The following is a 116,707-nucleotide window of genomic DNA, read 5'->3' as shown; positions in this document are numbered from 1 at the left end:
AAAGTGTCACTCAAGATTCCTTCATTCTCCATGGCTAGGGAATGTTAGTGGCTCTGAATTGACCTGGTTGGCAAAAGCAGCTTTACCTGTGATGGTTTAGCAAACAGCTTTCCTACAATGCTAAGGAGAGAGATGCCGCGGTAGTTGTTGCAGTCATCCCTGTCGGCTTTGTTCTTGTACAGCGTGATGATGTTTGCATCCCTCATGTCTTGAGGTACTCCACCTTCTCTCCAGCAGAGACAGAGGATTTCATGCAGTTCAGTGACGATGATCTCTTTGCAGCACTTTAGGACTTCAGCAGGGATGCTGTCTTTTCCAGGTGCCTTGCCAAAGGCAAGGGAGTCCAGGGCCACGTGAAGTTCTTCTAGGGTTGGTTCACTGTCAAGCTCCTCCAGCACAGGCAGGCACTCAGTGTTGTTCAGCGCTTCTTCGGTGAGCTACTAGTGTAGCTTCAACACTACAGGTCCTTATTTCACTTTCATGCAGCCATGACACAGGTAGCTGCATCCGTGTCCTAATATTTATTCCAGTGTGGTGCATGTAGGTCACCGCTCTTTCTGCATGAAGAACTAGCTGCCTGCAACTTCTGAGAAAGTGGATGCTGTACTAAAGGTTGCCTTTCTCCATAGCTCTTATTAAGGATGAAACTGGAAGTTGTAAGGGGAGGATAAGGCCTCCAGAATTGCTTTCATATGAAGAAATTTAAAGTTCCCTGTTTAGTGATAGAAAGGGGCTTGTGGCTATTCCTACAGTTTTCTTCCCAGCAAGAAGCAGGTTGTGTGTACAGTTTGACAGACATTGGAGTTAAGAACATAAGAACATAAGAACAGCCCCACTGGATCAGGCCATAGGCCCATCTAGTCCAGCTTCCTGTATCTCACAGCGGCCCACCAAATGCCCCAGGGAGCACACCAGATAACAAGAGACCTCATCCTGGTGCTCTCCCCTACATCTGGCATTCTGACTTAACCCATTCCTAAAATCAGGAGGTTGCGCATACACATCATGGCTTGTACCCCATAATGGATTTTTCCTCCAGAAACTCGTCCAATCCCCTTTTAAAGGCGTCTAGGCTAGACGCCAGCACCACATCCTGTGGCAAGGAGTTCCACAGACCGACCACGCACTGAGTAAAGAAATATTTTCTTTTGTCTGTCCTAACCCGCCCAACACTCAATTTTAGTGGATGTCCCCTGGTTCTGGTATTATGTGAGAGTGTAAAGAGCATCTCCCTATCCACTCTGTCCATCCCCTGCATAATTTTGTATGTCTCAATCATGTCCCCCCTGAAGCGTCTCTTCTCTAGGCTGAAGAGGCCCAAACGCCGTAGCCTTTCCTCATAAGGAAGGTGCCCCAGCCCCGTAATCATCTTAGTCGCTCTCTTTTGCACCTTTTCCATTTCCACTATGTCTTTTTTGAGATGCGGCGACCAGAACTGGACACAATACTCCAGGTGTGGCCTTACCATCGATTTGTACAACGGCATTATAATACTAACCGTTTTGTTCTCAATACCCTTCCTAATGATCCCAAGCATAGAATTGGCCTTCTTCACTGCCGCCGCACATTGGGTCGACACTTTCATCGACCTGTCCACCACCACCCCAAGATCTCTCTCCTGATCTGTCACAGACAGCTCAGAACCCATCAGCCTATATCTAAAGTTTTGATTTTTTGCCCCAATGTGCATGACTTTACACTTACTGACATTGAAGCGCATCTGCCATTTTGCTGCCCATTCTGCCAGTCTGGAGAGATCCTTCTGGAGCTCCTCACAATCACTTCTGGTCTTTACCACTCGGAAAAGTTTGGTGTCATCTGCAAACTTAGCCACTTCACTGCTCAACCCTGTCTCCAGGTCATTTATGAAGAGGTTGAAAAGCACCGGTCCCAGGACAGATCCTTGGGGCACACCGCTTTTCACCTCTCTCCATTGTGAAAATTGCCCATTGACACCCACTCTCTGCTTCCTGGCCTCCAACCAGTTCTCAATCCACGAGAGGACCTGTCCTCTAATTCCCTGACTGTGGAGTTTTTTCAGTAGCCTTTGGTGAGGGACCGTGTCAAACGCCTTCTGAAAGTCCAGATATATAATGTCCACGGGTTCTCCCGCATCCACATGCCTGTTGACCTTTTCAAAGAATTCTATAAGGTTTGTGAGGCAAGTTAAGTATGTGTTAACTGTGGGTAACGATACGAAGTTGTAATCAGGAAAAAAAAAACTATGAAAACCACTAATATCTCTTTGGTAAGTACTGGGGATAATAACTGATAAACAAAATATCTTATATATTCAGGGCTTGTCCTTCTGAAAGATTTTCCAAAGCGGTAAGCAGAATATTTTGGTGGAAAGCCATGTTCAGGGGAAGTACGTACGCAGTGGTTATTACAGTGTGTGCTGGTGCTGCTTCCCAGAGCTTTTGTGGAAATGAGTAAGAAGGTCGCAGGTCAGCCATGTGAGAGGTCTATTCAAGGTTGAGCTGCACATGACACTGGTGGGTATTTGTTGAATTTGGTAAGAGATTACAATGGGTTAGAGTTCGTCTTTTCGTCGGTGCTGCTGCATTGAGCTGCTGGAGTTTTGGGGGACTGATAAGATTTCTACTTGCTGATTTTAAACCACTTCCAGCAGGCTACTTTAGTTGCCTGGAAAGTTTCTGAAGGAAGGGAGAGGGGAGACGTTTAGCTTCCATTGATAATACAAAAGCTGTAGGTTGTTTGTATAACTTCCTCTTTCAAAGGTGTGTGGGTGGGTGTAAGCTCACACCTGCTGCAATAAATCCACAGTTCAATCTCATTTATTACTTACAACAGCCCTATTCAAAAGAGCCGAAACGCCAGGGATAACTTTAGCACTTGAAAAAGGACATGCCTGGCATGTGAACTTCCTTCAAACAAGGCATGAAGTGACCAATCAGAGAGCCTTAAACATTGCAAGGTAGTACACATTCCAATATGCCATGATTTCAAAACCACAGGTGATTTGCTCCACCTCCAAACAGACAGTGAGGAGCTGGATTTGTCTCCCAGAAAACATTGGCAGCACCGCCACCTACACTGCTGTCTCATGAGAAGTAAAAATATGGCAGAGGAAGAAGGGACTGAAGAAGAGAGAAACTGCATTTCCTGAGATGGAGGCGGTCCATCGTGGAGGTGAAACATTAGCCTCCCGCTCCAGGTGACACAAACCCTAGTGATGCCAGGTATAGAAGCATCCGACAGCAGGATTGCAATCCAGTTAAACCCTTTACAGTACATTGAACCTGTTGGTGTGAATTCAAGGCTATTATATGGATGGATGGCAAAAGGAGGCTGTGGTCACCTCTCTTAAGAACATAAGAAGAGCCCTGCTGGATCAGGCCAAAGGCTCATCTAGTCCAGCTTCCTGTATGCCCACCAAATTCCCCAGGGAGCGGGTATCTGCCCGAGGTCTTCTGCCGTGAAGACAGATGCAAAGAACTCATTTAATTTCTCTGCCATCTCTAAGTCTCCTTTTAACTGCCCTTTCCCTCCCTCACCATCGAGAGGGCCAACTGCTCTTGCAATAGTTAAGTTTGGATTGTGCCATCACATGGTACATATCTATTTTCTGAGAGGTTTTCAACCTCCAAACCTATGCTGTGATGGGGGAGAGCATACGCCTTCCAAAGCCTAGAGAGGATGCTGCTTCTTGGTGATTAAATAACTCCCCTGGGCAATTTGCATTTGCTGATCACGTGGGTATGGCACAATAGACCAGCATGTGCAGGCCTGGTCCTTAAACATACTCAACTGTTATCTGTACAGCACTGCTGATATTGCTGATCAATTAGAAGGAAGGTTACCTGCCTATGTAATGTTTCATGGTCATGTCTACATTTGCATTGCCTGTTGTCTTCTTCCAGACTGCTGTGACAGTACATACAGGAGTGATATTGGTGGGAAGCTGAACTGTAGGGAAAAGCATCAGCCTGTGTTTGGGTCCCTGTGACTAGCTGGAAGGGATCTTGTGCCTTTTCTAGGCTTTCCAGTGGAGATAACTGTGCATACAGCCAATTGGTGGTTACATGGGCAATCAATCAACTGTTACATATTTGGACAATGTGATCTCTAACTAGCGAGCTGTTGGTTTTGCCTCCTAAGGTTTTCTAGCATCTAATAGACCTGCAACCTAATCTAAAACATTTCATCAAGGAAATATCTTGCCTTAAAACTCGTAATAGGACAAGCATTTAAACACATTTTTAAAAAAAAATGATTGAAGAGAATATATCAGAAATCTGCCATATGTACATTAATGAACCTTTGAATAACACCACCTATGCAGGATCTTCAAAAGATTCATACTTCTCTGGGTAAGTAATAATAATAATAATAACAGGTATTTATATACCGCCTTTCTTGGTCTTTATTCAAGACTTTATTCAAGGCGGTTTACATAGGCAGGCTTTATCTAAATCCCTATTTAAATAGGGATTTTTACAATTTCAAAGAAGGTTCTTTCTTTCAAGAACGACTACATTCAGGTGTTTCATTCCGATCTGGCTTCACATTCTGGCCTCCATCCTCCCACGTGCCGAGCAGATGGAATTGCTCGGCTTCAGCTTGTCAGCTGCTCCAAGGTTGCATGGTGCCGGTGGCCTCGAACTGGCGACCTTGTGGATGTTATCTTCAGGCAGACGGAGGCTCTACCCTCTAGACCAGACCTCCTGCCCAGTGTAAGTAAGATACACTGTATTGTTAAATATATGTTCTCACTGTTCCCTGAATGATCTCCTGAAATGCCTTACCCATTTTTGAATTACCTCTATGCTCTCATTTCTAGTTTTATCAACACTTTATAAATGTAAGACAACAAGACCCCTTTTCTCTTTTCCTTCTTTTTTAATTAATAATTCAAATGGTGTTAGATCTTGGACTAAATTATTTTTTGGTAACGAGACAATAGAGCGCCCGGCACTTGCCCATTTCTATCACACTACTTGTTCCATCCAGTTTTCCAATGAAGACAGACATTTTCCATGAATGGGCTGCTGTCAGTGCCACACTCATCTCTCAGAAATATTTGCATTGCTGGGCAATCAGTTCACCTGTCGCATCCAATCTTATGCATGTTCAATTTGGGAGTAAGTTCCATGGAACTCAGCCTGATTTACTTCTGAGGAAGTGTGCATTGGATTACAACTGAAGGCTGACCAGGCTTGACCAGACTCCAGGCTTAGACTTTAGGTGGGCAACATTTTCTGCTGCAGTGGACTCCTGTCAGACAGCTTGACCCATTTTTTTTGCCTTTAACTAACCCGTTGGTAGGATTGCTACACTAAGGATTTTGAGTTCTTTAAGTGAATTATTTTGCTTTCAAATAAATGTGTCATTGTTGTACACGTGTTCTGAAGAAAATAATAATAATAATCCTATTTGCAATCAGTAGAATTAGTCTGAGCTCTGAATGCCTTCCCAGATCATGGTTGAGTACTTTGGTCACACACACAGAGAGATTTTCTCCTGGCTGATACCTGTGTGGATAAAGGAGGGAAAAGTGGGTTATAAAACTTTCCAAAATAAATGTTTTTAAGAAATACAGGAAGTCTCATTATGTAGTATGTGATCTGTTCATAGAGCACTTCCTGAGTGTACAAGGTGCTTAACATCCATGATTATTGGAACCTACAAGAACCCTGTCAGGTCAGTCCATATGAGCTCAGGGGACGTTTGAATCATGACCTTTCTTGCTTGTAAGACCCATAAGCTATACCTGCTGTGTATGGTACACATGCTTCTGCCTGCTGCAGTCTCTCTTATGACCTGCGACATTTTGCTTCTTGTTGCTTGAACAACTGAAAGTCTCAGTTGCACTGACACAATTGACTCCTTTGGGGGGAAAACCAATTTCCACCTTACTCAGCAGACAGGAAAAAAAATGACTCATGGACCTTACAGGAGTTTTGCAAAAATGACTACCTTTCAAAGGTATGTACAAGAACACATATCCGACACGGTTTCATAGATGGAAAGGGGGGGAAGAGCCTTGCGTCATGATTTCCTTGCCAGAATCTCATTCAGATGCGGTGAGGTTGAGACAGAATGCCTTGCCTAAGGCTGTCTGCTAAATTGTAGCTGAGCTAACATGATCAGCAGTGAGGCTAAGGGCACAATCCTATACACGTCCACCTGGAAGTAAGTCCTATTGTGTTCAATGGAGCTGACTCCCAGGAAAGTATGTATAGGATTGCAGCCTGTAGCAAATATCTACCTAGTCCAGCGTTCTGTTTCCAATGGTGGCAGTTTAGATGCCTCTGCATTTCACACCAGAAATTGCTGCTAGAGCACTCCCCCCCCAGCTGCTGAACGTTGTATTCACTTCATTTGCAACCCACCCATCATGTGCTGATGTGTAGCAGGATGCAGAGCACTTGCTTCAGACTAATGGCTAGAGCCTGAGCACCGCTTTCCGCTTGCAGGAGCCTTTTATGGCATCAGGAGGACAGGGCAAATGTGCAGATTGGGAAGAAGCCATTTAAAAAAGACCTTCAAAATTTTCCTTTATGCCTTATGTTTACAAGTCACTTTGGGCATCTTCCTAGTCCTCATGGAACACACCCTTGTGGGAGATGATTTGGATGGGGAGAATACATTGGGGCTCTCAGAAATTCATGAATGTCAGTGTGCTGGGATTTGCTTACGGTTTCTCAGGAAGCAAGTAGCATATCTTGCTCCTGTCTATGAAACACCTGCATGGGCCGACTTGCTTAAGGGCCTGCCTTATAGCTTGTGTGAAAAAGCTGTTATGTGAATTGGCCGAAGTGTGAAGGCAGACCCACCAAATCTTGAAACCACTTCCTTTTTTGATGCCTCGCTCACACTGAGATGCAGCTACAAATGGAGGTTTAGCAACAAATAAGGGCACTGCAAATGAAAGAAGCAGGAGAGGAACTTGCTCAAGAGGGTGGAATGTGACTATACTGTCTGCAATAAGGTTATTGAATACTTGGCTACTTGGGAGTGTTCAACAGGAGCAAAATAGCATCTTGGACAGAAGACAACTTTCGCCTTGATGAACTTTTCAGGCTTTGAAAGTGGCCTCAGAAAAGGTGCTCCCTTGTAAGTAAGACTTGGGTTTCTTTGTTTGTGGTTGAATTAGTATTTTGCCCCTTGAAAACTGTTCAGTGAGACATTCACTAGCTGTAAATGAATGAAGCCCAGGCCCGAAGCTCTCTACTTTCCCTTTCTAATTTAGGATGTGAAGTGCTTCCTACTAAAAATCAAGTGTGTGATCCTGTACCTCGGGTTGCACCTAAAATGTCATTTGCTTCTGTGAGATTTAAGCAGCCTAAATGTGTGTCAGTTAGAGGCAAAGGCTGGGGACAGCTGATCTAGAGATTGAAAGCCAGATTTGCAGATCTCATCAGAGCCAGAATTGACTACTGTCTGTATATTCAACAGGCTCTTTCTCTGTGTCTCAAATAGACATCGTGTTGATATTTCCTTGGACCAGGAACTGTGGCCTGCATTCAGAGAAGCACAAAGCCGTATTTGTGTGTTTTTCTGTAAAAGTTCATGTGGAAAAAAATTACTTAAGACAAGTAGCCCGAATAAAATAGGACTTCTTTTCCTGGCTTTCTGTTTGTTTTTCTGCATATGGCTATTAGTATTTGGGTTCTTTCCTTCATGCAGGAGAGAAAAATAGATAAAAGGAGGAGAATGGAGACTCAGGATAGAATCTAGAGGACTGGGCATTGATGTGCAGTACAATCCAATGCAGATTTACTTGAAGGTACATCTTATATTCATTGGGGAAAAGCCCCACTTAGTGTGCATTGAGTAGCAAAAACCCTTAGACTGCAATCCTATGTCAAGCCTTGAGAAAATGCTTTTAAAAACTCAAGTTATGCGGTAGGCTTTGGTGGAATTAACAGTGTTGCCACTTTTTACTGGTTAGGCTTCTGTGTTAGCGATGTGCCACTTCTTTCTATTGAAGTTTAGTGGTGGAAAAAGTTATACCTCCTGAATTTTTCTTCCTTTGGAGCCTTTCTGGGAGAAAAAGGGCCAGCCATAAGGTACATACAGAAGCACCTGGATCACATTGCACCTATTTCACAGAATGCAACTTATAATAGAGGTGTTTGTTTCTAGTAAGTATGATAAGATTACAGCCTGTGGCTGCAATACTATCCACACTTACCTGGGAGTAAGCCCTATTTATAATGGGACTTCTGAGTAGGCATGCATAGGCTTGAGCTCTAAGGGCCTAATCCTGAGCAGGGCCAGTGCTGGCGCTGATCTTCAGTGCTGGTGCTGGATGTTGCAAGTGTGCCATAAGGCGTGCCCGTGACACCCTGTGCCAAGTCAGTGCCACTGAGCCCAGCACTGGTCAGACACTGCCTGCAGCTACATAAGAGCTCCAGGTGGCAGTGAGAGTTTTGGGGGTAGGGGGAGGCATTCTGGGGAGGGAGGAGGGTGAGGCATGGGGAGGAACCAGGGCAGGAGGGGGCAGGGCTGGTGGAGCTCTGTTCTGCTGCATCCTGAACACCATGTCTGGCCTTCTGGCCTGACACAGAGTCTTTCAAAATACTGGTGCAAATTAGCTGGTGCAGACTCGAGGAGCCCCATTGCGGGGCTTGGGGCTTTCCTTGAGTGAAGAGAAGCCCCCTTCCCCTGAGGAGACCTCTGGCAACTGCTGCACTGTGCTCTGCACTGCACCCAGCGGCAGCACTGCCTTTAGAAGGGGGCTGCTTGTCTACTTATAAAAAACCAGAAGAGAAGAACATAGGATCAGGGGGGCTGCAGGGGCTTGGGGACACTTACCAGAGCATCCTGCAGCCAAGGCCTAGGAGAGGGGGGTAAAGGGGGTAATTTGTACCCGGGCCCAGGGTCAGAAGGGAGGCCCAGGAGCCAAAAGAGGGGGCCCAGAAATTTCCTGGGCTCTTACATTTTACAATCTCACCCAGACTCTTTGCCCACACAGTATGCACATGGCACATGGCAGCAACTACTGCCAGAAGCCACATGCACCAGGCCCAGGAATGCATACATTCCTCAACATAAGTGTCTCATCTGGGAGGAAGCTGGGCAACTCCAGGAGCTCTTTGGCTTGTGGATCTGCGTACAATGAAGGAGTGGATGGGAGCTCAAGGACACAGCTGCGGGGCTACAGCTGGTGCAGAAGTGGTGCTGACCCCTATTGCCGCCCCCACTCTGTTTCACCCCCTCCCTCTTTGGGAAGGGGCCCCAAAGAAACTTTGTACCCCATGATAGAATTCCTCTTGGAGGCCCTGCCTGCAGCCTCCTGGGGGTGTGGGGAGCCCTGTGCGGCTGTTCACAGGGCTTCCTGATGCTTCGAAAGTGAAAGTGGAGCGATTGTGCTCCACTTACAGTTTGGCAGAAGTGAAGCACGATCGCTCCACTTTCACTTGTGAAGTTTCGGGGAGCTCTGCGGACAGCTGCACAGGGTTCCCTGCACCCTCGGGAGGCTGCAGAAGGCTCTGGCAGTCCCCCTGAGCAGTGCAATCCTGGGGATCGGGCCGCTGCCTCCTCCCTGCCTCCAGGCTGCCCCCACCCCTTAAGGGGGCAGGGGCCAGGGCCCACAGGCTGGGATGTCGCAACGCCCCAGTTTGAATATATGATTATGGTTGGCAACCTTCAGTTTGGGTCTCCCATCCAAGTACTAACCAGGCCTGACCCTGCTTAGCTTCCGAGATCAGACCAGATCAGGCATGTGCAGGGTTACAGTTTGAAAAGCTCTTCTATAAAGGATCCGTCCTTTGCCTTTGAGATTTTGAATGCATAGTTGCTTGGAAGAAACCTATTGCCTTCACTCAGTGCTACTACAGCTGCAATTCAGAAAGTAGATACAACTGAATGAGAAAAAAATCATGTTCTGGGCTGAATCTAACCTATATAAATGACTGTTTGGAGATAGCAAACTTCTTTCTCATATCAAGTTCTGGTTACATCCCTGCCCCTAGTTACACACACATGGGTTTCATTGCAATCAGTGGAACTGATGTGGAGTTAGCTGGACTCAGGATTGTAGCCATAGCTGGAAAGACCTCCCCCCCAGCAGCATTTTGTAGCCTTGACTCCAAAACAAGGGCCTGGATGTGATTAATATACGTAAGGGGATCCTGAAGCAGGCAACAAGAACAGGAAATCTAATCTTCCATTTTTTCTATATATAGTAAATGCCTCCAAGATAAGCACATAATGGCTTGTATAAATACATCTAAAATGTGTTTTGTAGGCACATATTTTCAGTGTGTTGTCATGATACAAACCACATGTACAGCCTGAAAAATGATGTGAAACTATGTCAAATTCTTGCCCATAAGTAAAAGTTATGTGCAGTGTACGTATGTGTAAATATTTAGCTGCAAGGAAGGCCACATGAGAACAACTTCAGAATGATCCTGGAGACAGGAAGCCACAAATTATAGCTCTGAAATTTACCATGCTTGTATGTCTACATAAATAAAACCAACTGGAAAGACTGAAAGAAAAAGAGTACAAATGGGGAGGGCAGATGAGGGACATGGACGTGAAAACAGTCTCCTTGGCTCAAATCAGAAGACTTAAGCTTATTAAATCTTGGATGAACAGCATGGGAATAAACAACTTTCCCAGCATCAGTCTAAATCCTGCAAAGACTTGGGGCTTGCACGTGATATGCTCCATGTTAGCAGACTCAGCCATGCTTGGGAACAGGGACAAATGGTGTTGGCATGCCTTCACCTATAGTTGCACTTCTTTCAGCAGTTACAGTCACAGGGCTTGCTCCTGGCTATATCCATGATCCCCCAGGGTCAAATCAGTAGGTGTGTGAGAAGCCACAGCTTTGCTGACACAGGTTTCGATCTGGTCAATGCCTGGATGTCAGACTGCCTGGGAACCCTACAGACACCCCACCTTGAGTTCCAGCATGGAAAAGAGGGAAGGGGGATAGAAATGAAATAAAACTATATGTAATTGCCCACTTCACACACTGTAGCTGTCTGCAGGATCACAGGTCTGAGTTTAGTCCGGTGAGCTTGGATTTGGGGGGCGGGGGGTGGGTGGGAAGGAGTGTGTGAAGTAAAGTTCAAAATGTGTTACAAGATGTGAATCATTCAGTTGTGATAGCAGTAACTGTTACCCTGCAGATGCCTGATCTTGGAAGCTAAGCAGGGTCAGGCCTGGTTAGTACTTGGATGGGAGACTGCCTGGGAATACCGGGTGCTGTAGGCTTCTACCATAGTCTTCCGAGACTGAAGGTTGCCAACCAGCTGTGATAAATCCTATTTACCCCGCATGGCCAAAGTCATCCTGCTGAGCCGTGAGCACTGAGCCTTTCACTGATTTACATTGGGGATGGTGAAATAGCAAGTTCAAATCTGATTCTCTTGGAGAGTATCATGCTTCCCCTCCCTACAGATACTTGGCAAGCAAGATGGCTTCCCTCTCTTGCTTGTCTTACCGCGGTAGATTGGCAAAGGGGAAGCACAACAGCGCCTAACAGAACCAGATTAGATTGCTTTCCATTGGATTGCCTTTGGAGACTGGCCAACTTGTTCACTGGGCATCTAGTGCCCGTTGACCTGGGCCACCCATCCATGAAGCCAACAGAAGCAAGTGCCTCAGGCAGCAGATTGACTGGGAAGTCCACTTGCCTCCACCTACCTACTTGCCTCCAGTGCTCTTCCTTCTCCTTCTGTACCCTGGCCTTGAAAAGGAAGAAGACAGAGAGGAAGAGGAAATGTGGAGGAGAGCACTGTGCTAGGACCTTGGAGAGTGGGAGGAACAGAGGCTGGCACATCATGGGGTAAGGAGGGCAGCATGTGGCATCCTTCTTTCGGCATTGTGAGGTCTTGGACCAGCCTGCTGTTTGCCTTCTATTTGTAGATAAAATATGACAATAAAAATTTTTTTAAGACTCTGCTGCTCTCTCATCCTAAGGAAGCCAAGCCCTGCATTGCTATCCTTGGAATTTCTCACCACTCAGGGAAGTGGGGTGTTTGCAACAGGATGTTTAAGATTAAATTTGAAGCCTATGAGTAAAAGGAAAAAATGCACCCCTGCAGTAACTCCATCAGGTCCAGTATCCTTTGCTTTGGCCATTCACTAGCTTCGCTATTCTTCGGGTGGATGGGTGGGTGAGTGCATCCCAGTTCTGTTGCCACCAGAGGTTCAGAAAAAAGAACTGTGGTTTTGTAGGCTGACACACACTTTTCCAATGGAGACTGTAACACTTGAACAGAGACCACTGGCTTCACTCTTGCCTTGCTGTGCTTTTCACTGGCAAGTGTGCTGAGATAGGTGAGGCTGTGAAGAATTGTCCAAGGACACCCCCGTGAGCTTTGTGAGCGAGAGGGACTTCCCTTTTGGAGTGCAGCTTGACAATCCTAGTCAAAATTTCCTGTTGCAAAATCTCCCGCTGCACATGCTCAAGGACGCTCTCTTTTGGAGTACTGTATTGCTTTCTCTTTTCTGCCTGAGCAGGCTTTCCAGGCCTCTGCAAGAGGTTAGAGGTGCCCTGACTTCAAGGTGCCAAGTGTTTCTTTTTCAGGGCGTCTCATGTTTCCTTTTTCTATCTTATTGACGTGTTTGCTGATTTTCTTATTTCTTTCTCCCCGCCTTTCCTTGATCAGGAGGCGACTGACAACAGAATTTAAAACTTTCTATTAAATTTTTGTGGAAAATGTCAAAAACAGTAATGCAATAAGGTTGTCCTGCCGGATCCCATCCTGTCCTGTCCCATTCTGGGCGACTGTCAGAGCCACAGTATGTTTCTGTACTGTGTGGCTGATGACAGACCCGTCTCCAGGGAGCTCACGGGGGCAAATTTTTTTTTGGGGGGGGGGGATTCAAAATGGCCAACAGATCTGATACTGTAAAGAAAAAAGGGCTCGTCGGCCCCACGTGCCCCGGAATCCTGGAGGTAGGAGCACCTTCCTGGCTGCTTCACAGTTGCATCAGCAGGCATGAGGGGAGGACTTGGGGGGCAGTCCTGCTTAGGGGGCAGGAGTGAGAGTGAGAGAAGGGGCTCTTGCCTCCCTCCGGGCAGCCTCCCTCTAAGCTCCAGCCCAGCTCCAGTTGGGGAAAAAACCCATCCAGACCACTACTATAGCAATGAGCAACAGCCCATGAGTCAGGCAAGGTTGTGAGAATTCCACTTGGTGACACCAGAGCTGCATTCCAGAATGAGCAACATCAGTTCAGCCCAGTCATTTTCAAAGTCCCATTTTTTTCCCTAATAGCCTCTGCCGGTTTAGCACAGCCAGTCAGCCAATTTCGTTCCCTTGCCACCCCAAATATAATATCACAAAATCTGAATTAGTTCCAGAGTCTTTAACAATAGCTTGGCGCACAGAAACATAAGCAGGGAAACTTTTCCCATTATATGCTAAAAATTCCTGATCCCCCCATTTGTGGTCTATTTTCCTCTATTTTTGACCCTTCTACTCCCTCCCATGGGCTTCTAGATTGCTTCAGCCCGGTTTCAGCAGATCTGCCACCAGATTTGTGGAGATCCACTGCCCCAAACTCAACCCCCCCACTGTTGATGATGTCACCGGTACCCCCACTGCCATGTTGCTTCCTCCGTGCCTGCCATCTGCTTAGAGAAGCATCTTTAAGTAGTGAGGAGAAAGAAATGAGGAGAGATGTGAGGAGAGAAGAAACCTATCTGGGGCTTCCCTCCCTCCCCCCAACTTTTTGGGAGGGTCTTCTATTTGCAGATGCTGCATCCTCTCCCTTCTTTTCCACCTGCCTATTGAAACAAACGGGAGATCAAGTGCGAAGAGTTAGTGACTCAAAAGATAAGAGGAAGGAAGAGTGGAACCCTCCACACCTCTCTTTCTTTCTGGTCTGCCTGGCCTTCTTGCAGAGTGGATAGGGGAAGAAGGCAGAAATAAGCGATCCTGTTCTGTTCACAGCGAGTGAGAAGACTGGTTGGAGAGCTGGCTCAAGTGACTACTAGGCTGATGATGGGTTGGAACAAAGCAGCAGGCGGAGGCTGGGTGCAGGGCACCCCTCATAACTTCCCCCGTCATGCCCCCCAAACCTACAACTCTAAGTGGCTGCTTCGGTTAGCCTCTTAAACCAGGCTGCCAAGACATTCTGCTGCATGACTGTCCTTGAATTCAGAGCCATTGCAAAGAGGACACAAGTCACAAGAGCAGTTGCATAGTTAGGGGGTTAAGTGGGCCCTGTGTCCCTGGGTAGCATGCTTAGGGGGGCATGGCAGTGCCACCCCCACATAAGAACAGCTCAGCTGGATCAGGCCATAGGTCCATCTAGTCCAGCTTCCTGTATCTCACAGCGGCCCACCAAATGCCCCAGGGAGCACACCAGATAACAAGAGACCTGCATTCTGGTGTCCTGGTGGATCTTGTACTGCCGCTTGGCTCACCACCTTCACTGCCCCTGCTTGTAGGCCACACAGCAGCTTGCAGCCAAGCACCCACAAGGGGATGGCCTTCTCGCTGCTGCAGTACCTTCTCTGGTTGGCACCCCCTCTCCTAATGGGTGCTTGGCAGCAAGCTGCTGAGTGACCAATTGCTTTTTTCATCTTTTTAAAAAAGGTTTTAAAAACCACCTGAAAAAAGGTTTTAAAAGCTATTAGCAGCTCAGCAGCTCACAGCCAAGTGCCCGCAAAGGGAGAGTGGTGGAGAAGGTCCTGTCGCGGTGAGGAGGGCTTCTCACCGCTGTGACCTTCTCTGGCAGCCCCTCCCCCTTGCCATGGCCACTGGGAACAGTTGCGAGCCACTCTCGGCAGCCAATGGTTTCTTTTCACTCCCCTTCCCCACAAAAAAAAGTGGGGGGAAAAGACTCACTGAGCATGGCTTGCAACCCCTCTGAGTGAGCCGTATAGTAATTGAGGTGACATCATCATGTCACTGCAAGTGCTTCTGGGTCAGGAAGGAGGGGCAGCATTTTTAGGTATGGCTCCAGATGGCAGAAGAACCAGGTAAGCAACTGCACAAGAGGCAAATCATTATGTGGATTGCTTGTCAGAACAATAGATCTTGGGCAATCCTCTTTCTGGGATTGGCATCTAACAGCTGTGTGGACCTCCCAACCCACCTAGCAGGTTGAGGGGCAAGTAAGGTGTCCAGGTGGTTGTAAACCCTACCTAGAAGGAGCATGACATCATCAGCCCTTAAAATCACACACAAGCATGCTCGTGTCTGTTGCCTGATCTGCTGCTGGAGAAGTTACTATTTTTCTGAGAAAAGGGACACGCCTACTAATCCTTATAACTTGTGTGTTTGGATAAAACCTTGGAACAACTTGAGTTACAATTAGAACAGGGAGAATGCTCAATGACCTGTGTCAGGGGTTTTTGTTTTATTTTGCCATTTGCCTTTTAATCTCTGAGAGTACCTTTTGCCAATGGCCCCTCCTTTAGAATATACCGGCTTGGTTTTGATACGTGCCTTGCTTTGATCCCTGTGCGAAACCCCTTCTTCCATTGTTTTGTCCTTTCAACACTTTAATACACTGTTTACACATACACGGCGCTGCCTGGTCCTGATTCATTTGGGAGGGAGCGGGTTTGTTACACATCTCTAACTGTTATGCATTCCATTGCTATTTAATTCTCAGAAGAAAAGGAACCCCCTCCCCCAAGTTTGGGGCACTGTTCACAACGAACAGAGGCTCCCCAAGGCAATCACCCCCTGTCTATATTCCCTTTCCCAGTGAATTCCAGTCTGATCAGTAGAAAGAGCAGAGTGGAACGAGCAAGAGCGTAAGGGGCAGCACTAACCACTAGTTGCGATACTCATTCTCCCCCATTTGTTTTTCATCACACAGCACTTCTCCCTAGGCCAGGAAAGAAAGTGTGACTGAGTGTGTCAGACTGCTGTTTGAAGGCAAAGGGGAAGGGCGAGTGACAAAGCTATCCATGCTACTGGTGACAGAATGAGGAAGCTAAACAGAGAAACAAAACCTTTCTTAAGCTTTGCCAGAGATGAACAGGCTACCACAGCCTCTGTGTTGGTTTGAACAGGATGGGGGCCCCATACCTTCCTTTCCTACCACAGTCCCCTTCCATGCTAGATAAGATGTATGAAGTTGTGGTCAAGTCCTTCACAGCCCAGAAGGTAATTAATCATTAAACATCTTACAGCTGGTTGGCTGAGAAAAGGGTGTACAATCCTTTCCATCTCTGTATGTAGATGGAGCTTTGAAATGGGATCTGAGTTTATGCCACTTTGACTTGTATTTTTCAAAATAGAAAACTCTTTAAGGCCCCCTCCCTGTTTAATCAAGGGAAATAATGATATTGTGACCCTGCTGGGTTGGTTCCTTACAAACCAATCAATCCTTTCCTCCCGTGTATTAGGAAAAAACAGAACTCTGTCCTTTTCCAGTAATGTATTAAGTTATTTCATTATTGATAACAAGAAATAATAGAAGTAAAGAAGTCCAACTGCAACTTAAGCTAAAATCAAAGCATGAAGTTGTGAAAAGTAAATGTTATTTTGGCTGGTACAAAAGTATTTGGAAGAAAAATAGCAACTAATGATTCAAGTGGTGCCACGGTTGTGGCAATCTGGGGTCTCTGCAGAATTTTTGAGTCTTTTATTTACAACCAGATAAGTAGAAAGGAAGTGAACATGATAGAATTGAGACAAGAGGTGGGAAAGAGGGGATGTCGTGTGTGTGTGTTGGTCAAGGATTGCGGGTTTGCAATAATTGTTAGTTTGGGCAATATGGTTGTCATCAAAGCACTCCAAAAAGTCACTGTCATTTGGTGTGTGCAAAGTATTTGTATCTGTGTAAAAGCTCAGTTGTCATTGCTGCCTTAAGTGTTTCTGGGAAATTGGAATACAGATCTATTAAATGAACAGGTAAGTCCTCAAGGGGCAACTGGAAGAGAAGGGAGTCTAATGGCTGCCTTATGAGATACATGGGTGAGAGAGTGCATGCCGCTATTAAAGTTGTGTGATTGCAGTGATGTGAGTTCTGCTCTGAATGTCTCTGAATGCTTGGCTTGGGGGCCCTCGTTTCCCAGGTGAGGGCCAGAAATGATCACTGCACATTTGTGTATATCATTTGACTCTCCACGAGCCTGAGAATTGCCCCCAGAATCTGTGTTTCAAGTAAAAAGGGACATGAGCTAAAAGAGCTGGTTTGAAAATAGTCAAATGATAACTTTTGATTATTGAGAGCAGGATTACCAGTGAAAAAGGAAGGAAAGGAGTCAAAGTTCTTCTGATCTTAATTGCAAACCTCTTGTCAAACCTTTACTCAAAAGAGTAGGTTCTTGCCCAAATCAAATTGTTCAGTTGATTGCAGCACTCTAAAGTCTCTCCTATTGAAATTAAGAGGACTTAAAAGTGGCCTTGATTTCCTCCATGTGAGATGCGTGCAGCTTCTCTGCTCATGCTTGCATTGTGGTTTTCAAATGTTTAGTATCTCTTTGTTTCTGGCTAGTCTTGAACAGTGCCACTGGTGTGTGGCTGCTTTCAGGGGATCTGCCTTTCCTCTCCAGCAGTGACTGAAAGCCAGTGGTACAAAAAGAGAGCTAATGTGGTATAGTGGATAGAGTGCTGGGCCAGGACTGGGGAGTCCCAGATTCAAGCGTGGCTTACTGAGTGGCCTTGGCTTATCACTCTTTCTTCGCAGAATGTGCCTCGAAGGATTACTGTAAGGAAGAATAAAATGGACCAAAGGGAACTAGGTGCACTGCCCTGAGCTCCTTCCAAAAAGGGGAGGGTAAAAATGCAGTGTACTGTAAAAAAAAATATCAAAAGAACAAACACTGCCACCATGTGGAAGCTACAGGAACTACAATGAGCATTTGAACAGAGGTTGTAAGATACTTGTACTAAAACAACTACTGAACTTATCTTTACATTTTGTTAAACTTTTCTTCTGATATGTCAGACTAGTAGATATTATTCTGGGAATCTAATATATGAAAATTGGGATCAAGATCACTTAACCAAATGTTAAAAAAGATCTGTCAGATCAAAAGTTTGTTTTTTATTAAGTTCTGAATGAATCCTGGGGAAAAAAATCAATCAGATTTAATGTAGCTAAAGAGAACTGATTTGAAATTCTATGAACACAGTACCCCAAATTTGCAACTGGAACAAATGTTGCTTATTAGGGAAAACTTTACTGCCTGTGTATACAGGTACATGCACATTCTGCTTATTTTTTGGGAGGGGGATTTCAAATTTAATTCTAGTTCATGCTTTGTCACACAGCTTTAGTACGCTCCTTATTGGTCTTGTGATTTATAAAAGACTGAACAGTATTCCAGACTGGGAAATATGCTCTCTTTGAATGCAAATGGTCTTCATTCCTTTTGCCCTGTGCTAGGACGGGAAGGAAAGAGAACTTGTATGAAGTGCTTGGGCTGGCCTTCTTTTTCTGCATGTCTGATCTTCCAGCTGCCTTCACCTACTCTGTCACCCAGCAGTTCTTCATAACTGGCTGGGCCAAGGGGAGCCAGGGAGTGGATGAGGAACAGTCCCAGGCTCCTCCCTATCTGGCCAGTTTTGAAGCAAATTTGGGTGGCAGAGCAGGTGGGGACGTGGATGTGATGACAATGAGCCTTTTCTACCCTACCCCCTTGGAGTCGTTCTGTTGCCTCCTTACCTTTGCCACCAAATGCTCCTTCAGAACTGCTTGGGCAGGAAGGGTCCTGGCCCTTGCAGTATCTTTTGTGCTCAGCGGTTTGGAAAAAAGTGCTAGGCTTCAGAGCAGGAAAGGAGGAGGCTATCTTGAACTCCACTCATGATTAGCAATGGTACTGGAGGACAAGGTGTGCATTGTTGCCGGTTCTCCCCCTTGCATGATTCTCTGACTCTTCAAGGACAGCAAATGAGAAGAAGAGGCAATGGCCAGAAAAATAGCAGGGGAAGGCAGTGGATGGGTTCCGGGTGCCTCCTGCCAATTTGTCTTCCCCAATCTGCTACTTAAAGTAGCCACTTCGCACTACCTCATGGGCGGACCAGCTTTGACAGCGATGGCCTGTGAAGATATTTGACTATTGCTTTGTAAGGATGGAACTCTGTTACCAGAGGTACTTTTGAGAACACAATATAAGAATAAAGCACATTCCATGCTAGGGATAGTTAGAAAAGAGATTAAAAATAGCCAGTTAATATTATAATGCTCTTGTACAAGCCTATGATGTGGTCACATCTGGAATGCTATGTACAGTTCTGATTGCCCGTCTTAAAAATGATAGAGCTGGAAAAAGGGCAGAAGAGAGCAACCCAAATGCCAATGGACTGGGGCCCCTTCCTTCCAAGGAAAGGCCACAATTTTTGTAGATTTTTTGTTTAGTTTAGGGGAAAAAAAGGTGATTGGGGGACATCATTTACAGCACAATTGTGTACAAGTTCACTCAGAAGTGCCATTGCATTAAATGGAGCTTGCTCCCAAGAAAATGTGTATAGGATTGCTGCTTTAAAGCTTATACAGAAAGTATCCAGGATTGCAGCTTTAAGTACTCCCACAAATGTTCCTTTACCTTGAGGAGGCCTTCATGACTGACCCTTCATTGAAGAATGCAGCGCACTCTCTATTGGCACAGCTGCATCAGTGCTGAAAAGTTGGATAGGATTGGGCCCTTAATTGTGTGCCATGGGATTGCAACCTGCACATCAACAGATTTAAATTTATTAGCTATTTTTAAAAGATTATATTTTAATGTTGTTGCAGACCTCTTGTGGCATGACTTGAGTTTGTCTTAGCCCTTGGGCAATGCTGGAAAAAACCTCTTTGAAACCAATACTGAAAATTTTTAAGCCTAAAACTGCATGAGAGTTGGGGATGAGTATCAGAATTATCTTGCACTGAGGAAGCATCTTATTAGACTGGTGGGTGGACTTTGCTTCTATTTGTATATGCGAGCTGTGGGTGGGGTGACTGGCTCTGAGGGGCACACAGTTGGATTGTGGGCAAGCTGCTTGCTCTGTGCCATCAGAGTCATTTCATAGAGATCCTCAGAGAGTTACAGACCTTGCTGAGTCATCCATCAAGTTCCGTTTGTGCGAGTACAAAAATAGGGCAGAAATGGATAGACTGACATTCTTGTTGTGCAGGGCTGGAAGTAATTACCAGTGGATACACTTAGCTGTTGAAGTGAAGCTTTCTCAGTGCTGATAGATGAACACAGGTTGTGCCGTTTGGCTTTAGGTAAATGCTAAGTATTAGCTTTGGAGCCACTGTAAAGGTAGCACAACCTTCTTGGGTAGAGATGAAGCTGATTCTGAGATGGAGGCTTAGAACATGGATGTACTAGGGCACATTTGGACACAAAACCCATGTGGCTTTCTGTATCCATGAGTGATATGTGAGTTTTCCCCACACGGAATAGGGCAAGTATCTTTTTCAGTTCTAAATCTGTGCATTCGGAATCTTCCATGTGGGTTCTGAACACATGGTTGGAAGGCTTATGTAGTTGTTTGGTATCCATGAATTGTGAACTTTCAGAGGAGGTGACATGGCATCCTGGACTGTCTCTCAGGGAGGGTTTACAGGACCAGGAGATTTATTGCCCCGGAAGGGCGAACCTTCAGGGGGGAAACTCTCACCCATTTTGGCGGGCAAGTGCTGCTGGGATACATGCAGACACAGAAAGTCTGCTGAAGAATGACTGACAACACCAAAGAAGAGACTGGTGCACCTTTTTCAACAAATAACCCTTGGATTGGTATGGTTGCAGAAACCATGTGGGTCGAAACAGGAGTGTAATTTCCTAAGGAATACTAGCACACGTGGTGCAGGCTTGTGAGACAATACTGGGAATACTGGGAATTCAAGTTAGAACTTGAATTCAGCTTGGAACGTTTTCATTTTTTGAGGTGCAGTTGTGCTGAGGGGTTTAAAACAATCATAAACCCTTGCTGATAATCAACTGGTCAAATCCACTTTTTCATAGTATTTTCTAAACCAAATAGCCTCTAGTATTGCAAAGTTGTGAGTGGTAAAACCACATTTGCTGTTTAATGTGTATGCCTCCTCTTACAATAGTCAGGGCAGGGTATAGACTGGCAGCTCAATTTTGAGCTGCCTAGTCCATGAGGCTGCTGCAGGTAGCGCGGATGGAGTGCTTGTTCCTTTAGTGCTATGAGCCCATAGGATTGGGCTGATATAATTAATGTCATAAAAGTGCTAAGAGACTCAGTTCAGGCTGTATGATTTTGAGAGATCATATTCTTAAGATCCCCACCTAGAGTAATATTTCCTTTAACTCTAGCGCAGTGGTTCCCAAACTATGGGTGGTGACCCACCAGGGAAACTAACCTTTAACCTTAAACCTTTAAGGGGAATGGCCCAGAAACCGGTAGCAACGCAATCATGCTGCTGCTGGGCAGAGAAGGGATTTTTCTCCCACTTACCTGGGGGTTGCTATGACTCTCTGGATGGTCTGGGGAGCCTATGACCTCCTCTGCAGCCCTCCCTGAGACTTCAAAATATTTTCCTGTCCCAAAACAGGAAGTGTTCCCCCCCCCTCAACATTTTCAACATTTTCAAGCCTAGGGGAGGGCTGCAAAGACTCCCCAGACCCACCGGAGAGCCATAGTGACCCCCAGGTGTGAAAAAACCCTTCTCTGTCTGGCAATAGCACAATCATGGTGGTCATGTTGCTGCCTTCTCCCCCCCCCCCACCACATAAAGACTTACAGGGTTCCCAAAGTGTGAAAGACTTAGGGAACCACTGCTCTAGCAGATAATAGGCCTTATGAGGTGTTATAATCCGATACCTCATAACTCAGTTATTTGGACCCTTTCATGAATGATATAACCACTATGCCATGCTGAAGGACAGAATAAAACTGAGGAGTTCAGTTCAAGACAAGGAAGAGCAAAACTTGCCATTTGTAACGTCTATGCAAAAACACAAAATACCTGCCGCTGTGAGTGGAAAATAGAGGCGGGTTGTCGCAGACAGCAGCTGTTGAGGTTATTTCTGTTATAAGCTTGTCATTGTGGGAGCTTCCATTTAAACTCTCCGCTTGCTCTGTGTGGGTGTGAGAAAGAGAAAGGGGGAGAGAAAGAGGGCTGAAGAAGATAGGGCAATGGAAAAGTCTGAATGTGCAGTTTTTCCCACTGAAAATAATCCTCGCCTCCAAATCCCCCCCCAGCCACTATTTATTTATTTATTTATTTATTTATTTATTTATTTATTTATTGGATTTGTATACCGCCTTTCTCCCCGAAGGGCACCCAAGGGCACCATTTATCTTGGTTGGAAAAACCTGTGTGTAGCATGCAGCTAATGTGCAGTTTTTCCTAAGGTCACAGAGGTCTGCATGAGGCCATTGCCTCATTGTGGGTCATTGTGGGAGCGGATTTAAACTCTCCGCTTGCTCTGTGTGGGTGTGAGAAAGAGAAAGGGGGAGAGAAAGAGGGCTGAAGAAGATAGGGCAATGGAGAAGTCTGAATGTGCAGTTTTTCCCACTGAAAATAATCCTCGCCTCCAAATCCCCCCCAGCCACTATTTATTTATTTATTTATTTATTTATTTATTTATTTATTTATTGGATTTGTATTCCGCCTTTCTCCCCCAAGGGCACCATTTATCTTGGTTGGAAAAACCTGTGTGTAGCATGCAGCTAATGTGCAGTTTTTCCTAAGGTCACAGAGGTCTGCATGAGGCCTACAGCTGTTGCCAACAGCTTAGCCAGTTGATTTAGTACTAAGGGAACCATATTCCAAGAGTGGCTAGAACTTCTGTCCCACTCAGAGACAGACGGCACAATCCTAACCAACTTTCCAGCACTGGCATAGCTGTGCCAGTGGGGCATGTGCTGCATCCTGCAGTTGGGGGGCAGTCATGAAGGCCTCAAGATAAGTCAATGTTTGTTCCCTTACCTAGGAGTTGCATTGCCCTTATATCAGTGCTGGAAAGTTGGTGAGGATTGTGGCCAGAGTAACATAGAGCAGGCATCTGCATTTCATACAATTCCCCCTGCGAACACCTGCATGCACACATACATTTACCCACAGGTGGGAGAAGTTGCATCCAGGAAATGCCTGTCTGCAATTTTTTTAAGGAGATAAATACATCTGCCTTCAGATTTCCTAAACTTCCTGCCACTATAAACTTTTCCCTCTTAGGGCGCAATCCTGACCCTGGAATGGGCTGGCGACTTGTGCCAGCCCAGAAGGGTCGCAAACATGCCATAAGGCATGTTTTCACCTCCTCGAGAGGAAACCGAGCCGGCACTCCAAGAAGTGCCGGCCTGCGGAGGCTGACATAAGCCTCTGAGCCAGCTTCCTCTCAGATGCTTGCGTCGGCCTGGCTGGGCCAACGCAAGCAGAAAAGGTAGGCGGGGGAGGTTGGGAGGAGGTGGGAGGGAGGCGTTCCTGGGTATAGGGAGGGCGGGCGGGGAGTGGGAGGCAGGGCTGGGATCCGGCAATTATGCTAGATCCCAACCCCTGTTCCCGGGGAGAATAGAGAGGCTTCAAGCCACTCCGTTCTCCTCGGACTTGCGCCACCTCATGAGGTGGCACAAGTTCGAGGAGACCCATAGGGGCCAACAGCCCTTACCCTGAGATAAGGGGAAATGTTTCCCCTTACCTCTGGCTGAGCTGCTTATGGCCACTATTCTGCGCTGGATACAGCGCAAGCCTCCTGGCTTGCCTGTTCCAGCACAGGATAGGAGTGCCCCCCTAACCTCACAGCTTCATATGTCTTAAGATACAATTATTGTTCCCTATAGGACACGTCTGCCTTTAAAAGGTTATGTGGAAAGTGCCCTGAGACCGATGAGCTTTTGATTGCCTTTGCTTTCACTTCTGCTACTCAGTTGTGTCACTACTTATGCAACTGGTAGCTATAGTTGTAGTTTTGAACCACTGGCAATTTAAAAAAACAACAAAACACCAAAAAGCAGACAATTAAATTAGACAATAGTACTTTAGGACATTGTTTTACAGATGTGTATAAATTCTCCTGAGAAACTTCACTGGTAGTATTTGAAACATTTTTGTTTCCCTCAGAATTCCTCTGACACTTTGCCTGAACAGATTGTCCACATTTGTCATGAATTTTGCTTCAGGCGGGGAAATTCCGTGACAGCTATGGTTTGCTTCATTTCAGTCTGTGGTGAAATAACTGGTTTGTGGGATCATGCCGCAGAAACAGAGCAGTGGCTTTTAGAAGTTGATTTGTCAAGAACAAACTAGGCTATTAAGGGCACAATCCAAACCTGCGCTGGAGCAGGCAAGTGAGGAGGCTTGCGCTGCATCCAACGCAGGTTCGTTGTGTTCAGCAGCTCAGCCAGGGGCAAGGGGAAGCTCTTCCCGTTACCCCTGGGTAAGGGCTGCGCGCCCCAATGGGTCTCCTTGGACCCATGCCACCTCCAGAGAGAGCGGAGTGGCTGGAAGCCGCTCTGTTCTCTCCGGGGATGGGAGTTGAAATCTGGCATAACCGCCGGGTCCCAGCCCCACCCCTGGCTCCCCGCGTGCCTGCCCCTGGGGCCGCCCATCACCTGCCCTGCCCCGCCCAGAAATGCCCCCTCCTGTCCCCTCCCCACCCCCACGCCTACCTTTGCCGCTTTTGTCGCATCTAAATGCGCCGATGCGGCTCCCACCCATGGAGGCGCAAACATGCTTTACGGCACGTTTGTGACCCTCCAGAACCTCCTATGCCAGCATAACTGCCGGTTAGGATTGCGTCCTCACTCTTCTTTTGAATGGTGACCAGATGATGTCATACAATATGGTAGGATCCTCTATATACCCAACAGATATAGAATTTGAGGTTACAGTGTCAGAAGTAGAGATTGGATTGAGGGTGGTTTAAAATATAGGGTGATGAATACATTTTGTTAATGCACTTGGTTGGCTCAAGCACAATCTTTCATGGAGCACAAGTTTCATGTTACATAGTTCAAGAAATAATTAAGAAAACATTTGCTATATGGGCAACAAAGCTGCAAGATTTCTTAACACTCATCTAGTCAATAAATAAATTTAGCACTCCTTTTGACACAAAAAAGAGCTTTAATAATTGTAGTTTGCCCAGTATCTTCTCAGCAGTATGGGTGTTGGCGGTGATAATGGTGAACATTACCTGCATCCTGAAGTGAAAGCTGTTCAAATGTGGTTTTACAACACTGAAGTGGGAACGCAGGGTGCTGCTGGTCACATGATTCCTCTGGATCATGCGGACTCTGTTCATACCTGCCAGCTGTGTTGGCGGCTGGTATGGAGTGGAAACTCACTGCCTAGGCAGAAGGAACAAGTGATCATCCACCTTGTGTAGCACAGCTATGATATGGAGAACCTCTAGCAATCATGACAAGGTTATGGTTCCTGTTTAAAATGATAGAAATGATTCAAGTTCCCCAACACTTCCCACAACATGATGCTGTACTTGCTCTAGTGCCACCTTTTCATCTGCTTGTGGTTATGTGATTTTTCAGTTAGGACTAGGAAAAGTTGTACCAGTGGAAAAAAAAACAGTGTGTCTGTGGGGCTGTAGATCTTTCCTGCATTTTTGAAAATACCCTGTTTCTGTTTTCCTAAAAAAGCGGTTACGCAGAAGGAAAAGTGACCCAAGACCTCCCGGTGCATGAGGCAGTGTGCCAAACACTGCGCCGTCACTTGCTCGGTGGTGTCCCAACTGCCACCTCTGCGGCTGCTCTTCATCCTGTTTCCTAGATTCAGAAAAGAAATGGGGAACAGAGTGGGAGAGAAAGTGTGGAAGGGAAGAGGGACACTCTAGCCTACCACTATTTTCTTTTCCATGCTTCTTCTTCCAGTCCTTTCCCCTTTTCCTTTCTGAATCCAGGAAGGGTGAGGTAGGTTTAGCAGGTGGCCTAACTCTGAATACCAGGTGTAATGGAGTGGCAAGAGGATACAGGTGGTACCTTGTTGTCTTGTGCACTCCCTGAAGAATCTGGTGGGCCACTGTGAGATAACAGAAGCTGGACTAGATGGGACCATTGCCTGATCTAGCAGGACTATTCTAATGTTCTTATGAGAAGGAGAAAGAGCAACAGACACAGAGGCTTCTCACCTGAAGCAAGCACACCAATCAGTCCTGCTCAAAAGATGAGAAAGATAATGTATCCCATTTTCTAATCCAGGGATGTCAAACTGGTCTCATTCAGGAGGCCAAAGTTAGCATTCATGGTACCTGTTGAGAGCCGGAAGTGACATCGTTAAGCAGGAAGTGATGTCATTAAACAGACAATGGCCAGAAATAAGCACTTTGTTCTCACATAGAAACTCATTAAGTGCAAATGACAAAAGCGAAAATGCTCAAATTTTGTTCATGTTTTAAAGATATGAGAGAGACCAATTATCAAGCTGAGAGCCCAATTAAAACAGGGTCCAGATAAATTGCTTCCTGGGGCCGCATTTGGTCTGTGGACCTTATGTTTGATACCCCTCATCTAACTCAATCCTATGACTATGGAGCTCCAAGGCATATGTATTTCAAACTGCTAATCCAGGAGATATAGTTTTAATGGAATATTCACATATCTGAATGCACTCAGGATACTCCTCCGTGGGAGGGAAGTCAGGGCTTCTTGTAGTGGGGGATTTGATTATTAGAAACATAGAGAGGGGCGTTTGCGACGGATGTGAGGACCGCATGGCGACTTGCCTGCCTGGTGTGAAGTTTGCGAACATCACTTCTCGTCTAGACAGGCTCGTAGACAGTGCTGGGGAGGAGGTAGCGGTTGTGGTGCATGTCGGCACCAACGACATGGGCAAGTGTAGCCAGGAGGTCCTGGAGGCCAAATTTAGGCTATTAGGTAGGAAGCTGAAAGGTAGGACCTCAAAGGTAGCGTTCTCGGAAGTGCTACCTGTTCCACGCGCAGGGCCAGCTAAGCAGGCGAAGATCAGGGGTCTCAATGCGTGGATGAGACAGTGGTGCAGGGAGGAGGGGTTTAGATTTGTTAGGCAGTGGGAAACGTTTTGGGACAAGCGGGGCCTGTACAAGAGGGATGGTCTTCACTTGAACCAGACTGCTGGCCCATAACATTAAAAAGGTGGCAGAGCAGCTTTTAAACTGATCCCTGGGGGAAGGCCGACAGGAGCCAAGGGGCATCCGGTTTGGGACTCCTCATCCCTATGGGATGAGGATAGGGAGGTTAGAGAACAACAAGACAAAGGCAGAGTAGGAGAGGAAATTGGGAAAGGTAGCATGATGGGATGTGATGCTACTGGCCCACCTCACCTCAGCAGTGTCTTTTCTAGTGGCTGTCTGCTGGTGTTGCATCTTTTTAGATTGTGAACCCTTTGGGGACAGGGAGCCATTAGATATTTGATTTTCTCTGTAAACCGCTTTGTGAACTTTTTGTTGAAAAGCGGTATATAAATACTGTTGTTGTTGTTGTTGTTGATAGACAGTTTGGCACAGTGAGAGGATGCAGAGACAAAGGAGCTAATAAGCAGCCCCTCCTGGGGTATTCCATGTACACATGCTTTTATGCAAATGCCTGAAGTCTCAAGCAAAGATGGAAGAACTGGAATGTCTGGTGACTAGGGAAAAATTGACATAGTGGGCATAACAGAAAGCTGGTGGAATGCGGAGAATCAGTGGGATACGGCAATCCTGGGCTATAAACTCTACAGCAGGGACAGGGAGGGGTGTGTTGGAGGTGGGGTGGTTGTTTATGTTAAGGAAGGGATAGAATCCAGCAAAGTAGAGATTGAAGGTGGGTCCGATTCTACCGTAGAATCTCTGTGGGTTAAATTACCAGGCCTGAGGAACAATTTAATACTGGGGGCGTACTATCATCCTCCAGACCAGAAACTGGAAGGGGACCTTGAAATGAGGAAACATATCAGGGAGTGACAAGGAGGGACAGGGTTGTAATCATGGGGGACTTCAATTATCCTCGTATTGACTGGGTCAATTTGTGTTCTGGTCATGAAAAGGAGACCGGATTGCTTGACATGCTAAATGACTGTGCCTTAGAGCAGCTAGTAATGGAGCCCACCAGAGGACAGGTGACTCTGGATTTAATATTGTGTGGTACTCTGGACCTGGTTAGAGATATCAATGTTATGGAGCTGTTGGGGAACAGTGATCATGCTGCGATCCGTTTCAACATGCACGTTGGGGGAAGAATACTGGGCAAATCTCTCACAAAAACCCTTGACTTTCGACGAGCGGCCTTCCCTCAAATGAGGAGGCTGGTTAGAAGGAGGTTGAAAGGGAAGGTAAAAAGAGTCCAATCTCTGCAGAGTGCATGGATGCTGCTTAAAACAACAGTAATAGAGGTCCAGCAGAGGTGTATACCACAAAGAAAGAAGGGTTCCACTAAATCTAGGAGGGTGCCCGCATGGCTAACCAGCCAAGTTAGAGAGGCTGTAAAGGGCAAGGAAGCTTCCTTCTGTAAATGGAAGTCTTGCCCTAATGAGGAGAATAAAAAGGAACATAAACTGTGGCAAAAGAAATGTAAGAAGGTGATATGGGAGGCCAAGAGAGACTATGAGGAACGCATGGCCAGCAATATTAAGGGGAATAATAAAAGCTTCTTCAAATATGTTAGAAGCAGGAAACCTGCCAGAGAAGCGGTTGGCTCTCTGGATGGTGAGGGAGGGAAAGGGGAGGTAAAAGCAGACTTAGAGATGGCAGACAAATTAAATGAGTTCTTTGCATCTGTCTTCACGGCAGAAGACCTCGGGCAGATACCGCTGCCCGAACGGCCTCTCTTGACCAAGGAATTAAGTCAGATAGAGGTTAAAAGAGAAGATATTTCAGACCTCATTGATAAATTAAAGATCAGTAAGTCACCGGGCCCTGATGGCATCCATCCAAGAGTTATTAAGGAATTGAAGAATGAAGTTGCTGATCTCTTGACTAAAATACGCAACTTGTTCCTCAAAATGGCCACGGTGCCAGAAGATTGGAGGATAGCAAATGTCACGCCTATCTTTAAAAAGGGAAAGAGGGGGGACCCGGGAAACTATAGGCCGGTCAGCCTAACATCTATACCGGGTAAGATGGTGGAATGCCTCATCAAAGATAGGCTCTCAAAACACATAGACAAACAGGCCTTGCTGAGGGAGAATCAGCATGGCTTCTGTAAGGGTAAGTCTTGCCTCATGAACCTTATAGAATTCTTTGAAAAGGTCAACAGGCTTGTGGACGCGGGAGAACCTGTAGACATTATATATCTGGACTTTCAGAAGGTGTTCGACACGGTCCCTCACCAAAGGCTACTGAAAAAACTCCACAGTCAGGGAATTAGAGGGCAGGTTCTCTCATGGATTGAGAACTGGTTGAAGACCAGGAAACAGAGAGTGGGTGTCAATGGGCAATTTTCACAATGGAGAGAAGTGAAAAGCGGTGTGCCCCAAGGATCTGTCCTGGGACTGGTGCTTTTTAACCTCTTCATAAATGACCTGGAGACAGGGGTGAGCAGTGAGGTGGCAACGTTTGTAGATGACACCAAACTTTTCTGAGTGGTGAAGACCAGAAGTGATTGTGAGGAGCTCCAGAAGGATCTCTCCAGACTGGCAGAATGGGCAACAAAATGGCAGATGTGCTTCAATGTAAGTAAGTGTAAAGTCATGCACATTGGGGCAAAAAATCAAAACTTCACATATAGGCTGATGTGTTCTGAGCTGTCTGTGACAGATCAGGAGAGAGATCTTGGGGTAGTGGTGGACTGGTCGATGAAAGTGTTGACCCAATGTGCGGCGGCAGTAAAGAAGGCCAATTCTATGCTTGAGATCATTAGGAAGGGTATTGAGAACAAAACGGCTAATATTATAATGCCGTTGTACAAATCTGTGGTAAGGCCACACCTGGAGTATTGTGTCCAGTTCTGGTTGCCGCATCTCAAAAAAGACATAGTGGAAATGGAAAAGGTGCAAAAGAGAGCGACTAAGATGATTACTGGGCTGGGGCACCTTCCATATGAGGAAAGGCTACGGCATTTGGGCCTCTTCAGCCTAGAAAAGAGACGCTTCAGGGGGGACATGACTGAGACATACAAAATTATGCAGGGGATAGACAGAGTGGATAGAGAGATGCTCTTTACACTCTCACATAATACCAGAACCAGGGGACATCCACTAAAATTGAGTCTTGGGAGAGTTAGAACAGATAAAAGAAAATATTTCTTTACTCAGCGTGTGGCTGGTCTGTGGAACTCCTTACCACAGGACGTGGTGGTGGCATCTGGCTTGGATACCTTTAAAAGGGGATTGGACAAGTTTCTGGAGGAAAAATCCATTATGGGTTACAAGCAATGATGTGTATGTGCAACCTTCTGATTTTAGAAATGGGCTATGTCAGAAGGCCAGATGAAGGGGAGGGCACCAGGATGCAGGTCTCTTGTTATCTGGTGTGCTCCCTGGGGCATTTGGTGGGCCGCTGTGAGATACAGGAAGCTGGACTAGATGGGCCTATGGCCTGATCCAGTGGGGCTGTTCTTAAGTGAAAGAAGAAAGAGTTGAGTGCAGTTCAAGGTAATATTTCTGTGCCACACAGTTAAAGTCAATCTTATGTACTGCATAGGCTGTATACCTACTTTAGCTAGTGCTGTGACTGAGGACTGGACTACATAACCTGACAATGTAAGATTTTTATAGTTTGTAGGTAAGTTACTGAACTTGTCTTCTTCTGTGAAATCTTGACTGAGCAAAAGTTTGTGTATTCTCTTGAGCTGAGCAGACTGGTCTTAATACAGCGCTTGTTGAATGGGTAGTTGGGCTTTGGGTAGTTGTTATGCCAACCAGCTTATTCTCTTTGCTTTGCCTACTCATGTCTTTTCCACCAGCTTCCTCTTGGGTAATCTTTCATTGCAACTAATTTGAGTAAGAAGAATTTCCTGTTGCCTTTGAGAAGGTAGCGAAGGTAGAAGCTTTGAAGGGCCCTCTTGAATTCCTCGCATCTGGGTATGTGTAACTTGTTCCCTTTCAAACTTAAATGAAACGTGATTCTTCTTTTTGCTTTCTGCAGAATAGCTGTTTGGATTTGACAGTGTAGATTGTTCACATTAGGTGTCTAAGAACTTTTTATTTTTACTTTTCAAAGATCGGCGCTACTTCTCCATTTCTTTCAGTCAAGCAGAATGGGAGGATTTGGACATGAAGCACAGTCCTGCCCAAACCAAGCACTTGAACAGTGCAATCCTATGCATGTTTACTCAGAAGTAAGTCCCATTGTAGTCCCAGGAAAGCGTGCATAGGATTGTAGCACTGCATATCAGTGACTGTGGGTGTGGTGGGGGCAGAAATATAAGCACATATCTAATTATCCCACTGAAGTCAAGAGGGCAGCAAATTGCTTGATATGGGCTGTATCACATGCTTCTAGAAGAGGGATGGACTAGATGAACTTGAAAGCCCCTTCCAACTCTATTATTCTCTGCATTGCTTTGTCTCCTTCATTCTTCTGTTCTGATTGACTTGGATTTGGATGTATGCAATGGTAGACATTGTAGTAGAGGGAAGGCTTCATGATTGGAAGTGTTATGGTTCCAGAATAAGAGCTTTTAGCAGTGCAAGTGATTATATTGCAAATGGGTATAGGTTTTGTTTACAGAACCTGCACTCTTTTTGTATTAGAGCATCTCCATTTTGCAGCTGGTACTGTTATAAGTGAACCTTGCTGTGGTGACACAAAGGGGTTTATCATATTCCCAGAGAGGTGACCACCTAGTTTTGTCCATATGGTCATTTTTTTTTGTCCCCAGTTGCATTTGGCTGGAGCGATGGTGGTGATCTTGTTTGTGCTGCCTATGTGTCTTGAGTGAAGAGAAGTTTCTGACTAAGCATTACTGGGTCTAATTTCCTTTGGATGAGAACATACACTAAAAATCTACCAAGACTTTGTAATGGTTGCTTTATTTACAGATAAATAGGCAGACCATTTCTGGGAGCAAAAAGACATTCCTACAGCAGATCTTCTCAATATAATGTGTGCATTTCCACCTTCACATACAAGGCTCAATCCCCACTTCCAGCTAACTCCGGTTAGAAACTCCCATCACCATCTCTCTCTGTTTCACACTGCTTTTTCTGATGTCTCTCTATTGTCCTCCTCCCTCAAGCATCCCACCTTCACAGTGGTTATCTCATTCAAAACACAGAGATCTTACATATGGTTATCTGGGAGTAGTCCCATTGTGCTTGATGAGAGTTATTTCTGAGTAGACATGCACAGGCTTGGGCTGTAAGTGATCAGGATACCCACTCTCAACCATTAACTTCCTTAACAAAACATCAACCGGACTATTAACCAGCAAACTGCTTGGCAAAGCGGGGGTGAGCTAGAGGCCAAAACCCTTGCTCACAATCTCCCACACGTTTTGAAAAATGTGCTTGTAATTGTGCAACTTGCACAGACCAATTACAAGGAGCTAATAGGACATCAGGGCACAACTGCAGTTCTCACACAGGAAGCTAGGTGGAAAATGGGCTTGTCTGATGACTTTCCTTATGGCAAGTAGATTGGATAAAGTGAGCAGGGAAAAGAGACAGAGCTCAAATCCAAGCCAGCTCAGCCAACAGAGAAGGTTAAGTAGAGGTCTAGCTTAAAGCATTTCTGTGCCTTGCTACCTTTTCTAATGGCAGGATTTCAAAGTGAAGTAATATACCCAAAGCAAACAAAGTCTGGTGGCTAGTACACAAGTTATTGGTTAGTTTTCAAATAGGTGTGCTTGTTAGTAGTAGTTGGCTAAGTCAACTGGCTACTGTAGTACTGACCCATTGTAAAGAGGTGATGCGGACCAGCCATTGGTGTTCCCTTGAACTGCTTTCAGTGCGCAACAGATCTCTATTCAAGCAGTTGAAATGAATCTGCCTCTTAATTGTTCAGGCAAGCAGAGTGTTACTGGAGCATATCAAAGGTACGTAATGCTCTTTCATCAGGCTATTGCTTTTCTGCCATTAGCAGGAAGCCTCTAGTGGGAATTGCATAAAGTAGAAAGATTTTTTGGGCTGCTTCTGTAAAATGTTGCATCTGTTTTCAAGGACTTTGCAGATAGTGCATTTATAGAGCAACAGGTGTGCAGTTGTTCAGTTGAATGAGAGCCAGACGTCTTGGTTCAAGGAAGCATTTCTGTTTCAAGAGCACTGTATTTTCCTAACAATTGAATAGCAATATGCATTTTTTTCCCCTACTGAGCTAGTGGGGTCATTGTGTTTTGGAATGTCATGAAGAATGTGGTTCTGTGATAGTTTCCAGCATGTATTGAAAAGTGCCTGTGACATCACCAGTGTTAAGTGAGACCTCTTCCTTGGAAAATATCCTGCTGCCATTATCACACTCACAGCACCTTTCTGCACAAGGAACACTAAACAGGACTATACTGATTGATTCTTGAGATAGGTTTTGGATAATCTCCTTGTCAGTTATCTCTCCCCCACCCCCACAGCAACTATTCAGACCTCACCTTGAAACTTAAATGTAAATTGAATCTATCCATTGAAACTGTGTCTTGCATTCCCTCCACACACACCCAAAAGTAGTAAGGGTCAGGGTCAAAGTAGAATGCATCTATTTGCTCTTTAACCTTTTAGAAACAGTAACTTCAGGAAGACCTGATCTATATAAGGACTCCAGCATAGGATGGTTTAATTCTTTCTCTCACATCATTTTTCAAATGAAATTGGCCCTCTCTGAAGTGGCATATTTGCCCTAGTAGGAAAAAAATGCATATGCTTTTTTTCTTTGTTTTTTTTTTAATTGTGACAAATAGCAACTGAGAAGATTTTTATTGGGAAAATTGTATGAGGTAAGGGTTAACTGCTTTCAGCTTCATTCCTAACCACACTTTCCTGAGAGTAAGCCCCATTGAACAAAATAGGACTTACTTCTGAGTAGACCCAGGGCTTTTTTGTAATGGAACACACCGGAACAGCGTTCTGGCACCTTTTTTTCCCTCCTCCCTGCCCCCACCTTTTTTCCCTCCCTGCGCCGCCCCGCCCCACCCCACACTGCTGGCTAGGGAGGCATTCGAACCTCCAACCTTGTGCTCCACAGCCCAGCACTCTCTCCATTGGGCTATAGGAAAGCCTATAGTTAAAGTGTTCAGAACTAATATATAAGGTGTTGAGCCCAGCTGGTGGCCATCAGCGCCTCAAGTATTAGTTCCAAACACTTTGAGCCTCTTATGGCTCAATGGCTAAAGTGCTGATCTGTGGAGGGGTTCAATTTTTTTTTTTTTAGGTGGGGAGGTGCTCCATGGCTGCAAAATATAGGTTGCCAGTTGCCAAAAGGGGGGCCAGTTGAGGCTGCAAAACTCCTCAAAGTTCAGTTCCAGGCAGGCTTTTTTTTACCTTTTTTTTTTTTTTTTTTAAGTCCCAGGTAGGACTTAACCCACCGTTAAGCTCCTGGAGTGAGCCCCCTGCTGGAGGCTGTGGGATAAAAAATGGTTTAAAAATAAATAAATAAATAAAAGATTAACAAGTTGTGAGTTCCTGCACCTTTTTTTTTTTTTTTTAAAAACAAAAAAAGCACTCAGTAGACCTGGTTAGGATTGTGCCCTTCATGTCCAAATTTGGATTGTCATCCCACTATGACATATTGTAAAATTAAAAAGCGAACAAAAATGCATTCATATTTTCTAGTCTGAATCTCATTTCAAATCTTACTGTTTACCCCGCATTTTTGTAAGAGAAGCAATTGGTTACGGATATGTAAAGTGGCTGAAGCAATGATGTCCCTGTGCATACTGATGAGTAGTTAGCTACTTTGGGGTTATAAACATGTGAAGATTCTAATGGCTGCAGTGGAAACTTAAAAATATGGGCTTATTGTCAGATAGCTATATTTTTCTAGTAATCATTTCCATGGAGCAACCAAAGTGCTCCCATATTCTCATCTCTGCACTATTGTGGCACTAACTCTCAATGAACACCATTAACTGAATGAATGTACAGATGCAATCCGGAGGCCTGCTTGCATTGTGTTCCCCAAAGCAGTTGCTTTCCCTAAGTCAAGTAGTGGTGGAATTCAGCGGAATTGCTTGCAAGGGGGATACTGATCTGATCAGTTTCACTTCCAAAGAAAGTACAGTAAATGGGATTCTTGAATAGCAGAACATCACTAAAATCAAGCGGAAATATCTTAGACCCCAAAGTGTCCATGAGCTCTTTTGCAAATCACAAGCACACATGCACAAGCAGTTAGCAAACTCAAGTGGTTGAGTGCCCATAAGTCTGTATGCAAAATGGCACCACCTACAGATGATGGTTTCTACACACTTGTAGAAACTGGTTCACAGAAAGAGCATGTACAGTACATTAATGACCAGCTTTCCTGGTCATGATGACAGCCTGATGAGGACTGATCATGCTTGTTGGAACTCTGGAATGTTAGGGGGTCAACTGGAAAACAACAAGCATAGCAGAATAAGATGGAGAAGTCATGGAGAAGAAATTGGGCATTAGGATTGGGAAGATGTAACATGGGTTGGGTCATGCTGGGGCATAACACTACACATCTGATGCAGCCTACTTTTATTTTTCAAACTCTCACACAGCAATAAATTAGTTGGTCTTTTTAACACAATCCAGATATCTTTGTCATTGAAAAGAAAAAAGTTCATCTTAGCGTGACCAGTACCAGCTCTTACCACATGAGGGCGCAGTCAATTGAAATATTCTCTATAACAGGGATGTCAAACTCGTTTCACACAGAGGGCCAAAATTAGCATTCATGGGGCCTGCTGAGGTCTGGAGGACATCATTATGCAGAAAGTGACATAATTAAGAAGACGATGGCCATAAATAAGCACTTTGTTCTCACATAGAAACTAATTGGCTACAAACGACAGAAGAGAAAATGTGCAAATGTTGCTCATATTTCCAAGATATGAGAGAGGCCAATTGTCAAACTTGGAGAGCCCAATTACAATGGAGGGGGCGGCAAATAAATGGCTTCCAGGCCTTATGTTTGACACCCCTGCTCTATAATTTAGGAAACGGTCTATCTCTGCAAGAATTACTTCATAGCAATTTTACCATGTTAAAAAACAATATGAAAATTGGGTTTTGCAAATATTATTGTTATTATTAACAGTATTTATATACTGCTTTTCAACAAAAAGTTCCTAAGGTGGTTTACAGAAAAAAATCAGATAACTAATGGCTTCCTGTCCCAAAAGGGCTCACAATCTAAAAAGATGCAACACCAGCAGACAGCGTTTTTGTTGTTTATTTGTTTTGGTAGCCACTTCAATTCCATTTCAATAAGACATTTGCTCTCCAGCTGTTACCAGCCAATTATTCAGCACAGCCCCATTTTAAAAATTAGCATAAGAACATAAGAAAAGCCTTGCTGGATCAAGCCAAAGGTCCATCTAGTCCAGCCTCCTGTATCTCGCAGTGGCCCACCAGATGCCTCAGGGAGCACACAAGACAACAAGAGGCCTGAATCCTGGTGCCAACCCTTGCACCTGCCACAACAACAACGTATTTATATACCGCCTTTCTGGTCATCGGATTACTCCTCTGACTTTATTCAAGGCGGTTTACATAGACAGGCGTTTCTAAATCCCTCAAGGGTATTTTTACAATCATAGAGTTTCCCTCCTTCAAGAGCCAACAACATTTCAGGATGGATCTTCCTGGTTTGGTCTTACTTCTGGCCTCCAGATCTCCCACGCAGGCTGACAAGCAGCTCCATCTCTCACATGGAGGGCAGCCAAGATGCTTCTTGCTCACACTAAGAGCAGGTGAAATCACTCAGCTTGGCTTGTCAGCTACTTCAAGGTCTCGCCATTCCCAGCTGTTCAGGGAGCTGCTGGTGTCCTCAAACTGGCAACCTTCTGATGTTATCTTTGGGCTAACGGAGGCTCTACTCTCTAGACCAGACCTCCTGCCCAGACCAGACCTCCTGCCATTCTGAAGTAGCCTACTTCTAAAGCCCGGAAGTTGAACAAAACCATCACAACTTGTAAACTGTGATGGACTTTTCCTCCGGAAATCTGCCCAATCCCCTTTTAAAGTCATCCAAACCAGGAATTTGCCTGCAATTTGGAGATTTGACTTTAAAGAGACACCTGATGATGCTGATGATAAAAATAAATTCATAATGAACATAATTCAGTTTTCTAAGCACAGAACTGGGATACTCTTCCTGTCCAGTTGCACTCCTACAAAGTTGAAAATGAACAATTCCTTATCTAACCGTGTTTGTTCTTTATAATTTCCTGGGAACTTCTCTGATAGTCTCATCTCTGAGCCCATTTAGGGCCCAATCTTAAACAGTAGCTGCGCTGGCACCAAGCTCCAGTGTTGACAATGGGTGTTGCAAACATTCCATAAGGCGCGTTTGTGACACCTGGAGAGGTAGGGCGACCGGCACTGGGCTAGTGCCATTCGGTGCAGAACCTCAGCTCCACTCAGAAGGCTGGATGGCACTCCAGTGGTGCTGGCTGGAAGCAAGCAGAATTGGGGCAGGGGGGACATGGGGAGTGGGTGGAACGGGGTGCGGGACACCATGGTGGGGGAGGAACTGGAATGGGAGGGGGTTGGGATTGTTGGAGCTTTGTTCTGCCGTATCCTGAACTCCGTGGTGGGCTGCAAGGCAAGATAGCTGTCTATGCTGGCAAAATGGCTGACGTAGACTTGAGAAGCCCCATTGTAAGGCTTGGGGCTTTCCCCCAGGGGAAAGGAACAAAAGTCCCCTTCCCTCGAGGAGACCTCCGGCAGCCTTGGTGGTGCTATTAGATGCAGTGGTCATTTTGGTGCCGCTGCACCTAGTGGAGCCGTTGGCTTTCGAATTGCGCTGCCCGTTATGCTGTTGCTCTTTTGTTGTGTTATTTCCTTGCTTTTTGGTTAACTTTTGATGCTTGTATGAATTTGCATGAAGAAATAGGATGTTTCCTTTCTGCCTGTTTATGTTTGGGATGTATTTCTAAACAGCATTGAATTTGCTTTTTTAATAGATCCCTCCTCATTTCCTTACGTGTAGCTAATTTTAGCAACCTCTCCCTTTCTAATTTTTATTTTTAGATTCCAATCACTGAAGGCCAGACCAGGAGGTTTCTGTTCTATTGTTAAGCTTGTTGGCTTATTACAAGCTAAATGTATATAAAGAAATGGCATGTCATACATACAAGACATTTACCATGTCAGAAAACAAAATGGGGGGAGATTTACAGGAGTATGGAAGCCCCCCAAACAAATAATATATCAGGTTGATAATCATGCATGCAAATGCAAGTCCGGAGCACATGTTTTTAATACTTTCCGTTAACTTACCACTGAAAAGCAGTCCAACAGGAAGTGTTTTATGCAACCTTGTTGGGAAATGGGTGCTATGGATAAGCATGTGAGGAATCCCTTAGTTACAGCTCGATTTCATGTTGTGTTGAAAGATAATAGAACAGGGGTCAGGTGGCAAACTTTATAGTTTAATCCTCTGTGCATGCAGCCAAAAAATAAGCCCCATTGCATTCAAGAGGGCTGACTCCCAGATCAGTTCTCCTAGGATGGCATCTTTAACCAGCCAGTGCACTTGATCATTTACTGCTGTTGTTGAAAGTTTTTAAAAGGAAACCAATTAGAGCCTGATTTCTAGAACAAACTTGTTTTGGAAGTTCAATAGAATTTGCTTCTTAGTAAGCATGCTCAGGATCACAGCCCTATTTATTGAATTTATATTTATATCCCACTTCTCACAGAATATTTCCCAGGGCAATGAGCATTTCATAACCCACAAGAAATGAAATACAATGAAATGAACAATATAAAAGCTACAAGCTTATAGAGACCAGCAGCACAAATATCCAGTGATTAAAATTCTTGTGGAACACTTTTAAAGGTATGTTTTAAAGCAGGGAGCTTGGAGGTTTGGCAGATCTCCTTGGGGAGAGAATTGCAAAACTGTGGTACTGCTACTAAGAAGGCTATGCCTTAATACAAGGGTGCCCAAACCCTGGCCCAGGGGCCATTTGTAGCCCTCAGGGATGCCCAATCCGGCCTGCAGGGAACCCCTGGTCTTCAATGAGCCTCTGGCCCTCTGGAGACTTGCTGGAGCCTGCACTGGCCCGACGCAACTGCTCTAAGCTTGAGGGCGGCTGTTCAACCCCTCATGTGAGCTGTGGGCTGAGGGCTCTCTTCACTACTTGCTGTTTAATGTTTGTGATGCTGCAGCAGCAGCAAAGGAAAGGCCAGCCTTGTTTTGTGCAAGGTCTTTTATAGGCCTTGAGCTATTGCAAGACCTTCATTCATTCATATGTTCCATCTCTAATATATTCATTTATGTAAATTTATTCAAATTTTAGTATAAATTAATTCTCTTTTTTCCTAGCCCCCGACAGAGAAATGATGTGACCCTCCTGTCAAAAAGTTTGGACACCCCTTTCTTAATAGATATATAATACTAGCTAATGTTGCTATCCCAGATAACATTTGCCTGGGTGCAAAGCACCACTGAAGTAACTGAGGCTTAGTCTGCATAAACATGCATAGGATCAGTCTGCACACATTAGAGCTGTTGAGCCAAGACAGCTTGGTTGTCACAAGTTTGCTTTGGGAAAGTCTGTCTGTCTGTCTGTCTGTCTCTCTCGTCTCCTAATGTTTAACTCCCAGTACATTGCTATATAATATATATATTGCTATAAATGGAGAATCCAGGACCATTCAAGAAGATTAATGTTGTGTGTGTGTGTGTGTTTGCCAAATCCTGTACTCTCAACTAGCATTGATTTAAGGCAGAACAGTGGTGAAGCCTGCATAGGAATCACACAGCAAATCCATAATACTCTGTCATCGCTGCTTTGGTGCTTTGTAAGATTTTTATTATTCAGGTGATCAGCTAAGCGCATAATGCTTAGAGATGGTATTTGCCTGCAGTTGGCTGACAAGGCAGTTCCTACTACCTGAGCTAGATGAAGGGTGTGCGTGTTAAATGAAGGTAAAGAAAGATGACTGTATTTGTTTTTGTTGTGGACAGTGGTTGAATTTATCGCATGCATTTTTCTTACATGCTTATTCTCTGACATAAATTCACCAGGAGTTTCAAAACTATTCAGAAAGGAACTGTGGTCTTTTAGGAGAGGAATTCATTTTCAGTTGTGCCCAGCAGATCATATTGACCAAGAATGTCTTGGAGAGGATCAAAAATTCTGAGAATCAAATCTCTTTTATAATTACATAAGCATGGACTGGGGAGCTTAATGTTAATCACTTACATCTTAAAATTTTGGCCATTAGACTTCCCACTGTGTGTCAAGTCAGAACGGTTTAATGGCAGTGGCCTTATTAAAACACATTTCTGCCCAGCCCACAGGTGTACACATTTGATCTCTGTTGCGTATATGCAACGTTGAGCAGAAATGGCTTAAGCTCTGTGCTAGAGAGACTGTTTAGAATCTTGTGATCCTGTTAGGTTGGGAACACACTCATATATGCACGCTTACACAGTACTGTATAAAATTTTATATAAAATAGAGTGCAATTAAAGACACAGCTTACTTGGTCAGTGACCTTGATCTTCTTTCTTTTTCTTTTAAAAAGACTAACTTTATTTTTACAGTCATGACAACAGCATGCAAAGTGGGAATACTGTATAACTTTTTTAACCTGAGCAGTGTGGCATTTTTGGATTGGATGGGGACATTGATCAGATCATGGGCACCATCAGAAGTCTGCCAAGTTGGGCACTGGCTGAGATCCCACATGGAGGACACTTGAACACCCCAGGCTTCCCACCTCTTTATCTTCATACCATAGCTGCATCCGATTTTACAGTTCTGCAGTAATTTAACCACGGCATCTATTTCAAGATCTCTTCGGGCTTAGAGTCAGACAGTAGAGATCAAGCACATTATGGAAGTGTTAGAAATTAAACAGCAGGAAAATACTAGAGAAGATGTGTACCTTTGTCGTATCCCATGGGCTCTAATCAGACAGACATCTGCTGAAGGGAAATGTTATTTCTGGTGGGATTTTCATTCCAGCTCGGCCTTATATTTAAAATATTCATAGATTGTTAACTATGAAAAGACTTTGTGTTTTTAGCAAGATGTATGGTTTTAAAAACATAATAATTATGTGTGTTTTGTGTCCAGCTTCTCCATCAGTTTCAATACTGTGTATGGCAGCAGACGGCAACCATCTTGTAAGTATCCTTCCTTTTAGTGTACGCAGTGAAATTGGGTTAAAGTGAACAATTTCCTGTTCCGGTGTTGCAAATTTAGAACCTCAGTGTCTTAAATCTGTGATGAAGCTGTAGGGTGCTTACTCACCAGCATGATGATGGTGATACAGCATTGTCCTTCTCACATAGAAGTTGGGGCAGAAAAAGATGCTGACTTTCAAAACTCAAGCATGAAGTACTGTGTTCTGATATTATGAAGTCATGAAACCATGTTGTTGTTTTTTAACATGTTGGACACAATCCTATGCATGTCTACTCAGAAGTAAGTCCCTTTGTGTTTTAATGGGATTTACTCCCAGGAAAATAGGTATAGGATCTCAGCCGTTGAAGTCCATTCAGGCTTTTTCAGAGGATCTTAGATGATTAAAAATATGTACATACTGCTTTTCAACAGCAAAAAGAGTTCACATAACCAAAGAAAATGGCTTCCTCTCCCAGAAGGGTTCACAGAACACAAATGAGGGCCCGACAATCTGCTACTGCAGTGCTGGGGGTGATGAGGAACAGTTGCCCTCTCCCTGATAAACAGAAGAGAATCACCGCTTCAGCGGAGCCTCTTTCCCACTTCATCTAGCCTAGTTAGCTAGGAGGTGAACCACTCATCTGAATGCTTTCCACTTTTCAAAGATCCTCAAGACTTGACAAGTTGCACTTTTGGTAATGCATTCACAAGACCAGTCCAACTTGCAGATGGTTGTGTGGATTGGACTTTTAGCGTAAACGTATATGCTCTGAATTAGACAGCCTTTCAGTGGGAGTCTAGAGGGAGGTAGCTAGCAGGTGGTTCTGGAATCCAGAAGGAATGGGCAGATGAACCCTGCTAACTGGGTAAGAGGCACTTTTTCAAGTGGGTGCTCCTCTTTTTAGCAGGGGGAGAGTAACTGGCCCACTTCACCCCAGCAGTGTCTTTTCTCATGGCTGTCTGCTGGTATTCATTTGCATCTTTTTAGATTGTGAGCCCTTTTGGGACAGGGAGCCATTAGTTATTTGATTTTTCTCTGTAAACCACTTTTTGAACTTTAGTTGAAAAGTGGTATATAAATACTGTTAATAATTAATAATAATAATGAAAAGGCACTGAGAAAGCTGGCAGAGCAAGGCATGGTGGTGACAGCAGTCATACCCAGGATTGGGAGGTAATATTGAAAGGAAGGGAAGAATCCAATAAAAGGGAGTTGTAGCAGTTAGAAGATGATCCAAGGATCACTCTATACATAGTACTAGTAGCACTTGAATGTCAAAGTAGGTTGCATCCCTTCTTTCTGAAGCATTTGCCAGGACTATTTGCCCATCCATGTTTTACTTGGAACATCTTTGTTGGTCCCCCGTCCCCCCCCAATCTTGGTTCCTTTTTCCCAGGGACCACATTGAGGAGTCATAGCTTTGTGTGTGTGTGGTCTTATGAAATAGGAAGACCGGAAAATGACTCAACATGTGACACACACACGTTCATTGCTCGATGACTGCAATGTCAAGCGCTGACCCATATGTGTGTAACAGCATTGCTGTTCAAACCCCACTGCAAGAGCCCTCGTATTTCCTTTTACACAATGGTTTCTGCTTGAACCAGTCCATATGTTCAGCCACTTGTTTTTGAGAGCAACTTCACTGCCTAATGAGCATGTGATATATGTTTATATGACTCAGTCGTTAAGTCTTATGGACTTCAGTGGGATTACACTGGTTAAGATGATGAACCAGGCTAGCCATGAGGCTGTACACTTCTCCCCCTTTCTGCTTCTCTGGCTCACTGAAGACTTGCTCTGTGGTGGTGACCACAGTGTGCTGCAGTTTTAGCAATCGTTGTACCCAAGGCTTAATATGTACTCTTTTTTTTTTTACACTTTGAATTCTGGCAGGACTTTCTGGGAGTTGAGATGGGGGCAACGAAGTGTCAGCTGACACCCAAACCACATAGCTCAACTTTTCATATTGGCTAGCCAAAGAGGGAATAGCTGCCTGTGTTTGTGAAACAGAAAGCTTTCGTGAAGGAGGCAGAACACCAATTGACTTGCTGTCCGAGAGCATCACATTAATCAATTTTAATTATAGCACTTTATGCTTCAGCTGCTTGTTTCCCCATTAGCTCTGTGCATGGCTGAACACTTGAAAGGTTCCATTCTGTGCTGAGGCACCACGACCATCTCCTCCTCCAGAACCTCCTCCCTTTTTGACAAATGTTGCAACACAGTCTGAAATTTCCTCTTTTCTTTCCTTCCTGCATTTCTTGCAGGTTCCCCTACGTCAGAAGGCAAGGAAGAAAAGTCAAGGTAATGAGGTCTTCCTTTTGTTCCTCTTTTTGTTAGTGTGATATCTTACTCATAAGAGACAGAGCGAGAGAGAGAGGGCTTCTAGTTCCGTTGTTTGGTGGACACCTCGCATTGCTCTGTTTAGTTTTGCATTGATCCTGGGGGGGAAAAAACATGATGACACGCTGCTCTTCATTTGGACTAAGCTGTTTTGGTATGTCCATATTAGAAATGGATGGTGTGTGTTTGTGTGCATGAGAGAAAGAAAAAAAGAGGGAGAGTGTTTTGTTCATCTGTTCTTGCTGTTGCACAGAAAGGTAATTTTCTAGTGCCTTTCCTTTGGAGAGTGTTTTAACAGTTTTGTATAATGCATTTGATGTTGTGATCCCTGAAGTCTTACATTTTGTATACAGTTGCCTTAAGGGTAATATCCAGGAGCAAATTTAAAATCTATCCATTTACTGAAATCCCTCACTGACACACAAACCATGGATTTTTTTAAAGCTAAATTTTGTCAGGTTTACTTTGGCTAATCCTTAAGACAGTCTGTTTTATCGTAAAACAGATTATATACAAATTATGGATTATGTTTAAATGGAGAATCCTAAATAATAGACAGCATTAAAAAAAATCATTGTTTTTAATTGCATAGGAATTTGTACAATGAGCCGACGAAGAATCTCATGTAAGGACTTGGGACTTGCTGATTGCCAGGGATGGTTATACAAGAAGAAGGAAAAAGGGGGCTTTATTGGCAACAAATGGAAAAAGTTCTGGTGTGTACTGAAGGGTCCATCATTATACTGGTATAGCAACCAGCTGGTAAGCATATTCTTATTCTTGCAGTTGACGAAAGATGAGAGCCTGTTTCTGTGTGTGTGGGTATATGTGTAAGCTTGGTGTCTTTGCATTGTTGTCGTGGGAAGGGGGAGAAGCAGCGTTAATTCAGTAGGGGAGTTGCTTTAGGGTCTTCTCATTTTTTAAAAAATAAATTGTGTTGCAAATGTTATTTACATTGAGCTTTCACGATAGGCAAGAATGTATAAACAAATGTATTCGGCTAGGCTACTTTAGAGAAGTTGGGAGCAGATCTGAGCATGTTCCCACTCACTTTTTCATCTAGCTATTAGCCAGCACCACAATTCTTTAGTAGTTCCCTTTTTTCTAGAAGCATCTGGTGGGCTACTGTGAGATACTGGAAGCTGGACTAGATGAGCCTTTGGCCTGATCCAGCAAGGCTCTTCTTATGTTCTCTGCCATCCAGTTGAACAGGGAAAATAGGGTGAGCAAGCAGGCTGACAGAGGTTGCTAATTCCATGTTCTCAAGAACCATTTTGGATTTCTCTCTTCTCACTGTCCCAATTGTCCTTGCAGATTTCAGCTAACATTCCTAGCTATCCTACTGAAATTCCAGTCAACGTCTGGAATAGAAAGATGATTAGGCAATTGGCAAGATTGCTTAGAGAGAGTGTCTCCCATATGCTAGATGTCAGGCTTCTCCCTTGAATTCCAGGGATAATAAGGCAGTGGAGACAACAGCTGCTAGAAGACTTGGAACAAATCTAATCAAACATGAGCCAGCAATCATTTTGAAAGAGCTGTACCCAGGCAGTATCAGTAGTTGGGGAAAAAAGTTCCTATTTCTCCACTTCTATTGCTTCTGTGCAGATCCACTCTGGGCTGCCAGAGGAACAGGCAGAGCTATTGGTTGCCCTTGGCCACATCTTTGCAAAGCAGTTTGCAGACATAGTCACATGTCCAGTCTGACAAGAACTGTGGTTATATAATATATAATCTTCAGTAGTTTCATGGGGCCGTGGGCAGCATTTTTGGAATTTCCAATAAACAATAAATGTGCTTTGACCTATGACCTTCATGATTAATAATAGCTAATCAAGGGAAACTGACCAGATTGATCTGGGAAGTTATATCTCCTTGAGAGAGCAGATGTTCCTGTCACCTAGCAGTATGATTTTGTTCAAGAAACCTTCCATTAGACCAGGCAATTTCAGATATTTCTGGCCTGGTTCCCTGTTTGTCTTTTTTTTTTTGGGGGGGGGGGGTGCAAAATGATTAATGGCCCAACCCTGAGCTTCCCTGAGCGCAAGGCTGCAGCAGCGCTTTGCAGGCACCGCTGGCAGCTCCTTGGGAGAGGGGGACTTTCATTCCCCCTCCGGGTAAGCCAATTAGGCCCCCAAAGGGGCTACTCAATTCCACGCCAACCCAAGGATCAGCATAGAATTTTGAGCCTCCATGTTTGGCCAGTGGCTCGAAATGGAAACTCAGGATCCAGTGGAGCAAAGCTCAGCATGTCGGTATAGCAAAGCTTACAGTATGTTTGTGACAGCGCACCAAACTCAGGATTGGGCTCTGAAGCGGCAATCCTATGCACACTTTCCTGGGAGTAAGCCCCATTGAATACAGTAAGATTTATTTATGAGTAGATATGTATAGGATTGTACCCTAAGTGTGCAGAAGCAGAACAGATCCAGGCCATCTTGGATGTAATGGGTTATCGGGTTCCATTTCAGTCTGGGTTCTAATCTGGCTTGGGAACTGAAATGGACCTGGTTGATGATAATTGTTGGGACATTATCACACTCCCCTATATTAAACGGTGATTTTTCTGGACTTGGCAGCAGCTTTTGATTCAATCAGCTATGGTATCTTTCTGGAACATTGTTGGAACTGAAAGTTGAGGTGGTTGTGCTGCTATCAGATGTGAAGATTCCAGGGGGTGATGTTAGGGGAATGCTATTCTACTAAGAATCACTTTGTGGAATGCCAGGTGATCTTGGAGAATTTGATTTGCTTTTTATGGGTGAGACCACATTCCCTCTGTTGCTTTTTATGGCTCTGGAGGGTCTGTCTTTTTTTTTAAAACCAGTATCAGTTGACTCACCAGGTATTCCCACTTCTTTGGAACATGGTTATTATATTATTAGAATATTGTCAATTGCGTCAGGTTGTAAAGGATGGTTCATAGTGCATCAGCCCAATGTTTGACTGGTGTCAGTGGGATCATATTTCCCCAATATTAATTAAAAAAAACTATATTATTTGCCAGTCTGTTTCTCTGGACACAATTGAACTTACCATTTTTTACCTTGAAAGCTCTAAATCAGTGATTCTCAACTTTTAGGAGCCCACAGACCACTAAGACAAAATTTGGAATCACTGTGGACCACTTGCAATGCCAGCTGTGGGCAGTCTGTTCTCTACCCTCTCTAGTGGTCCATGGTGAAGCATTTCCCAAGTGACCACTCCCCCATGGACCACCAGAGAGGGTGGAGAACAGACCCCCCCCCACAGCCACTTCAGTGTCTCTACCCTCTCTAGTGGTCTGTGGGGAAGCATCTCCCAAGTGAGCACTCCCCCACAGACTGAGAGGGTGGAGAATGGACCACCCTCATAGCTGGCACTTCAGTGCTGTTTTCCACCCTCATAGCTGGCACTTCAGTGCTGTTTTCTGTTCTCGCTATAGTTTGGAAGGGAATGCTTGCTTGGCAAGACACTGGAAGTGATTAAAGGTGATATTTTTTTCCTGAGACCTTGTGAACCACTTCTCAGGGTCTTGCGGACCACTTGCAGTTCATTGACCACAGGTTAGGAACCAGTGCTCTAAATAGTCTCTGGACCTGGTGTTCTTCAAGGTATGCCTGCTCCCAAATGAATCTCCTGGTTTGCTCATATCCACCAGTGAATCCTTGCTATTTAAGAAAGATCTCTCACAAGCAAGGAAGGACTGTGGCTCAGTGGGTGAGCATCTTCTTAGCACACAGAAGGTTTCATGTTCAATCCCTGACATCTCCAGCTAGGGCAGAGAAAGCCTGTCTGAAAGTCTGGAGATCTTCTCCCAGCCACGCAAGAGTGAACAAGATGGACCAATGGTCTGACTCAGTAGAATGCAGCTTCCTATATTCCTAAGGCACTCTTCTTACATAAGGTACAAGTTGAGCTGTAAAATGCTAAGAGACTTTAGCAGAGGCAGTTCATGTGTCAATAAATTCATGTCTCTCACCGAAAAATTGCACTGTGGAAAAGAGTATATTTTTTTCCTCCAGCTAGCTGATCTCAAACACCCAACAGAAATCACGAAACAAGAACTTGAATCAAAATAATCTTCTTCTGGCATGAATATCACTTCTGTATAAAGCCTGCCAGTTCATTAAGTGATGAGGAAAGGGCTTCCCTGTGGCTGCCTTGATGTGCAGGAAACAGCATGTGATTTATGAGTCAATGAGAACTCCAGACTGTGGCTCAGCTTAGGGTGGCCACACACAGATGAGCTCAGCATTGCAAGAAAGATATTTTGGTACTGTGAACTGATGGTTTGGAATGAAGAAGAACAAGAGGTAGCAGAACTTCCGTGCTGAGGGCTGGAATTGTCACTTCATGGCCAATTAAGACAACATTTCTGTTGTGTGGTCCTTGAGACTGGATGTGGTCGCTTTTTTTTTTTAAATAAACAGAGAGCCAATAGTGTTATGAACAGTATTGTTGCATACAATGTGTGTTTACTTGTTGTTGTTGTTGTTGTTGTTTTTTGCCATATCAGTCTATAGTCAAATGGATTTTATAGGGGTGTTTAGTGTTTCACAAACTTTCAAAACCAGAGATGATGGTTGGGCAAAAGAACAAGCCATACATACACTATGGCTGATAATATTTTTTTTTCTCATACTGCATTATTAGCCATGATAGTGAAATGTAGACTCCATGTTGAAAGATATATGTCTCTACTAGATAGGGATGAACAGGGGAAGTGCGTCACTTTTACGCCTTCCTTGTGAGCTTCCCACAAAACTCTTGCTAGCTCCTGTCTAAATTTTTTATTTATCTTCTTGGTATAAAATCAATACATTTTAAAACTATAATAAAATTATGTTTTGTATTCCAATGCATGGACTCTGTTGTTTCAGCCATCAAAATTGCCCATCCATTCCTGTGATATGTCTCAATTTCTGCAATGTCCACTACCTGAACCAGACATTGCCCATGTTTCTAATGGTGTGTACCTTTGAAGCTAGGAGCAAGGTCACTCTCTGAATCTGGACAGGAAGTGAGAAGTTAAGGGCTAAATAGGTGTGTGGTCTGATCCAGAAAGACAGTTCTAATGTTCACCTTCAACCTTCCTGAAACTACCAAAAACTGGAGACATTCAAAAGCTTCCTCTCTAAAAGGCAGAGAAAATCACTCACTGGTAATTTTCTGTGGTTTCAGAAATCTGGAGGTTGGCTGACATTTTATTGTTTTCTGAGGACCTGTGAAAAGTCCCTTCCCACACGTTCTGCTGAATGCTCAGCTGAAGTGATGATAAGCATGGAGACAATGAGCTGATGCACTTGTGGGGGAAGAGGCTGTTCAAAGAAACCGTGTTTGCCCTCTTCCCAGCATCTCACATGTCTCAATTGCTTGTGCGTCTGTGTGACAGGTCATATTTTTATAAGGCAAGAATTCTGTTAATCAGCTAGCAAAGTCCTTAGCCCAGAGGCAGAGAACGGTAACATAGCAACAGTAGGCTGATGTGTCTAACTGGCCTTTTCAAAATTTTTGAGAGAAAATAAGTACTGGTTAGGATTCAGAATACATTCAGTCTTCATCGTGGCCCTGTTCACACACTTATGCAATCATTTCTCCAATGGGACACCCCACTGGGAATGGTGGGTTAGAAAACTGACACCAGGGCAGACTTAAATTGAAATCAACTGTTTTAAAAACGTTGACATGAATTACAGATTAAATTGCTGAGAGTTTCCTGCTCTGAGATGTATGTATTTTCTGAGCACCATCTTTATACTACCTAGGAACATGCTTCAGAATCTTTGCTCATACTGTAAAGCAGGGGTCTCCAAACTTCTTGGCCAGAGGGCTGCATCAAATATCCGGCATGGTGTGGAGGGCCGGAAAAAAAATTTAAATATGAAACTTAAATAAATAAATTACATAAGAACATAAGAACAGCCCCACTGGATCAGGCCATAGGCTCATCTAGTCCAGCTTCCTGTATCTCACAGCGGCCCACCAAACACCCCAGGGACCACACCAGATAACAAGAGACCTCATCCTGGTGCCCTCCCTTGCATCTGGCATTCTGACATAGCCCATTTCTGAAATCAGGAGGTTGCACATACACAACATGGCTTGTACCCCCGAATGGATTTTTCCTCCAGAAACTTGTCCAATCCCCTTTTAAAGGCGTCCAGGCTAGACGCCATCACCACATCCTGTGGCAAGGAGTTGCACAGATCAACCACACGCTGAGTAAAGAAATATTTTCTTTTGTCTGTTCTAACTCTCCCAACACTCAATTTTAGCGGATGTCCCCTGGTTCTGGTGTTATGTGAGAGTGTAAAGAGCATCTCCCTATCCACTCTGTCCATCCCCTGCATAATTTTGTATGTTAGAGATGGAACTTAGGTGAGTGAATAACTGAATGAATGGGCTCATTCATTCAACCTCTCTGGCCCTCAGAACAACCTCCAGACACAATCAGATCACAGTTCTGGTCATGTTCAGTTGAGTGGGCCAGAGGCTTTCAGGGGACAAGAGGTTGGCCGTGGGCCGGAAAGAAGCTTGCTGCGGACTGCATCTGGCCCCCGGGCCAGCTTTTGGAGACCCCTGCTGTAAAGTACAGAATTGTATATCTCCTATCTTCCTGCCAGCATTCTTTGGCTTTCTATGTACTAATGCAAGGATAGCATGCAAGATTACTTTCTTGAATACTGGGGCTCCAGTCCTATGCACTCATATTTGAAAATAAGTTCTACTGATCCAAACAGAACCTATTTCTGATTACATCTGGTTAAATAGGCCTAGGATTTGTTTGTTAGTGTCCAAAGCATTCCAGAATCAAGGACTGGTAACTGATGGACAAGATAATATTTTTAAAAGAAATGGGAAGTAAATGTCCATTTTGTTTGGTTAGTAGAGTAATAAATATTCATAAGTGGAGAAATGAATACATTGGGGAGCATAGATAGTTGAAGGGCATGAAATAGTGCAAGAACATCCAGGTGTGCTTAGTGGACGATTTTGATCTACAGAATGGCAACTCCTAGATTCTTGTGCCAATGGTGACTTGCTAGACTCTGGGTCCAATAGAAAGCCCACTATAATAAACACATCAGGAAGCATTTGGAGCTATACTGATGCAACGAGTGCAAGTGTAATCCACCTTCTCTGCTTCTTTCTACCGAAGCTTCCAAACTGAAAAGCAACTGCTGAGGGTTGGGAGACCCTCAGCTGTAGTATGGGATGGAGCAGAGGCAATGGCATACCTAGAATATTTGCTCTGTCTTTGTTTGGAAGTGAAAGCCAACCAGAAGGAGGAGGGGGTAGAAGAAGTATCAACTCCTTGGGGAGGCCAGGTCTACCCTGCACTCAAAGGAACAGGTGGACCTGATCTCCACCTTGAGATTCCCCAGGGGATGCCAGGATTTTCGACTGCTCAGTGGCATATTTGACACCAGGGTTGTATCGCTCTCTGCCCTGTTCTTGGTACACCACTGGTGGGGGTGGTGGTTGCGGAGTGAGGAGGAACAACAGGAAACCAGGAGGGGAGCTGCAAATGGAAGTTGCCATATATATGTTAATAATGTTTACCCTGAAAAGTCTGATAGTTTTCCTATGGATTTTTTTATTATAGAAAAGAAGCTATTAACTAAAAAATGTCTAAGAGATGGTTTGGTTTTAAGAGGCTTCAAGTGTAAGCTTTTTTCGTATTTACGTGCTATAGATTTAGATTTAATTTAAAATTAGGTTATTTGAAAAGAAGAGATGCTTGCCATCATTGAGGCTTACAAAACCCGATTTAAATGTCCAGGAAAAAAGCAGTGTGTGGTTGCTAGTGAGATGAACTCTACCACAGTTTTTTGCAGTGTTCAGAATGATTACTGTCAGGAAACATTTGATCATGAAAATGCAACGAAAGTCATTCATATTTCTTCCCACTGCCTTTCCACTGTTTCCCATGTCTGTGCTCAAGAATGCTAGAAATTGCTCTTCCTTATACTGTAATGTGCTTCACAATGTTGATCTCAAATAATTACAGAATGTCTTTCGATCATCAGAAAAGCTTTCTGAAATTCCATCCATTTCCAGTTTCTGATCTTGCTAAATAATGTCGTATATACTCGTACTATGGGTTGACATTGATGCTTGTCTTGTTATAGGCAGAGAAAGCTGAAGGATTTCTTCGCCTTCCAGACTTCACAGTGGATAAAGCAACAGAGTGCAAAAAGAAGTAGTAAGTCTATCTTTTACCCAGAGCTTTGGGCAAATGAAATTTGATAAGTCAAAATGAGAATATAGGGATTTCCCTTCTGCATTGCACTGAGGGTACATCTCATCCAGCATCCTGTTTCTCACAAGCTTCTGGGAAGCTCCCCTTGAATTTGACATCTGGCACAGTACATTGGGATAAATGAGAATGAGATTTTTAGTGTTGTGCAGTGCAATCCTAACCTGCCATAGAGCAGGCAGGCTGGCAGGCCTGTGCTGCATCCAAAGCAAGATTGGGGCTGAAAGTGGTTCAGCTTCCCCTTACCCTGGGTAAAGCCACTGGGTAAAGCCACTGCAGCCCCAACCTCAAGAGGTGGCACAAATCCAAGCAGCTTGGGACTGCTCCAGGCCGCCCAAGAATGGGGTTATGATCCTGCATAAACTCCGGATCCTGGCCCTGACTCCCACTCCTTGCCCGCTCGCCTATAGAAAGGCCCATCGCCCATCCTCCCCCTGTCTCGAAACACCTCCCTCCCACCTCCTCCCCACCCTTCTCAGTCCCTTGCGTCGGCTGAGCTTAACGATTGCAACTCACCCTTTCCCTGGGGCCCACGTTGGCGCGGGGTGGCTGGTGCAAGTCTGTGCGCCGGCTTAGCCTCACTTATGTTGGTGCGAAAGTGCATTACGGCGCTTCCACAATAATGATGAGCTGGCGCCGGCCTATCTGCAGGTAAGGATTGCGCTCTTAAACTGTGATTGGAAATCCATTAAAATGCCATGGTCATTTGGATTATTTTGTTTCCAGGGAAAAGATTCCACTCAGTACTGAGACATCACAGACTGACTTGCCTTTACTCTCACTTGTCTGAATCTGAATGTAAAGCATAGCTGGCTTTTCTTATACAAAATAAATTACTGATTTCAATGTAGAATTTCTTTCACTGCAAGGCACATTCTTCTTGAGAAATGAGAGAAAGATCCATAGACATTAACTTCTGGATTTCTCACATTTAATAATAATAATAATAATAATAATAATAATAATAATAATAATAATAATAATAATAATAAATAAACTTTATTTATATCCCGCCCTTCTCCCTAAAGGGACCCATTTCATGCTCTCTTGATCACTGTGTTCCCTGGTTCCTTTTGAGGAAAACAGACACGTTTCTACAGAGTTCCCACCAGCCTCCTTCCTTGCAACCTTATAAACCCTTAAACTTTGAGAGAGATGCATGTCTTTGGCAGATGTGCTCTTCTTCCCCAAGGGAGGAGTTTGGAAGACAAATGACCCATTAAGTTCTTAAGAGTCGAAATTTCATTTTGTATTTGAGTAATTTTACTGTAATTTTATAATGAAGCCTTGGGTAAATTACCATGCTTGATTTTTGTAAATTTGTCAAAATATTTATTTTTAAAATGTAGTAGGTATATGCCTGTCTCTGTGTGATTATGTGCACATTCCTTATCTCTTTTTTCGTAGTGCTATGAAGATCATTCATCCCCAGATCAAGACATTTTATTTCGCAGCAGAGAATGTGGACAATATGAACATGTAAGTAGCTGCAGCCTCTTAGGTTGCATGTTGTTTCCTTGGTTGTCAGTAAATACAACAGTCCATTGATGCAGTAACCTCCATTGCTTAGCTTTCCGAATGCATTATGGAAGGATCCAGCCTGGAACCATGCTGTTTACAATGTGCCATAAGGTAAAAGGAAGATGGACATACAGGTTGAGACTCCTTGTTCACTTGGGTTCCATTCCAAGCACACACTTGGATGACAAAAAATGCACTATAGCAAATCAATTTAGAAAACAAAGTTTCTTTGCTCCAGTGATTTAAAAACAGCCTTGCTGACCTTTGATGTAAGATAAGAGTCATTAAGAAGACAATCCATCAATCAGTCCTCCTCCAAGTGCTTACAAAGGCACTTCACTCAGCCCCTCCCTTCACCAATGCAAAGTGATCACCTTTCTTTCACATGCTCAGGGGCAAGGGAGGGGTCTGCTGGAAAGAGAAGGACTAGTGGATTGTCAGCCAGCTGTCCCCCCCATTAAGGAGGCTATTGTTAAAGGACCATTCAGTTTTTTAAACTTATTTTAAAGGGATGCATTTTTTCCCTTCTCCAGGGATCAACACATTCCTTCTCATTTGCAGGGGCCATTCGTGTTGAATCAAATCCGTGTATAAAAAATCTGTGTATAAATAGGCTAGACCTGTACATGCCCAATGAGCAGAAGAAGGATAGGGCTACAATCCTAGGGCACAATCCTAACCAGGTCTACTCAGAAATAAGTTTATTTTGTTCAATGGGGCTTACTCTCAGGAAAGTGTGGTTAGGATTGCAGCCCTATACACTTAACTGGGAGTAACTTCCATTGAATCCAGTAAGACTTATTTCTGAGTAGACCTGCTTAGAATTGTACTGAGTGTTGGCAGTATAAACTGTAAGCTATTCTGATGACTTCTGTAGGTGCAATGCATCACTTCTAATAAAAGGAGGTACCAATAAATGATTGTTGCTGCACAGTGGTCATGCTGTAAATGTGTCTTATCACAGCTTGGATACTCTGTTCCACAGAAGTGCATTTTGCTTTCTTTTAAATTGCAGGTGGCTAAATAAGCTAAATCTGGCTGTCCAGGACAAACAAGTCAATAAAAAGAATGAAGAAGGTATGTTAAATAGTGCTTACTTTTGGGATAGAATTCCTCTACACTTTTGCATGAAGACTTTTACTGGGATCAAGCAAATCTCACACTCTCATACTTGAGTATCTGACTTAAGGAAGATGCTTTTTGGAAAGATTTGATTTGGTTAACCACAATAACAATGAGTGAGGAACTTGAGGCCATTTTGCAATGACATTCTAAACCTGCATTTTGCAGTGAAGGTACAGACTTCCCTAGCAATTTCCAGCTTAAGACCCTAGTATGCACCTGTGTGCCACGTGTTCTGCTAGTCGTGTGGAAACTGTTAGCACAAATGACTTATCACACAGATGCCCAGACATGGTGGCAACCATTGTGTGTTAAAGTTAAGCACGTGCAAGAGTACAAATTGAACCTTCCAGTTTCCTCATCTTTACTACCCTTTAATGAAACCATCTATCATTGAACCTGTATTCAATTTTTCTACATTTCTGGTGGCTAAACTCTGGAACCAGCAGAAGAGCTGTGCAGTATAGATTTATGCTTGCTGTTCTGCGATCTCTTCTGCTTGACCTTTTCTGGGCTATAGGGGAGTTGGAAGTGACTAAGATTATCACCTGCTTAGATCTGCTTGGCTGAGCTTTTCTCTCTTACACCCACCTCCCCTACAGTGGGTGTATTTGGATGTGACTCATCTAGCCAGCCCCTGCTACACAGTTACCCTGTGAGTGCACCATGGACATGCAAATTATGCCACTCCAGGCATGGCAGGTGCTTACCTGCTAACTGGGTAAGAGGCACTTTTTAAGTCGGTGGTCTTATTTTATTTAGTGGGGGGGGAGGGGGGAGAGTAACTGGCCCTTCTCACTCCACCACTGCCTTTTCTAGTGGCTGTCTGCTGGTGTTCTTTTCCATCCTTTTAGATTGTGAGCCCTTTTGGGACAGGGAGCCATTAGTTGTTTGTTTGATTTTCTTTGTAAACTGCTTTGTGAACTTTCCGTTGAAAAGCGGTATATAAATACTGTGAATAATAATATTACCTAATTGTGTGGTTGGGTAAATCCAAACTGCCCCTCCAAGTCTGATTTAAATACTAGTTTCTGATATTTAAATCATTTGTAGAAGAGTGATTAAGGTGAATTCCCCACATAATTAATAATATGTGATCTGGTCTGCTAGGAGGGGATCCAGATGTGCCTGCTCACATTCTAATTGCGTAGAGTGAGGGGCACTTGGACAAGTATCATTTGAACTGGTTCAGACTCCTTCCCTACTCTCTTTCCTTGTTTCTTCAGTTTTGGTTATAGGTAATTCTAGACAATGGGTATTATGCTCAAATACACTTTATAAGTGAATTAAGCTATGCTGAGGAGCAGTGGCTAATCAGAGGTGCATAAATGTGTGTGAGTGAGCACAATGTTCTTGGTTTGGGGGACTGCATCCACAAGTGATTCTGAATGTCAGTTTTATTAGCCAAAATAAAATTAATTGGAGGACCCCTTAATATGGGTTGGTTTCACTGGATAGGGCTGTCATCTGTCCCAGGGCAGGAAACAAGCTAAGGAGTGTCTCAGCTAACAACAGCCATTGCTTGGAGTTTTACTTCCCTGCAAGGTCTGATTTGAAGGAGAAGTTGAGGTGAATTTACATAATCCACCCAGGGGGTGGAAATTGCATTTATCTCCTCCTCACCTGTTACTGTCAGTCTTCTTTTCTTGGCTTTTTCCATGCTAGCCTGAGCTGCTTGTGAGAAAATGCTTTTCTCTGTATGAGGACACTACTGCATGAATAGTCATGAATGTGTTGCCTATGGCAGATACAGAAGCAGGAGGTAGAGGTGGAAGAAAATGTGGATTTTATTTTTCTGTAGATTTCAGTGTTTTCCAAAGTTAGAAGTGAAGAAAGTGGTGTTATGTGTTTTTATTCAAAATTTACATTACAATTATAAACTATAATTGCTTTAAAAGTGTACTAGGTTATTTTGTGGTTAAGGTGATAATAGGTGATATAGATGGTGTAGTTTCAGCAGATGCAGTCAGTCATTATCCATGCACTCCTTTAAATAACAAAGAACAAATAAAATGGATATTTTTGGCAGATTTCAGTTTTTTTAAAACAAAAATAATCAGTGCAGAAAGCAGTCTTATGTGTTTTTCTTTCGTTATCATCAAAAAACACTCACATCTAGAAATAGGGATTGTAATAAGACGTTCCCTGTTCTCTAAAGAGGAAACACCCGCTGAATGGATGTATATTTTAAATATATTTAGCAAACACTGCACTGGTTTTAGTTTCAAGTGGAGATTTTTAACCATATGTAGGCTGCATCTACATTGTTCCTGCACATGATTAAAAAGTTCAAGGATGAAAACTGTTTGCTATATACTGTGTGTGTGTGTGTGTGTGTGTGTGTGTGTGTGTGCGTGTATGTCTATGCCAATAAAGGTCTTATGTATATGTGTGTGTGTGTGTGTGTGTGTGTGTGTGTGTATACATATATATATGTGTGTGTGTGTGTGTGTGTGTGTGTGTGTGTGTCTATGCCAATAAAGGTCTTATGTGTGTGTGTGTGTGTGTGTATACACACATATGTATATATATATACACACACACACATATGTATATATATATGAAGGTGAAAAGGTTTATTGAGAGGTGGAAAAAAAAATCCATACATTGCAACAAACTCAGCCTTAAACACAAAATGTTCTAATAGATCATTGCAATGTTCTTAATGAAAAAACATAGAGACAGTGTAGGATATTTATTTGCCTCAGTTAAATACTGAACCTAGTCTGATGTGGAATCTGTCCAGGGTATATCATTATGCAGTGAATTTTATTGGTTTAATCTAAAATATGGATGGGGTTTAAGGGCATTCTTGGTGGTGCCCTACTGTTGGGAAGTGCCTCAGTTGCCCTAACTGTTAACTTTCGATGTGTGCCAAAGAGCTGTCCATGTCAGCAGGCCTGTGCTGTTTTGCTTTACGTGTTGCCTGAAACATGTTTTAAAATAAATGTGCGTGTTGTTGGCCTCACTGAATCCGATGAGAAAGATGAGGCATACAGTTTAAAAATAAATAAATACAAGTTTGGCATTTGGAAGCACAATGCTAACCCCCATCCTGTAGTATACGACATTGGCATGGCTTTGCTGTCTTCTAGAAGTTTTGATATCTTCACATTTCTAGCATGCAGCATCATCTGCAGTATCTTTGAGCAAAGCTAGAGCAGAGGATACTGCTCTTGCTTTGTACTGGCATACTTAAGAAGGAACTGAAAGAAAGTTGCACAGATTTATTTATTTATTTTGGTCTGGGCAAGTTGGCAATCTGTACCAAATGTTGTCCCCTTAAATGGAAGAGTTAGAAGGAACCAAGTCAGGTGGGGGAAGTCCTTGCAAGTAGGAGGAAGCCAAATTCAAAAAGAACAAAATGGCAAGTGGATCACATGTATCCTCATGAAGCCTTCCCAGTACCAGTCAAATTCTGCCAGTGCTAGAAGTGGAGGCTTACTTTTGGAGTTGGTTCTCTAAACAGTAAATACCCACTGAATGGATGTATCTTTTAAATATATTTAGCAAACACTGCACTGGTTTTAGTTTCAAGTGGAGATTTTTAACTACATGCAGACTGCACTTTTATAAGAGAGTGACAGCCCAATTCTATCCACACTTTCCTGGGAGTAAGCCCCATTGACTGTAATGGGACTTACTTCTGAGTAGACATGCATAGTATTGGGCTGTCATTTGGCTGCTGCAATGAATATCATGCAGGGTCATAAGCAGGCAAACATATCTATGATCCATTTTTTTTTGCCAGCCCTGGGATCTTGCACCGCTTTGCTAATGCTTCTGTTCGATTTCTCTGTGGGCAGGCATATGCATACGTAACAAATTGAAATTCCTTGCTAGGTTTTAAAACTCAATGTTTATTTCCTCATGTTAGGTACAACGTGATTTTTTTTTTTTGACAGTAGACCTACTACAGCAAACCTGATCCTGAGAGATCTGTTCATGCAGGATGTGGGGTTTTTTTCACAATAGTTTTGTAATTGCCTTCCTAAACAGCTCTGCCCCAGCCCCAGCATCTAACACATCTCACTGCAAGTGTTTGCAGAAACTTCTCATACAGATCATCCTGCCTGTGTGACTGAATCAGAACCAATATATACCAATACATTACCAAAACTTTCAGCTCAAATTCTTTGGAAGAAGCATACTTTTGTTTGCAGAGTGTTAAATGGATCGTATACTGCATTTTAAATGTTGTGTTTTTGCTTCAGAGTGCTATAGTGAGAGCGAGCATGAAGATCCGGAAATAAGCGTGGAAACGCCACCCCCTCCGTACTCAGACCAGCCACTGCCACTTCATTTGGTATGTATTATAGTAATTAGCTTGCTTCCACTTGCTAAATGGCTTGTGTAATGCCATCCCATCCAGTTCCCAATGGGCACTTTCTAACAAGTAATCTGCCATGGAGAGATGAGAGTTGTTCTGCTGGGTTTTCTTACAGTTCTATTGAAGATGAAATGTTTGTGCATATACTGTAAGGTCAGTCTTAAGGTTAGTCATATAGGAATAATATAATAAAAAATAAAAATATATTTAATAAAAATATATATAAATAATAAAAATAATAAAATAAAAAATATGAATAATAAAATAAAAAAATAAAAAATAATAAAAATAAAATACACACACACACACACACACACACACACACACACACAAAGCATTTTCACCAATACATTGTTGCAGTCCAAAGTCCAAGTTTGTCTCCTTCCCCCGAGTAAGGTAAGCAGCCCCGCAATGGGGCTAAGGAAGAGGGTAAGGAAAAGGTGCTCATCTAGGGCGCGAAGATGCCACAAATGCCCTGGATCCTGCAGAGCTCAGCTCTGCGGATCCTCCTCCCGCCCACCCCCTGGCGCGCCTCCCACCAGCCCCCTCTGACCTCCCCCCTCCCCGGAACGCCTCCTCCACACCCCCATCCACTCCCCCACCTCCTGTTCCACTGCACTGTGGTCCAGAAGACCACTGAGACACGGAACCTGGGCGACCGCACCACGCTAGCCCAGCACCGGCCAGCACTGGGCTAGCACCAGTGGGAGCCCGGTGGTGAGCCCCGCGAACACGCCTTATGGCACGTTTGTGACTGTGGTCGGTGGCACAGAGCCATGCCGCCGACCACAAGATTGGGCTCTAAGTTAAACACATAATTAAAGCAGTTGGGCTTGATTTTTTCCCCTCTAAGGTAGGAGCCATGTGTGTTTGGAGTAAACTCTCACTTGGAAATATAGCATGGGAAAGGGGACTTTAACTCTTGACCCCTACCGTGGTCCTGATCTATTCTCCCCACCCTACTTGGCATTTCTTGTTTGCCCTGAGCAAAAATGGAGACTTCCAGGTAATCTTAGTCAATCTCAATTTAGCGAAACAGAAAAACCTTCTGCAGCGTTTGCCATAATGGCTTGAAGTTTCTCCAGAGGGTACATTTTCTTGGATATTTTTGTCAGATGTACCACAACCCTCGCTGCTTTCATGGACTATATTGTATGCTACGAATACCTCAGTGCTTTCTGCATCACCACAATGGGCATTCTGTGTTCTCGGGATATTTTAATTAATTGGTTTATCACAAGATTTCTATGCTCCTTTTCAGACATAATGGATTTCCAAAGTGGATTCACAATGACAAGGTCAAATTAGTGATGGAGATGTTCCTCCCTTCACAATTAAAGATCTGGCATACTGGGTGGGTGGTGTTGATAGTAGCAGTGGTGGTGACATGTGATTCCTGGCTATGTCCCTGAATGGTGGCCATGTCAAAGGTGTTGGGTGCTGGGGTTCAGATGCTTTGCTAAGAGGATTCCTTAAGTTCAGCAGGTGGTCTTGCTACAATTAGTGGTGCAATTGGTTGCAGGAATGGTTTGATCTTGGAAGCTAAGCAGGGTCAGGCCTGGTTAGTACTTGGATGGGAGACCGCCTGGGAATACCAGGTGCTGTAGGCTTATACCATAGTCTTTTGAGACTGAAGGTTGCCAATCAATCCAGGCTGAAGGAGGCACAGGCAAGGGCAGTGATAATAAAGACTTCTCCCCACCCCTTTTGCTGGCGTTGCCAAATGGAGGTTCTGGCAAAGGGGGCCGGTCTTTTTGAGAGTTGTCTTTCCAGTCCACCAGGTTTTCCTGGTGCATTGCCATTATTCTTTAAGAACAATGTAAATCTTGATTATGTAAATATTATAATGCTCTTTGAGCAAATTCTCCTGTAAGTGTGCTATTTTACTGCAGTGGAACACATCCCATCCCATGCGCCCAGGGTAGTCTGCAGCAATTTTTTCCTAAACCGCAGGACTCACAATCTAGCTACTTAGCATACTTAGGGCCCAATCCTATCCAATTTTCTAGCACCGATGCAGCTGGAACGCAGCCCTTAAGTAAGGGAACCAATGTGCCCTTACATAGAGGAGGCCTCCATGACTACCCCCCTTCCAGCAGGATGCAGTGCACACCTCATTGGCACAGCTTCTTTGGTGCTGGAAAGTTGGATAGGATTGGGCCCTTAGAGAGCTTGGGCAGAGGGAACTTTGACGTGTGCATGATGTCAGGTTTTGTGTGTGCCATGCTTGGTTTTATAGTGCAGGGCCGGTGGGTCGTGTTGCCACAGATATTCTCTCCGAAATGTTCCCTTCTGTTTCACTAAGATAAGGTAATCACTACTGCCTTCATCCTCACTAAACTCTTGGAGGGAGAATTGCTGGCAGCAATGTTATCCAATAATATACCTAAAAGATCACGTATGCACTATACAAATGAAGGGTCAAATATGATGCAAAGACGAAAAATAGTGGAGTATGAAAAATCTGGAGATTTTTTCTGGGTCGCTGGTGACGACTGAATAAAGTGTCTTAACGTTTCAGCTTTCTGTGAGTTGTTCGTAGCTTAGATACGTCGGCATAAAGCAAGGCAGGTTGTTCATTATTGATTTGGAATGTCCAGTGCAACTTGCCATGCAGCTTCATGGAGGAAGGCATAAGAAAGCATAAAGAAGCAAGCAGAAAACCATAATGGAATACAATATCAAAGCTAAGCAGTTTAAAACAAAAAGCTAACACCATTTGAATTGGTGTATCAGCAGTGGATGAAACAGCTTCAGGTTACGGAAAGGTTAACCTCCTCTTCCCTGCCCCCTGCCTGGCACAATATGGAAATTATTACTGTCTCTCACTGAGCACTGTGACAGACACTGACCTCTTGTACAGTTTGACAAGGCTAAGCACTTGCTAATTTCATTCTGACAGTGTGTCTATTAGCGGTTTCAGCTTGCTTGCTCAAATCACGCCTCCAAGATGTTTAGTTTAGTTTCATCAGTGCTTTTGCCCTGCTGGCCCTTCCTACATGTTCTCACTCTTAGGATGGCAAAAGAACTGATGGGATGAAAGCACCTAACGTTTGTTTCCAGAGTGAATAGAATTGGATACAAATGGGCCCTATTAATATCCAGTTCCATCATTCTGGAAGGAAATGAATGAGAATGAATACAGCAGGATTCTGCATTCTTATATCCTGTTAAGGGATAAATCCATGCAGGATCATAATTTTCATTTCCAATCTTTTTCTTTGTTTTACTGTTGAATAAAACCAAATTGTGGCATAGAACATTGCTAAGGTGAAAACTTGTCAGATAAAAGGTTTGCAGGTAAGAAAAATGTAGTCGTTTAGATGCATTTTCCTCCTCTGTTACCTAATTAGTCACTGACAATGCTGATAGCTAATGCTCCTGAACAGAGCTGCTGTGCTTGGCCAGTGACACTTCCTGTCTTGCATTCGAGGACACTGTTCTTTTGTGATCTGATTCAAAGCAACTTGACTGCTACAAATAGAAACAAAGAAAGAGACTTTTGGCCAAGCAGATGATCAGCATCTCATTGTTAATTCTTCTGGGCCTATTGAGTTTCTCTTATTTGTTAGTGTGCTAAGAGCAACTACCCTCCTTCTACAATTTCTGTACAGAGTTCTCACCTATCAAATGTTTATGCCTAATAAAGGTTTTGTTGACTGACTAACTACCCTCCTTATGCTAGCTTTATTTCACATTGGTATCTCTTGCCACAAGCTTATGACGTGCAAATGAGAACACCCACGAACAGGCACTTGAGAGCTCTCACTGCGGGGTATCCTGCTGCCAGGTCATTTTCAGTTGTCAATTTACTGTAGTTTTCAGGAGGCGGGTGACACCAGAACCTAGCTGGAACATGGTTTAGATCTTAGAGTTACTGGCTTTCTGTAAAAGTTATACCAAATCATTTAAAAAGCAACATAGAAAATTATGCATTTTGTTGTTAATGTTGTTAAAAAGAATGTTGTTAACGCCCTTTTTCTACCACATGAATGAGGATTCTCCTGTCTCTGTTCAGAATCCTGAAGAATGGCAGTAGAGGATTCCATCAGCTCGAGTTCTGAACAGTCATCAGGGCAGGCTGTGGGAACTGACAGGGATACTCTTCCATACCCTTGCAGAGAGGAGGATTCACAGCCGCTGCCCTACAGTGGGTCTAGTCTCCTAAACAGTGGCTACTTTAATCCTCATTTGCTCATAGAGTAGCTGATCTTGCCTGATAGACTGTAAAATGGAGGCATGAAGGGCAAATTTGTACCCTGACATGCAAACACTTGGCATGCACTTGCATGAGATGCGTTCTTTTGCTAGTTACACTCTCTCCTTCCCCAATAGATCATTTAGAGCACAATCCTAGGCATCTCTGTTCAGAAATAAGTCCCATTGCGTCCATTGGAGCTTACTCCCAGCAAAGTGTGTATTGGATTGCAGCTTTAGCTGAGGTTCTCATGAAATTCTTGTCCATTACAGATTGAGTTTCCTTGCAAGAGCCACCCACATTGTGGTATGTGGGCAGGGATACTTGCTATGCATGCAGTGGATAGATTGGATTCATATGATGACTTCTACTAAACTTCATGGTACTCTGTGTAGGTGCTTTTGTATGCAGAACTCCTTGAAGAGGGCAGGGTGCTGCTATGAATGAAAAATGTAATATATAGACCACCTCTGACTTAATCCACTAGTAAAGGGCGGGAGTATGTATGAGATATGAGATGTTTGCATATCAAGTTCATATATTTTCCCTTGGAAGGCATGGTTAGGTTATGACTTGACTAATCCCCCCCTCATCTTATTTATTCTGGAAAACAGGACCAGCAAGAGCCTTCCTTGACATCCCATGTATCAAGTGAAGTATCGTGTTCTTTGTCCTTGCCAGAAAGCACAATGGTGTCACAAGGATCCTCTTCATCATTGTCCAAAGTATTGTGCCCAGAAAGACAATCATGGCATGACCTTGTTAATAATTCTTCTTGTGGACTTCTTGTGGAAAAAGTGGACTTCCAACTTTCTGCTGACTCTGGTGACCCTCAAGGTACTGATTGCCTGTTGACAGACTGTAACAAAACAATGGAGGATGACCGTGCTGAACCTGAATGTGGCTTTCAGAACTCTTTAAGTAAAGATACATCTTCAGTGGACAATGACCCAGATAACCTAGCTGGGTCTGGAAAAGCAACATTGAGAACTCTACCTAAAGGTGAGCCCATTAGGAGATCTAATGACCATACAGGACTCTTTCTCCTGTGATTATTTTGTTTTTGAGATTTATTTTCCATGTTAGAATATATTTTGCTTTTAATTAGGTCCAACACATAAATAAAATGACTATTCATCATATTAGATGATTAATCAGTTTAGTCCTGGTTGCAGATGATGCAAATGTCGACCATAGCAGCTTGCATCTTAGAAGAATTCCTCTGTGTGTGTGTGTGTGTGTGTGTGTGTGTGTGTGTGTGTGTGTATTTACTGAGAACATCTTTTGGATTGATCAAAGGTTTGGACTGACTGGTGTAGTCAATTAATTGAAAGTTTCAGGCCTGCTTTTAAGATTTTGTATGTAGTGGCTGGTTTTCCTTCCAGTGGCGGTCCTGGTGCTTTTCCTGCCAGGGGCTGCCCCCCATCTGCCATCCACCTGACCCAGAAGTAACTGTGGTGATGTCACTGTGTCACCACAATTACTTCTGTGCCACCTCCTCCTTTACCCCTTTAAAAAACGGGGGGGGGGGGGAGGAAGGAAATGGCCCAGGCTCTGATGGAGTGCTGCTCCTAAGCACCACAAAAGTCTCCATTGGAGTGTTTTGGTGCCACTGGAAGTGGTGGCCAGGTGGCAAGCACCATCTCAAGTGGCACGGAAAAGCTCCAATTGAGCGGCACTCACCTCCTGGAAGCGGCACTTGTTTCCTGGGTGCCAAAAAGCTCTGATGGAGCCTTTCACACCATTGCTAAGCTCCAACAGAGCTAGAAGTGGTGCGTACCTCCTCTGAAATCAGAGGAGGTGAGTGCTACTTCTGGCCAGCTACCTGGCCATTCTGAGGGTGTCCCTCTTCTCTTTCCCATTCTGTAAAGGGGAGCAGAAGAGGGTGCTTCTTAGATCGGTGCAGAACCACACAGACAAGTGACTGTGCTCCCGTAGTCACTATCAGTGCAGTTCCTGACTGCTTCAAAAATCCAGTGGTGGGCAGGGAGCGGATTGGAGCACAGCCTCCAAACCTGGTGCCCAGGGCATTTGCCCCCATTGGCCCCCCAGGTACACCATTACTTCCTTCTTCTCTGTTTGCTTCTACTTTAATGTAAAAGAGTGAGTTGAGGAATTGTCCATTAGCTACAATGCTGTATGTGTGAGCCAGCAACTCTATTGATTATTCCTCTTGAAATACAACTGTATATACAAGGGCATATAGGAAAGGTTGTAATTCTATAGGGATCCCGGCCTCCAGGATACTAGTCTCTCCTCACTATCTGTCTGGATTTCAACCTTAACTATTCCCAAGCTCCTTACATAACTGGAATCCTTTCTGTTCTGTGATACTCTTTGAACAGTGGAAAAGATCTATTGGCAAACTATTCAACAAGTCGCAGTAATTGCATAATAACAAAACGTTGAGAATAGAAATCTATGTTGAGAAAGAGAACATTTCTGAAAAAGGAAATAATGATTACCTGCCCTTCATGTGGGGGATGGCAGAGTGACTCAGCCAAAAGAGTCATTCTGCTGTCACTTCCTCTCATCCCATTTGCCAATGTATGCCCCACCACAGATTTGAGGGGGGACCTAGGTAGGAGGGGTCTGTTTGCTGAGTGCCCCCTGCAATCTGGAGGTAGCCCTACTACATAAACAAAAAGACTGCTGGCAGTCACTAGGATTCGGGTGAGGGTTCACAGGAGACATTGAAAGGGAGATGCAAGCTGAGGAACTCAGGACAGAGGAACTCAGGGTAAAGCCATGAAGCTGGCATATGCAACCTGCATCGGCAGCAGATGAGGGGGGTAAGGTGGTGGTGGATTGGGTGCCCTTCACTCCAAATCTGCTTCTGCCTCCCTCCATCTTGTCATGGACGTGAGCCACATCAATTCACTTGCCCTTTAAATGTGAGTGGAAAGTGGATCATCTGCTTCCTTACCATGTTCTGTCAGATGGATTTCGCAAATCAGGAAGTGTGGGGTGTCCAGTTTTATTTAAAAGGGCTGCATGACTGAGGGAACTTCTATGTTCATATGGTCCCTTTAAATAAAACTGGAAGTTCTGCACTTCCTGGTTTGCAAGAACCACATGAAAGAGCATGACAAGGTGCTTTTTCTATCCTGCCGTGACTGTGGCAGCAGATGTGGAACTGGGGCATTTGGCATCGGGTAGTGTCCCCAGTAGCACATTCCCTGAAGGAGCTTTCCAGAACTGGAATACTCACTGTGCAGCACTTACAAGGCTCAGGGTAGGAAACATCCTTCATCTTCCAGGCCCTTTTGGGCTAAACCAAAATTGTCGAATTGTTGTGCCCTCTGCTCAGAAAGCTCGGCAGTTTCTTGGATTTCTTTTTTTAGTTGGCACGCACTGTTGCACTAGTTTCCACGGGCCCCAGTGAAAATAATGAAAACTGCTTAAGGAAGGATGCTGAGATAGCAATGAAAAACAATGAATATTCCTTCTCTGTAAAAACCAAAATTGTGATAGTTTGGGCTTTGCCTTGATCTGAAGGGGAGCTATAGGAGGGTGGCACGATAAGTACTGCATGCACCACAATGCACCATGTAAGCGTCCTCCCCCTCAGCATCGGACCCATTCAGGGTAACAGTAGTACTTTGCTGTTGTTGCCCCAGATTGCACTGACACCAAGAGGGAGGGGCGCTTACATGGTGTGTTGCACAGCGTGCCATATTTACCACACCGCACCCCTCTAACTCTGTTTCTAGTCTTGATAATAAGAAATAAAATACAAGAGGAATCCCATCAACTGAAGGAGGTAGCAAAGGGAAGTTAAGGCTCTTCCTACACATGATATGAAGTTGTCTTTCTTTAAAAAAAGTCATTGTCTTTCTTTAAAAAAACAAAATCAAACTAACCTCTACAGACTGCGGGTCCAGGAGGAGGAAGGACAGATGGAGGGACAATGTTTATCCCTTTCCTCTGCAATTGGTTTTCAGTTCTAATCTCTCTTCCCAAGTTACTTTTTCCTACACAAATGAGATGATTCCCCAGTTCTCTTAAACTTTCCCCCCTCACAGGTACATAAGCTGCAAGGATGGGTTTTTTTAAAACAAAAAATAGCAAGAAGGATAGAGTTAAACATCCTCTTTCTCTGAGGAACTCCCAGACTCATACCCTATGAAGTTTTTTGTTTTTTTTCCTTTTTAAAAATATAGTGAGGGAGGGGAAAAAAAAACCCACACAAAACTCTGTAACATGTAGTTAGAGCCTGAGACTATAAACAAGAGTTTGAGTACGTGCCTCGAGTCCAGAGGCTTCTCTTCGAAGTTACAGGACAGTTAGCGCCAGGCACCAGCCGACCACTGTCAGTTTTATTTCCTTTGGCAGTTGTTGGAGCAACAAGCCTGCTTATAACAGATGGTGAAAAGAGGAAGCTGTTGAAAATGAGGCTTTATTTATATTCTTATCGTTTCTCTCTCCTGAGACAGCAATAACATCCTCTTTCCTGAGGCCTTGATAGGCCTGCAGGAGTTAATGGCCACAGGCAAGGCCATGTATCAGATCCTGTAACACAGTGGTTCTCACACATTTAGCACCGGGACCCACTTTTAAGAATGAGAATCTGTCAGGACCCACCAGAAACGATGTCATGACTGGAAGTGATATCATCAAGCAGGAAAATTTTTTAACCATCCTAGGCTGCAATCCGACGCACACTTACCCAGGAGTCAGTCCCATTTAGTAGTTTGTTAAAAGTGCAGGTCTGTAACGTTTCCCCAAATGCAGTCACGTGCCATGGTAGCATCCAGTCTAATATATTAAAGATAAAATATTGAAATGAATGGGGACGCACCTGAAATTGGCTCGTGACCCACCTAGTGGGTCCTGACCCACAGTTTGAGAAATACTGCTGTAACAGATTTGATTCGTCTGTCATTCTTCTGAACACAGTGGGGGATATTGGTGATGAGTGGAGGAAGGCTCCCACCATTCTTACTCAGAAATTATCCAGTGTTGCTGGACTCTGAAACTGACAGGAAGGAGCCACTAGGTCATACATTCTGTGGCAAGGATGCATACTGGGATTGCAGGAGGGAGGTTCAGCTTGCAAGCTTCTTGCTTGCTTGGATGTGCCAGGAGGAGGTCTGGCTGGCTGGCTGTCTCTCTTTCTTTCTATCTTACACACACTCACTCTGTTCCTATGAATGAAAAGCAGGGTCAGCTGGAAAATTAATGGACTTGGCCCGGTGACCCTCCAGAACATTCTGGGGCCCTGGCTTTGGGAATCAGTGTCCTACTGCGTGAAATATGAGAGCATTGCTGTGCTTGGCAAAACAAACCTCACATCTGGCAAATGTATGTTGCCCATAGTCCTTTCCCTGTTCCACTGGAGTGAAAAGGGAATGTGCATGAAGGGCAAGCAGAGGATGCAAGAGTCAGTACAAAAACTGTTCCGCTCCTTCAGGCCACCAGAAATGCTCAAGGGAAGTCAGTGAGGTTAGATGAGGGAACAAGGTCAGAATACTTTTGATACACTGAGACAACTGTTCTGTGCCATGTCTCTAGGTTCCAGAGGTCACCACTTCCTCCCTCTATCTGTCTCTGGAGCTGATGGGCAGATGCAGCCAATAAATGCCTTGCTTGCTATTCAGCTAAGTTGAGTAACAACTAAAAGCTAAGGTTCTGTTGCATGCCATTGTCAGATCAGTTTGGTTTGTCATGCAGAAGAATCTATAAGGCCATTTCACCCTTTACACTGCCCCAAATCTGGATTTGCAGTGCCGTGGATGCTTGGCAGAGCTGCACTCACTCCCTGTTTTCTAAGTGAGCATACCCATAAGGTGCATGTGTTTTTACACACCACTTTGTCACATTGAAATATGCACCTAATGACTTTTTTCCCCCCTAGATGCAATGGCTTTTCTTGGAGTGAGTAGGAAGGACTTGGCTATAACTGCATGAGGCTGTGATTTTTCACAGGAAATGTTACAAGAGCAGCACTCTGGCCCCATTATTGTTCTTTCATGTAGTTTTCTTGCTCCAGAACAAGACATTTTCTTCAACACTGTGTTAAGGCAGCAAACTATATTTAGCTCTCGTCCCAAATTGACAGTGTGTTTATGTTCACAGTATGTTGTAAACTGCATGAGGTATACAGGTTATTTTGTATTTTGTAATATCCTCTGCTTTTAAAATAAGGGTGTATACACCATGTGCCCTGAGCAGAGCTGCTTCAAAGCTAGGAAATGATGAAAAGTAAGAGTCAAATTAGACATGACTTCTAGATGGAGGTGTTTGTTTCAGTCTACTGAACGCAGTGGGCTTACTTCTGAGTAAAATGAGTAACATGGTTTTCAAACATTTCTACTTGTAATGTAAGTGGTTATGGATACATCTGGACTAAGCTTTTGAGGTAGCCTAGCCCCCCACCCCTTGAGCTATTTGAGGCCATTGCGCTAGAGAAACTGTGGTATGTTATATTGTGAGATTAATGGGACTGACTGCCATGTCAGTATGTATAGGGTTACAGTCAGGCTGCCCATTCCTAACTTGCACTGGACCAGGCAGGCTAAGTGGCTTGCACTGTGTCCAGCGCAATGTAGATGCTGGCTGGAGGGCAACTTGGGTAAGGGAATATTTTTCCCTTTACCCCGTGTTGCTCTCCAGCCACTGCTATAGAGTTACTTGACTCTGGTGAATTAACTGGTTCAAATGGGAGCAGCCCATGTAAGGCTGACCAGTCCAGAGATGGGAGTTAGGATTCAGCTTGCACTGCCATGGCTGATCCAACCCACCTCCCATGCCCAAGCCACCTACCGGACTGCCCAAGAACAACCCCTCCCCACCTCCATTTCACCCTCTCACCACCCTCTCCCATTCCCCTGTACCAGCCTGTGCTGACTGTGCGTGGTATCTGAAGCTGGATCCGGAACAGGAAGGCTGGTGGATGTCCTTGTGCTGGCACACTTGGCTCAAGAGTAGTAGCCAACGTGCTTTATATGGCATGTTTGTGACACTCTTGGGGCGATGCAGGGGGCCTGTGCTGGCCCAGCACAACTTCAGGATTGCACTGTTAATCAGATCATTGGTCCTGGTGTGCTTGCTTCTTTCCGTAAATTGCGTATAATACTAATAATACAGGTATTTATTTACCGCCTTTCTTGGTCGTCAGATTTCTCCTCAGACTTTATTCAAGGCGGTTTACATAGGCAGGCTGATTAAATCCCCGTAGGGATTTTTACAATTGAAATAAGCTTCTATCTTTCAAGAACCACAACAGTCCAGATGTTTCACTCTGATCTGGTTTCACATTCTGGCCTCCATCCTCCCACGCTCAGAGCAGATGGAATAACTTGGCTCAGCTTGTCAGCTGCTTCAAGGTTGCACAATGCTGGTGGCCTCGAACTGGCAACCTGTGGATGTTATCTTCAGGCAAATGGAGGCTCTACCCTCTAGACCAGACCTCCTGCCATATGATATGAATATGCAAAGAACCCTAATCCATGTAGGAACCAGGGGAAGGAGAAGAGGGGGACTTTAATCCTATCCCCTGACATGATCCTAATTTGGATCAAGCTCCCCTCACAGTTGCTCATCATTGTCCTGGAAAATCAATCTCCCACTGCAGGTCACTCTGTGTCCTTATGGTCACATGACAGCTGATATGTAAACACATCACACACCTTTTATTCCCCGTGCGATCATGTACATAGGCACACAGCTGCTGGAAGGAACTTCAGTTGGAACCTTTGGTCAAACTGCTTTGGCCACTTACACAGTGGCACATTCTGTAATAGCTTCTGAGGAATCTGTGGGTTCCCAGGGCCAGTTTGAAACCTCCTGCTCTAGGGAAACTTCTGCCTGAAGAAGCAAGAAGGGCTTAATACTTTCATAAGGACTAGCTTCAAACCAAACTAAAAGTGCACCCAATGGTGTAGTGTGAATCAATAGGAGGTAAAGTTTATTTTATTAACACACTGGAGGGGGGTTACTACTTTTCTCCACCACAGTTTTGACCTTTGTGTTCTCTCCATATGATGTTTTTAATTTTTTTAAAATACCCTTTCAATGGAAAGTTTTTTTAAAATGAAAACTAGTGTGTGGGGGATGGGATCAGTCAAAACTGTAATGGGGAAAGCAGGAACCTTTGCCTACCCTCCAGATCTTGCTGGAGGCTCCTGTGCTCTATTAAGAGAAAATCAAAATCAAATAATAACACATTAACACTAACTTTTAAAAAAGCTTACTCCCACTAGGGCCATGTTGTACAATTTATGTCCTTTTATGCACATGCATTTGATCCACATGTTTGATTCATAAAGCCCAGCAGCATCGGATCTTGTGGTATACATTTTCTCTTCTGTCGTCCATACAGAACATGGAAAGCGCTCAGAAGATGAAATGGAGAAACTTTACAAGTCCTTAGAGCAAGCGAGTTTATCGCCGCTTGGGGACCGGCGACCTTCCACTAAGAAAGAGCTGAGGAAATCATTTATCAAAAGGAGCAAAAACCCATCGATGAATGAGAAACTCCACAAAATCCGAACGCTGAATAGTACACTAAAGGTAAGAATTTATGAAGGAGTTACTTAAGGCTTGGTGGGGGGGAAGCACCCCTTTTTTTGTGGTTAACATTACCAATTGATATGAAATTAATTAAATTGAATAATTTTTCCTTTCCTTTTGAATTCCTGATAAAGACATGGATGCTGTTTAATATTGGGTATGGGGGGAGCACCTGGATTTTTAAGCCTGGGTTGTTTTTCCATTCTTAAAAAATAGCCTGGAAAAAAGAACCACAGGATTAGGATACGTTGCAGAGATGAGGGAGACCTCTAGTGGCCACTACAAATTTCTGCTGCATGAACTTCTTTTTGTCTGCTAGTGCAAAGAACAGGACCTGGCGAGGATTGACCAGCTGCTGGGGGATCATGAGCTGACGGCAAGGAAATACAGAGAGTGGAAGAATATAAACACCATGTTGATTCAAGAGATCTATCAGCAACAGAATTCTCTGAACGAGACTGAAGGCAACATCCCGGAATCAGCAGTGACGCTGCAACCTTCTTTCATCGAAAGTACTATCTGAGAGCCGTGGACCGTGTGGTACTTTCCCCACTGTTTCTCTACACTTACAAATGGGTTAAGCTGCTACAGTTTCAGATTTTGTTTTTCTAAGAGCTTCTGAGTTGTGACCATAGAAAATGCGATCCATTTACCAGAGCATTATTGCCTTTCTCACAAAAATGCCGCTATTCTTCGGTATGCCACAAATGTGCCAACCACATCACAATACTAGTTTTGGGTGGCATTCTAAAGAGACAGTGCGTCTGAGGGATGGGAACAGGATTTCTATTTTTTAAAAATGGCCTCCATAACAGGAATATTTAAGCAAGCACAGCACCTGGACATTTGTATTTTGAAAAGAGTCTGTACATATTGTAAATAAGAAGTCCTATGTTTTACATTTTGTTGACAGGAACATTTTAAATGCTACCTTTTGCCACAGCTTGTCTTCTAAATACTGCTTCCAAAAAAACTGTTCATCCACGCTGATGACCAACTGTTGTAAGCACCGAAGGAATAAAGATGATATGGACAGTACCTGTTCTCTGTAAAACCTTTTATAATCTATGGGGTGGACACCTTTTAGAAATCACCATCTCTCTATTTGTTTATGATAAGCCAAAGCAAAGATGGTTCCTTGTTCAATCCTTAAGCTCACTGGGGGACTTTGGACAGACGATCTCACAGCCTAATTTATTTTCTTTTTAAAAAATATTCATTTCCTGCCCCTATGAGGAACTCCAGTTCCTGGTTCTTCCTCATAACCATTGTGGGAAGGAGGTTAGACTGAAAGACGTTGGCTCATTCATGGACAACCAATGAGTTTCTTGACTGAAAAGTGGTTTGGACCTATACGCAAACTCCTGTTCTTTTAAAGAAGAAGTGGGGAAAGATGGGAAGTTATTTGTGAATCAGCGAAGGAGAGGGAAACAGAAGCATCCCTGGGGTGGGTGCTACTGAGTGTGGCACTCACCTTCAGGCACTTACCTGAAGAGGCTTGGCATTCCAAAAGTTTGGAGGTGATGTAATCATGTTGTCCCCAACTTTCTGGGCTATTACATTGCTTTAAATGCAAAAAGCCCATCTCCAGACCACCTCTGTTCAGCTATGTTTGTCCCACTCCTGGCTCAATCAGTTTGTGTTCTCACCAGCAAGCAGCCAACACACGATCGTCAGTGAGAGAGCAAGGTGGCTGGGCCCAGAGCAGGCTGAAGATTGTCTAATGGAGGCTGGGGCAATGTGGTGTCACCTCTCTTCAGACTTGACCTAACCTGAACTCTCTGGTTGCCTCCAAAGGGCTTTCTGAAGCCCGCAGAGGCAGTGCGTGTCCATCTGCAGCCTTTGTGGCCTTCAGAATGGCCATTACATTAAAAAAATGCTATTTTTGGTTTCTCTCAGGAAACTAGAAGTGATGTTTTTATGCCTTTTAAGGCATTCTGAGGCCTGGGGAGGCTTCCCTGGGAAGCTGGAAGTAGCTTTTTGTCATAACAGGCCTTCTGAAGCCTGCAAAGGCTGCAGGTGGATGCATGCTGCTTCTGCAGGCTTCAGAAAGGCCTCTGAAGGTGACCAGAGCATGGTTCCTGTCCATGCTTTGGAGGATCCAGATTGAGCCACATCTGCACATAATCTGTGGATATCAAGGCCCCAGCTGTATAGGACTATCAGTATACCTATTAGCATTGATTATTTCCATAGGGAGAGGAATAAACATTAGAGAACACAGGCAATTGTAGAAAAGAATCAAAAGGCAAAGCTGTTGGTACCTTCTGTGCACTGGCTGTACCAGAAGTGACATGAGGGTCTGGACTTGCCTGCTGTCCTGGCATGGATGCCATCCCACCAGTTACGTCACCCTCAGTGGCTGCCACATCTGCCTGTGTGTTCAAGCTTGCCCTGCCTCAATGTACAATTTAAAGCAAAGATTAGTACTAGTAAATATTTGTGAGTCAGAAGTGGAGATTGCCAGTGGTTAAGGAGATGGGAAACCAAGAGAGCTGCTTTTAGCAGGACCCAGATCTTTCTTAAAGAGGCTTTTAATCAGTGGGGAGGGGTCCAGGGAAACACTTGTTCCTGGGCAGCAGAGGAGTTGGGGTGGTGTTTGCCACCCCCCCTGCCCACTGCTTCCCCTGGAGGTGCTTTGAGGGGAGGCCATGCATGGCATCTCTGACACTCAGAATGCCTCTGGGGGGCAGCAGGCGTGGGGGCAGCACCTCCAGGTGGGGGTGGCACCCCTAGCAGTGTGTCCCTGGGCGCCACAGTGGCTAGGACCACCACTGCTTTTAATCTTACTAAGTAAAACATCATTCCTCTCTTAAACCATTTTCCTGAAAGACCCAAGATGGTGGAGTGATTCTGGTGCTGGACTTAGACCTAGAAGATCCAGGTTCAAATCCCTGTGCAGCCATGAAGTTTCCTGGGTGACCTTGGGCCAGTTCAAGCTCACCTACCTCATAGGGTAGATGAAGAAGCCATGCACACCAACCTGAATGTCCTGGAGGAAGAGAAAGGTGAAAATATTTCACATCCCCCGCTATGCAGGAGTGGCTTATTACAAGAACACCTTTACAAGCAAGTGTTGCCAAAACCGCACAGTTTAATTTTGTGGTTCTGTTCTCCTAAAGCAGCAACTTCCAGCAGGTAAACAAGCATCTAAGAAGACCAGAGGAAAACTGACAAATATTCTGTCAGTGTTCTCTCACATGCTATTCTGCATATTATATGTTAGCTGAAGCTGTACTTATATTAAAGGAACATCGCAGAATAGTCGTGGCCTGTGGCTTCCAGCACTGTTGTGCATGGATCCTCAGTTTGTTCCTTTAAAAAGGGGAAATAATGAACACTTCAATGTTCAGTTTGCCACAGCTATACTATTATGAGTTGAAACCTGATGAAATAACTGCATCAGAGGCACGGTGAGGATATAAGCATGTTCAGGAAAGCAAGCAGTGTGTGCTGATAAAGGTTTTGTATTTGATTCAGATTTTTATTCATGCAACTGGGGGGAAAAAGCAAGATGTGAACATTTATTGTAACGCATTTTCGCCATGAGTATTTGTGACTTCTCAGAAAAGTACAGTTCAACAATGTTTGCTTATGTTTCACCACCAAGCCTTCCCATAAATATTCTCAACAAAGCATTCTGAATAATGTACTGAAACCGATTTATGAATAGAGCCAAATGGATATTTCAAATTCTTGTGCTTCAACTAACCACCAGAGAGAGGTTGCAAGGCAAAAAGACATCCATCCACTCCTGGCATAAAAGGAAGAATGATTTCAAATGATTAAGACTGTCTGGGAAAGCAGATGAACGTGGAAACCCGTGACTGCCATTTTAATTGCATTATCTTCTAAGTACCATAAGAGGTTTTTAATTGAGTATTATAACTTATTTAGATGTTTTGTAAGCCCCCCCAAATTGATGTTAGAACAGGCTAACTTTAATTGGGTTGTACGCTACCCTAGCTCTTATTGGCTAATCTGTTTGTTTTTGCATTTGATAGTAGGCAAAATGCTTTCAATAACACAGGACTACAAAATTGAGGGTCAGAAAAGTTTTTCCCAAACTTTATGGTGGTTTGATATGAATTTGGGATGCCGATTCAAAAAAAAGCCATCCGTTTTGCCCTATCGCATCTAGTTTTGGAGATATCGTATAGCCTCATTAGTGAATGGTTCAAGCAGCTTCCTCATGAGGAAGCCATGGTGTAGGTTTCCTTATGAGGAAGCTGCTTGAACCATTCACTAAAGAGGCTATGCCATGTCTCCAAAACTAGACGTGATAGGCAAAACAGATGCCATTTGCCACCCCAAATATACCCAGGAATTGGTGTAAAGTTTAAGGAAGCAAAATGTGTGTTGGCCTATGTAATCTAACAGGTTTGCATGTGATTAGGTTTCTTGGCTCTAGTGTACTTAAAATACTTGTGTACTTGGCTCTAGTGTACTTAAAATAATCATCAAATACTGCCCGCTTGTGACTGGGCTTTCAAGTAGCAAGAAAACATATCAGCTTGGCTTTCAAATTCAACTTCCTCCAGGTTAAAGGTTGGCACTGGGCTGCGGGTTTGCTTCTTGCTTCTCTGGGGGAAAGAATCTGGTTTGCCTCTCTTGATATCAGAAGGGAAGTTCTAATATCCCATTCCTCTAACTGCAGAGCCTCTTCCCGATAGTAGGAAGCTACGTCTGCTTTCCGTGCGAAGTGAGAATGGTGCTGTGCACAGTCGTCCCTCGTGAGCTGAACTCAGCAGTGCCATCTCAGTGATCTTTTGAAAGGTGTTTTTTTTTTACAGTAGTCCCCATAGGCCAAAGTTCAGGATTCACATACAAGCTCTCTTTCTGCAATGCTTTGCGTGCCTGCCCTAATTTCTATTATTCAAGGTTCCCACGGGCCACAACTCAGCTGTTAGGAGTGGTGGTCCTGTGCCATTGATGGCCTCGGTCTGGATTTGGGAGTGGGTTGCTTCACTGGCTGATCTGGTTGTTCTGGGAAAGCAGCTTCATCTCATGGCTCATGGCTTTTCATGGCTTCATCTCATCTGTTGGGTGAAGAACTGAGTACTGTGCACTGCTGGCTCCTATTGCATGGGCTGCTCTCTGCTTTTCACAGAGCATTCACTGCTGCCTCGTTCTGCACAGTCCAGGCCCTTGGGCTTCTTCTGGAAAGGCACATTCTGGAGTTGCTCCTGGACCCCTCCTCCTAACTGGGTCACCTTATTTTGTTTGCTCCGGTGGCCTGATCTTTCATGCCAATTCAGATCCTAAGCTAAGCCTACTTCTCATTCTGACTGTGAATGCTCCTTCCTGGGCTTGGATTTGGGGATTGGTCCAAATGTTATTCCTCTGTGGTCTCTTGGCTGAGAGCCAGCCTATTGTTCCTCCTCATTGCTCCGTTGTTGTAGAGCCCATTCACATTTAATGAAGCAGGCGGCCTCTCATTGAACATCTGTGAGATTTGACAGGAAGAAACCATCTCTGTAAACATCTGCTGGACACGCATCATCATGGCTAATCATGGCTCACTTTGGTGTGCCTGTCATGAATATGCACATGTTAGGCCTAGGTTGGCAGTAGAAGCCTGAACCACACTAGAACAGTGTAACTGAGAAGTTGCTAGCAGTTCCTAGCTGCAAGAATGTGAGTAAATAAACAAAAAAGATTGTTGTCTCTCATTTGCTGGCCAGAAAGGACAGATAACAAGATAACATTCCAACCCATTGGAATGTTTAGCACCTTAGTAGACAGAGAGGCACCTGATCAAGCGTGATGGAGTGTAGCTATGGATCTCCAGTTGGGAGGGGTAAGAACTAGGAGGAGTAAGCAACCAGGCCAAATTCGAGAAGGTTCTGTTCCACAAGGGTCTGACTGGACAGTCTAAATAAGTATGAAGTCACCTCAGTACTATTAGCATAAGAAATATAATAATGAGTTCCTGAGGGGTGTGTGTGTGTGTTCCTTCTTGGACAGAGTTTTTGGGTGCAACATCCTGCACACGTTTGAGCTCCATTGTCCATCATGGGCACCCGGCCTTTTAGGTAGCCCTGGAGCTAAAAGATCTACAAGAGTAACTGACCGAGGTGAGAGATAGAGATTAATAGAGATAGCCAGTTAGCTTTATTATTTTATTGCTCATATGTTTCCTAGATGTTTATGCTTCTAGCATTTGCTGCCTTACTGTAACCTTACGTAACCTTATGTACTTAATAAACTAAAATATCTTTTACTAAGCTGTTTCATTGTCTGTTGGGGACAAAGGTTCAGAATCCTGCCTAGCCGTTCAGCAAGCTACCAAGTGCTCATTGAGGTCTAGTAACTTGAGGACTGAAGCTTTAATTGGAGAAAGAGCTCAGAGCCTGCAAAGGACAGAATTAAGCCTAGAAGGTCTCAGTGTCCCTGGACCAAGGCACTGGCACATTCAGGGTGGTGGCAGTACTACTGAGCAGAGGGGCCTTGAGGGCTTTAGGGTTCAAGAACCAAGAACTCTGAGCACCCCAAACCCCCCCTAAGTTTGCGACAGTGCCCTCCCATGATACAGGCTAGTGAAAGCCATAAGCCAAACACAAACAAATTAAAAGTTAAATCATTAGGAAGTTTAATAGGGAAAATGTTCAAATGTTTACTTATGTTAATGAACCAAATGTTTATGGCTGTTTATAGCTAAATTAGTTATTGGTTTCTATGTTTAGGAAATAAGGAAAAGAGTTCATTTGTTTAGCATGCTTAAAGCATTTTTGGTATCAGTCAGAAGCTGCAGCCAGTAGACAGGTTGTAAATCAAGGAATGTTTTTTAGCAAACTGTCAAAGCATCAGATAAGGTAAAAAGGGAGTATGAGGAATGAATACTGAGTTATTACAGCATGCATACCAAGGACTAGATAAGAAGAAAACACATGGAAAAAAGGGGATTTTTGCATTTTAAAACTCTCAGGCTTCCTTAAACCAGAGAGAAGAAGGCTTTTTGGATTCTTTAAACTTATTATTCTATTAGTTCCATTTAAATCAAAATTACAGTCATGTATGCATATATTGAAGGCTGAGAGGAGCCAATATAGCAAAATTTCATGTCAAAGAGAATATGCTGCCTGCTTTCTTTTAATGTTTAATAGTTAATAGTTATAGAGTGTAACTAACACATGTATGTAGGGATGCAGATTCAGAAGTGAATTTTTAGCAGTCAGATCAAAGCCTGAATACACAGAATAGTAAAAGCAGTTAAAATTTGAACATTGGGGCTGCTCAAGCAATGTAATTCAAATGTGACCTTGAAGAGGCAGATGCCTGACAGAAGTTAATTAGTCTAACAAGGAGACACTGGAATGTGGTTACTCCTTACAGATAAGAACTCTGTGTATCTCTGTAGACTCAAAGTGACAGATTTAGATACTTTTAATTGGAACTCAGAGACAGATTTACAACTCAAAGAAAGACAGATAGAGAGTAGCCAGGATGCACTTGCCATAATAAATTATTGCAAGAAGTGAGAAAACTAGAGGTTATATACAGGTCAGAGACACTTTAATGAGGAACAAGGCCTTGGCAGAGACAGTAAATCTGTTGCTAATTAAAATAGAGTTTTTCAAGATACAGACACCCGCAGAAACAGCTGGACAGGAACAAGATAATATGAGAGAGTCCCTGATAAGCCAGCAACCTCTAAGCTGACACAGAGGGAAATGATATTTGTTTTAAATAAGAAAAGAGTTCTAAAAGAGAATCCTTTTGTACAATAAGAGTTTAGTTTGTCCTGAATTAAATAAATTGAAATTACACCACTATACAGATCACATATAGGGAATCACACATGGAATAGAGAATTAAAAACCAAGAGGCTAGTTCAAACTAAGGTTAGCAGAAAGCCTACAGTGATTAATGAGACCAGACAGAAAGAACGTTGAATAGATAAGCAGATGGCTGTTTGAAATATGTCAGGGTCAGGCCAGTGAGGAATGGCCAGAGATAAGCAAAGACATACCAAAGGCCAGTAATAAATAAGTAAGGAGTGCCAAAAGATAAGAGCAAAGGACATCAAGTTATCTGTGGCCAATCCTGAGAAGGCCTCCATGATGTCACACATCAGCCAATGAAATGTTAGTCTCCTCAGACAAAGCAACCAGAATCCAATATAAGGGAAAGGCTCACACTGGAAAATTGCGCTCTCTCTGAGGGCTTTGGGAGTTCCCACATGGCTCTCTTTGCTCTCTTGACTTTGGACAAGGAGTCCCTGAGAAGCCCGTTGCTGGCAACGAAATAAAACTTGCAGACGATCACCACTCTTGCCTACTGAGTTTGCTTTTGAACTTTGCTCTCAACCTTGCAACACCCACTCTTTCAGTTTGGATTGAATTCTGACCTGAGAGCCACGGGGTGGCAGGAATGTTCAGTTCAAATGCCTCATTGTGTATAGAAAATTAAAAAAGCAACAATGAAAAACAGCCAAAAATAACAGCACCGCCTCTTTTCCAAATTATATAATAACATGAAAGTGGTCTGCTGAAGGTTGAAAGACAACTGAGATGCAAGTTAAAAGTAAGGCACTGGGGGGGGGTGTACCATTGCACATATCTCTCATAGACAGAGATACAAAGAGCTAAAGTCAACTAATATCACTTACTGCCCAATCCTATCCTCCACCATGTTATAGGAGGCAGCCACACACCACATGCTATGGTGGAGGTGGTGGATCATACAGCCTGCAAGAGGTATTTTTTATTTGTAGGCTAACTGATTGCCTATGGGTCTCCTCAGACCTACACCAGCTATATAGGGCAGAGTGGTCAGAAAAATGGGGAATAAGATCCAGTGTGCGTGACTCTCACCGAATTCAACCCTTTCATTCCCCAACATGCCCTCAGTTCCTCCCACAAAATGCCCTGTTACACTCCCTCCCTACCCACCCCCACCGCCAACTTACCAGTGTTTGCAGAGCCAGATGTGTGCAAACTCTTTACCCACAACTGTTGCCTGGCTTTCATATTGTCATAAAGGACCTTGCACTGCCAGAATGCTAGTTCTGACAGCACAGGGTTCTGATAGGATTGGGGCTTAATTTAATTTTACCCTTCACTGCATGAGAAATAGCCTTCCTTTTTAAGACAAGCATATTAAAAAAAAATTAGGCAAGTACTACTTATATGATTTAACAAGAGCATAGCACTTAAAAGAGAGAGAGAGAGATGGAAATGAAAAAGGAAAGGAATGGATCTGATTTCCTTTGCAATGCACACAAATTCACCTAAGTACTTTTTGCTTCCTGGGTAATTATTGACCATTTAATTATAGTATATGCTAAATGACAAGTAGAAAATATTACATAATTACACATTATCTATACGATTATTACTGTTGCTTATACCAGAGACTAGATGGGCATTTGTTGAAGCTCTTAAGCATTTTAACAGCTGCCATAAAATGGAAGAGTAGACAAGGCATTGTTAATGGACTAGAAAACTTTACAAAGCATGAGTTTTTATGTACAGAAAACGATTCCTCCATTTAAAAGAAACCTATAATTTCTTGCTGCCTAAATTTTTTTTTTGTATGAACAGTGCTTAAAAGAGTGCTCAACTGCTTTGCAGATGTAATTATACAGATACCCACCATGTAATAAATCATATAGAAATGTACGCTGTCTTCTATCAGCATATAAACAAAGAGCTTTAGAACAGGCAATTTGAATTATATGGGATGTGTTCAAGGTGGGTGAATGCACTTTTTATAGAAAATGCAACATCGCCATATATTTCACTGCTAGTTTTAGCCCTGTAGAAGTACTCACAACAATATTTACAACATTTACAATGGCTCTCTGCTTTCAACACACAAAAAGAGCATAACACAATTTTTTTCTCAGCTGAAGTTCACATGCCATCCACCTGCTACCCCCAAAGGAACATTCCATTGTGATGGAGTTCAAATATTTGCAAATGGGTAGAGAAGGAGACTGTCAGTGTTCTGAGTCAGCACACAATGCAGATAGAGAGTCCCACCCTCTTTATGAATATTTTTCTTTGGGTGCAATTTTGTTCCTAGAGAAATTGAGGACTTCTGACATGAGCAGTTCAATCTCAACTAAGAGAAATTTCTTTTTTTTAATCTCAGAGGTAGCTTAGATCTGACTTCTTGCTGCGGGTAGCTTGACATTGTTTTGAACTGAGAATATTTGTATTAAAAAGCAAAACCCTTGCACAACAACATACCAACAGAATAATTTAAAACACCCTAGATACCAATGTACTAGATATCCTTCTGCTTTCTTTCAGGAAATGTCTGCATTGAATAGCTTGATTGTTTTGGCTTTAATCTGATTTTGTTCTACTGTCATTTAGATCCAGTTTTGGGATGGGCTACTTAATCCAAGAACATCTGTGACAAGCTGTACATTCTTGGTGGCTGTATTATAGTATACTGGAGAAAGGATGGAAAGTCCTTCTCTAGTCTCACTCCTTTGTGAAATCACTGGATTCCAAAGTGGGCCATGGAGATTTGCCAGAGAGGCAAATCATTTGAATGGACCTTGAAAGCAGGACTTGCCTTAGGGGTGACAGTGGTGGGTGGGAGTAAGAGAGGGCCCATTTCCACAGCACATAATGCCACCATGCCAAGGCACGGACCTGTGGCGGCTACACCGCAGGGAGCCCTGTCACGGCAGTGTCGTGGGTTCAGCTTCCAGAAGCTCCAACTGAAAGGAAAGAAATACAGTGAAAAATGAGCTAATTTCTCCACCCAGACGCCTGCAAACGGTGCTTGGTGAATTGATACAGCATTTTCAACTTCTGTCTCAGTGAAAAAAGCTGAATGAGGCCGTTCTGAAAAGGCATAAATACCTCTTTTGTATTGACCTCACAAAGGCCAGTTCCAACCTACACCTGGATGCTTCATTCCCACAGACAGTGCAATGTGAACAATGTCTGACCTGAACTATTTGTGCTTAAAGCAAGTGAGTCCATGCGTTCCAGTGGGTTGAGAGCCCTAAGGCTAAGACTCCAGGAGCTCAGTGGGTAGCTCACTTCTAGCTCACTTCGCCTGTGTAAAATGGAAATCATTGCCTGCCTCAAGACCCCTTTATGATGTTGACCGTGATAAAGATCGTACAGCAGTTTGCACTGTTAAATTATCGCATGAATGATAAATAGCAGCAGCAGAAGTAGTAGTAAATGGTTGAACTGGTTCCACTCCCACATCCACATTGCCAGGATTATGTGAGCATCCTTTGACATCCTTGTATATAGCAAGAATACCGTGAGAGGGTGATAGCAGCACTGATACACCACTGCATGAAGAATCTATGTGAGTAGTGTGAAACCGATCTACGAATGTGTCAATTATAGGTAAAAAAAATCACAGTATTTTAAAGATTCGATCTGCAGTGGTTGGTTGGAACTGACCCCTTGTTTCAGAAAGAAGGGCGGCAGCTCCATGATTAAAGGAGGATGTCAATGCACGCACATAAACACATAGACTTTTTAGATTTCTTATAGTGGAACTTTGGAGGTTATGAACCCCTTGAAACAGAACTGCTGTATAAAATAAAAATTTCGTGTTTCAAGGCGGCAGCTACCTTTTAAGTGTTTTTTCACTAGCACTATGCTTTTCCCACCCAACTTCACTCAACATCCCTTTTTTCTTTTCAACAATCCCAGATCGGTTTTCCATAAGAGGCTGACCATCTTTGTCTCATCTTTTCAGGCCACATGGATAGTTCCTCCTATCCTAAGACATCTTAGGGAAAAGAAGCACTGAACTTTGAAGTAGTTGCAGGCATGTCTTCTGTGATTGAAGCCAGCAACAGTCCTGGCCCCAGTACCAACTGGGGCCAGGACTGCAAATTGCCATCCCCCTGCCATTGGCCGAGCTGCAGGTGCCCCCCACTGGTTGCAGAAGTGCCTCTGGCTGCCTCTTGCCTGGAGGCCTTCTGAGAGTCTGAGGGGCTGTGTGTGGTCTCTCAGACCCTCCAAAGGCCATACGAGATGTTCTGAGGGCCTAAAAACATCGCTAGAAACCAGAAGTGCAATTTTTATGCTCATAGAAGGCTTTCTAAGGCTATAAAAACCTCGCTTCCAGTTTCTACAAGATGTTGGGAGTGACATTTTTAAGCCCTGAGAAGGCCTTACAAGTTCTTCTGAAGGTTGGTTGGTTGGCTGGCAACCTTCAGTCTGGAAAGACTATGGTATAAACCTACAGCACCAGGTATTCCCAGGCGGTCTCCCATCCAAGTACTAACCAGGCCTGACCCTGCTTAGCTTCCGAGATCAGACGAGATCAGGCATGTGCAGGGTAACAGTTTGGGGAAGGTATGCAACCGGTGAGGGGTGGTATGGCTGGGGCACCTCACCTCCCAGACTGCTGCCCAGAGTCACTTGACCCTCCTGGACTCCACTACATATGCCACTGATTGAAGCCATGAGAAAGGTAACTTTGGTTGATTGCTCAGTTTCTCTTGGTTTCATAACCATATCACCAAGGCTCTATTGTACCTCAGACCTTCACAAGGTTCTCAGCAAAGAATAGCAGCAACAGTCATTAAACTCTCTCCCCCTCTCCCCCCCCCCAATGGAATTCATGGGACAGATTTTCACCTTGTGAACCAGTATACCTCCACTGAGTTGTATAAAACTTCACTGGTCTACACCAACTGAGGTTTGGGTCCTATACATTCAAAACATAGCATATAAAATAGAAAAATATTAACAACACACACATTAGGAGTACATCACATTGCAAGCATAGATTACAGATTGTTCCTCTGCTTTAAGGGAGTCCTATGTTGATTGCACTGTTGGAGAAGTCAGTTTTTCTTTCTTTTGCGGGTGAAGTCCAGGCATAGGTTTGTATGTTGATGGTGTTCTGGAATATCACATACAGTACTCTGTTGGGCTGCAGCCTGGTGCACCATTTGGGCATTTAAATACAACTGTATTTCAAGCAATGTAGTTTCAGCAGCCTTTCAGTGCACATAAGGCAACCTTCCTCTTCCACTACGCACACTATGTGCAAACTCGTGCATTTTTGGGAGTTCATCTTCAAGGTTAAATTGTTTCAACAAAGAAGCACATCCAATATTAATATTGGGTGGTTCCTCCTTTTCTCATCTCCTAGAAAACTACTGAACACTTCCAATTTCTATTTATTTTAAAATTGGTCATGTTGATAAGAGATGCAAGATGAATGATATGATCCCAAAACATCCTTCTCCCATATTTTGGTGGCTGCTCATTTTGGTAGGAATATGGGAATAAAACTTTGAATACCAAACAATGACAATTTGGGTCTCTTTTATATTTTTTACTGACACTGTGCCCCCAATTGAGTGAAAACCTCACACATATAAATGTGTTTTTTTTCCTCCTAATTTCCTAGTTATTCCTGTTGTCCTATCTCTCTTTTTGTACGCCATCCTGCAGCCATTCCTTGTTTGGGAGTACTGTAATTCAGCCATTTTCAACCACTGTGCCGTGGCACACCGATGTGCCGTGAATGGTCCCCAGGTGTGCCACAGGAATTTGGGAGAGGGTCATTTATCAATAGAACCATTGGGGGGTGTGAGCCCCCATTGATAGCACAGTGTGCCTTGTCAATTGTCAAAAAGCCGATGGTGTGCCTTGACCACTTTAGCGCTTTGCCAGTGTGCAGAGAGATGAAAAAGGTTGAAAATCACTGCTGTAATTTAATAAGTGTAATTGTTTTTGCCTTTGTGGTTTTACTACTTTTAAAATTGTATGTTTTCTCTTTGTCTACAATCCGAGTTCTTGCTTTTAGAACAAAAGAAAATTTGTTTAATAGAGTACATGAGGGAAGAAAAGGCTGAAATCTTGAAGGAATGTTCAAACCCTAAGCCCCTCCAAATCAATGTCCTTTCATGTGAATTTGGAAAATGCCATGATGATGTAAGATTTGAACTACGTCACAGCCCAATCCTCTGCATGTCTACTCAGAAGTAAGTCCCATTACAGCCAATGGGGCTTACTCCCAGGAAAGTGTGGCTAGGATTGGGCTGTCACTCTGTGGTAATATCTGTGGGTGATGCCTTGACTCAAGTATCAAACAGACTATTTGGCTCTGCACTTTATCATGCTTTTAACACGACTAATTTTGAAACTCTCCAAAAGCACTGTGGTCTCCAAAAGCACTGGGATGGAGCCAAATGACACATCTCCACATGGAGTTCTGCCTCTTGGCTGGCATTATATGCACCACCCCATCCATATTTTAATACAAAAATGATCAGTTTCAGTGAAATTTTCCTCTAACTCAGAAACCTTTAAATCTAAAGAAATAGTGCATCTTATTCTCATATCAATAAACAGCATAGATCCTTTGTAAAATCCCTTTAACAATCCTAGGATGAAAAAGAGTACTAGCTTAAAAAACAAAACAAAACAGTTTCGTCTTCTTGGTTTTTCTAATGAAGAAAATTACCATTTATTTTTTCTTCACATATTAAAGAGATAATCTCTCAATCAATTTTTCCCTTTCTGTGTAAGGGTTAGGGCCCAATCCTATCTAATTTCCTGGTACTGAGGCAGCCATGCCAACGGGACATGAGCTGAATCTTGTGGTGCAGGAGCAATCATGGAGGCATCTTTAAGATAAGGGAATATTTCTTCCCTTACCTTGGGGCTACATTGTGGCTGAATCAGAGCTGGAAAGTTGGTTAGGATTGGGTCCTTAGAAACTTAAGGACAAAAGTTGATGTGAAGGATCTGCTCTTTTTAGCTCTCTGTACATATCCACAGCATGTTGTCCTTCTTTAATGAAATCCTCTCTGTTTCTCAGAAAATAACTATCAGGAGCACTCATGAGTAGCATCATTCATAAGTGTGCCCAGACATCTAATTTAATTTAGGTCTCCACTTTCCCATTTGATTCAGGGAGCTTTTTGTCTTCAGCAATTAAAATCACCAAGGCAGAAAGATTTAGATAATCAATTTGAAATGTTCCTACTTTTAAAAGAAAAATAATGTACTAGAGAGAGAGTATCCTGGCTTACAAAACATTGGAATGGATGTATAGTACGTGTGGAAACTAGTAGCCCCATTATGTTGCTCTGTTTGATGTCACCTTTTGACTAATTGACATAGTAATTAGGGTTGGTAGGTTGTATGGTGGACCCTGGGTCAGTTTGTTCCATTGGGTAGGGACTTGAGCCTGAAGCACAGGACAACTCTGAATGCTAAAGTTTACCTTAGGAGATCCTAAGTCATCAATTTCTGTGAGAGTTCCTTCAAGCCAGGGCAAGCACAAGACTTTCTGACACCTTTGGCAGCATGCCAAATGCTGCCCCCTTACCTGATAAGTACCAGCCTCTGGTCTGCCCACTTTCTAATGTCCTAGCTCTGTACTCTTCTCCCCTCCACACTTCCTCTTCCTCTTTGTCCCCAGAGATGGATGCCCCCCACCTACCAATTTGCTGCCTGAGGTGACCATCTCAGTTGGCCTCATGGAGGGCTGACCCTACTTCCAAGTCACAGATAAAGTAGGAGGGATTTAGCAATCTTCAGATGTCTCATGATACAAGTATCAATTCCAGAGAAATACATGCCAAATTGCTCCTGGATTCTTGACCTATAGAAAGTTGGTCATGATTAACAGCACAATCCTAGGCATATCTACACAGAGGTGAGCCCCACCGAGTTCAGTGGAGCTTACTCCCAAGAAAATGTAAATAGGGCTTCACTCTCAGTCTTACTGAAATTAATAGAACTTCAGTTAGACTGCAATCCTATATACCAGGGGTGTCCAAACTTTTTGGCAAGAGGGCCACATCATCTTTCTGACACTGTGTTGGGGGCCTGGAAAAAAAAGAATTAATTTACATTTAAAATTTGAATAAATTTACATAAATGCCTATATTAGAGATGGAACTTATATGAATGAACAAAGGTCTCAGGATAGCTCAAGACCTATAGAAGACCTTGTGCAAAGCAAGGCTGGTCTTTGCTGCCACTGCAGCTTCACAGATGTGAAACAGCAAGAGGTGGAGGAAGCCCTTGGTCCACAGCAAGCGCAAGAGGTCAAACAGTTGGCCTTCGTACTGAGAGTAGTCGCATCCGGCCAGTGCAGGCCCCAGCAAGGGCCAGAGGCTCATTGGAGATTGGGGGGGGGGCAGAGATTGGAGGGCCAGAGGCTCATTGGAGCTTTGACATTCAGATCTGAAGCCCCAAACCTGCTCACAAAATAGGTTCAGAGAAGAGATTCAGGTATCTCCATCTGTTGCTCCCTGCTGCCTGTCCATACACAATGCTCCCTTATCAGCTTCTACTCCCTGCTGCCATAATTCCTCCACCACCATATTTATGCTCCCACCAAGTAAGCACAACAAATCTCTGTTGTGGCCCTCAATACTTTCTGAGCTGGAGGAGAAAGAGGGATAATTATCTTTAAGCAAAAAAAGGAAGCGAATTCCATTGAGGGGTAAAGGAGAAACAAATGAATGGGACAGATGATTTATATACATACAAGGTCTGGTCATGCAAGATGCATATGGGATCTCCAAGGTATCCTAGAATCTGATCAGAATGGAAGGTATCTAGAAAACTAGTAGGTTTGGTTTCTCTATGTACACATAACAACCCCCCCCCCCAGCTAAGGAAGATACAATTCCAAATCTGACAGAAGCTATACATCAGTGATGACCGTAATTTCAGAATTCATGTCATCTCCAAGAGGAATTCCTGAATCCAAACATGACATCTCCACTGCTAGTCATACCTGCTGGTTAGTTCTATCCACTGTGTTGGCAGTGGAGGCATGCTCATGAGTGTTTTGTCGGACTCGGGTGGAATTCTGTTGCTCAATGGTTGAAGCTGTTGGAATGCAGAATTCTCTGAAACACCTTTTGAAGTTCTCATCTAGAAATGCATAAAGGACGGGATTCAGGCAACTGTTTGTGTACCCTAAAGCGATACAGAAATGCCAGGAGACCGTCTGGAAAGTCGTTTCTGGAACATGGATCAAGGCTTTAATGATCACATAAATATGGATAGGAGTCCAACAGACAATGAAGACGGCCACCACCACAAGGACCATCCTGGTGATTCTTCTGAGGTTCCTGTCCTTCTCCTTGGAGCCAGAGAGCATTCGGACACTCTTCAGGCGCAAAATCATGAGTCCATAGCACACCGTGATGATTAGAACTGGCATGATGAAGGCAAAGATGAAAACACAGATTTTCAGCAGGTTCTCCCAGTACCAAGCTGGGTGAGAGAATTTAAGGGTGCAATCAATTGAGCCTGTGACAAGGGGGGGGGGGAGGAAGAAGATATGACTTTTAGTGAAAGATTAGTTTCCCACTAACTTCTTTTCCTCCCTCCTCCTCACAGGTTCAGATCCATAACTCTACTATAATTGCATGCAAGCCTGTTAAATGACTTTCTGAAACTAAGCACAGGTGGAACCTTTGTATGCGTGGGGGTTTTGTTCCCCAAACTTCCACGATTGGAAAAATCTGTGTTGGGCCAAATCAACCAGAAACACGTGATTTTACACAAATTGCATGGTTACGCAAATTGCATACAGTTAAGCAAATAGCGCTACAGCCTGACACTTGGAGATGGAAGAAATCTAAGGCAGGGGTTCTCAATCACTTCCCCCCTCACCACGTTCTGCTCCCGTACTCAGCCCTTGCCTGTTGCCAGCTGTCCTGCTTGTTTTGCAGGTGGGATGCTGAGCTTTTAAGAGTCCAGTCCTATGCATTCTACTTAGATGTAAGTCCCACTGTAGTCAATGGGGCTTACTCCCAGGAAAACATGGAGAGGATTGTAATCTGAGAGCTCAGTCCTATGCCTTCCTACTCAGAAGGAAGCCCCATTCTAATCAATAGGGCTTACTCCCAAGAAAGTGTGGGGAGGAGTGCAGCCTTAGAGCCCAGTCCTATGTCTGCCTACTCAGAAGTAAGTCCCATTCTAGTCAATGGGGCTTACTCCCAGGAAAGAGTGGGGAGAATTGCAGCCTCAGATCTTAAGCTTCTGCGTGTCTACTCAGAAGTAAGTCCCATTCTAGTCAATGGGGCTTACTCCCAGGAAAGTGTGGATAGGGTTGTAGCCTAAATCTCATGCTTGGGATTGCTGGGAAGACTTGCTTGCTGGGCTCTTTTGCTTGTGTAGGCTGGAGCACAGAGAGCCTGCAGCATCTCAGCCTGAAGGAGGGGGGAATATAGCAGAGGGTTCCTGGTTTTCCTTCTCATTTTCGACTTTGAGAAAGGCAAACCAAACAAGCTGGAGGAAAATGCTCCATGGGTTTTTTAAAGCAACCCCCCCTCTGTTACTACCTAACAGTGTGCGCATGTGGGTGGGTGTGTGTGAGAGAGAGAGAGTGAGAGTGCAGCACTCCTCTTTACTACACCCATTCTGCCTACAGAGGTTTTTACCTTGGCTTCTCCTCTCCCCACAAGATTCTCATGGATTCTTGTGGAGTCTTCTGCACTTGCCTCTTTGATGGCTCAGGGGCTCCAAGGTGTTTTACTCCAAGGTGCACAATCTTCCAGAGCCTCTTCCATGGCTCCAGAGCTACTTCTGTGCCTGTGCAAGGCACAGCTTTTTTGCAATGTTTTGGGCTGCCTTCAAATGGAGCAAGACACCTGTGCTGGGTAAAGGAGGCAAAGGTGTGTGCAACTTTGAATTCCCCCCCTTCAAATTGAGACAAATCTGCAGATAAAAAAAAAATCAGTGTATAAAAAGGTTGCACCTGTATACTTGCTGATGGTTTTGTTTTTGTTTTGTTATTGCAGCAACACCAACCCAACAGAAAAGCTCTCACTTTGGTGAAATGTCACTAATGTAATAACTTGTGGGAGAAATGTGTATTATTTATGCAACATGAAAGCAGGACTGCAATTTAAGTAGGGTGTGAGTTTACCAGGGAGATGTAACTCAAGTAATCTTATGTAATTAGCACAGGGATCTGGCCATTTAACATATAAGCCCCGCCCCATCCATAGGAAATGAAATAAGGATTGTATTTCTTTAGGAGAGTCTCACCTGATGGCTTCCTGCTGAAGGAAATAAATGCAGCTCGATCTCACAATTTCATGTAAATTGTGGATGAATCCCTTAATTGGTCACAATCAATTCAGCATATCTGAATGCAATGGGTGACATGCTTTGTTCAAAGGAACAAAACTGTACTTTAAAAATTTTTTTAATGCTGGTAAAAAATGAGATCAGCACTGTAACTTTTCTTTTTTAATACTAGTTGATCTAGGGGAGCCAACTGATTTTGAGAAACTTCATTAGCTGTAGAAAGTGTGCTAGAAAGGAACAGAGGAAACTGCTGGCTAAAATGTATGTGTGTTGAGCGGAATTGGATATAACACTTTGAATGTAGGCAACGTTTGTACAAATGAGCTTCCTCTAGCTAATTAACAGTAATTTTGGAAAAAAGTATAACTTTAAATTTTGAGTTAGTTGCAGTGCATGCCTATGCATCTGTCTACTCAGATGCAAATTCCATTGAGTTCAGTGGGACTCACTCCCAGGTAAGTGTGTATAGGATTGTAGCTTTGGATAGTGTAGGGGAAGACATTCATAGCTTTCTCCATTCATCTTCTCTGCCAGTTGACATGAGAAAAAGAAAATTTGAACTGCTGTGTGATTTAATGAACAGACGCTTAATAAGCAGATGCTACCGTTCATTGCTTGAAGGGGGCCCCATCTTTAATACTTTGTTTTCATTTCCTATTGTGAAAACCAATAAATAAAACCAATGTGCCCTCACTGGTACCTCAAAAATAAATCAGCATGTCCTAAACTGGTTCCCAGTTTTAGCTGATTAATGTATTGATGAAAGCTAATTCAAACTTAATGTATTAACATATTGATGAAAACTAATTCAAGCTAATGCAAGCAACTTATTCAATCAATTAAAGCTTACAATCTCTCTCTCTCTCTCTCACCCCCCCCCCCCCACACAAATAATGTTCTTACCTTTTTGGGTAACCTAGACATAATCATTTCCAGGGAGCACCTACAAATGTTCCCATTCAGACTTTTCTAACAACCAGGGTGACTTGAGTTATGTGTGCAACAAATGTCAGCCTTCTTACTAGTATGGGGGCATAGCCTTTTCAGATTGCATTTTGGGTTCTCCACTTTGAGAGAGACTTTTATCAATGATCCATTTTCAGATTTTTCTAAACATCAGGGTGCCTTGGATTATATTGTACTGAATGATGGGGCTCAAAATCATTGGGAGGTACAGTATCAGCAAAGATTGATACCTAAGGCTGAAATCCTATGGAACCTGGATGAAAGTCCAATTGAACTCAGTGGAGGCTACTGCTTGGCAGGCATGCATAGCACTGCTCTGACAATGAATGAGGCCCAAGCATCTGCCCTTCTCTCTGCTGAGGGAAGTGAATGAGTATTTGAAGATGAAAGGTGCCTACTCACCACTATTTTCTTTTGTGGTTGCCATCACCATAACCGGGATGCCAATGGCCGAAGAAACAATCCAGTTGCAGACATTGACAATTTTGGCATTTCTGGGGGTACGGAAATCAAGCGCTTTGACCGGGTGGCAAACGGCTATATAGCGATCCACACTCATGGTGCAGAGGGTGAAAATACTTGTGAACATGTTGTAGTAGTCAATGGATATCACAATCTTACAAATGGAGGTTCCAAAGGGCCACGTTCCCAAGAGGTAATTCACACTCTGGAACGGCAGCGTACTGGTCGCCAAGGCGTCTGCCAAAGCAAGGTTGAAAATATAGATGTTGGTGGCCGTCTTCATTTTGGTGTATCTAGGAAAGTTAACAAAGCAGAGGCATGAAAACATATACCAAGATCAAATGGAAAGAAAGACAAGATTGGTGAGTTCAAGGTAAGAAACCTCTGGGGCTGAAGAATGTTATCATATTTTTGTGCCTTGTTCTAACGGGTGTGGTTTAGACTTATGAGATGCACCAAGGCAGGCTGACAAAGAGGCGAGAGAAACTCTGAGAGCATTTAAGGGAGCCTCCCTTTATTTCCTTTGTCTCCATTTCCTGATGGCAAAGTATAAAGAGTGGGCAGGCATTGCTTCAGATATTGAAAAGTTATCTGCTCCACGTATGTGTATAATTTCACTTCAAATGCTTCCTGTTTTGACAGTATCCATCCCATTTCCTTCAAAGGCTTCCCTTAAATGCACCAAAGAATCTATTTAAAAAAAGTCTGTTGTCTTCATCTCTATGACAGCTCTCTCCTTCCCAATCAGAGAATATAATACAAGGGGCTGAGACAACCTTCCCTACTTCCACCAGGGTTGTGCTCTTAGCCCCCTTTGCAGAGTCACCCGAGAAAATGCCCCAGCATATTGTGCAAGGACCTAAGGGCCAAATGGAAGCATTTTTCCTCTTTGCACGCTGTCAGGGAACAATAAATAAATGCCTAACACAAGGTATCCTAGAAGCAGTGGTGTAACCCTGTCATGTGATGCCCCCCACCCAATTCAACCTGGAAGTAATCGTGATGACGTGATGAATGCATGCAGCAGAGCTGCAAGCAGTGCGAGGTGTGTGATTGTGCTTATACTGGCTGCGGCAGCCACAACTAGTCTGGGCACAATCATGTTTCCCACAGCTATGCCAACCGCTTTCTTGGAGGCTTTCTTAGAGATGGGCAGCATTGCTGCAAGCAAGCACACTGAGACTGGCTGCTGTAGCCTCAGCAAGCAAGTGGCAGAGGGGGGCAGAGTGCTGGCCAGATTCCTGTGACCTCCCCGCACCTACTCAACTGACCTGAAGCCAAATAAAAACAAAGAGCAGGTGCATAGCCTCATAGTCCTCCTGGATCCAAAGTAGTCCTTGGATGGCCAGGTGGCAGCTTTGACCGGGAGAGGGCCTTTGCCCAGCTTTGGTTGGTGCAACAGTTCTTGAGTCAGTTGAATCGGACTACAGTGTTCCATGCCCTAGTGACATCTCCTTTAAGACTATTGTAGTGCTGCCCTTGAAGATGGTTCAGAAGATGCAGTTAGTACAGAATGCAGTGGCCCAGATGATCACCAGGGCTTGGCAGGCTGAGTCTGCCATGAGACTGCTCCAGCAGCTACACTGGCTGCCCATTCAGTTCTGAGCCTGATTCAAGGTCTTGGTGGTGACCTTTAAAGCTCTATATGTCATGGGACTAGGATATATAAGAACATAAGAACAGCCCTGCTGGATCAGGCCATAGGCCCATCTAGTCCAGCTTCCTGTATCTCACAGTGGCCCACCAAATGCCCCAGGGGGCACACCAGATAACAAGAGACCTCATCCTGGTGCCCTCCCTTGCATCTGGCATTCTGACATAGCCCATTTCTAAAATCAGGAGGTTGCGCATACACATCATGGCTTGTAACCCGTAATGGATTTTTCCTCCAGAAACTTGTCCAATCTCCTTTTAAAGGCATCCAGGCCAGATGCCGTCACCACATCCTGCAGCAAGGAGTTCCACAGACTGGCTTTAGAGCAGCTAGTCATGGAGCCCACCAGAGGACAGGTGACTCCGGATTTAATATTGTGCGGTACTCAGGACCTGGTTAGAGGTGACAATGTTACGGAGCCATTGGGGAACAGTGATCATGCTGTGATCCATTTCAACATGCATGTCGGGGGAAGAATACCGGGCAAATCTCTCACAAAAACCCTTGACTTCCAATGAGCGGACTTCCCTGAAATGAGGAGGCTGGTTAGAAGGAGGTTGAAAGGGAAGGTAAAAAGAGTCCAGTCTCTCCAGAGTGCATGGAGAATAAATGGAAGTCTTGCCCTAATGAAGAGAATAAAAAGGAACATAAAACTGTGGCAAAAGAAATGTAAGAAGGTGATACGGGAGGCCAAATGAGACTATGAGGAACGCATGGCCAGCAACATTAGGGGGAATAATAAAAGCTTCTTCAAATATGTTAGAAGCAGGAAACCCGCCAGAGAAGCAGTTGGCCCTCTGGATGGTGAGGGAGGGAAAGGGGAGATAAAAGGAGACTTAGAGATGGCAGAGAAATTAAATGAGTTCTTTGCATCTGTCTTCACGGCAGAAGACCTCTGGTAAATACCACTGCCCGAATGGCCCCTCCTGACCAAGGAATTAAGTCAGAGGTTTAAAGAGAAGATGTTTCAGACCTCATTGATAAATTGAAGATCAATAAGTCACCGGGCCCTGATGGCATCCACTCAAGAGTTATTAAGGAATTAAAGAATGAAGTTGCTGATCTCTTGACTAAAATATGCAACTTGTTCCTCAAAACGGCCATGCTGCCAGAGGATTGGAGGATAGCACATGTCATACCAATCTTTAAAAAGGGAAAGAGGGGGAAACTATAGGCCAGTCAACCAAACATCTATACTGGGTAAGATAGTGGAATGCTTCATCAAAGATAGAATCTCAAAACACATAGACGAACAGGCCTTGCTGAGGGAGAGTCACCATGGCTTCTGTAAGGGTACATCTTGCCTCACGAACCTTATAGAATTCTTTGAAAAGGTCAACAGGCATGTGGATGCGGGAGAACCCATGGACAATATATATCTGGACTTTCAGAAGGTGTTTGACACGGTCCCTCATCAAAGGCTACTGAAAAAACTCCACAGTCAGGGAATTAGAGGGCAGGTCCTCTCTTGGACTGAGACCTGGTTGAAGACCAGGAAACAGACAGTGGGTGTCAATGGACAATTTTCACAATGGAGAGAAGTGAAAAGTGGTGTGCCCCAAGGATCTGTCCTGGGACCGGTGCTTTTCAACCTCTTCATAAATGAAGAGCTCCAGAAGGATCTCTCCAAACTGGCAGAATGGGCAGCAAAATGGCAGATGCGTTTCAATGTAAGTAAGTGTAAGGTCATGTACATTGGGGCAAAAAATCAAAACTTCACATATAGGCTAATGGGTTCTGAGCTGTCTGTGACAGATCAGGAGAGCGATCTTGAGGTGGTGGTGGACAAGTCGATGAAAGTGTTGACCCAATGTGCGGCGGCAGTAAAGAAGGCCAATTCTATGCTTGGGATCATTAGAAAAGGTATTGAGAACAAAACGGCTAATATTATAATGCCTTTGTACAAATCTATGGTAAGGCCACACCTGGAGTATTGTGCCCATTTCTGGTCGCCGCATCTCAAAAAGGATATAGTGGGAATGGAAAAGGTGCAAAAGAGGGCAACAAAGATGATTGCTGGACTGGGGCACCTTCCTTATGAGGAAAGGCTACGGCGTTTGGGCCTCTTCAGCCTAGAAAAGAGACGCCTGAGGGGGGGACATGATTGAGACATACAAAATTATGCATGGGAAGGATAAAGTGGATAGAGAGATGCTCTTTACATTCTCACATAACACCAGAACGAGGGGACATCCACTAAAATTGAGTGTTGGGAGAGTTAGAACAGACAAAAGAAAATATTTCATTAGTCAGCGTGTGGTTGGTCTGTGGAACCCCTTGCCACAGGATGTGGTGACGGCGTCTGGCCTGGACGCCTTTAAAAGGGGATTGGACAAGTTTCTGGAGGAAAAATCCATTACGGGTTACAAGCCATGATGTGTATGTGCAACCTCCTGATTTTAGAAATGGGCTATGTCAGAATGCCAGATGCAAGGGAGCACACCAGGTTGAGGTCTCTTGTTATCTGGTGTGCTCCCTGGGGCATTTGGTGGGCCGCTGTGAGATACAGGAAGCTGGACTAGATGGGCCTATGGCCTGATCTAGTGGGGCTGTTCTTATGTTCTTAGGATCATCCGATAGACCCCTGAGTAGGATACCACTAGAGCAGGGGTGCTCACACTTTTTTGGCTCGAGAGCTACTTTGAAACCCAGCAAGGCCTGGAGATCTACCAGGGGGGAAGGAAGCGTCTGACAGACACCCCCTTTAATGTATGGAGCCCCTGCTGGAGTCTAGTCAGTTTCGTCAGTTTTGTTGCTGCATGCCTGAAGAGCAGCTAAAGTGTCAGTTTCAGTGTCAGTTTAGCTAAATATGTCAGTTTCGTCTAGTCACTAGACGAAACTGACATATTAACAGTTTGGAGAGACAGGGCTCCGCGATCTACTCATTTTGCCTTGCGATCTACTGGTAGATCGCGATCCACCTATTGAGCACCCCTGCACTAGAGCCAAGGGGACGGCAGCATGGTGCAGATCCTTTTCTGTTGTGGCACCACATCTGTGGAAAACAACTCCCAGAAGATTCGACAACAGCCCCTTCTTTATATGCTTTCCAGTGGGGTTTAGAAACACAACTATTTCGCTTGACTTTTGAGAAGGGAGGATGCTCCTAGGGACCCCTATTAACTGGCACGTGTAGGTTTTCTCAAATGTAGTCACCGAAGAAGCACTGAACAACATTGAGTGCCTGCCTGTGCTGGAGGAGCTTGATAGTGAACCAACCCTAGAAGAACTTCACGTGGCCCTGGACTCCCTTGCCTTTGGCAAGGCACCTGGAAAAGACAGCATCCCTGCTGAAGTCCTAAAATGCTGCAAAGAGATCATCGTCACTGAGCTGCATGAAATCCTCTGTCTCTGCTGGAGAGAAGGTGGAGTACCTCAAGACATGAGGGATGCAAACATCATCACGCTGTACAAGAACAAAGGTGACAGGGGTGACTGCAACAACTACCGCGGCATCTCTCTCCTTAGCGTTGTAGGAAAGCTGTTTGCCCGAGTTGTACTAAAGAGGCTCCAGGTACTTGCAGAGAGCGTCTATCCAGAATCGCAGTGTGGATTCCGAGCCAACAGGTCCACCACTGATATGGTATTCTCCCTTAGACAACTGCAGGAGAAATGCAGGGAACAACGACAGCCACTCTTTATAGCCTTCATAGATCTCACAAAGGCTTTCGACCTGGTCAGCAGAGACGGCCTCTTCAAGATTCTCCCCAAGATTGGATGTCCACCCAGGCTCCTCAGCATCATCAGATCTTTCCACAAGGACATGAAGGGCACTGTTGTCTTCGATGGCTCCACATCAGACCCTTTTGACATCCGAAGCGGAGTGAAGCAGGGCTGTGTTCTTGCACCAACCTTGTTTGGGATTTTCTTTGCTGTCCTGCTGAAGCAGGCCTTTGGAACTGCAACAGAAGGCATCTATCTCCGGACCAGATCAGACGGAAAGCTCTTCAACCTCTCCAGACTGAGAGCAAAATCCAAAGTCCAGCTGAAATGTCTGCATGACTTCCTCTTTGCCGACGATGCAGCTGTCACTACCCACTCTGCCAAAGATCTCCAGCAGCTCATGGATCGTTTTAGCAAGGCCTGCCAAGATTTTGGACTGACAATCAGCCTGAAGAAAACACAGGTCATGGTTCAGGATGTGGACTCACCTCCCTGCATTACAATCTCTGCGCATGAACTGGAGGTTGTCCATGACTTTGTGTACCTTGGCTCAACGATCTCCGACACTCATTCTCTCGATACCGAGCTAAACAAGCGCATCGGTAAAGCAGCTACCACGTTTTCCAGACTCACAAAGAGAGTCTGGTCCAACAAGAAGCTGACGGAACATACCAAGATCCAGGTCTACAGAGCTTGCGTCCTGAGTACACTTCTGTACTGCAGCGAGTCATGGACTCTTCGCTCACAACAGGAGAGGAAACTGAGCGCTTTCCACATGCGCTGCCTCCGACGCATCCTCGGCATCACCTGGCAGGACAAAGTTCCAAACAACACAGTCCTGGAACGTGCTGGAATCCCTAGCATGTATTCACTGCTGAAACAGAGACGCCTGCGTTGGCTTGGTCATGTCGTGAGAATGGATGATGGCCGGATCCCAAAGGATCTCCTCTATGGAGAACTCGTGCAAGGAAAGCGCCCTACAGGTAGACCACAGCTGCGATACAAGGACATCTGCAAGAGGGATCTGAAGGCCTTAGGGATGGACCTCAACAAGTGGGAAACCCTGGCCTCTGAGCGGCCTGCTTGGAGGCAGGCTGTGCAGCATGGCCTTTCCCAGTTTGAAGAGACACTTTGCCAACAGTCTGAGGCTAAGAGGCAAAGAAGGAAGGCCCATAGCCAGGGAGACAGACCAGAGACAGACTGCACTTGCTCCCGGTGTGGAAGGGATTGTCACTCCCGGATTGGCCTTTTCAGCCACACTAGACGCTGTGCCAGAACCACCTTTCAGAGCGCGATACCATAGTCTTTCGAGACTGAAGGTTGCCAATACAAGTAGGTTTTCTCCAACATAATCCATAAATCATTTAACCTGCTCCTGTATCATTTTAAATTATTATCTTATTGTATTTTTATGGTTTTAATTATTGTTTCGTTATGCACTGCTTTGAGCTTTGGAAAAAGCAGTACATAAATCTTTTAAATAAATAAATAACCTTGGTTGAAAAGATTAGATGCCACCCTGTCCTCCATTCATAAATAGGACAGGCCTAAGCAAAACAAATGTGATTCCCATAACATCTAGTTTGGCCCTTGGAGGTGTCAAGTTAAATAAACCAAATCTTCTCCACAAATTAAAAGAACAAGATGGTCAGCATAGGGCTCACTGAAGGTTTTTACCAGGCTAAGGGATTTTCTGTCTGCTGTGACTTTGTTTTGTTTTGTTTTTAATCCTAACAGCTCCTTCATATCCAAAGATGAAGCAGTATATTGCTTAGAACCTTCTGGTTTGAGTCCAAGTTGAGCTGGCTTCTGGCTTCAGTATTTTCTCTTTTGTTGCCCGCACATTGCAATTGTTTCTGGGATATGAATTATTAATATAGTGCTTGTGTTTTATTTTCAAATGGTATTTCTATTATGTCAATGTCCAGGAACCCACAAAGGTTGACTGTTCTAGGTAGCCAACCACTATATCTAGTAGCCACCTAGACTTAGCCTTCATACTTTCTCCTCCACAGAGGCAAAGTAAATGTGTCCCTTTTGTACCTACTGCTCCATGAGGTGTGTGTATGGATGGGGAGCAACCTTTCTCCTAACCCAGTGGTTCTCACACATTTAGCACTGGGACCCACTATTTAGAATGAATAAAAATCATTCAAAAATGAATAAAAATCCGGTCATGACATCACCGGAAGTGACATCATCAGGCAGGAAAAGTTTTAGCAATCCTAGGCTGCAATTCTACCCACACTTACCCAGGAGTAAGCCCCATTGACGATCATTGTTAAAAGAAAATAGAGTAGCTTGTTAAATGCACAGGTCTGTAACATTTCCCCAAATGCAGTCACATACCATGGTAGCATCAAGTCTAATATATTAAAAATAAAACATTGAAATGAATGGGGACCCAGCTGAAATTGGCTCACAGCCCACCTAGTGGGTCCCGACCCAGAGTTTGAGAAACACTGTCCTAACCCATGATATTGAGGAACCTAGCACAAGTTGTAGCCTGGCATCATTTTGAAAGAGGCACTTTCTATCTCCCTGTTCTTACGATGGCTTTCAAAAGCATGTGACTCCGGTGATAGAGTATATTAAAGCCTCTTCCTTTTTGTCATCCAAACTAAAATTCTGGCAACCATAATTTCTAAGCAAAACAGGCCAGGCTCTTAGCTCACACATTCCACATGTCATAATTATTCCACCTAATCGCCAAACATATTCCAGTTCAAATTAATGAACTGAATGCATCATAATCCTCAGCAAAACGTAAAAGAAGGACATGCCAATGTGTCTTAGAGGGGGAAAAAAACACCTCTTTTGTGCGATACTGCACCAGTGCCATCCACTTGAAAACGCTACCCAAGGCAGCCACCATAGTATCTCCTGCTGAGTTCTAATAATGTATATTGGAGCAAGTCCACTTGCTCCAATAAAGCCTTTGGCAATGGTATTGAATCTTTTCTGTATTGCAGACCATGTTGCATTTTGTCCCTTTTTTTGTGACAAAATTGTCTCATTTTGTTGTGAGAAAGTATAGTGGTTATCTCTATTTAAGACAGATGATTTCTTTTCTGCAATGACAATGTTTACAGCACTTGACTGTAACCAAGTTAGAATAGGAAAGATAAGAAATGGGAGTTATATTCAATACAATATATGTAATAGCGACAGGATTTTTGTACAATGAGATTTCCTCTATCATTTCTTCATAATATGGCTTCATGGTTTTATTACACATTTATGACACAAGCCAGAGCTAAATATTAAAAAAAATCCATGCAGGACATTTTATTTGTTTGTATTTATTGTCATGCTGGAAGTACAACTTGAGACACTGGATAAAATATCCATTGTTTGTCTTCAGAATAAACTCCATAAGACAATTCAATAAAACATTCTCCCTATTGCCTTTTATTTGTCTTTCCTTCTCCAGATAGCTGTTAAGCAAAATTTCATTAAAAAATGAAATTAAACAACAGGAATGTTCATGGACAAAGGCAATAGCTAGTAGGCAACAATGTGAAGGTTTTGAACTGTCAAGAGGCAGGTTACCAGGCAGAACTCCATTAGTGGTACCCACGGGTTGGAAGCCAGGACTGATGAGGTCTGTCTAGAGCTCAGATTATGGGGCAAAAAGCAGGAGGCCACAATGATATTCACAATCATGGAAAGCATCAGAGGTCAGCCAGGCCAGGAACATAACAAGAAGGATGAGAGGCCCAGTATATGAGCAGTTTCCCCACAGCCTCTCAGAAACTGCTTCCACTCCTATGCACAGTTTAACTCTTGTGTTGCCCCCAATTTTAACTTTCTAAACAAGTAATTGGCAGCCCAATCCTATGTGTGTCTACTGAGAAGTAGACTCACTGAGTTCAACAGAGACTACTCCCAGGTAAGCCATCCTATATCTCCTTACCTGGGAGTAAGCTCACTGAACAGAGTGGGACTTATTTCCAGGTAAACAAGCATAGGATTGTGCTGTAAGGGAGTCATTGCAAAAACTAATGGGCCAGCTCCTTTCCCGGCCCCACTGTAATTTGGGCTCTGGGTCCATCATATGTTTAGGGTAGCAATTTTCAACCAGTGTGCTGTGACGCATTGGTGAGCTGCAAAAAGTCCACAGGAGTGCCACAGGAGTTTGGAGCACATTGTTGAAAACCACTCTTCCAGGTTCTGTGACTCTGTTTCTAGGGCAGCTGTCCACTAACTGTAGAAACAAATGGTCTGTCCCTATTCCCCTGCCTGCAGCGGTCTTGAATTAGTGGTTACATCTATCAGATGGGGTGAGATTCACTCTATCCAAGCAGATTGGTTGGCAACCTTCAGTCTCGAAAGACTATGGTATAAGCCTACAGCACCTGGTATTCCCAGGCGGTCTCCCATCCAAATACTAACCAGGCCTGACCCTGCTTAGCTTCCAAGATCAGACAAGATCAGGCATGTGCAGGGTAACAGATCATTGGCGACTTGCTTAGCTGTTGGAATCTGCTCAGCTCCTTAATATGCAAGTAGTGGCAATAATAAAGAAGATAATTAATTGCATTTGTTGCTCAGGTCCATCCCGTTTTTTGAAGACACAAGAACTCACCACATTTAGCCACAGTTCTGTAACCTTTAAGACTGAACTACTGCAATGCCCTTTACAACTTAGAAGCTACTGTGGATGCAACCTGCTCCAACATGCCCTCTGTTCTGCCTGCCAGAGAACTTTCAGGCCTAGTTCAAGGAGTTGGTGCTGATCTTCAAACCCCTTCATGGCCTAGGACTGACATACTTTGCAGACTGCCTCTCAGTGTCTGAGCCCCCACACTGGTTACAATCAGCTGCCCAGGCTTTGTTCCACATAATTGTAAAGCATCAGTGGCAAAGACCAGGTCCTTAGCCACAATTGCTTCAGGGTTTCAGAACGCCCTCCCCGCACACTCAGAAGTGTCTCTTCCCATACAACCATTTGTAGTTCAGTGTTGGTTTGCATATGATGAGCCACTGCAGCTGCTTAGCCTTTCAAGAGAGGCACAGTTTGGGGAAAGGGGGGACAAGCTGTCCACTCGAGTGCATTCTCCCAGACTCCTTTTCCAAACCGTTTCCTCTGAAAGGCCAGGCAGCTGCACTGGTGCACCCATCCTAGCTATCCATGGAGGGGCCAGTGGAGCCGGGCCATGCGAGTCAGTGGTACGCGGTCACCTTGGCCATGAGACCAAGTGTGTACGGCTGCCATCTTTGGTGGCAATGGCAGTACTTGCAAAAGCAGTACCTTGCTTTTGCAAGCAGTACCTTGCTTTTGCAAGGAAAAAGGGAGTGCTTGGAAAAGTGGTACTTGCAAAAAAGAGAAAAAGAAATTGAAAAGCCCTGATCTCAGTGGACCAGTGATGTGTCTCACATCACAATCCTATCAATGACGAGTGCTGGCACAGCAGCCACTGTACCAGTGCTTGGTGTCATAAAAGCACCATAACATGCTTTTCTGCACAGAAAGAATAAATGGCTCCAGTGGGAAGGCCTGTGCCATTCTTGCCACCCAGGGCATTTGTTCCGACCGCCCTTCCCAGGCACACCAGTGCTTCTATGTCATGGCAGCAGCACAGGATCAGTTTCTCTTTGGCTCCATCCCTCCTGGTTCCATTCATGTTTAAAGGACTAGCCCTACCAGCCCAGTCCGCCACTCTAACTTCTCCCTCTCATGTTTTGGTTTCAGTTTTCAGCTTCTGCCCTTACCAAAAGTTGGAGTTGGGGGGTTGGAATGGGAGAGAGAAGAAGCCAGGTGGGTTGCTGGCACTGGAGAGCCCCTGCCATGTGAAGAGGAGGCAGTGAAGGTTTAGTGAGGTGATGGTTGAATGTGAAGTGCCAAACCAACCACCTGAGGCAGCCATTTTACCACATCTCACTGGTGGCCCAGCATTGGATACAGAGCGGTATGGGGGTAATTGAGGGCTAAATATATTATGAAAAAGGGCCCCAGCCAAACTAGGATTCTTACTAGTTACCCAAGAATAACTTTCTCAACGCAGAAATGCTTCACAGCTAATTATACAAAAATGCCGCATTGTTTCAGGGAATGCAATGGAAATTTAGTACTAGAATCTAGGGGGCATTTTAAGCAGTGAAATAGGAAAGAATCAAGAAATTCCCTTCCACTCAAGGAAGAAATCTTTTGCTCAAGACTGCAGCTTCCAGAGGCTGCTTTTCATATACTAAAAAAAAAAAAATCAGAGAAAAGTTCCATGTGATTAAATTCTCAACCCTATCCTCCTCCACCTGCGCTGATTGTGTTCTGCAACACAGTGTGGTTTGTGGAGCTGCAAAACGTGATATGCCAGTGTGCACAGCTGAGCTGCTGCTGCAAATTGCAAGTAGTGCTGGCCACGTGGCAGCAGCTCATCTGGTTCCCCCCCTCCCAGCACTCATACGTTGGTCAGTAAGTGAGCAGTGAGTGGGGGGGGGGGAATAACGGATTGGAGTGGGACAGGATTGGGGCAGGGAACTGGGCCACTAGGAGGTGTGTTGGGGTGGGCAGCGTTGATTATTGGTAGCAAATGTGCCACCAATATCACTTGCCAACTTTGCCATGCCCTTTTGGGTCCACTGGGACTTGCGCCAGCCAAAGAGATGGAGCAGAACCAAGCAGACCCATAGGGCAAAAGGGGGCTTACTTGGAGGTATGGGAATGAAAGCACTCTTACTTCAAGGAGGGTTCCTGCTTGCCCTTCACCCACCATAGGATCAGTGCCACCTCCATGGCGTGGCTGCATCAGTACAAATGGTGGGGGGTAGAATTGGGACACAAGTGCCGCATGTAACTTGAGCTTCAGGGAACATCCTAGCTAGCCAGAATGGATTGGAACGCAGGTACTTCACACCAAAATCCATAATTTAATCCACTGCATCACAGCAAACAATTGTTGGCAATTTCTGCATCTGCCACCAATGAAGTGAACTGATTTAATCAATACTTATGTGCAACGACTGCTAGCACAAAGTGGTCTTTCTTCCCAGCTCATGAACATGCCTTTTGTTGTCTGCTTCCTTTTTGTATTTTGCATGTTTTTTTCATTAGAAGTGGTTTCTGGTACAGGACTGTCAAAATTACACTGAAATGGAAACAGTGCAGGTCGACTACAATTAACCAGCCGGTTTCTATTGAGTACTATGGCTTGCCGAGGATGCAGAGCGTGCCCACAGGCAAAGCAATTGGATTTCTTGCCAGACCTGCTAATTGTCCCCTATTGTGTATGCCTGACTCAATCAGCAGTTAAAGCTGCCTTCTGTGCATACCCTGGAAAACACACATTATTAAATTAGAAGTGTAAAAGAGTGGAAGCTCACTCTTTCTTTCTTAATACTCTCTTAGAGAACTGAAGTTCATCTTCACTTGCTTTGGGGTAAGACGCCAATAACACAGCACCCTCTGATGGCACGATGGATTCCATGTGAGGGGGGGCAGGCATGGATTTAAAACTAAATGGAGTTTCTTTGTTCTCAGGCTTTAGATCTGAAAATGAATTTTATGCTGGAAAAGAGTGCAGTCGATTATATCTCACATTGATTGCAGTTTATCTCTGAAAAGCTCAGGGTAGCCTACAAGGTTTCTTCCCATTTTATCTTCACCACAACCCTGTGTGGTGGCTGAGAGACTGTGACTAATCCAAGCTTTCCCAATGAGTCCCATGGCAGAATGGATATTTAAACCTTGCCGACACAGTAACCACTATTATGAAGGTGAGTGAAACTCATTCTTTGGTGATGGGGAGCAAGGGGCTCATTGATGAGCCTGGAACTACTAGTCCTCTAGCATGGGGTGAAGGAAGTGGGGACCTGATCAATGCTTGTATGCTCACTGGAACTGCCATGCAAGCCATCCCATGTGCCCTGAAGGAAGAGCAGGATATAAGTAAAACCAATCCAATCCTCAAAGAACTACAGCCATATCGTCTCACAATCGCTAAATAACCATTTTCAAAGGTGAGTCTCCATTGCATGTCTCTGTGCAACCTGAGATCACCTTGCTCAAGGTTTCATTAGCAACTGAGGCTGTAGGAGGCTTCCTCCCGGCTGCAGAGGCTTGAGAACCACATGCAGGACTCCCAACCATGCCCTCTGAGCATCTCTTCCACCCTTGCAGTTTTGTCCCCCCCCCCCCCAATTTTTTCTCTTCTGGCTGAGCACAAATTTCTCATAACGTTAAAGCTCACATTGTGAATCATGGTTGGTTCTGACAAAAAGAGATTGTCAGTATTTCTAAATGAACAATAATAATATAACTGGATCAGTCAAAATAATAAAAGATGATCCCATATGCAGGCCAACATGCTGGGAGTTTGCAGCATTATACAAATGACAGCATATAATTTCAGATAGGACCGAATGTTTATATTACTTGAAAATGCAGATTTTGCTTCTTTGGTCTCCTATTATCATAGACTGAAAAAAAGTTAAAGAAAGAGATGTGAAAATGTTGGTTTTTCTGCTCAGGTGCCCTATACCTCCCTGAAGCAGCAATTTCCACCTGTTGTTATTCAATCATTTCAATAGATGGTGCTGTGCCCTCATAGAGAGTGATTGTAATCTCATTTCTCCAAAATGTTAGTCCTATGTTAGGAGCAAATTTGATTGTGTTTCTACCTGGCATTCATTAAGTAAATTTAATTTAACAAGAGTAACAACAACAAAAACCCATGCCATATATGAAATGAATTATTAAATCATTATTAAAAAAAACAAAAAAAACACCAAATAACAAATCTCCCATACAGAGAGGCAGAGTTCTTCTTGAAGTAACTTCTTTCCTACATTGAGTATAGATTCAGAAGAGGAATTTACTTGCAGGGGACATGCATTCCTTTTGCTTTAATGGACTTGATTTTTGTTTCCCTTCTGAAAGAAACAAGATCTTGGGATAAGTGGGGAAGAAGCAGGAAGAAGGAAACAATGTGACCAACCATCACCCCCAGTTGAGCTAACAGGAAGAAGATCTGACCACAACTTGTTTGATAGATCTCATCTGTTAGGAAGGTAGAAGGATACCTCAAGGTGTGAGACCTCAATCTTGAGTGTCCCAGTCACTTACGCTGGGACTTTTGGAAAAGAGGGCATTACTCTGGATGTGGTTTGTTCTTCTATCTCTCCTCAGGCATGAAAAATATGTCTCAGAGCTGCTTCCTAACAAATACACATGTCACTCTTGATGTGGTCAAAGGATTCATCACTCAAGAAGAACCCTCTCTTTATAGAAGACATTTTGTTCCACAGATTGCTGCACCCCAATCAACTTGACCCATGAATTGGGCCGTCGACTGTAGTGCTTTCTTTCTTTCTTTCTTTCTTTCTTTCTTTCTTTCTTTCTTTCTTTCTTTCTTTCTTTCTTTCTGGTGTTTTATTTTTTACAAAATTCTCAGGCTTCTTTTCAACAACCCCAAAAATTCACCCAGCATTTTACCTAACAAGAGGAAAAAAAAAGGGGGTCCCTTGTCTCACATGGGCTCAGAATCTGAAAAGAAACACAAGGGACACATTCCCATGGGGGGGTGCTGTGCTGGGGCAATGGCTCTCTTCCCTGCTTCACAAAAGCAACCACTGCTTAACAGGTGCCATAGAGGCATTGGTGCTCACCCCTGTCCTATGGTGTGTGTGTATATATATATATATATACACAGTAAGTAATCATACATGTTTCTCCCTCTCTTTGCCTATTTCTCCAATATGGTTCCCTTTCCTTGTTGGAAAGAGGTGCCCTGAAGGGCTGAGTCAACTTCTGCATTTGAGGTGGGAAGGGTAACACGTTGTGCCACACCTTGGAGAGGAATGGGCTCCATTTACTATTCTTAGTGTCCAATCCTATGCAGGTCTATCAGAAGGCTGTTATAGTCATTGAGGTTTACTCCCAGGTAAGTGTGGATAGGATTGCAGCCTTAGGACACAAGTCTATGCATGCCTACTCAGAAGGCAAAACCCATTGCATTCAATTGGACCTACTCCCTGAAAAGTGTGCATAGGATTACAGCCTTAGTCCCCAACAAATGAGTCCAGTGCCCTCTGATAATGGGTGGAACAGTGTTTGTGCAGAAGAGAGTGCTTGAAAAGAATCGGTGGTTTGGAAGAAGCTTCTCCTGCAGAAGGTCATCTCCCAATCACCTCCCCCCCCCCCCCAATTTCTGTCAGGAGAAGGCCTGGCACCTCTAATCTGTGCCTTTCTCCCTGAGCAAATGGGCAGCGCCTACAAGGTAGCCCCTGCTCATGGCAAGAGCGCACTGAAATTGACCCAGGCACAATTGACTTCCAGCCCCTCCGTTCAGGCGACTCCTAGCCCACTGAGAGCACAATCCTATGCATGTCTACTCAGAAGTAACTCCACTATGTTCAGTGGGACTTACTCCTAGGAAAGTGTGCACAGGATTGCAGCCTGAGGTCCCCGGCAACGCCCCCCCCTCCGTGCCCCCTTCCTCTCCTTACCTGATGATGACATACATGACCAAGAAGTTGCCGAACAGCCCCACCACGCACACCACCGAGTAGAGGGCCATGATGACGATGGCGGTGACCATGGAGGGGCTGACCCCGGGGCTGGAGCACAGGCCGCCGCCCCGGGCGCCCAGGGTGCCATTGGGGCCGCCGCACGCCAGCAGGGTGCCATTGGCGTCGCTCTCGTTCCAGCTGTCCCCAGCCATGCTCCGCGATGGGGCTCTCCCCGAGCCAGAGGCTGGAGCAGCAGGCGCCGGAGGGGCGGCGGGCTCTGGAGCGGGCAGCCAGGGAGCTGTCCGCGGTGCTGACTCGGGCAGCCAGGGAGCTGTCCGCGGTGCTAGCGCGGGACGCGACGTCCCCTAGAAGGCGAGAGGCGCAGCAGGCAGGCAGGCGCGGGCCGCTCCAGTCCCATCCAGTTCGCCCTGCCTTGGTTTGCCCACCGACAGGAGGAGGGCGGGACCCCCGCGGCCAGCTAGGAGCGGCACCAGGCGGCGGGGATGCTGATGGAGCCCTCACGACGCCGCGGAGACGGGGAGCTTTGTGCCGGTCGTTCCCACCGCATCCCCCACCAGGCGCTCAGGGAGACCGGGGGAGGGAGGGCAGGCAGAGAAGGATCTGTGGCAAAGCCAGACGGAGCCTCGCTTCCCCCTTCATCCAGCTGTCCCGGCGGCACTCACACACACACGTGCAGCGTTCACACAGCTGGCTCCGCCACGCACACGTGTGCGAGCTGGAGGGCTAAGGATGGAGGGAGGAGCCTTGGGGGGGTGATCGAGCCAGGGGAGGAGCCGGAGAGGGCTCCTATTCACACCTCCCCCCAATCTGCACAGTGTCGGTGGAGCTACCGATCAGCTGGGTCTGGGGAGAGCAGTATTTGCGTTTCCTAGTCTCCCCCACCTTGCCACCAAGAGAAGCCAGCAGCGGGCTGGTCTACTGCTACCAAGTGACATGATGATGATGATGATGATGATGATGATGATGATGATGATTGGTTGCTTGTGCAAGTTGAGCACAGAAAAACATCAGAAAGTGGTCAGAAGGAGGCTGGTTGGGGGGGGGGATAAGAAGGTTGAGTCCCAACTGAGCAGCAGCACCCAACCCCCCCGAGTCACGGGACGTGGCGATCTCTCTGGGATTACTTAAAAACAAAGGAGAAACTTTGCGATTTCTCTTCGCTCAGTTCCTCGGAACTCATCAGGTCGGTGTTTCTACCTTGCCAGCAGTGGCGTAGCTAGAGGGGGGCAAAGCACTAAATTTGCAGGGAGCCTCAGACAGGGTGACCAGATGTCATAACTGCAAAAGAAGACCAGGCACCCCAAAATGTAGGACATCCAAGAAAAATGTAGGACGTGACAAAATAAGAGCTAAAAGCACACGTATATTGATTTTTTGTGGTTAAACACTATATTGCTTATTATTAAATTTAAAACTATATTACTTATAATTTATTAATTACAGGAAGACTATGCGCTGCCTGCAGGGGGCCTGCCCACAGAGAAAAGAAGGACATCTAAGTTCTTTTCCCGGACACAAGACTATAAAAGAGGATATGTCCTGGAAAAGGAGGACGTTTGATCGCGCAGGCCTCAGTGCAATGTGCAAGCGGCCCCTCCGGAGCCATTCCGGGCGGGGGGAGCAAAACGGAGGCGTAGGCTTGCGTGCTGCGCTGAGTGCTTTGCCTCCTCTCTAGCTACGCCACTGCTTGCCAGCAGGTCTGGTGCAAAGCGAGCAGCGAGGAAGGCCAGCCAGACCAGGCGTTGTACGCAGCTAGAGGCTGAAGTTCACTGGGGTGCAGCAGCCGCAGCGGGGGGGGGGGGGGGAGGGGAGGGGAGGGAGGGGCTCGAACCCTGGATTTCCATGTGGTTTTCCATGTGGTTTTCCCACTGAAAAGGTTTTCCTCCATCGAGTCAGCCTCCGGGCGAGGGCGTGATCGTCACCCAAGTCCCAATTCCGTCGGGCAAGAAGGGATGGTGGGGAGGGCTGACCAGAGTTTCCTTCTCCCATCATCACCCATTCAACGGGCGCGCCGCTCGTTTCCAAAACCAGCCAGGCGTGAGCGCCGCGTCACCTTCTGAGCAGGAAGCCTGCAAGGCTTTTTGTCTGGTTGGGAGGGAGGCTGCCGCTGCCGCCTTTCCATCCTTTCTCATCGTCAGTCTCTAGTTCATGGATGACACAAAAAGCCCCAGCAGCTTTAACCCATTTCTGCCCAGCCCACAGGTGTAAACATTTGACCCATGTTGCGTTAATGCAACGTTGGGCAGAAATGGCTTAAGTGAATCCTATGACACGCCCACAGTAGTATTGAACAATCGTCCAAAGAATCAAACCCAGAATTCCGTCTTCGTGCCACCAAATGCGCTAGCGGCCATGACACTCCAGGCGCGGCAAATGGTCTCCGAGCAAAAAGCATCCTTTGGAGAGAAGGCTTTCTTCACTTTGCTGCCATAGAACAGGCCATTGACTGCTGCTGTTGCATTCTTAGATCCTACTTTAGACGAGATTCGTGATCATTACCCTCAAGGAGCATGTTGTTTGTATTACAGGCTCAGGAGTTAATTCTCCCTCCCCCCACCCAATTAAAAGTAACTGCTTTTCTCTAGGGTTGGAACATGAGATGCACTGGCAGGAGGTTGATTGCGCAAGAAACCCTTAACTTGTTCATCCACACAGCACCTCTGTTTTTAGGGAAATTACCCTGTCATCAGAATCATACCATACAATGTGGTGACCATACCATGTCACCATACCATGGTGGGAGATCATGGCATCTCTAAGTAGAAAACTCACATTTGGATCTGTGGTGCCACAGTGGTGGAAGGATGGGGGCCACTCGTCCAACTATTACAGGCATTCATTCACCAACAGGGCCTGAGACTCAGACATGGCATAGATGAAAAGGCCTCACCGTTCTGAATCTCTGCGACCGCTGTTGTATGGAGAACTTCCAAGTAAGTAGGTTTCAGATCGTAGCCAAAGATTAATTACTATTACTGTCATGTTAGAATTTTAGTTTTACAGTTGACACTCCTCCGACAAGCTCTGGGCACATTCATTACAGTGGGCACAGGTTGGATTGGTCCTTGTGTCTCTTGCATATTTGGTGACACTAGCATTAGCACACCGTCACGTTGTGTTAAGTGGAGTCACAACGTCACATTGTGTTAAGTGGAGTCACAACACCACAATGCTAAGTGGGTCTCAGTCCCGCAGCGCAGCATCTTGGTACAGTTCACTTTGTTCATTATTCATGATAACAACTGTCATCTGCAAAGTCCCTCCAAAATGATGCTTTTGGAAAGTTGTATTTTTTGGAATCAACCCTACATTTAGCTTGTCTTTCTATGGTATGCTTGTGGTGAGTATTGCAAAGGTCAAGAAGCAATCAACATCACACTTTGGCCTATGCACCAGTGGTGGTCCTGCTGCTTTTCCCACCAGGGACTACCCCCCATTTGTTGCCCCCTGACCTGGAAGTAATTGCAGTGACATCATCATCACCGCAATTTCACACTGTCTCCTCTTTTGAAAGGATGAAAGGCTCCATCGGAACTAGAAGCGGCATGCACCTCCTCCAAAATTGGAGGAGGCAAGCGCCACTTCTGACCTGCTACCCAGCTGTTCTGAGGGTTGCCCCCTTCTCCTCTCCTTTCTTTAACAAATATGTGTTCAGTGTGGTTCCCTGCCAATCTGAGGGCTGCCCTCCTCTCCTCCCCTTTAAAGAATGGGAAGGAAAAGGGAGAGGCCCTCAGATCAGTGCAGAATGCCAACAGTGGTTGCGCTCCTGCAGTCACTGACAGCGTGGTTCCCGATTGAAGCAAAAAACTGTTGGCAGGGGGGAGCAGGTTGTGGTGCCACCCCCACACCTGGCACCCAGGGCATTTTCCCCCATTAACCCCTATGTATACCATGGCTATGCACTACTTTCCCTGATGCAGAGTAGTAGAAAGCAACTCTTCAAAGCAACTCTTGTGTATTTTCTCTTCTAACCTCAAGTTACATGAATGCGTTCAAGGTCAGGGTTTACTGCTGGAATAAGTACTGCAGCCATCTGTTTGGGGCTGATCCAGGCATAGGCAATACTAAAACCCACAAAGTACAAATCAATCAGTCAGCAAATACCAAAGCCTTACTGAATGGGGAGGGTAGATTCTTGGATTCTTCACCTTAGCAGTGATTTTGTTCTGTTTTTCTAAGAAATGGGATTTGGTCTTTTGAGTATGATCTAGCGACAAAGCTCATTTTAGGATTCTACAAAAACTCTCCATCATGGAATAAAAAGCAGATGAACACCATCTTTCATTTCTTTCATCACACTGCTTCTTTGGAATGTGAAACTGAAGGTTTCTTGGTCTTTTTCAAATGGAATTGTATCTCATTTGTTGCTGGGATCTAGAGGTCTTCATTCAAGAAAATGTTTTATTTTCAAGAAATGTTCTATTTCGGAAATATTACAGTTGCTTAGTAGTCAAAGTGCCTCAGGACAGACAGGGAGAAACCCTCTCTTCGCACAATACTTAATGGACCTGTGGAGTTCTCTGCTGCTTGCTTAGATAGTGTTAAAAGGGGATTGGCCAATTCATGGAGGATAGACCTGTCAACATGCAGGATGGCTACATGACCCTTCCAGGCTTCGTGGCAGTATGCTTTGAAAGCCCGTTGCAGGAGATCAATGGTGGGAGAGGAGTGGCCCTTCTTCTCCTGCTTGGGAACTTTCCAGAGCCATCTTCTGGACCACTCTAGGAGACAGGATGCAGGACAAGATGGGGCTTTGGCCTGATCCAGCAGAGCTTGTCTGCTGTTCTTAGAGCATTGGCCTGTATACAAAAGAGTGCCCCTGTCTGCCATAAAAGGAAGAAGTGGGAAGATTAGTATTCTTCTTTGGAACTTCATTCCACAGTCTCAGGCTTTGTCAAGGTGAAGGGAATTGCCCTTTCCAATTGTAGAGATGTGTGCCTAAAGAAAGGTTGTTTAGGGTATGAGCAAAGTCTTTATTGGACTTTTCATTCTTCCTTGACAGAAACAGTTGCTTTCAGCTGATTGATCTTTTATGGCAATGAACACACTCTGAAGCAGAAAGTGAGTGTCTGAATTCCTCCTTGCAAAAACTGTGTGTGTGTGTGTGTGTGTGTGTGTGTCTGCTGCAGACAGGTGGGGGGGGGACATAGCTGTATTTATGCAGGCAATCTACCTCGTTTCCAAATGAAGTTGGACTGCTTCCCAGTTTCTGTGGTTTACTGTAAGCAGTAGATGAAACTGGCAGAGCCTGGAAGAGAATATGAATGCTGAATATTAACACCATCATTCTGTGCAGTACCGGGAAAGGAGATGACTTCCTTGTAAACCTGTTTAAGGATCACAATCTAAAGGTGCATACTCAAGTTCACTTAATACACATTAAGACTGCCTTTCCATAGTGTTGTGTGAGTGACATCGGGATTTGATTCTGTGTTTGTGAATGTGGAGATTGTACTTGGTACAGCTGCCATGTACAGAGGTAGGATATCTCCAGCTATGCTGGGCAGCTTGTATGTTCTGCTTGTGAACACTAGAGCAGGGATGTGTGGATGGGAGCGGCAGGTGAGGCAGAACTGCCCCACTGGAGTCCTCTGAAAAGTGCCACCACCGCTGTGAGTGCACAAGCATTCACAACAAAAGTACTCCAGCCACTGTTCAGAGTGCCTGAGTTATGAGTGCTTTTCCCATGCTTTCCACAGTGGTGCTGGTGGCAGCACTTTTAGGAGGACTCTGGGGGGTCGGTTCTGCCTTACCTGTTGCCCCACGCTGCATGTGCCAGCCCTAGAGATGGTCTGTCCTTCATGAGAAAATGACTCATAGGGCTTTGACTCCAAAATAAACTGAACTACTTTCCAAATCTAGGAGAAGCCTTGGATTATTTTTGACCCCAACCAAATTCCACTTGTATTAAGCCGAACTCCCTTTCTTTCTCTACCCTTTATAACCTCCTTACAAAATAGATTTGCCAAGAGCTTCTGACACTGCAACAACTCTTTGGAAAACTACATTTTTTAAGAATCTCCAAAGCCATGCATGTACCAGGGACCAGTATGGGGGGGGGGGAGATGCCTCCCTCTCTAGTGGTGTAGCTAAGGGGGTGCAGGGGGTAGCAATTGCACTGGGCAACAAGCTTTAGGGGGGGAACAGGCTGAACTTGACATTAGTGGTCAAAATTGTGAAAATCTTGGTATGTATGAATAATATCAACTTGTTATATATCATTGGAAAGGTGATTTAATGCTGGAATATTTGTATTCTATCAAACGTTATGGCCAATTATCCAGAAAACATTTTATTTATTTATTTACTAATTAAATTAAATTTGATTTTGTCATGGGAGGGGTCTACAAAATCTTATTTGATCCCAGGTAGTAGTTACTTTAGCAATGCCACTTCCCCATTTTTCACTGCCTTGGTGTGGTGTCACTTCTGGGGCATCATTTTGCACTTGGTACTGGGCTACACTTCCTTTAGCTATGCCACTATATCCCTACTTCCTCCCCCCCAAGACCAGGTTTTTACTACAGCCTGTCTGGTGAGTGGATTTTAAGGAGTGGAATTGCAGTTTGTAGGAGGGATGGGGTTTGGGGATCAGTACATGGGAACAGTTGAGTTGGACATTCTTTTTTGGCTTAGTTTTTAATCCTAGCAAGAGACAAATTAGGAAGTCATAATGTCTGCCTGCTTTAGCAAACACTTGAGGACATCTGGCAGGTTTCTGTTGAAAACAAAACAAAACAAAACTTAGTCTAATTCTGGAATGCAATCCTTATGTTATTCATTTAATTACAACCTGCTTGCCAATATTTTCATGTGATGAAGGTCTGGAATACTTGTCTTAACTCCCCCCATCCACCATATACTTTTAAGTAACAGGTGACATGGGCCCTGCTGGCAGAAGATCCAAATGGTGTCATCTTTCCCCCCTAGTTACAATTGGATGAATTGGGACCTCAAATATACAGACTCAATGTGAAGAATCACACAGTACTCTAGTTTTGAGTTAGAGAGAAATGGCACACACCCACACATTCATCACACAAAAGGGTGGGTTACCTGGGTTAGGGCGCAATCCTAACCAACTTTCCAGTACTGACCTAGCCACAGTGCAGCCCCAGGGTAAGGGAACAAATATGACCTTACCTTGAGGAAGCCCCCTTGACTGCCTCCCCACTGCAGGACGCAGTGCACGCCGCATTGGCGCACTATGTCAGTACTGGAAAGTTGGTTAGGATTGTGCCCTTCATGCCTTCACCAGGTCTCCTACATCTCCATAAAGGATTATATGCGACATGATACTTAAAACAAACAGGGCTTTAGCGAAGCTTTATATTTCAGTGAGCTAGAATATCACCAACCATTCATCCATACTGCAATCTTGGAGCTGAAACAGGCAAGTACAGGACTGTAACTCATCTACAAAAGTAATTTAAGCGACATGCCTTGGCAAAGTGCACATTATCAACACAGAGTTGTTCAGCTGATTTATAACCCAATTCTGAGCTTCCCGGTGCCCGCTGGAGCAGTGGCGCCAAAGCAGCTACTGCTGTATCCAGGGGGGAGCTGGGGAGCAGACCTTTGTCCCCTTATCCCAGGAAAAGCCCCAAGCCCTGCAGTGGGGCTTCTCAAGTCTGTGCTGGCTATTTGGCTGGCACAGACGTGAGAGACTCTGTGTTGAACTGGAAGGCCCAACATGGAGTTCAAGATATGGCAGTGTGGAGCTCTGCTGATCCTGCCTCTCTCCTACCCCTCTCTCACCCTGGTTCCTCCCCTGCCCCGCCCTTCCCTGCCTTCTCCCTGCCCCCCAGAGGCCACATCACCACCTAGTGTTTTCACTTACCCCCGGTGGTGGCGCATCCTCTAGAGTCTAGACCCTAGACCCAGTGCTGGCATATATATATATATATATAAATTTTATGCACTTTTAAAAAATAAAATATCTTAAACACAGTTTAGCCAAAGTCTATCATTTTAACATCCAATTAATGTCAGTAGAAGAAATTAAGGTTGCAACCCTAAACATGTTTACTTGTTGAATTTAATGGGACCTCCTTCCAGGACTGGGCTGATAAGCGTACAGCTTGCCTCTCCATGGATATCAATGGTACTTAAAAGTGCTTAGCTTTGGTTGAATTGTAACCATGGTTTGTTTACACAGAACACCTCACATTTTGGAAGTTGCTGTAAATAAGTATAGTGCTACATATTTTTCTGGGAAGCAAGTCAACTTGAGGTGGGATGCAGCTTGGAAAACATAAATAAAATAATAATATTAAATGAATAATGCCTCTTTTAAGCCTTAGAATTCCACAGCTGTCACAAAACTTGCTGGTTTTGTACAATTAAAATAATGTTGTCTAAAGGTTTTGATGGCCTCATGCAGTATGTTGAAACACAAAGGATTTGATTATTTTATGGGATTGGAGGAGAACAGAAGCAGAGTGGGAAATGGAGTGAGTGTTTCTACATTTACACACAGGAAGTGAGACTCGGTAAAAAATGTCATTTTCTACACGACAGTTCTTTGAAATGGTTGAAGTTAGCAAGGAAAGCACATTTGTGCTTCAGAACCCAAGCTTTCCAGAGTCATCCATTTGTGAAAACATATATCTGGGACCACAGGCTGCTATAGAGCAAAAGAAGTATGCAGGCTTTAATAGCTGAAGTAATTACCCAGTTTATAATGTTAGCTTTTCATAAGCAGACTGCTTAGCAGCCAGACATCCTTTTTCATGACGGAGAATAGTTTGAAAACAGTTCTCTTTCACAGTGATTCTTATTGTCCGTGACACAGTCGGCATGACACAGGTCCAGTGTGTCACACTGGTTGCCATTGGCTCAATACCTCTAGTGTCACAGAGAGACTTGCAAGTCTAATGTCAGATAGCTGCATGCTGGGTTTGGTAATGGTGAGAATTTATCATCTGAAATTCAAAGTCCAGGAACAATTTTTGCTAAATAGTTTTAACACAATATATCACAGATGGGCAAATCCAATGTGGCTTGATTTGAGTTGAGCCATGAATCCCCACCCCCTTTAACTCAACTTGAAAACGAGTCCTAACTAGTGGACTTTCCAAGTCGCCCAGAGCGTTTTAGGGACTCTAAAAGAGCCTTTTGAGTAAGAAAGTCAGCTGAGGCTGTGGCTCTGTGGAAAAAAACAAAACTGCTGCCGGAGTGTGTGTGTGTGTATATATGTTTACGTTCCCTTGAAACAGACCCC

General features: G+C 44.4%; 2 protein-coding genes and 2 pseudogenes across 3 annotated transcripts; 1 reads left to right on the top strand and 3 right to left on the bottom strand.

The window, feature by feature from the left end:
* The first annotated feature begins 7,016 nt into the window (after positions 1–7,016).
* Positions 7,017–72,277, top strand: IPCEF1 (interaction protein for cytohesin exchange factors 1). Of its 2 annotated transcripts, XM_066615797.1 has the most exons (11): positions 7,017–7,080; positions 40,929–40,978; positions 43,251–43,287; positions 43,919–44,088; positions 51,441–51,514; positions 52,976–53,047; positions 54,105–54,166; positions 58,426–58,517; positions 63,354–63,741; positions 71,063–71,253; positions 71,573–72,277. In XM_066615797.1, exons 2-11 carry the CDS (start codon positions 40,955–40,957, stop codon positions 71,774–71,776), a joined length of 1,314 nt encoding a protein of 437 aa, XP_066471894.1. In that variant the 5' UTR covers positions 7,017–7,080; positions 40,929–40,954; the 3' UTR covers positions 71,777–72,277. The 2 variants fall into 2 exon arrangements, with proteins under 2 accessions (XP_066471894.1, XP_066471903.1); XM_066615806.1 differs by lacking the exons at positions 7,017–7,080; positions 40,929–40,978; positions 43,251–43,287 and adding an exon at positions 43,435–43,480.
* A 9,615-nt stretch (positions 72,278–81,892) lies between these two features.
* Positions 81,893–107,675, bottom strand: OPRM1 (opioid receptor mu 1). Its single transcript, XM_066611305.1, has 4 exons — positions 107,461–107,675; positions 91,638–91,990; positions 87,961–88,481; positions 81,893–81,931 (listed from the first exon to the last, which is right to left on the bottom strand). The coding sequence occupies exons 1-4, from the start codon at positions 107,673–107,675 to the stop codon at positions 81,893–81,895; spliced, it is 1,128 nt and encodes a 375-aa protein (XP_066467402.1).
* On the bottom strand, positions 83,425–83,545 carry LOC136638161 (5S ribosomal RNA; annotated as a pseudogene).
* On the bottom strand, positions 101,361–101,478 carry LOC136637583 (5S ribosomal RNA; annotated as a pseudogene).
* Positions 107,676–116,707: the final 9,032 nt, after the last annotated feature.

Source organism: Tiliqua scincoides, chromosome 1 (assembly GCF_035046505.1).
Source record: "Tiliqua scincoides isolate rTilSci1 chromosome 1, rTilSci1.hap2, whole genome shotgun sequence".
In the NCBI taxonomy this organism is placed as follows: Eukaryota; Metazoa; Chordata; class Lepidosauria; order Squamata; family Scincidae; genus Tiliqua; species Tiliqua scincoides.
The sequence above is the reverse complement of the archived record's forward strand: the minus strand, read 5'-3'. Positions and strand labels throughout refer to the sequence as shown.

Coding starts and splice junctions, on each gene's coding strand:
- IPCEF1 (XM_066615797.1), top strand. CDS start 40,955: ATGGCAGCAGACGGCAACCATCTT. Junction 40,979..43,250: donor CAGCAGACGGCAACCATCTT/GTAAGTATCCTT, acceptor CATTTCTTGCAG/GTTCCCCTACGTCAGAAGGC. Junction 43,288..43,918: donor GGCAAGGAAGAAAAGTCAAG/GTAATGAGGTCT, acceptor TTAATTGCATAG/GAATTTGTACAATGAGCCGA.
- OPRM1 (XM_066611305.1), bottom strand. CDS start 107,675: ATGGCTGGGGACAGCTGGAACGAGAGCGACGCCAATGGCACCCTGCTG. Junction 88,482..91,637: donor AACCACAAAAGAAAATAGTG/GTGAGTAGGCAC, acceptor CCCTTGTCACAG/GCTCAATTGATTGCACCCTT. Junction 81,932..87,960: donor TGGATAGAACTAACCAGCAG/GTATGACTAGCA, acceptor CTTTCCTTTCAG/TTGGAGCTTCTGGAAGCTGA.